Source organism: Vitis riparia, chromosome 14, assembly GCF_004353265.1.
Source record: "Vitis riparia cultivar Riparia Gloire de Montpellier isolate 1030 chromosome 14, EGFV_Vit.rip_1.0, whole genome shotgun sequence".
Lineage (NCBI taxonomy): Eukaryota > Viridiplantae > Streptophyta > Magnoliopsida > Vitales > Vitaceae > Vitis > Vitis riparia.
Genome location: NC_048444.1, coordinates 17,344,419 through 17,472,383, shown reverse-complemented (window position 1 = coordinate 17,472,383; position 127,965 = coordinate 17,344,419). Strand labels below are relative to the sequence as shown.

The window sequence follows — 127,965 nt, the reverse complement described above, 5'->3', positions numbered from 1 at the left end:
TTCAGCTCTATGGCATCAGGTCATATTAAGCATTTATGGTTCACACTCTAATGGTTGGGATGCTAACACTTTAGATGGTTACATCACTGTCCTTGGAAGGCTATTGCACAAGTCTTTCAGGAGTTTTCCTTGTTTATTCGGTTTGTGGTAGGAGATGGGGAAAGAATTCGATCTTGGGAAGGTTTGTGGTGGGGGGACCAACCTTTGGGAACCCAATATCCAAGACTATTTAGAGTAGTCTTGGATAAAAACATTCCTATTTCTTCAGTTCTCGGTCTTACTCATCCTTTCTCTTGGAATTTAAATTTCCGCCGTAACCTGTCAGATTCTGAGATAGAGGACTTAGAAGGCCTCATGCGGTCACTTGATGGATTGCATCTATCTCCTTCGGTTCCAGATGCCAGATTTTGGCCATTATCTTCTTCAGGGCTTTTTTCAATCAAATCCTTCTTTCTAGCATTATCTCAATGTTCTGGATCTCCTCAGGTTTTCCCTTCTAAGTTCGTTTGGAATTCTCAAGTTCCTTTCAAAGTGAAGTCCTTTGTCTGGTTAGTGGCACACAAGAAGGTGAATACTAATGACATGCTACAAGTGAGAAGACCCTACAAAGCCCTTAGTCCTGATATTTGTATTCTGTGCATGAGGCATGGGGAATCAACAGATCATCTTTTTCTTCATTGTTCCTTGACGATTGGGTTGTAACACAGGTTATTTTAGTTAGCTAAGATGGATTGGGTCCCCCCAAGGAGCATCTATGACATGATGTCCATCAAATTTAATGGTTTTGGTTCTTCTAAGAGGGGAATAGTTTTGTGGCAAGCTGCGAGCATCGCTCTAATTCGAGTTGTGTGGTGGGAAAGAAACGCGAGGATTTTTGAGGATAAAGTAAGGAATTCAGAGTATCTTTGGGACTCTATTGTTTTCCTTGCTTCTCTTTGGGCTTTCTATTCTAAGGTTTTTAAGGGATTCCCCTTAATGTGTTACAACTTGATTGGTTAGCAGTGTGTACTCCATAAGGAATGGTCCTTTTTAGAGAGTTCGCTTGTTTTACAGTGTAATTTCCGTAGTTTAGTTTTCTTTGGCGGGAGGATTTCTCATCCTTCTTTTTGTACTTCTTTTTATCTATCAATATATCTCTATGTCATTTCCAATCAAAAAAAAAAAAAAAAAAGATGGCCCCATTATTCCAGCCATTGATTCCATGTCCATGGGCATTCGAAATGTATGTCATACTTGCATTGGCAGTCTTTCAATTCACTGCACTTTGGTGGGACAGAAGAGACTCTCAATGTTAACGTGCACTATCAAAATGGTGATCTAGGATGTTGTGATGATGCAGCCCTTCAATGATGAGGTGGCAAGATGGATGGATGAGGATACTTGACTTCAGGGGACAGCATGGAAACTGAATGGAACACATTGAAGGAGGGCAATGGAAATCAGGTTACAAGTAATTATTTGGGTTTCCATTTAAGTCTCAGAGGGCGATTTCTATATTATCTCTAGCCTTTATCTTCTTTTGGCTTGAGGATAGTGCTAAACGATCTCAGATTTGTGATATATAATCTCCTCTCAAAACAGTATTCCCAAAATGATTCTTCTAAAAGTCCCCTCCTTTTATGGAACAGATCCATTTGTAAAGTGTTCTTGACAATCTTTTAACAATAGCTTGTTGAGAGATTCCTAATTGACCAACTAATTTTTTGTCCATATCAGAATAAGTTATATGTAAATTGACAAATGTCAAAATCAGAGCCTCTTCTTAGAGTATTGGAGGGGCACATGAAAAAGTACATGGGAGGCTCCCCATCTTAGTTCAATAGATAGGCCTGTGGAAGCCTTTTGGAGAGGGTGTGCTTTTTTCATCGTGCTTTTGAACTTCACCCACAGGAACTCTTTGAGCTTGAGATTGCAAAATTGGAGTCTCGTATATTCATCCAGGAGGAGTGTGCATGAGGTGCAAGCTTAAAAACCTTTCCCAGCAGTTGCTCTCAAACTAAACTTTGATGGTTGTTCTTTGGCTAATCTAGGTCAGCTTGGAATAGGAAGCGTGATTAGAGAACATGATGGAAGAATGTTGAGAGCCATCTCCTAAGACTGTTGGTTTTGGATTAGCTATTGAGGTAGAGATTCAAACCAATTTGGAGGGATCGCTTTTGGTTAGATCATTGCACTGTCCACTCTCACAATGGAGGGGCATTCCTCCTTTTCATATCTTGGGCATCAAAATGCTAATCCTGGTCCTCGGATGTATATGAGTTGGCTGCATCAAATCATTAATGTTTCTAGAAATGTTAGGTGTCCTTTTTTTTTGGAATCTTCACTCAACTGATTAGATAGGATATTTTCTAATTGAGCGTGAAGCCTCTGCCTCTCAGTTACAGTCTTTTGTATGGGATTCTTTTCCTTCCATGAGCTCTTTTTCTTCATTTTGGTTTTGGAGTTGTTTCATAATGAAAGATCTTTTGCAATTTTTGCTTCTAGCACTTCATATCTGCTTTCTTTTCAATAATTCTTTTTCTTTTTAGTTAGATTTTATATTTTTGGGAAGGATAACTCATTCTCCTTTGTATATTCTTATACATTCAATGAATTGAATTGTTTTGTTTAAATGAAATAAATAATAAATAATAAAGACGAAAATATGCTGAGTCCTGGAGCACCAAATTGTATAGCTATTATGTAATACCTAGTACTAATGAATTAAATAGGCAATAATGATTATCTTAGTACTTAACTTTAAATGTGTTTAATTAGATGTTAAAACTAGTTTAGTGCTAATCTGGTTTAATTATGAATTAAACCTTGATTAAGGTAAAGCGGAATTAGTTAATGACTTAAGCTTAGGTTCTTAGGGGCTGATTAGAGTTATGAAAACCTAAAGGACTAATGGGCAGCTATAGGTTTAATATTGGAAAACTTGAAGGACTAAACAACAATTTTGGAAAGTTGAGATTGATGGCAGCCTTGTGGCTTGCCACCACTTGCTTGGCTGCTTGGGGACCCTTTATAAGGGTCTGCAGCCTCATTTTGGAGGCTTGTCTCTACAGAAGTCTGGGTTAGAGAGAGAATCTAGAGAGAGAAAGTGAAGATTTGAGGTAAGGAAGTTGATTAATTTAGTAATTTTGGTATATTTGGGTTCCTAATGATATTTTGAAACAATTAATGATAAAGTTTATGTAAAAGTTGAGTGTAATTAGTTATAAACATGTTTTAATTATAAATCAAAATTAATTAAGGTTTAAAGTGTTTTAACTTAAGTATTTTATTGATGGAAAGATCAACATACATCTTTGTTTAGTTTGGTTTGATTGAAAAATAGATTAGTAAAGTATGTGATTAATTAGGTTATTTGGAGGACTTGTTAATGGGTTAGGCTTTAGGAAAATCAAAACAATTAATGTTTGGTAATTAACTGGGGAATATTAATATGCATTGTAAAAATTGTTTAATTCAATTCAAATTTGATTTGAAAACCTATGGGCATGTAGATTAGAGAATATGAGAATTAAAAATTAGTAAGAAAGGAAAATGTCATAAGTTTTAATTGTATAAATTTTCATGGTTAGGAAACCTAAATTATGTTGTTTTATTTCAATTCCTTGTAATAGGTAAAGATCACCTTCATAGAAGAATCACAAAGGGGAAGTCGGTGTAAGGTAGGGAATTTTATGCCATTCCATGGTGTATCTTGGTTTCTTTCCTTGAAACATTTATTGAAATTTCATGTCATTTATATGATTTCATAAAATGTTTTAATGTGTCATTGCATCTCGATTTATTGTATGAAATGTTACAATGATATTGGAATATATATTGGTATGAGAATTCATGGTTCAATGTTAAGGAAATAGTTCATGGTGTGGTTGCATTACAAGAAGGATATGGAATAATGACAGATGATATCCAGAGAATTGATTGATATGTGGGAAGTGTTTGTGTGAAGCTACAGGCACTATCCTTTGATATATTGTTTATGTGGGACCGTGGGTCCTTGGGTGAAAGTCCTTAAAGCCCTCGAGGAAGACACTTCGATGTGGGTGTATGGGGTTGGTTCTGCCCCTAGGTTTTAGTCCCTCAAGACACGAGGTTGGTCCTGCCTTTTGGTACGAGTCCTAGAAGACACGGGGTATAACTTACCCTTGGGTGATAGTCCTAGAATAGTCATTATTATATTGACCGAGTATCTTGTGGAGCATTGATATCTGATGTGTACATTGGTAGGGGTTACCAGTTTATCAATTATGAAAGGATGGATGAGGAAAAGTAGAGATGAAACCAACAAATACATGCATACATGTTTGACATTATTGCATATTTGTTCATGGTTATAAAATGTTTATCATGCATGCTATGATACGTTTAATTTCAAGGTTTTTAAGGGTATGCTTAGGATGGTTATAAACTTTCCTACTGAGCCATCCTATCACTTCCACTTTTAGATATAGCTCAGAAGACCTATGCTGGAAATAATGCTTGAGCATTGCTTTTCTATTGATTGGATGTTGTTTGCTCGCGTTGAAAGTGTTTTGAGGCTTTGCCTTTGTATCATACAAAGACTAAATCTTTTTGAAGGAATGATGTAATGTATATTTGTCATGTACACTTGTAGTATGGGCTACCCGTAGTGAACCATGGGGTTTTGGTATATTTAAAGTAATAAAGTACAAGTTCTTTTTGTTAAACAAATTATATTTTGTTAACTAATAGTTACAAAGTTTAATACATGATGTAAGCCTCTTTATAACAGGTTTCCACATTCTCTTTTCGCATCAAGCAGGAACTTAGCATTTAAATTTTTGTATTCCCAAATCTTTGAAAGCACTTATGTTGTATTTGAGTATCAATTGTTAAGTGGCATCAAGTTTACATAGTACATGTACATAATATAGTATGAAGATGGATCTTAAATGGCTACAACTCATCACCACCACTGCCACCACCAATGATGATAATAAACTCACAATAATAAAGGACTCAACTAAAGGTAAACATTCCTATTTGCAATGTAATCTTGGTTAATATATATGCTCAGAGTCATGGAGCATCAAAGAGTAATGAGATAAGGCCATATGGTTAAGGATGGCAATGAGGTGGGTTTTTCGGGTAAGCATCAGCCCTACTGCTATTTGGGCAGACTAGGGTATGACACAAATGGGGACAGGTTGGGTTTGGGGAAAATTCCTATAATGCAGCTCAGGTTCAGTGCAGGGTAAAGCATGTGATTGTTTTGCCCCACCACCCGTAGATATGATGCTATTTTATATACTGCCCTTAGATCTGTTAAAAACAATAAAAATTCCATCGTATGTATATGGCCAACAAGCCTCACCCTCATTTATTCAATAACCCATTTCATCCTTCTCTCGTTTCCAAAGCAACAATGGTGAAGTTCATAGCTTTTCCCAGGCACCTCCATGTTTATGTCATCATCTTCACCACCTTCAACCATATTTTCCTTCCCAATCTATCAAAAAAAACCATATTTTCCTTCCCATAATTTTGGGTTTTCAATATCTTCCATCTATGATTTATATATATATATATATATATATATATATATATATATATATATATATAGATATATATATATATATTTTCTATTTTTTTGAAGTTCTTCACCAATATCTCCATGAGGTTGTTTTAGTTACTTAATTGTATTAAATTTATTTCTAATATTAGCTTTGTCAGAATTTTTTTAGAATAAGTTTGTAGAAAGAAGTTTGTGTTGTTTCTGTATTTGAGATTAGATTTGTTCAAAATTTTGGATTATTAGGTTTAGATTTTCACTTAAATGTGAAATTTTCACCTTTTCAAATTTTTTTAAATAACTAAGTTATTCATTTCATATTTTTCTTGATTTTATCTTCATTTTTCTTTTCAAACAAACAATCAAAGAACTTGTCCCATCCCAAACCTGCCCCTGTTGGGTGAGGTGACCCATGTCCCATCTAGAACCTTTCCCATTGACATCCTTACATTTCATTGAGCTCCCAAACATATTTATGAATGGCATCTAGTTAACAAAGTACACAAATACTTAGGCTAATGTCACCATGTGAGCTTGATATGTGGGCATATCAAAGGCAACATATATGGAAAAACCTATAACATATGTACTTTATTGTGTGGTCTACTTGAAGTATTCCAGATATGCAGGGCATTAGATCAAAATACAATGCAGAGTGTTAAGTAAGTTCTACCTCAATTCCTATTATTTGTTAAATTTCCTTTGCAAACTTATTTTTGAGCCAAATGTGATTCTCCACCTTGTCATCTGTCACTATTAACTCACAAATTATTATGCCTTGCCTCATGCTACTATTTGCCTATCAACATTTACTATGTCGAATGCCTCATAACCAAATCATTGTCCATAGAGCATCTAATATTGCACCACATGGCTCTCCATTACATGGAAGAAAAGTGAATCCTATACAATCAACATGATGCAACACAACCCAATACTGTTCAATTTATATTCAACAATGTAACCAGTTGTCAGCCTAGAGCAACCTCCTTTCTTTGGGCTTGGGACCAGCAGTGTAAAAGTAATCTTCCAAAAGTTTCTCAATTTATACCTCAACAATAAGTAGCACAAAAGAAATATGGAAAGAAAAGCAACAGTATATCCAACTTCAAATAGCTGTGTTGAAAGAACACAAATATGGTCTCAACAGTATCAACATATACATACAAACTGCAGTATCTTTCATGCATTTTGAAAATAGATGTGGATATGTGACTCACAAATGCAACAAGGTGAGTACAAACATTCTTTCGTCGGACAAGTGAATGAAGTAGCTGGTAACAAGTAAGTGCCTGTCAAACACAAAAAGTAACGACAGACAGGGAATTAAACAATTGGAAGTTTTTGAATGATGAAATAGAGCATTTCAGAATTTTTTTAATCATAATAAAAGACAGAGTTAAGAAAGTAATAACAGTTTTAGGAACAATGTTCCATGCATTAACCCAAAGAAATATTTGAAGCTACTTGATAAAAAAGAAACTATATTGAAACAAGTAAAATAATGTTTATGTTGTCAATTGCAACTCCATTCAATTACCAAACAAGATGGTCCACTCAAGAATAGATTTAAAGACCACTACCACTAAATTCATAAAGATCCTAAAGACAAGAGAAGGCTCATCTAAGTGCTTTGACATACCTATAGCTTTCACATATATGAACTAGATTCTTATAAGACACTTGTGTGCAACAATAGCATTAAGAATAAAAACATACACCTTTGCCATGTTATGGGTCTAGTATGGCCATCAAGTACAAGTACATGTCTAAGTGTCAGACCTTTTACGTCTCAAAATCTTAGGACACTAGGATTTGATTGAAAAGGATCTCAACTATGGGCCTAGGTACTTGGGTACGACATTAATGAAAAATAGATTAACACTAAACAAAAGCATAAGAAGATAGTTTTTTTTATTTTTTTTATTTTTATCAAAAATCCAATAGATTTTTTTTTTTATTAACTAAAAATATCAAGAAGGACAAGACATCCTTCCACAATAAGATAAGTATAAGTGATCTATAATACTAAATGGTTAATTGTAGTTAAAAATATATTTATTATACCTTTCTATTTTAATAAGATGCTAAACATTATTTTGCTTTGATGTTACTACAAATTGTACACAAAAAACCTATTTATTATAGGCCTTTTATTTTAATAGGATGCTGAGAAAAGCCTTTAAAAAAAATACTACATCACATTACTAGTAAACTTTCATTAGTATAAAATTTTCAAAATTTATATTGATTTTGTAATAAAAATAGTCAAATACACTAAATGTGAACCAAATATAATTCATATTTAATGTCATATATCATGTGAAATTTTTGAATTTTTTATACTAATTATTATAATTTATCTCTAGATTTTTTAAGATATTAATTTTGATATTTATATTCAAACTTTTTATGCTACTAATTGTTATAGTTATTTTTAAATTTTATCTATTATAATTTAAAAAAATTAAGAAAGAGATAAAGCATATCATTAATTTCAAGAGTTAGAATTCAAAAATTCTATATTTTTTTATACTATCATCCAATACAACTTACAACAAAATTAAGAAAGAGATAAAGAGTGAAATAGCTATATTTAATGCAATATAAGCATAATTTAAAACAATTAAAGAAAGAGATAAAGCAATCATGAGCTAGTCATATCCGGAGTCATGTAAACATATCTGACACGAATCTCACTTGTGTCATATTGTGTTGACATGAGTATGTTGGCTAGAATTAAAATCTCTATGTCTCACAACACCTTTGTGCAAATTTTATGTTTTATGAGGTGAATATTTATATATATATATATATATATATATATATAGTTAGACATATATATATACAGTAACAACAAAAGATTAAATTTCTTATAGAAAAACTAAAGATAATGGATTAGGTAAGGTATATTGGTCAATCACACAAAAGTGACGGAAACTTTAGATTGACCAACTAAAACTACTAACAAATGGTTCCCTATTCCAAACACCTATCCACCCCCTAACTTATTACTTCGACCAAATTGAACCCATTTTGAACTCGTGAAGATAAAACAAATGTGCCCCATACAATCGAATAAGAGATGCACAATCTTCCTTTTACCCACTTCATTAGGCTCCCTCATGTTCCAAGAGATGATTCAAAGCTTCATTAGCTAAGTACCAAATGATGACAACATAATTGGAAGTCTTTGCCAACTCCCAACTCCCAACACCCATCATAATTTACTATGGACTCCAACTTGCATAACTCTTTATCCTTCTAAGAGCTGGTCCTTCTTGGCACTTGTTAGGATCATGCCATTATTATTAAGCTTACAAATGATGACAGCATAATTGGAAGTCTCTGTCAACTCCCAACACCCATCATAAATCACTAAGGACCCCAACTTGCGTAACTCTCTATCCTTCTAAGAGTTGGTCCTTCTCAGCACTTGTTAGGATCATGCCATTTGTTGGCATCTTAGATCTAAGAAACGGAAGCAATACCAATTTTTTAAAAAATTTCATCTTTAGAGTTGATATACTAACCTTTAGGTTTTGATGTTCCCAAACCTTAAATTCCATGTGTTGAAGAGTCAAATCGATATCCTTGGAAGTCTCATAGACCCATGATCTTCCGCTCGATGACTCAACCTCGTTCCTTAGCACACAAACGGTGGATAGATTGGGAGGGAGGAGGCTAGGGCTCTCTCTTCTCTCTGGATAATAGAAGACAAAAACTTATGCAAACCCTAACCCCTAAGAGTATTTATAGGGTTCCTAATTGGGCTTATGTGACTCGAGTCCACATGGGCTTGTATCACTTAATCTAGCCCAAATTGATTAATCAATCTCATAAGGTCATTTAATTAATCAATTAGCCCAATCCAAAGATGTCGTTCACATAAGTGAACTAAGAGCCAGTCCAACCATTATATACCATGCCAACAAGGTGTATGAGTTTGAATAGAGACCATTGGGATCCATAGGACAACACAAACTCCATCAAAATCCAATTCTAAAGTTGATTCAACATCCCACTATAGAGAATTAATTGCACTCTAGTACCCTATTAAATAATAACGAGACATAAAGTGCTCAAGTCCATGACCTAATATCCATTACATTTAGTCTTCCCATGAATTGGTGTTTAGAGTCTAACGAGGTGAAAGTTACCAACCTCTCAAGACTACATCTACTATCCTTAAGTTACAAATTCTCATATTGTGTAATCAATTGATATATCTTAACCCACAAAAAGCTTATGTTAAGTTCCACCTATGGAACTACTACAACCATAGTTTACATAAACACACCTCCTTAGGATCACCCAAGGGGACACCTTGTCCTAACCTAATGAATTATCATGGTATTTCTATTGAGAATATCTATTGCTACTGACTTCCATGAATAGTGACCCAATCCATAGGCAATACATGATTGCTTTAGGATCTTACCCATAGGTCGAAGCCACTGCTAACTTCGACCAATGAAACATTTTGGTGAAGTTATGACTACTTGATAGTCATACATCATGACTCAACATAGGTCCTATATAATGCCTAACCATTCACACTAGTGCACTCACCATGGGAAACCATCCCGATAGCCAAGACTAGTCATTCCTCCAATTAGGAGGTAGTGCATTATAACTTCTAATGGATTGCCTAAGTTTATGAACCAACTGTGAACAAGTCATCTACTTGCAAGGAACCTATGACTTAAATCTCTCATGCAACTCTTAATGCACTCAAGTCATGTACAATGTAAGAAATGCTAGGTGAGAATGTTTATAAAGTACAATGCATGAAATAAGGATAGGTGAAAGTGAAATTGGAATATTATTAAATAAATAATGAATTCCAAATTTATTACATCATGTTATGCATTTAAAGGCTCTATTCTAATACCATTATTATTCAACGTGTACTCCCAGGTTTACACCAAATTTCACTAAAGCAAAAAAGATCAAAGCATCCCTTAAACCTTAAGTTGTTGCTCAATTAGGTCCCAATTCAAATGTTTAATAACTTGGCAACTTTACACTATAAAAATACAAATTATACCTTAACCATATTAATTTTGAAAATCAATTGCCTCAATTCTATATTTAGTTGAATTCCAACTTTTCTGAAGTTGGGAATATAAGGATACAATTTTGAAATTTCATGGCCTTCAATAAAGGACATATTTGTTGACTGACATTGGCCAATAAAACTATGCGCAAATCAACTTAAGCATCATATAAATTGAACAAGTTTAATCAGTATGCCAACCCATGGATTAGCAATATTTTTTACAGCCTCATCTGAAATACTATTTGGTCTACCATGATTGAATAAGCAAAGACATATTACAGCAACAATAGATCCGGGGTACAATGGTCGCAAAATTAAGATACCACGAGAAAATAATAAAGCCTATACCACCCAAGATTCCTCCAAAGATGAGCCTATGCAGTAGGATTCAAAATTTCATACACACTCCTCATTCATATTAGTTTCCTTGCCGTATCAAGGTTAAGAATGTTCTACTCCTTATTGGTATGCTTTTGCATCAATAAACAGTCCATGCTTTATCATATCGTACCCTAATATAATGATAGAGGTAAAAATTTGTGAACAGTTCAGTGCTTTATTGTTTGGTATTCTAAGATAATGATGAAGCAAGAGGTATAATAGATTTGGAAAAATCATATTAACATCATGTATCCATAAGCCCAAAAATACATCTTAATACTTGCCCACTAAAGCTCAAGACTGTATCTAACTCACCCTTTTCTAAAAGATGAACACGTGCAAGAACAGCAGGAGTTACAAGAAAATTGATGCATCAAATTAACATTATGTACTCAAGCTCAAAACAACAGACTCATGCTTGCCAGCCTAAGGTTAGGACTGTACCCAACCACCTATGTGTGCATGCATGGACATGGTATGCATAATCAAAGAAGTTTGCCTTTCATGGGAAGTTAGGCCACTTCTAGCATTTAACATTAATGAGCTCATGTACATGTTAGACCAAGAAGGAAACAAGCTAAGAGTATCCATAGGATGAGAAGTGGGTCAATCAAAGTTACTTTCCCAGTTTTCATATAGGCCATTTTTTTTTTTTTTTTTTTTTTTGATAGGAAACGACAAAGAGATATATTGATAGAAAAAAGAAGTAAAAGGGAAGGATGAGAAATCCTCCCACTAAAGAAAACTAAACTACAAGAATACAAAAACAAGAAAGTACACAGTAAAACAAGCTAACACTCTAGATTAGACCAATCCTTCGGAATTACACACCGCTAACCAATCAAGTTGTAACACATTAAGGGGAGTCCCCTTAAAAACCTTGGAATAGAAAGCCCAAAGAGAAGCAAGGAAAAAAATAGAAACCCAAAGATACTCTGAATTCCTTACTTTATCCTAAAAAATCCTCACGTTTCTTTCCCGCCACACAACCCAAATTAAAGCAATGCTCGCAGCTTGCCACAAAACTATCCCCCTCTTAGATGAACTAAAACCATTAAATTTGATGGACATCATGTCAAAGATGCTCCTCGGGGGGACTCAATCCATCTTGGCTAACTGAAATTATTTGTGCCACAACCCCATTGTCAAAGAGCAATGTAGGAAAAGATGATCTGCTGATTCCCCATGCTTCATGCACCGAATACAAATATCAGGACTAAGAGCTTTGTAGGGTCTTCTCAATTGTAGCATGTCATTGGTATTTACCTTCTTGTGTGCCACTAACCAAACAAAGGACTTCACTTTGAAAGGGACTTGAGAATTCCAAACGAACTTAGAAGGAAAAACCGGAGGAGAACCAGAAAATTGAGATAAGGCTAGAAAGAAAAAATTGACTAAAAAAAGCCCTCAAGAAGATAAAGGTCAGGATCTGGCATCTGAAACCTAAGGTGATAGATGCAAACCATCAAGTGACCATATGAAGCCTTTTAAAACTTCTATATCAAAATCTGAAAGGTTACGGCGAAAATTAAAGTTCCAAGAGAAAGGACGAGTGGAACCGAGAATTGAAGAAATAAGAATATTTTTATCCAAGACTACTCTAAATAGTCTTGGATATTGGGATCCCAAAGATTGGTCCCCCCCACCACAAATCTTCCCAGAATCGAATTCTTTCCCCATTTCCTACCACAAACCGAGTAAACATGAAAAACTCTTGAAAGACTTGTGCAATAGCCTTCCAAGGACAATGATGTGACCATCTGACTAAAGTGTTAGCATCCCAACCATTAGAGTGTGATCCATAAATGCTTAAGATGACCTGATGCCATAGAGCTGAACCCTCTCTAGGGTACCTCCACAACCATTTCCCTAAGAGAGCGAGATTCCTTAGAGAAATCATCCCAAATCCCAATCCCCCTTTTGCCTTTGGATTACACACTACATCACAACTAACTAAATGATCTCTTTTACCTTCCCCAATCCCTGACCATAAAAAATCCCTTTGCAACCTCTCAATTTTTGCAGCCACTAAAGCGGGTATCTTAAACAAGGAGAGGAAGTAATAGGGCATGTGGGTGAAGCAATATTGGATAAGAGTTATCCTTCCTTCAAAAGATAAATAAGCCTTTTGCCACCCATCTAATCTTCTTGAGATTATCTCAATCATTGGATCCTAAAAGCCACAAGCCTTGGGATTCCCTCCCAAAGGAAGACCCAGATAGAGTATAGGCCAACCAGAAGCCTTGCAATCAAGCAACTCAGCCAACCTAGAAAGATGATTTTGATCAAGATTGATGCCATAAATATTACTCTTGTCAAGGTTGACCTTGAGCCCAGAAATATGCCCAAACACTAGCAAAAGACTCTTGAGAGTCTGCAGTTCTTCCTCCTTAGTGTTAGAAAAGAAAATAGTATCATCTGCGAATTGCAAATGGGACACCCTAGTTCTGTTTCTACCCACCCTGAAACCTTCCAACAAATTTCTTTCCTCTGTTCTCAATAGCATCCTGCTCAGTACATCTGCGACTAAAGTAAACAAAAAAGGAGATAAAGGGTCGCCATGTCTTAAGCCTCTAGATGCCTTAACCCACCCTTTAGCGTTTCCATTCACCAAGACTGCATAAGATACTGAGGACAAACAACCACTCATCCATTTCCTCCAACTAGAACTGAACCCCTTCTTTTCCAACACGTGATCCCAAAAATCCTAACTCACATGATCATAAGCCTTTTCAAAGTCAATTTTGAAGACGACTCCTTCCTCGCCTGATCATCTTTTCTCATCCACTATCTCATTGGTTATGAGAACCGCATCCAATATTTGTCTCCCTTGAACAAAAGCGCCTTGAGTAGAATCGATGGTTTCATGTAATACCCCTCTTAGACGCCCTGAAAGCACTTTGGCTATTATCTTGTAGAGGCTAGTGATCAAGCTAATGGGTTTAAAGTCTGAGATTTTCTTTGTCAAACTTTTTTTGGGTAACAGAACTATGAAGGAGGCATTAGTGCTTTGATTGATAATCCCGCTTCTATGAAACTCTGCAAACAGTCTCACTAAATCCTCCTTGATCACATCCCAATAATCTTGAAATAATGCAATGGTAAAGCCATCAGGCCTCGGCGCCTTATCCCTATCCAACTGAAAAATGGCCTTAGAAATCTTTTCTTCAGTGAAAGGGGAGTCCAACCTAGACGCACTCTCTTCCGATATAGGGGACTAATCTAAACCTTCAACACTCCAAGACTCTCCAGTAGGATTCGCGTAGAGCTTTTCAAAGTAAAGTAAAATCTCCTTCGTGATACTCTCAGCATTATTCAACACTAAGCCACTTTCATTCTCCAACACCTTGATAAATTTCCTATTTTGCCTGCCATTAGCCACTTTATGAAAAAACTTTGAGTTACAATCCCCTTCTTTAACCCATTTCACCCTAGCTTTTTGTCTCCAATGAATTTCTTCCCTCAAAATTAATTCCTCTAGCTCCCCTTTTCTTAAGGCTCTTTGAACTAAAAGATCAGAAGTGAGACCCCCAACTTGCTCAATGGCATCAAAGTTGGCTAAATCATTGAGGATGCTTTTTTTCCTTTCATTTAGCTCTCCAAAAGAAACCTTATTCCACTCTTTCAAATTGGCTTTAACAAATTGTAATCTCCTCATGAACTTGTGACCTTCCCACCCATTTCCTTGAAAGCCTCTCCACCAATTTCTAAAGTTCTCCTTGAAACTAGGATGTTGCAACCACATATTCTCAAACCTAAAGGTGTTGGGCCCCACTTGAAAGGGTTGGTATCCAAAACAATAGGCCAATGATCCGATGTCCTTCTCGGAAGAGCTTCTTGAAGGCCTTGGGGAAAGAGATGCCCCCACTCATTTGAGTAAAGAAAACGATCCAATCTCTTACACACGGGAGACTCTTGCATGTTTGACCAAGTGAATGATGCGTTCCATAAAGGTGGATCAAACAATTCACATTCTCTTATAAAACTATCAAAGTCCTTCATGCTTGAAGTTAAACTAGAACCACTCAATTTTTCTAAACTTCTCCTTATGACATTAAAATCACCGCCCACACACCATAACGGAAAAGATAGGCCAAAAATGTCTAAAAGCTCCACCCAAAAATCCTTCCTAAGTGATGGGCTGTTTGGGCCATAAACTGTGGATATCCAAAGAGGTCCGCATCCGTCCAAAGCAAACTTGACTGAGACCGAGAAGGATCCTATTACCACCTCCTCACGACGCAGTTTTTTAGAGTCCTAATTAATCAAAATCCCACCTGAAGTCCCGCACGCCGGAAGAGCAGTCCATTCCTTATTTCTGACCGTCCAGACACTACCCACAAATCTTCTGTCACACTTCACCTTTTTTGTTTCCTAAAATCATCACAACATCCGGATTCTCTGACTTCAAAAAATCTTTAACCACCCTTCTCTTATTCCTTGATCCCAAGCCCTTGGTATTCTAACTGATAATTTTCATGGAGAAACTCACAAACCCTAAACCACCAAACCAGTTCCAACAGGTCTCAAATACCTGTGGACCATCTGTTCTTCCTCCTGGAATAAACCTTAATATCCAGAGAACTTAAAACCTCACGCACTTTAGCCATTTTCCTAGGGGACAGGCCATTTATTTGGAACTCACCCGATGGAGAGACCACAGTATCACCCTGGCTACCTGTAACCAGGTTAGAAACCTCCTTAGGCAAGCTGAGTTTAGACTTACTGGGGTTAAAACTCTCGGACAACTGGTTTGATAAAGCAAACTGGGTCTCCTCCTCATCACGGACAGGAATGCCAACATATTTTTGATAAAAAGTGCCAACAACGTCTTTTTTAGAAAAAATTTCAAAAATTACTCGATTTTCCATAAGAGACTGAGAAAGAGAGACTGAACTAGGAAGATCTGGACCAGAGGGACTCGACAAAGGAAGTGCCAAACCACAAGAAAGGATAGAACAAGACTCGGGTGGCTGAGAAGGTGAATACAAGCATACCTCCAAGTTTTCCACTCTCGGCATTTCACAAATCCCCTCAAAGTTGAGCCCTTTACCTCTGATTTTTGGACTAGAAGGTGAATTCGTGACTGATGAACCACGAAGATCGGAACCCACTTGGCTCAAAAAACCTTCTTTGCCTTCTTCAAAATGGGGATTGCGCAAAGCCGCTTCGCCTCTTGATGACGAGGTCCCTTCCCCCGAACACCGCTTTCGATTCCTTGACGATTGACAGTGAAAGAGAGGACTCGCTCTGAATCCTCGTTCCAACTAAGATCCCGACCCAAAATCCTCTTCCAATAGACAAACATCGCTAACTGACAATGTCTTCCCGAGGAAAAGAGGCTCGCTACAACTCTGAAGTCCTTGTCGGCGATCTAAACTTGGAGGAAAAAGGGTAGTCCACAGCTTCTTTGAAACGACCTTCTCTTCCTTCTGCTCAAAGCCTCTCGTCTGAACCTCAGAAGCTTTCCCCTTTCTCACTGCAGCATCTTCTTCCCTTCGAAACAAACCCGCCTAAATAGAGGTCTTCGTTCCTCCTGTTCTTTAGCCCAACCACGACGGGCCTTTTAAATTACGGCCCACGATTGCGGCTGAAGGTGGGCTAGGGTTGGGAAGAGACTGGGTCTTTCTCTCAAAGGCCCGACCATCCTTTTCAGAGAAAGCCTCGTCCCCGCCGGCCCTAACTTCAACAGGACCTTGAGAGCGTGCAAACAGCGGGACCACCTTTGCAAAAGATCCTGCGCGTTGGAACGTTGAAGACGACAGTGCTAGCAGCGCTGGTAGCACGACATTTGGAAGCATCTCCACCCACAGCTTCACCTTCGACAAGTCTACAAGCTTCAAAGATTCCCGTGCCACCTTCGTTACCCTCCCCCACTTCTTCATAATGAATTTCAACTTATCTTCATCCCACAAGTGAAAAGGAAGACCTTTTAGTTCTAACCAGCCCCTTCTGAATTTTCCAACAACAACCATATTTTCTCTTGGCGACCATTTCCTCAAGAGAATAGACCTTCCTCTCACTAATAATCTTCCCTGCTCTTGGAACCATTCAGCACTCCTTGCAGAATCCACAAAAAAACGCCCCTTGAAAGCGGAAATAGGGGTTATAGACACCATTCCTTTCGTACCCATCATTCTCGCAATAACTTTTCTTACTTGAGCCCAATCTTGAGCTTTTTCTTTGCATTCACAAATTACAGCTCTAGCTCATTTTCCAACTAACAACAGAGCTCCATTCCTAGGTCCATCCTCTGCAACCACTTCTGCATGTGACCGACATCCTCTGTAAATGCCCTTACTCGCCTAAGCATCTTTAAACGTCTCCTTCAAAACTCTTCCAGCTTGATCAAAATAATCTTGCACTGAAGAAATCGCCTTCCTAAGGGCTTCCCACCCATTGCCTTTAACACCCTCGGGAACGACAAGGATTAATGGTTTCCTATTTGTAACAATTTTTGTAATTTTCATGAAACGCCCTCTACTATTGAAACAAATCTCCATCAAGTGAGTCCTAGTCTTGCCCCTAATCTTTCGTATAAATCCCCTGGAAGCCTACAACTCCACAGCTTTCTTCAAATGCTCCGTCAACCATTCCAACTCCTCCTTTCCAAATCCTACTGAGACAACAAACCCTCGGCTCCTTTCTGTTATTGAAATCCAAGTTCCCCCATTGGAACCTTCAAACTTTACCTGGAAAGACTTTTTCTCCACTTCAAACTTTTCAACCTTCATTGCTTCAATCGTCTCTTATGATCTTATCTATCTTATGATTCTTATCCTATGGACATACATGCTACATACTCAACAAAGACTCTCAATGAGAGCCATATACTAACCTTTTGGTCTGGTTAAATGCAGATTGATTATTTATCATCACTTGTCTTACCACCTGTCCAACACACACACACACACACACACACATATATATATATGCCATTATCAGCAACAAAACCATGTATAAACCCTATTATTAGGCGTATTTTTCATCAACCCCATGCTCAATCACAACAAAAGAAAGTAGTTATGCACACTGCATACAAGTTCAGGAAGCCATGATCCATAAACACATGGAACAAGGATATCTGTAGTTAGCAGGTAAAGTGTATGGGAACCCATTGTCATAACATACACATTATACTGCAGACAAGGAAACCATGATCCATAAACACAGGGAACAAGGATATCTATAGGTGGCAAGTTGAGTGTGTGGGAACCCCATTGTCATAACTTACACATTAAAAGTAACCTAGTATAACATATTTAATTAAGAACCAACTTGAAACATTTGCTATAGAAATTATAAGTCAAATATTTTCCAATTTATTTTTCAGAAGCCACAAGCATATGACAGTCATGACACAGGCAAGATGGAGGAAAACAGTGCAAATGTCTAATAAAATTCAAATTTCAAAAAATGAGACAATACAAGAGGTACTGTTCTATATTTTCTACCTGCAAATCCTTCTCGCCAGGATATGAAATGAGTGTCATCATGGAGATCCGAACAATAACATCAAGCACAGGTTTACCCTGATTATATTGTCCAAAAAAACTAAGCAAAGCTTTTCTGGAGTGTTGTGACCGAAGCCAGCTCTCATGATCATAACCTGAATTGCAGTTGTCTTCTCTACATTCTTCAGGCACCATTAGATATGTGGAAGACCATCTTGCAAGAAACCATATAACTGCCTGTAAGGAGCATCAAGTCCAGTAACCAAACAATATAGCTATCAAAATGGTAGGGAAAAAAAATCCAATTAAGAGAACTCACTTGCAATGTCTTTTTCTGTTTTTATCCATTATTTATATAGTTGTTTTGTGCACTAAGAAATTGTACTAAAACTATTTTTGGAAAACAAATGGAAACCAGTATCTCTACTCCATTTCTATTGCTGCAAAATTTTATCTTCACTTCTAAAATAGTGACAACCATATAATGAAACATATTGCTGGAATCCAAACATAGATGCCAGCCTTGGCGAAGCTTGGTAGAAACGTGAATGACCCAAAAACCATGACATAGAAGATACAAATTATTAAATATTTAAAAGTTCCTAAAGCATTATAATCACTTCATCACTTTTTTCGCAGCTAGCCATACCCTGCAAAGAGAGGAACCAGATATGGATCCCATACTAATTAAAGGGGTAAAGTGGAATACCTCCATAAGTCGAGGACTAAAAACTGACGTTCTCATTTCTTGATCAAGACTCTGCTCGGCAAACCTTATAATTGTACTTCAGCAAAAAGAAAGGGCATGTCAATAAAAAAAAATGAAATAAAAATAAAAGCAGAGAAAATTAGTTGTTGCAGCTCTCATTGGAGATTGTTGTGAGAAAGTCTTTCCAAACCACATAAATCAAGTGATTCTTGTGTGAGCTTGACGTTGAGATTTATTTTATTGTGATTGTATCCATTGACCACTGTTATTTTCAGAACAGTAACCATAGGTACCCTCTGAAAGAAAGGGACAAATCATTTCAGACTGGTAGTGCAGTAGTTAGGGCAGCATGATGCTTCCAATCAGTTCAAAGGCAATGGAAAATCCAGATGACAGCTCACTTAGCCACAAATCACTAGTATGATGTACTGTATATTGGCTTCGACTAGACAAAAAAGATATAATACTACTATTATTGGGTACAGGCTTAGTAAAGAAAAAGCAAGAGGTTTACCTAGAAAGTACAACAACAGGATGTTTATGTGTTTCTACAATGTCCACAAAATGGGTTTGTATAGCCATTGGAACCTGAGTATCAAATAGTTTAAGTCAAGAATAAGAATTTTAAGTCACAAAACTGATAGATTTCACATACTACAAGAGCAGAAATCCCAATCCACAGTTTACAATAATGGCACCAAACTGTAAACTAAAAAATTGATATTTAACAGAATAAGAGGAGAAACAAGCACCAGAAAAAGAGGGGGAAACAAAGTACTCAGTAAATAGCAGAATCTAAAATTAGAAATCAAAGAATAAGAAAAGTAGGTTCTAAACTAGGATTCTAGTTAGGTTAATAAATATGACTAGTGCTATAAAAATTATATAGTAGAAACTAAAATTGAGAGAGGGGGGGGGGGGGGGGGGGGGGGGGGGTGGGGTTGGAAGAGAAAGAGGGAGAGGGAGAGGGAGAGAGAGAGAGAGAGAGGGTGGGGAGGGAGACTGGGAGAGGGGAGGGCGAGTGTTATAAGAATTATAAAGTAGAAGTTAAAAATGAAGGGGGGTGTTGAGTGAGAGAGAGAGAGAGATGGAATGAGCTAGAGAGAGGAGGGGGAAGGAACGAGGGAGGGAGATATTTGGAGAGGGGGAGAGAGAGAGGAAGGGGAGGGCAGATGGGGGAGAAATAGATAGATAGAGAGATAGAGAGCTTCTCTAGTATTGTGAAACTACACCAACAAGTTGCCTTGTCATCTTCACATTAGAACAACAGTTAGTTGCCTCTGATTAGCTTGCTGCAATAAACGCACTTAGCAATTTATGTATCGAACAAGATAACTCCTAGTAAAGAGTGAGAGTGAGAGGGAAAGGGAGCAGTAGGGGAAAAGAGAGAGAGAGAGATAAGGAGAGAGGGAGCTTCTCTAGCATCATGAAACTACACCAGCAAGTTGCCATTGTGATTATCAAACTAGGCCAGTTAGTTGCCTTTGATAAGCAAACTTAGCAGTTTATGTATGAAACAGGATAATTGTGGCTATGTGCTGGTAAATTGATGCATCTATGTGACTACTAAACAAGTATTTCGATGTAGAGATGCCAAATGTTCCTATGACTATGGAATATCCTTTTTTCCATATGCCAGAATCTCACATACTGAATGTTCACTAGTGCATATCTTAGATAATGCTAAATCAAGTAAATAGACAAAAAATTGCCAAGAGAATTACATGGTCACCTTAAATGAATATAGCGCTTTGGACTTCTAAAAGCAAATAATCAATCATATACTGGGTGTACTTGCAAGAACCATAGTTAGAAATTAGCTGAAAGGAAAAAAAAAATTACCGAAGGTGTTTCTCCCTCTCCTTCATCTGCGAGAACATGTCCAGTTATCAGTAATAATGAGTAGAGTTCTTCCAAAGTTTCAGTTGGATCAGTTATGCCTTTGCCCTACAAGCAATATGATGAACTCTAGAAATGAGAAAGTAAGATCAATGATTTGAAACCATCACTAACTTATGCACACATGGCAGAAAAGGATTGAACATAAAGATAATACCAATTGTCACATATGTCCTTCCATCATCAAATTTTAGTCTCAGGGTAATGCTTAAGCAACAAAACCCGTATAGCCATAATCACAGTTCGTTAAAATTAACTAGATCAGATACACACCCCACCGACCCCCCCTCCTTTTTAATTGATTAGTTCTTGTTGATATGTACTTTATGTTTGCTTATAAAAAAAGAAAATGTTCTGTGACCAACTGCATAAAATGAGAGTGATGGGGCCCACATGCTTGCTGGAATCCAAGGTTTAGAGGAGTTTCTGAGGCTGGGAGTTAGCCTTTGCTGAGTCCTTTTTACGGGCTCTGAACCCTTTGACTACAATGGCTTGATAGATAAGTTCATTTGGAATGGCTCTTCCTCTATCAGATCATACTATAGCCTTTGATAGGGGGTATTCCAACTTCCTAGCTAAAGAGATGCGAAGACCAAATTTACCTTCTAAGGTGGGTCTTTTCTCCTCTGGAGGCAGTTTGAGGGGAAATCTAATGAATGATTAGTGTTGCCTCCACAAGAAAAAAGAGAATTCTTATTAATTGCAAATTGGGGTCAAATGAGTGTTAAGCTTGTGACATCTCATCTTCTCCTTGCTTGTGTTTTCTTGGGTCCTCCAGTTGGTTAAAGGTGTGTTACTTCACGTGCCAGCTTCATAGGCTAGAATTTCAAGGTGCAAGGGAAGAAAATCCCATCATATTTCTTTTAGTTCATGTAAAGAGAGTGAAACAAAAGAGTGTTTGAAGGTGTGGTGTGGAAAGGTCAAGCTGTGAAAGATGGTCTTCTTAAGGCTTTGTTTTTGTGGTTTAGCAGTGTTGGGGGATTCATAATTTTTCCTTTCTTGACTTCGTAGATAATAGGAAAGTGGTAGTTAAGAGAGTTACTTTTCAGTTTCTTCCTTTTTCCTGTTTTGTCCTGCACACCTTGTATGATTACTGTGCCTGTTAGGCACCATTTTGATGAAATTCTTAAACAACCATGTGGAGTGGGGGTTTTTAGGGAGTCTGAGGAGCCTCTATTCCTCCTACGGAACTTTCATAATGGAAATGGCCTGAAGCAGAGAAAAAATATATTTGAGGTTTATGCAAAAAAATTCCCAACCGCTTCAGCAACCTTCCTGTCAACAAGAACCATTTAAACAATGACAACTACACATATATGAGAATACTTCTTTTAGAAAATTAAGGTGGCACCTACTAGACTGTCCAGATAGCCTCTTATCTCCAAAAAAATGCTTCAAGCACTTTAGAAAACTCCCAACTAACAACCAGTTTGATTAATCATAGAACTATACAAACACGAGATTGACCATGATACCCACCTGGCAAAAGAATAAAAATAGAACTTCAAACTTCAGCTTCAACCAATCATGTATAACATCTAAAAGTCACACAATTTAACAAGAAACACACACATGCACACATACATATATCAGAAAGTTAAAAGGCATTTAAAATTATGTATAACTCAAATATTATATTTTGTACATTTTTTCACCCTCAACAAACTCCAAGAAATTCTTTTTTCTTTATTTCATCAGAAACAACAAATTCATCGGATTGAAAACAAAATGGGAAAGAGGATGAGAGATGTCCTTCACAAATACAGAACCTGACCAAAAGGAGAAGGGCCTACATCCAGAAACCAGAACTAAGAAAAGAGGAGATCCATCAAAAGCACATTTCAGAAAGTAAACATACAAAACTGTGTTGCCACTCCTTAAAAACCTAACTGTGCAGCCCCTCATCTTGCTGAATGATCCATGATGTATTTTTCTAGGTGAGGATCCCAGAAGAAGGAACATCACAAGCATCTAGCAATATCCATGATTAATCTTAGCTACACATCAAGTTTCCATGGTCCTTGCTTCTCCTTTGAACCCCATGAAAATCTTCCTCCAATAAACTAAACAGCCTCAGAGATCCACGCAATCAGAGGCCTTCCAAACGGGCCTCAATCTCTGACACCATTTTTTTTTTTCCAAAACTTGATGAAACAAATTTATTGATTGATGCAGAAAAAGAGACATCAAAGGGGCTTCTAACTTTCCAAAAAGATCCTTAGGAAGGGAAATCCCTCCTAAACTCACAATACTGGATCAAAACAAAAGGATTATAAAACCTGCTCTAATGCTTTAGTAAAACAATCTTACACAGCTTAAGACTCTCACAAAAATGTGAAGGCTTACAAGGAAATTCCCTCAAGGGATAAAAATATCCCGCAAAAGACACCAACTGACTGGCTTTTGGGTTGGGCAACAATATTTGCTAAGCATCAAATGCAAGAGAAAGGGCAATCTAAAACTCTCTCTATAGCTATTCGTAGTCCAACAGGTTTAGAGAAAGCCCTTAACACACTACCATACTGATTCCCCATCACAACTCTAATCCTTAACTGACCAAGGTTTTCCCAACCAGCATCCATCAAAATTGAACTCAAAAGTTGCCCTGCTCAAGGAGGTTTCCACTTAGCTCTCACCTCCATGATCCTCCATCTGACAATACAAGCAAGCCTCCAATCTAGTAATACCCTATTCAGTAGTGTACAGAAACTTAGATGGATGCCCAGAAGGAGGATAGGAACTAAAGTACATCCAAAGATGCATTTGGAGTCCTCCAATTGTCCTCAAAAGTCTGGTCATTCTTCTAAAGCCATATCAACCAAATCTAAGGGAGGCATACCACCAACCACAGAACTCTGCCTCCAAACCAAGCACCAAAAAGTGAAGATCAACATGTCAACCACACCCCTAGGAGGAACTCAATCAATCCCAACAAGTCTAACAACCTACTGCCAAAAGCTCTAACACAGCTGGGACAATAAAGAAAAAGATGATCCACTGCTCTGCCATAATCCAGACACATAACACACACCAGTAACAACTTTTGGCTGAAAATACAAATCCCAGAACTAGGTTTAAATTAGGAATTCATTAATGACCAAAATTTTCCACAAATCTTTTTCTTTTATAAAACCCACAAGTCAGAAGACTTGGCTAGGTTGACAATCTATCATGAAGTGATATCATTCTTGCACCATTCAAACAGAATGCCAGGCTGCCATCTTAATTATGCGACAGCTAATAGTAAACCGCCTTCTAGCAGATGATCCAGATCATGTGGAATATTGGGGGAAAATTAGTCACAGGAAAAGTTTCAAAATTGCATTAGATAAGAAGATAACATACCATTATCAACCCAACAGCTAGTATAAGGTTTACACTGAATATAAATTCTTAAAATGAAGTGGAAAAAGCACCTGATGGAGCCATGCAAAACGCTCAGTAAACAGTCTTGTGAGTAAAGGAATCGCAACGTCAATTGCAGCTCTTGCAATAAGAGCATAAGAGCTTAACCTTTCATCCATGGCTGGAAAGAAAACATAAGAGCAAACAATGACAACAAGAATTATGATCATGATGACTAACAATCATGACTGGAAACTTAGTAAAGAGATGTTTTGTTAAAATTAATTGCACACCAGAAATAGAAGCCTGAAGGTATTGAGAGTCTTCATCGTCATTGAAAGCTGATGCAGAAGCAGCTAGAACGCAAAAAGGTAATGCTATGAGATGGCAAGAAAAGGATAACCAGAATGCAGAAACAGAAAAGAAATAAAACATCAAAATTACCCCTTAGCTCAGCCTCTACAATCAAGGCAAAGAGATTGGCTGCAGCATTTATTCCTTCTAATGGAAACCTAGCATTCTCACCTATGCTATGCATTGGCTGGGAAAGAACATTAAAAGTTCTTTTAGTTTGATGAAATGCTACTAAACAAATCAAACACTACTCTAAGCTTAGGAAGAGAAATGAACTTTATGTTCGAAAGTAAGCATGTCATATTGATTAAAACCCTCTAAAATGCAAACTAGACATAAATTTTCATATATAATAATAATGTCTTACCAGAGGAATGAGGATTAAATCAATACTATGAAGAGACATTGATAAATATAAAGAGGATACTTGCATGGTTGCATGAGTACATTAACAAGAAAAACACATTTCATGATAAAAATAAATAAATAAAAAATAAAAAAGCAACCATGTCTTATTAATATCAAATGCAAGCCACAGGTAAAAATAATGTGTGACCACAGGATGGGCATTAAACCAACACTGTCGTAAAGCCTCTATTTAAACGACGCTGATAAAGATGTAAGAGGACACTTAAATATTTGCATGAATATGATAACAAGATATCAAATATAATAGTGTGACAAAAATACATACTATGAGAAGGGTGGTCCACGTATCTAATAAAATATCGCGTGCCATCCAACTCCACGTCTCCTCTTCAGTGTTTTTCGCCATTAGGACTTTAATCACTTCACACATCAATGTTGATAGCAGTGTAAGAGTGCCAAAAGGGCTGAATAACAGTAAAAAAAAAAATCAAAATTACATCATTTCATACATGATATTATATCAGGATGCTGCAGTATAGGCAACCTTTGTTTAACTCAAAATGACAACAAAATTCTACCATGAAAAATTGTCACCAACCTTACAGATTTCAAGAGTTGGTCAAACACAGTGGGAGTAGTCACAGTTGCCATAGATAATAATGCCCGGCAACCATCAAGCATCTCACTGAAAAAACCAGAGAATATGTGAGGCTTCAAAAAATTGTAAGAACATGGAACATAAAATGAAGACAGAAAAGGTCATTTACAAGAATATAACCTTTCACTCTTTCCACATTCAATAGCTTGTGAAACAGCATGAGGAGGATCGATCCACGGTATAATTCCAGATAGCAGTTGTAGAAGGTGCTGTTCTTGCATATTGGCTAGATGATCAAGAACAACTCACTCGTTAGGGACAAAAACAAAAACAGGTTTCTAATAACACCTCATTGGACTCACACATAAAAATTAGGTACAGGGCTGTGATACCAAAATTTCCAAAGACAATTTTCATTCATATCGCATGTTATTTTCCAGGACAATGCCTAACCTCACTTTTTTAGGTACATAATAGAGTTTTGATGGATATGACTGCATCCTCTAAAATTTCTCAAGGTTTTATGAAAAGATTACTCTGTTGCCGAAATCTTCTCAAAATCACCTATCACTAACATTTTCAATGGTTTGAATAGCAGAGGACAAAAATCATCAATTGCAGTGGAATTAGTGGCTTTATATGGGGTGTGCCAATGGTACCCTGGGTCACAGCTGGAAAGAGACATGATAGTATTAAGAAAAGTAGAGAAGGCTACAAGGAAGATGAGCAAGGAAAATTGAGATTGAAATATTCACTTTGACAGACATTTCCTGATTAAAGAGGACACTTTAAAGACAACTCATGTGCCTTTAGGCCAGCAAAGAAACTCCAGCAGACATTGGGTGAAAGTATATCCCAGCTCAGGTCAAAGAAGTTTAATTTTTCTCAAGGTAAGTTTTTTGCAAACCAAGCACAACAAAGATGAGAAGATCCGGATTAATACTAGGAACCTTGTCTAAACTCAGTTTCTATGGATTTTAAGCCACATTTTTTCCCAGATCCAAGGGAAGGAAGATTAAGGCATAAAAATCCTAGGCTATCCAATCAGATGGAATATATTGATGAAAATGGAACAAGCCAAATAGCGAATGTAGGTGGACATTTCACATAACAATTAAACCATGGCACATAAACATTAAAAGAGTCAGAACCACTATCATATTGGTTCCACCAATCTAATCAATTACATGCACTATTTCTATTTAGGAAATCCTTTTTTCAGGTGTAACCCATGACTCCCACGAAAATACCCATGCTGCTATATGATTAAAGGAACAATGTAATTGAAGAGTTGAGGAGATAATATGACTTAGCAGAAGTAGATTGAGGCTCAAGTGAAGGAGCAAGTGCGTAATACATCACTAAAAATTTAGTTAACCTGAATGAGCTTTTTGGCAAATTTGGTAAATGAATTAATAAAAGCTCCAAATAAAAGCAGGGGTGTAACCCATGTACAAACACAAAAGGAGAAAAAGCTAAAGCCAGTACAACACATGCCAATACCTAACCCATGCCCATAATATCAATAGAATAGAAAGGTCTTCAAGAACATATTTTTGCTTCCAGACCAGATTACTCCAATCCTTCAAGTGTTCTGATATTGTGCCTTTTTCTAGACCATCTAGAACAGGCAGAGAAATCAACTTCCAAACTATCTCCCGCTTGATGCCCAGAAAACAAGGAAGAACCCAAAACACACCTGATGGACAGAAAATCTAGGACCATAATGCAGCAGCCAATCATGAAGGCTGAGAATGTGACTGCTGATTCAGAATCTTGTCTGCAAAGGTAAAACCAATTGACCAGCTTTCACCCTATCCCGATGAGATGCCCAATGGTAAGGATTTACACACACACAAAAAAAAAGAAAAAAACAAAAAAACAAACAAACAAACAAAAAAACACAAAAACAAAAGCAAAAACAAAAAAATAAAAATAAGGCACCCTCAAATTTCAAAAAAGCAAATTAGATAGGAAAGTAGCAGCTTCTCACTCATTTAACAAATTATAGACCATATAACTCCAAACAAGCCCTTTCTATCAATCTTCCAAACCAGCTTATCTACTTAACACTAGAACTAGAAAAGGAGTTCAACTTCTCTACCTTCTATAGTGTACCAACCTCCCTCCATTTCTCCATGCTTTCAACAATCACCTTTCTCCGAAACCTGCCATGCTCCACTACAACCTCCAAAGCCACTTACCAAGTAAGGCATATTAAGAGGCCTAAAATTCCTAATACCCAAGCTAACATCAGACTTTTCAAGCATATACTTGCCACCAACTAAGTGAATCTTCTTATCTCAATGGCCTCCCAAACCAACCCACCTCCACCCCCTAAAATCTCCCCCACCCCCAATCCACCCACTCAAAAGGAACTCACTTTTAGATCCCTCCAATCTGCTTCTCACCATTCTAAGAGTAACAAAGGTCAACTAGAAAAGTATTGGCAAGATAGAAAGATGTTTTAGGGGATTTTTTTGGCTTGCCTCGGTTTATGGGCCTAACATTTTGAATCTCAAGTAGGATTTCTAGATGGAGTTACAAAACCTTTTTAGACTAACTTTTTCGAAATGGTGTGTGTGTTGGGGTAGGAGAGAGGATTTTACCATAGTAAGAGGAATTGTAGAAAAGTTAGGTAGTTCTAGTTTAACCTCAAACATAAAGGATTTTGATAGATTCATAAGAGAAAGTGAATTAATAGACCCTCCTCTTAGAATTGGGTCTTTCACATGGTCAAACATGCAAGAATTCCAATTTGGAAGAGGTTGGATAGACTTCTGTATTCAAACAAGTGGGATCCCCTCTAAGAAGTGCTTTCCAAATTGACTCCTAATCGTTGTCTAATCGTTCTAGAAACCAATCCATTCAAGTGGGGTTGAACCCATTTAGGTTTCAAAACATTTGGTTACCTAGATTTCAAGAAAATATTTAGTCTTTAGTGGAGTGAGTGCCAGGTGAAAGGTTGGGAAGGTCATAAAATCATGAAGAAACTACAATTTGTCAAATCACAACTGAAAAAAGATAATAATAAATAAATAAATAAATTTCTTTTAGACATCGTTAGCATTGATGTTGGTGAGCAAGAAGGAAATTTGACTCCTGAACTTTAACAATGAAGGTCTTAAGGAAAAGGGAACTAAGGGATATTTTGCTAAAGGAAGAGGTGCACTAGAGACAAAAAGTTAAGGTCATGTGGAAAAAGAATGAAGTGTAATTCCAAGTATTTCCAAAGGGTGGCCAATAGTAGGCAAAATAAAAAAATTCAAAAAGTCCTCATTGTTTGAAGATGAGGTAATTCTAGATAACATTTAAAACATCTTGGAGGAGATAGTACATTTTTTTAGAAAGTTACACTCCAAGCCCCTTGGCAACTCTTGGAGCTTAGAAGGATTGAATTGGTCTCCCATTTCAATAAAGAAGGTTGCATGGCTAGACCACCCATTCTTAGAAGAGGAGGTTTACAATGTCGTATTTCAATTAAGGAAAAGGCATCTAGGCATAATAGATTCAACATTGCAATGTTTTAGGAGGGTTGGGATGTAATCAAGGAGGATTTTAAGGGTTTCTTGAGAGTTCCACAATAACAAGTACTAAACCAAAGCATTAATGCTACCTTCATTGTTTGTGCCAAAAAAGAGTCAAACTAACAAAATCTCAGAGTTTAGACCTACTTGTATAAGTATGGGTGTAAGGAGGCTCAGTTTGGTCAGTTATTAGGTAACATTTTGACCGAACCAACTTGATCGGTTTGTGTCTGAAGCAAACCGAACCACACCTATGTGGCGAGAAAAATCAAACCAAACCAAGCATATTGAGATTAGTTTGGTTCAATTCAAAAGGATTGATTTTGGCCTAATTGAGACTTCAGCATCCAAGAAAACAAATGAAACATGCTCAGTCAAGGAATCTAGCCAAACTCATAAAAACAAACCTATTAAAATGGAAATGGTCCATACAAACAAGTCTATCTTTATCAACTAATACTATATAGATCAAAAGTGGAATGCCTAACCTTAAATCTGATTATGAAACCCTAGGAGTATGAGGCTTGTGGGAAAGAAGATTTGTACAAATGCAAAGTCGAGGGCGTGATTTCAGTTTCACGACGAGTTCACAAGGACGTCAGCGTCAGGAGAATGGCGTGAGGATGAAAATTGAGGTATCCAATTGTTGAGTTCATGATCTGAGTTTGTGGAGTGAGTACGAGGCTGTGTTTGCAGCAGAGGGAAACCTTAAGGTTGACAATGAAGATTGACTCAGATGTGAGGGAAACCGTAAGCTCAACAATGAAGGTCGACTATGATCTACAACTCAACAATAAAATCCAAAAAGAAATCTTTTTTTCTTTTGGGATCCGGTGGTTGAGAGAATATCGAGAAGGTTGAATGGGTGGAAAAAGACTCTTTTGTCTCAGGGGGGAGGATTACTTTAATTCAGCCAAGTCTATTTCACATCCCTAGCTATTTCCTCTCCCTCTTCAAGATCCCAGCATCAATAGCCTCAAAGATTGAGAAACTACGAAAGGATTTCCTTTGATCCGGGGTGGGGGAAGGGAAAAAAGATCATCTTATCAGGTGGGATGTTATTTGTAGGCCAAAAGAGTTGAAAGGTTTGGGATTTGGGAAGACTTCCTTGAGAAATAATGCTCTCTTAAGGAAATAGCTTTGGAGGTTCCCTAGGGAAAGAAGTGGTTTGTGGCATCAGGTTATTGCGAGTATCTATGGGACACATCTTAATGGATGGGACGCCAACATGGTGGTTAGATGGTCACACAAATGTCCTTGGAAGACTATTGCACAAGTTTCCTAGGATTTCTCCCCATATATTTGTCTAGTGGTTGGGAAGGCTATTGCACAAATCTTCCCAAAAACGAATTCTCTCCCAATTCCCCAAAGACAATAAGCTTTGTTTACTGTTAAATCTTTTTTCTTAACCTTGTCAAATTTCTAAAATCTTGTCTTGTTCCTTCCGACCAAGTTTTTGTGGAGATCAAAAGCCCCTTCAAAGGTTAAGGCCTTTGCTTGGTTAGTGGTACATGGAAAGGTAAACACCAATGACAAGCTTCAGTTGAGAAGACCCTACAAATCCCTTTGTCCTTAGTGGTGCATTCTATGCGAAGGAAATGGAGAATCGATTGACCACATTTTTCTACATTGCCCTTTAACTGCTAGGCTTTGGCACAAACTCTTCAATCTAGTAAGGTTGGATTAGGTTCCACCAATGAGTATTGAAGACATGATAATTATTGCATTTAGAGTTTTGAGGAATTCAATTAGAGGCAAGACACTTTGGCAAATCGCTTGCCTCACTTTCTTGTGGATTGTGGCAAGAGAGAAACGCTAGGATTTTTTAGAATAAGGGGAGATCGGAAGGGATGTTATGGAATTTACTTCATTTCTATTCCTCTCTATGGGCCTCTTGTATTGTTGCTTTTAAAGGACTTCCTCTTAGTGTTTTACAACTCAATTAGATTGTGGTTTGTGATTTAAAAGTTTGAGATAGTTGGGGATTATCTTTGTATATAGTTTTCTATGAAGGGGTGTATTCTTACTTTGATCAGATTTTGTATTTTGAGGGAAGGACCTCTCATCTTTCTCTTGTATCTTTACTACTATTAATACAATATTTTCGTTTCTGATAATATATATATATATATATTTCTAGATTTAAGAGCCTAAGACTTTGATACCACATAGAATAAGAAGAATTGAAAGGTAAATGGAATAAATTTCTTCCTCTATTTCAATATGTATATCCCACATATTTATACAAACACTCCTAGCACAAAAAATAGAAACTTTCCTAACCTAATTTTATCAAATCCCCTTGATTATGGGATTGTCCTAATCCTCTCCTTAATTATAAAAATATACAACTATAATCTTTTCTAATTACATTCTTCCATAGTCCTCAATCTTCAAATTAGTCAGGTTGTGATGGAAGTTAAGGTTCCAAGAAAAAGAAGACACATTGCCAAGGATGGTTAAAATAGAGAGACTTTTAACCATGAACATAAAGGTTGATCCCCCAATCATAAATCTTCCCAAAAGCGAATTCTCATGTCATCACCCACCACAAAACAAGTGTGAATAAAAAACTGGAAAATCTGTGCAATTGGCTTCCAAGGGCACCAATATGACCATTTGGTCAGAATGTTGTTGTTCCTTCCATTAGGATGTGTCTCCCAAATTCCCAAAATAACTTGATACCAAAGGGAAAAAGTTTCCTTGTGGAGCTTCCAAAGTCACTCCCCTAAAAGAGCAGTATTTCTCAAAGGGATCTTCTTCAATCCTAAACCTCCAAACTTCTTAGGCTTACAAACTATGTTCTAATTGATAAGATGAGCCTTTTGCCCTCCTTGACCTTCAAACTCTAACAAGAGAAAATCTCTTTGCAATTTCTTAATCTTTGATGCTATCGATGTTGAAATATTGAAAACAGATAAAAAATAGCTTGAGATATTATACATTTATGTCTAAATTAGAGTTATTCTATCCTAGTGACAAAAATGTTTTTTTTCTACCCATTCAATCTTCTCAAAATTCTATCAATCAATAGAACCCAATATGTGTTTGCCTTCAGGTTCCCCTTAATGGGAAACTCAGATAAGATAAAGGCCAATTTAAGATTTGACATCCAAGCATAGAAGCAAACCTAGAGATTAGTCTTGACTTGTGTTGATATTAGCAAGAGTGCTCTTGTCTAAATTGATTTTGATAAAAAGTATGTTATACATTGTGGACCTAAATCTTATAAGTTTAAGCTTTTAGGAAAATTGATAGTTGAACATGGTATTAGAGTCTCGTTAGGCAGGAGGCCATGTGTTCAAGCCTCATTGCATAATATTTATTTCTCCAATTTATCAACCCCATGTGTAAGCCTAAAAGAGGTTGCTTATAGTTGTTTGCCTACAAACCTGTGTGTCACTCCACTTGCGAGTACAAGGTCGCACATGAAGGAGGATATTAAAGAGCATATACATTGTGGATAAAAATCCTATAAGCTTAATCTTTTAGGAAAATTAGTAGTTCAACAGATCTTAAGCCCTGATAAGTTCCTAAAAACCAATAAATTTAGATTAAGGTTTTGTAGATCTTCTATTGAAGCTTTGGAGAAAAAGATGGTATCATCTGCAAATTATAAATGATGAATAGGCACAGGGAAATAGTATCTCCTTGTCTTAAATCTTTGGTTACCTTAAGCAATCAATAATAAAAAAAGTTCAGAACCTTTCCATTTAATTCATAGTGATATTTAGGGTCCTTACCTTGTTCCAAATATATCTAGGGCACGTTAGTTTGTGTCTTTCATTGATGATTGTACTAGGGTTTCTTGGATCTTTTTACTTAAACAAAATATAATGTAAGTTTTGTTCTCCCAAATTTCCATAACATGATAAAAAAACTAATTTGGTGTCACTATCAAAAGGTTTTGATCTGACAACACTGGAGATTATTTCAATCAAGTTCTAACTCCATACTTTCATCATGATGGTACAATTCATGAGTCATCATGTGTAAACACCCCATAACAAAATGGAGTTGCTGAGAGGAAAAATGGTCACCTTCATGATACAACATGAGCTTTTTTGTTTCAAAACATGTGCCTAAATCTCATTGAGGGGAAGTTATCCTAAACCCCACACATCTCATAAACCGATTACCTTCTAGAATCTTAGGTTTGAAAAGTCCCATAAAAATACTCTCATTATTTTATCCTAATAAGAGAACCATAAACCATCTCATTCCTAAGATATTTGGGTGTGTCCTTTATGCATATTCACAGCCCAAACTGAGGAAAATTGGATCCAAGAGGAGTCAAATGTATTTTTTTAGGATATTCATTAACTTAAAAGGGATATGAGTGTTATCATCCACCATCCAATTTTTTTTTTGTCTCAACTAATATTACTTTCAACGAAAGTGAGTCTTATTTTCTCACTCTTTATATTCAAGGGGAGAATTCCATCAAGGAAGACAAGTATCAGGACTTCTGTTTCAGTGATCCCTTTCTCATTGACCTTATTGACCTTCTTAAAGTGTCTGATCCAGTATCTATACCTCTCATTGATCGTATTGACCCTCCTAAAGTGTCTGATCCAGTATCTTTACCCTACTCTGAACCCGAGTCATCCATTGAGCCTACTCCTAAGAATTGAATGATTGGAAAAGTATACTCAAAGGAAGAAAGTTGCAATTCCTCAACTAATACAAGTCCAAGAATCTGAACTGACTTCACAAAATGAGGTAACGGTCTCTCATCCTCCCTTACAAACTAAGTCAAAACTTCAGTTTGAAAAACCCATAGACCAAAACCTCCCTATTGCCATCAAGGAGGGAATGAGTGAATGCACTAAATGTCTATTGTATCCACTTTCCCATGTTGTATCATTTGAAAAGTTGTCTCCATCCATAATAGCTTTCGTACATGTTTGAACAATATTCATATTCCAACCACTGTATTTGAGGCTTTATCTAATGAAAATTGGGGACAAGCTATAAATGCATAAATGGAGGCCTTGGAGAAAAATAAAACTTGGGAGTTGGTAAATTTGCCTGCAACAAAAAGACTAGTGGGATGTAAGTGGGCCTATACTATTAAGTATATAGCAAATAGAACATTAGAAAGGTATAAGGCGAGAATGATGGCTAAAGGATATAGACATATGACGTGGATTATTTAGAGATGTTTGCCCCAGTTGCCAAGATGAATAGGATCAAAGTTTCATTATCATTGGCAACAAATTATAACTGGGATCTATAACAATTCGATGTCAAAAAAGCATTTTTGAATGAAGATCTAGAAGAAGAAATTTATATGGAAATCCTTCTTGGATTTGGAAGTGATCTAGCCACTAAAAGGGCGTGTAAACTGAAGAAACCTTTATACAGGCTAAAACAGCCTTCAAGGGCATGGTTTGGAAGGTTTGCTAAAGTGATAAAAACACGAGATACAGACAAAGTCAGGGAGATCATACGTTGTTCATCAAACCTTCAGATTCAGGGGGAGTTACAACTCTTCTGGTATATGTGGATGACATCATTGTGACAGGAAATGATGAATAGGAGAGACAGACTTTGAGGCAATGTTTGATTAAGAAGTTTGAGATTAAAGAGTTAGGAAAGTTGAAATACTTCCAAGGAATCGAAGTTGTACATTCTAAGCAGGGAATCTTTATTTCTCAATAGAAATATGTAATGAACCTTCTCAAGGAAACAGGGAAGTTGGCGTGTAAACCAATAAGCATGCCAATAGATCCTAATCATAGGCTTCGAGAAGCTAAGGAAGATGTTGCGGTAGATACAGAGATGTATCAACATCTGGTAGGAAGACTCATTTCTCTCTCACACATAAGACCAGATATAGCATATGTTGTAAGTGTGATTAGTCGGTTCATGCACAACCCAAAAGAAGTTCATTTGCAAGCTGCTAACTGAATGCTACAGTACCTTAAGGGGTCTTCAGGAAAGAGCATCCTATTTAAACGAAACTCAAGATAAGTACTTGAAGCATACACAAATGCTAATTATGCTAGATCTGTGGTTGACAAAAGATTAACCACTGGATATTACACCTTTCTTGGTGGGAATCTGGTAACATGGAGAAGTAAGAAATAGAGTTTGGTAGCGAAGTCCAATGCAAAAGCAGATTTTTGTGCAATGACCCAAGGAGTTCGTGAACTACTATAGTTGAAGATTATTTTGGAAGATTTGAAGATTAAATGGGATGGCCCAATGAGACTTTACTACGATAATAAATCTGCAATCAATATTACACATAATCTAGTGCAACATGATCGAACGAAGCACGTAGAGATAGACAAACATTTATATAGGAAAAACTAGATAGTGGGTTGATCTATATTCCTTATGTATCTACTAACCATTAACTTGCAAATATACTTACCAAAGGTTTAAGTAATACAACGTTTCAAGCAAGTATATCCAAGTTGGGAATGGAAAACATCTATTCACTAGCTTGAGGGGGAGTGTGGAAGAATGTAATTAGGAAAGAATATAGTTCTATATTTTTGTAATTAAGGAGAGGATTAGAACAATCCTATAATCAAAGGGATTTCATAGAATTAGGTTAGGAAAGTTTCCATTTGTTGTACTAGGAGTATTTGTATAAATCTGTGGGATGTATAGATTGAAATAGAATAAGAAATGTATTCCATTTACCTTCCAATCCTTTTCCATTTTTTGTACTAGGAGTATTTGTATAAATATGTGGGATGTACAAATTGAAATAAAAGAAGAAATGTATTCCATTTACCTTCCAATCCTTCTTATTCTACAAGTACCTTAAAAGACTCAGGTCATCTCTCACTCTCATGCACTCATCTCCAACCGTTTCAAATGCAAGAGGCTGGTCATTGTCCTCTTTAGGCTCATTCCCATTAAACTATTCCTTTTTAACCTTGTCCAATATATCAAATCTTGTTCCTTTCTATCCAACCAATTTTTTATGGAAATCTAAAGTCTTGTCTAAGGTCAAGGCCTTTGTTTGGCTTATGGCACACAAAAAGGTAAATACCAATAACATGTTACAGTTGAGAAGACCTTTCAAAGCGTTTACCGTGATTGGTGCATCTGATGTATAGAGAATGGAGAGGCAATTAACCACCTCTTCCTACACTATTCAATGCATTTGGGGTTATTGCACAGTCCATTCAAACAGGTTAGGATGGATTAGGTTCAACCCAAGAGTATAGGCAACATAATGATCACTTCATTTAGGCTTTGGGGAGCTTTGTTACAAGCAAGGCCCTTTGGAAAATCACTTATCTCACATTGATTTGGATCGTGTTAGGAGAGAGAAATGTTAAGATCTTTGAGGATAAATGGAGGACATCAAAGACACTTGGGATCCACCTCACTTTTATTCCTTTTTATAGGCCTCTTCTACTAATGCTTTTAAAGGCATTCCTCTCAATATCATTCAGCTCAATTAGTATTCAGTGTGTAGATCAAAAAGGCTTGGTTAGCAATGAGAGGAGCTTAGTCCGAGTTTGAGGAGATGATATCTATGTACAGTTTTATGTGGTCTAATCCATTTTGTATAGTTCTCCTTGTTTAGTAGAGAAGCTCAATTATATTTTGATCAGTTTTTGAATATATATATATATATATTAAGGATTCTTCATCCTTTTCATAAACGGTGTTTTTCAAGAGAGATACTAAAGTGTCCAAGAAACAAACCACCTTTTCAACATTTCCTCAATTTAGTCCATATCGAAAAAGACTTAAAAGAATACACCCAAAGGCTATAACAAATAATCAGAAACAAGGCTCCCCACCCACTAAACCATTTGGTTAGCCAACCAACCACTAAACCCATCCACCCTCCCAACTGGGATGATCTCACTTTTCTCCAAGTTGATCTTCAAGCCCGAAGCTGCCTCAAAATACAAGAGAGTCCACCTAACATATAATAGATGATCATTATCTACCTCACTAAACTAGGAGTTAAACTTTTTCCAAATAACTATATTAAGCATTTGCTTTGAATAAATGGGTAAATACAGAAATCATATTTGCACGCTTAGTTCAATATAGAGTGGATAGAAGGATAGGATAGGTCCCTGCCCCAACCTCTATATTTCTTATTTGTGCATCTAGGAATCCCATGGGAAGGGTAGGATTTTTATATCCCACTAGTAAAAGCACAAAGTTGCCAAACAATGTTCTGGTAAACCTTATTTACTATATATAAGGTCTAGAGGCTGAATCTTGTAAAGAAGAATTTTGGCCATAAACAGTTCTAGACTACAAAGGTTTGAATTTCAGATCCTACAAGGAAGAAAGACACTTCAAATCATTTAAAGATCTAGATTTCTTATCTTATCATCATCATATTAACAATAAGCTAATTTAGAATCAATATATCAGAGACCTTTACACTTAATATAAAGGATTACTCCTAATTAATCATTCTTTTGTTAATTTATCAATTTATTCTACCCATAATTTTTTTTTTTAGCATTCAGTTTATTAATAAGAATTAAAATGATTAATTAATTAATCATATCAAAACAGCTCCTGCACAATTTTTTGATGACCAACAATGATAAATTAAACAAGCTTTTTTCATTGTTATCTTACTCAATAAATCTGGTATTCATTTAGTTTGTCCCTTTAACATGACTGTCCAAATTGAAGCATAATCATCAAATGTTATTATTACATGATCCCAATTACCAGAAATCAAAGCATTATTCAGAAGGTAAATTCCTGCATTTTCAAAGGGAGAAAATATCCAGGAATCCATATATTCTATATCCAGATTGCTTATCCAGCAAACCAAACATGGCAGTGCCAATTTACAAAATCCAGAACTGATGACACACATTCGATTATAAGATATCACAGTTTATATCCCCTCAAAAATAGGAAGCATGCTCAACTCAGAACTTAAAATCTTGCACAGAAAGAACAGGTATATGTCAATTTGTCTTACAATGCAAAAGGTATGGAGTTCAGACCAGACAAATTGATTTTGAGAACACAGAAAGATCCTTATGCTATCCATAACAAGCAACTGGTAGATAATCATCTTATTGATTTATTCATAAAAGAACACTAATGCACCTCCATCACAAGCTTTCAGTTCTACAAAATAAGAAACGTAACAAAAAATAACCTACTAATTATTAGAGGTAATCTAAGAGATGTCAAATTTTTACCAGATGGAAATATGGTTCCTGTTAAGGAGCAAAATTGTACAATAAGCTTTCTTGCAGACACTGCAACAGGGCAGTCAAGCCAGTAACCTTCACATGAAAACTTTTGCCTAAGTGCCCCATATAAGCCCAAAAGCCAACCAATATGACCATTTGAAATCAAAACATCCCGCCAAGAAGGACCCGGCTGCAGTTAACATCAAAATAAAAAGATAAAATATAAGATAAAAAATAAGAGGGAGGGAGAGAGAGAGAGAGAGAGAGAGAGAGAAAGAGAGAACCAAAGAGAGTTATTAAAGCAACAGCAACAGCAACTAAAATGAATCATTGAAACATGAGGCCAATATTCTACTTATGCCATTTTTAAGATTTGTACACATCATAAAACATGGATTACAATGACACCAATACATTGCAACAGAGGAGATGGAACAAACAAAGATTATTACATGTTAAAAATTGGCAATTTCTGCTTAATCTATTCTTATACTTTGGAGACCTTTTAATGAATGTGTTGAATATAATGAATTTATAGTGTACAATCTTTCCTTTTTTTTAATATAGGTCACATGTATGGTAGTTAGGACTCCTAGCCTTGTATATATATATTTTCTCAATTGTAAGTAGATACTACATGAATGAGAATCAAGGTTTTCTTCTCTCTCTCTTAACATGGTATCAGAGCCAAGGGAGAAAACCTAATTCTTTCTAGTTTCCCCATGTCATCAATTTCGGGAAACCTTCTTGTGACCGTGTTTCATTCCGGTCACCTTCCCCAACCCCCAAAGCTTTCCGGTCGGTCGAATCGTCGTCAGAAAACATTCACCGCCGGCGACTTTTCCGACGACGTCTTTTTCCGACACCGCAAGGAGCGCCTGGAGGAGATCTCCAATTTTTCCCAAAGCACCGGAGCCAGAAAGCCACCCACGCGCGTTTTTCCGGCCGACGACTGCATCTCACGCGCCAGCGCATGAGGGCGCGTGAGCCACTTTCCGGCGACGCGCTTCCTCCTCCAGCCTCACCTGACGCCGACTAGCCACCCTTCATACATGTTTCTGCCATCCGAGCCCTGCACGTGCCTCTTTTGGGGTTCTTTTGCCACCGCTGGCCCTCCGCACAGTTTTTCAGGCATCCTCCGGCTATTTTTTTCTCAACCCCAATCCCTGCACGTGCCTTGGGAAGTGTTCTTCTACCTTTCCGGTGGTGCCACGGTTGTTTTTCTTTTCTATTTGGTCTCTCACACGGGCGATTCTTCGGTTTTTCCTTCTTCAGCCGCATTTGAAGCCGTATTAGGGCTCTCTTCGATCCAAAAATACTTCATTCTCCAGATAAGTGGATATGGCTACTAAAACTTCCATTTTTTCCTCTGTCATATCTGGATCTCCTATGATTACTTCGGAGAAATTGGTTGGCAGTGAAAATTATCTTTCTTGGTCTGCCTCTGTTGAACTTTGGTTTATGGGACAAGGATATGAGGATCACTTGGTTACACAGGAGGCAGATATCCCTGAGGTTGAGCGCGTACAGTGGAGAAAGATAGATGCCTAGTTATGTAGTGTATTATGGCAATCAGTTGATCCCAAGATCCTTCTTCATCTTCAGGCCTACAAACTTGTTTTAAATTTTGGACTCAGACCAAAGGATTATACACGAATGATATCCAGCGTCTTTATAAGGTGGCTTCTGCTATTGTCCATATCAGCCAACAGGACTTGGATCTATCTACTTATATTGGCCAGATTGCCTCTCTTAAGGAGGAGTTCTTGACTGTGATGCCTCCTACTCCTGATGTTGGGGCTCAACAAACACAGCTTGATAAGTTCTTCATGGTCCTTACTCTTATTGGCCTCCGTCCGGATCTTGAGCCTGTCCGCGATCAAATTCTTGGTAGTTCATCAGTTCCGTCCTTGGATGATGTGTTTGCTCGCCTCCTTCGTATCTCGTCCACTCAGACTTTGCCATCTGATAGCATTTCAGATTCTTCTGTGTTAGTTTCTCACACTACCTCTCGAGGAGGACGCAATGGTAACCGAGGTAGAGGCCAACGTCCTCATTGCACCTATTGCAATAAACTTGGCCACACTCGCGATCGTTGCTATCAGTTACATGGACGGCCTCCTCACACTGCCCATGTGGCCCAGTCCTCTGATTCTCAGTTGCCTCAGCCTCCGAGCTCCTCCGCATCTTAGGCATCTCAGGCTTTTGTTGCCTCTGTTGCCCAGCCTGGTAATGCTTCTGTCTGCCTTACCCACACATCTTCTCTTGGACCCTGGATTCTAGATTCTGGAGCTTCTGATCACATATCTAGTAATAAGGATTTTTTCTCCTCTATTACTACTACCTCTGCTTTACCTACTGTTACCTTAGCTAATGGTTCTCAAACTGTAGCTAAAGGTATTGGTTTGGCCCTTCCTCTGCCTTCTCTACCTCTCACTTCTGTCCTTTATACTCCTCAATGTCCTTTTAATCTTATTTCCATCAGCAAAATCACTCGTACTCTTAATTGCTCTATTACCTTTTCTGATAAATTTGTGACCTTGCAGGACCGGAGTACGGGGAAGACGATTGGCATAGGACGTGAGTCTCAAGGCCTCTATCACCTCACCTCGGATTCATCTCCTGCAGTTTGCATTTCCACTGATGTTCCTCTCCTCATTCACAGTTGTTTGGGCCACTCTAGTCTCTCCAAGTTCCAGAATATGGTCCCTCGTTTTTCCACTTTGTCGTCGCTTTCGTGTGAGTCATGTCAGCTTGGGAAACATACTCGTGTCTCGTTCCCAAAGCGTTTGAATAATCGGGCAAAGTCTCCTTTTGAGCTTGTCCACACTGATGTTTGGGGTCCTTGTCGAACTGTGTCTACTTTAGGATTTCAGTATTTTGTCACTTTCATTGATGACTATTCTCGATGTACTTGGTTATTTTTAATGAAAAATCGAGCTGAGTTATTCTCTATTTTCCAAAAATTTTATGCTGAAATCCAGACCCAGTTCAATATTTCTATTCGTGTGTTACGCAGTGATAATGCTAGGGAATATTTTTCAACCCCATTTACTTCATTTATGTCTTATCATGGGATTCATCATCAGTCTTCTTGTGCTCATACTCCTCAACAAAATAGGGTAGCTGAACGCAAGAATCGACATCTTGTTGAGACAGCTCATACTATCCTCCTCCATAGTAATGTTCCTTTTCATTTTTGGGGGACGCTGTTCTTACCGCTTGTTATTTGATTAATCGTATGCCCTCCTCTGTTTTACATGATCAGATTCCTCATTTCCTTCTCTTCCCTGACCAACCACTTTATTTCCTTCCTCCTTGTGTCTTTGGTTGTACTTGCTTTGTTCATATTCTCACTCCTGGACAGGACAAGCTTTCCGCCAAAGCCATGAAGTGCCTCTTCTTGGGATATTCCAAACTTCATAAGGGTTATCGTTGTTATTCCCTTGAGACTCATCGATACTTTATCTCCACTGATGTCACTTTCTTTGAGGACTCACCATTCTTTTCCCACCACTTCTGAGTCTCTTCCTGTTTCTGAAGTCTTGCCCCTTCCCATTGTCTCCCCATCTGATGTTGTGCCTCCTCGACCACTTCAGGTTTATCATCGTCGCCCTCGTGTCGCTGCTCCTCTCCCTTTTGCTGAGGCACCTGCTAACTCACTTCCTATCCCTTCGGCTTCTCCTGCCCCGGCTCTTCCTTCTCCTGATGATTTACCCATTGCTATTCGGAAAGGTACTCGCTCTACTCGTAATCTCATCCTATTTACAATTTTTTGAGTTATCATCGATTATCTTCACCCTATTCTGCTTTTGTTTCTGCTATATCCTCTGTTTCTCTTCCAAAGAGCACTCATGAAGCTCTTTCCCATCCAGGCTGGCGATAGGCAATGGTGGATAAAATGGCTGCTCTGCACTCTAATGGCACTTGGGATCTTGTTGTTTTACCCTCTGGTAAATCTACAGTTGGCTGTCGTTGGGTCTATGCAGTTAAGGTTGGTCCTGATGGTCAGGTTGATCGCCTTAAGGCCTGCTTAGTTGCGAAAGGCTATACTCAGGTTTATGGTTCTGATTATGGTGACACATTCTCCCCTGTTGCCAAGATTGCTTCTATCCGCTTGCTTCTCTCCATGGTTGCTATGTGTTCTTGGCCTCTTTATCAGTTGGATATTAAAAATGTCTTCCTTCATGGTGATCTTGCCGAGGAAGTTTATATGGAGCAACCTCCTGGTTTTGTTGCTCAGGGGAGTCTGGTTTAGTGTGCAGGTTACGCCATTCTCTATATGGCTTGAAACAATCTCCTCGAGCATGGTTTGGCCGTTTTACTTCTGTTGTTCAAGAGTTTGGCATGCTTCGCAGTACAGCAGACCATTCAGTTTTCTATCATCATAACTCCTCGAGGCAGTGTATTTATCTGATTGTTTATGTGGACGACATCGTCATTACAGGCAGTGATCAGGATGGTATTCAGAAACTAAAGCAACATCTTTTACCCACTTTCAGACAAAGACTTGGGGAAACTCAAGTATTTCTTGGGAATTGAGATAGCTCAATCCAGTTCCGGTGTGGTCCTTTCCCAAAGGAAGTATGTTTTAGACATCCTAGAAGAAACTGGTATGTTAGACTGTAAACCGATAGACACACTTATGGATCCGAATGTCAAACTTGTACCAGGACAGGGGGAGCCTTTAGGAGACCCTGGGAGATATCGACGGCTCGTGGGTAAATTGAACTATCTCACCATTACTCGCCCAGACATTTCTTTTCCTGTGAGTGTTGTTAGTCAATTCCTACAGTCACCATGTGATAGCCATTGGGATACCGTAATCCGCATTCTTCGATATATCAAAAGTACACCAGGCCAAGGTGTGTTGTACGAGAATAAAGGTCATACTCAGTTGTTGGTTACACAGATGCAGATTGGGCTGGCTCACCCACAGATAGACGTTCCACTTCAGGGTACTGTGTTTTTATTGGAGGCAATCTAATATCTTGGAAGAGTAGAAACAAGATGTAGTGGCCAGATCTAGTGTTGAAGCTGAGTATCGAGCTATGGCTTTGGCAACATGTGAACTCATATGGTTGAGACATCTTCTTCGAGAGTTGAGATTTGGAAAGGATGAACAGATGAAACTCATCTGTGATAACCAGGCCGCTTACATGTTGCATCCAATCCAGTCTTTCATGAAAGGACCAAACATATTGAAGTTGACTGTCACTTCATTAGAGAGAAGATCGCATCAGGATGTGTTGCTACAAGTTTTGTTAATTCAAATGATCAACTAACAGACATCTTCACTAAAATCTCTCAGAGGTCTAGGATTAAATACATTTGTAACAAGCTTGGTGCATATGACGTATATGCTCTAGCTTGAGGGGGAGTGTTGAATATAATGAATTTATAGTGTACAATCTTCTCTTTTTTTAATATAGGTCACATGTATGGTAGTTAGGACTCCTAGCCTTGTTATATATATTTTCTCAATTGTAAGTAGATACTACATGAATGAGAATCAAGGTTTTCTTCTCTCTCTCTTAACAGAATGTAAGAAGAATCCCAAGAAGAAGAATATTTTAGAAACATCTTAATGAATGTAAGAAGGATGGCAAGAAGAAATGATGTAACCACATGATGAGTATTATATCTTTTCTCATGAGAGGTACTTAGGTCAATAATTTCTATATAACCATTTCAATATGCCAGAAAAACCTTCGGCTGAAAATCAAAAGAAATTAGAGGACAAATTTGTCACCTGCACTAAGATACACTCTGATCTCTTAGGTGAAGCAATATCATGCCGAACTCCATCGTTAAAAACATCCATACTCGGTTTTGCGCCTTTAGCCATATTTGTGTTGTAGCGGAAATCCCAGTTTAAGATTTGAAGCATGAGACGTAATGCAGCAGTACAAACTTTAACCTCAGGTACAGCAGAATGAGATTCTATTATTCGACTTGTGACACTTACAGCAGCATCTTGTGCCCAACAGTAGAATGTCTATGATTTAAAAAAAAATTCAATTATAAAGAGAGAAATAACTCAATGCAAAATAAAGTCTACATACAAACAATGGTCTATACTATATTCAAAGGAGAACTCCAATATGAGTAGCAAGAAAACAAGTTATAACTAAAAGGATGCCAGCAGTAAATGGATAACCTTCAAATACTCTAGTTCTAACAATTTTAGGCACTTCTCATGAAACTCCCTAGGAAGGCCCATGGCAGTTGAAGTAGATGGAGAAAATTCAGATACCTGGAAAGAAAAGACTCCTGTCATGAAATCTGGCAAAAATACGTTAAACCCAAAGTAAAAACCAATAACAACTAGTGAGGATTAAGGCATGCTAAGTACCAAAGATTCAAGGAAATTGATTCCTGTGAACTGCACATCTACACCATGAACGCCAAGCACAGCCTGTTTTACCTGTAGAATGGGATTGTTATTTTCCATGAAAATGTCCCAAAAAAAAAAATCAATAATTTCAGCAAAAATTTAGAGTGAAGAAATAATTGAAACACAAGGATGTGGTTGCCTTGGGAAATCTGTGGACAAAAGAGCATCCATGCTTAATTTTAAGTACAGAGGATTAAAAAACAGAAGACAAAGAAAAAAAAAAAAAGAAAAAACAAAATATAGGCACATTTAAAAGTTAAGAAAGTTATTTGTGGATTTATTTTGAAATTCATATTTATTTGTGGGTTTACAATGAATTTATGCTTCGAAATGTCATATTTGTCCAGCTGATTTCATCTCAACTTTAAGATTTGATGTTTCCACATATATGATGCTGGAATTTCTAATCCATAAAAAAGTATTACCAAATACCATACCAAAACATAAAATGAAAGAGTCAAATTAGATACCAAGCATACCACTTCAAATTGCAAAAGCTTTGAAAATTTGTACATGCACTATGCAAATTAGAAGTATTCAAGGAACGTGTAGCTGCTCCACCCTGTTTTCAAGGAAGATTTAGTTTTGGGTGGTGGGAGTGTTAAGGTGGTGGTTGGCAAGGTCTTAAATTCATGAAGAAGCTAACTTTTGTTAAATCTAAATTGAAATATTGGAATAGGGCGTCCTTTGGGAATTTAAAGGAGAAAAAGAAGAATATTCTCTTAGACATTCCAAGATTGATAACAACGAGCAGAATGACGGGGGAAAGCCTTTTAAAGTTTATTCAATGAGGAAAGGGAAGACCTAAGTAAACTTTAAGTAGGACTATACTAATTACAATTGAATTAGGATTGATATTTGTTGGAGTCTAATTAGGATTAGCTAGTTGAGTTACAATACAATTAGAATTTGAGTCATGATAGGTTATAGAGTCCTAATAGATTTTGGATGTTATAATTAGAATTAGAATCATAATAGGTTATTAAGTCCTAGTAGACTTTGGATTTCTTAGACAAGCCTATAAATATGTTAATCAATGTAAATCAAGGGATGAATTGATATTAATAATATTATATTTTCTTTCATTGCAAAGTTAAACCCTCAATGGTGAGACTCCTAGAAAGCCTTAGAGAGACTCTAAGGTTTTCCATCTTTTCTTCATTGTTTCTTCTTTCTCTCTATTTCTTATCTTGTAAGTTTCTCTACCATAAAATTTATTCATTGTTCCTCTCCTTACACCCTAAAAATAAAACCCTAGTCCACCTACCCTTAAGTGTAGGCAACCATCCTAGGGTTGTCCTACATCACACATTCTCCAAACCATCTTTCTTTGGAGTTAATAGTGCTGGAAATGCACATAGACTCATTGATTCCTTATATATCCCTTTTGCAGCAACTTTTGTACTTGTCTTTGAAGTTCTTCATGTTCTTTTGGAGGTATTCTGTAATATGGCAGGTTTGGTAGGCTAGCTCTTGGTACTAGATCAATATAGTGTTGGATGCTTCTTTTTTTAGGCAATCCACTTGGCAGCTCTATAGGAAATACTTATACGAAATTTTCCAATAGTGTCTTTGCTTCGTTAGAAACATCTTGTTGATCTTCAAAGACTTCTGTTGCCAACAGCAAAAAGGCAACTCCATTAGCTTCGAACTCTTTTAAAAGCATTGAACATTCACATAAGATTGTTCCTGTTCTACTTTAGACTTAACAAACTATTCGAGGCAAATACTACCTTAAATCCATTTTTGTAGAAACCATAAACATTCTTCTCTCCATGGTGCACAATTTTATTGTCAAATTGTCATGGCCTTCCAAGTAACAAATGACAAGCTTCCATTTCCACCACATCACATAAAACCTTATTTGAATAGTTTATCCCAATTGAGAAGGGAACAGGAGATGCACTACTTCCACTTCACCTCCTTTTTAAAGCAAGTAATTCGATGTGGCTTTCGATGTGGCAACACTTCCAAGTTGAGCTTTGTCACTACTTTTTTAGAATCAAGATTCTCACAACTCTCCCCATCAATAATAACATTGCAAAGCCTCCCATGTGAAGAATACCTAGTTTTAAAAATAATGTTTCTCTATCAATCGCTTTTTAAAGGTTTTAATTTTAACATGGAACGTCTTACTACTAAATTCGGAGGATCATGGTCTTCCTACGTGACTTCATCTTCTGTGAATTCCAGCATCCCTCCATCACCCTAAGCTTCCGTCACTATCTTCTCATTATCATTATTCTCCCCTTCATCTTCATTAATTAGTAAGTTGTTGGCTTGTTTTCAGCAATCAAAAGATTTGTGACCCTTTTTTCCACATTTATAACATATTATTGTGTCTCATGGGCTTAAATGAGTTGAAGTTGTTTTCGAGAATATCATTTCTCATTATTGCACACTCTTGGCCTTGGTTGCAAGCTTGGAAGTAAGTGTTCAATCTAGAATTCTGAAATCATTAGTCGCTGCTATTGATTTCTACTTGACATCTCCATGTCACCTATTATCCCCCAATTGATCATGCCCTTGCTCTTTAATCAGGTAGTTGTTGGACAATCTTTATTGACCTTCAACCTTCATTGCCAACTAAACAGCACCAGCTAGTGTCCAAAAAGGTTGTAGCTACACCAAATTTATAACATTTTGTCTCAATCCTATCAAATGACGTTAAATGACCTGCATGTCCATTTCAATTAGTTGTACTCTAGTCTACATTTGTAAAACTCATTCTCATGTAGATTTTAGGATCCAGTAGTTAATAGCGCCTCAAGGAGACTAGATGGGAAAAGGGCCCTTTTGTCTTTGGAGGAGAGAAAAGGGCCCTTGGTGTTCTGCAAAGCTTCTCAAGACCATCTGACTTACCTTAGTTGGTTACTTATATGGTTTGAGGCCGTGTCAAGGTTGAGAATAAACTTGGAAAAAAGTGAACTCATTCCAGTAGAGAGGGTAGAGAATATTGATGATCTTGCTTTGGACTTTGGGTGTAGAGTGGGTAGTCTACCGTCCACTTATTTGGGTCTTCCCTTGGGTGCTCCGTTTAAGTCAGTAATAGTGCGGGATGGAGTGAAAGAGCGTTTCCGTAGAAGGTTACCCATGTGAACAAGAAGAGATGATATTTATCCAAGGGAGGGAAGGCGACTCTAATCCGAAGCACTTTTTCGAATTTACCTATTTATCTTATGTCACTGTTGTGCTTACCAAGCTCAATTAGATGGAGACTAGAGCAAATTCAAAGGGATTTCCTTTGGGGTAGTAGTAATTTGGAGTGAAAGCCTCATTTAGTAAGATGGGAGTTGGTGTGCTTAAGTAAGAAGAAAGGGGGTTTGGGGGTCAAATGTCTTTCCATTCTCAATGAGCCTTTTCTTTCTAACTGGAATTGGCGTTTCGCAAATGAGAGAGAGGCCTTGTGGAATCAAGTGATTAGAGGGAAGTATGGGGAAGATAGAGGGGGTTGGTGCTCTCGAGAAGTGAGAGAGGCGCATGGTGTGGGGTTGTGGAAAGGAATAAGGATGGATTGGGAGTTGGTGGGCACCAGGATGTTATTTATTGTAGGTAATGGGCGAAGAGTGAGATTTTGGAAAGATAGATGGTGCAGGGATTCCCCTTTGTGTGTGTCTTTTCCTTCCTTGTTTGCTTTGTCTGTTGATAAGGAAGCGTGGGTGGCGGATATTCGGGACCCCTTGGCTGAGGGGGGTTTGGGGGGTTGGAACCCCTGTTTTTCAAGAGCCTTCAATGATTGGGAGGTAGAGGAGACGGAAAGATTCTTGGAGCGGCTACATGGGAAGAGAGTGCTTGGAGATGTGGATGATATGGTGTCGTGGACTGAAACAAAGAGTGGAAAGTTCTCGGTCAAGTCTCTCTACTTTGCCCTAGAAGCGGGCTGTCCGTCCTTGTTTCCCTCTAGCTGCATTTGGAATGCGTGTGTGCAGCCCAAGATTAGTTTCTTTACATGGGAGGCTATGTGGGGCAAAGTCCTAACCCTAGATATTGTTCAGAAAAGAGGATGGGCCTTCGAAAATAGATGCTTTATGTGTCTTGAGAAAGAGGAGACCATATACCATCTTCTTCCACATTGTTCAAAAACAAGGGCTTTATGGGATTTACTCTTTACTTTATTTGGGGTGTCTTAGGTGTTGCCTTCTTTAGTTAGAGAGACTCTACTTAGTTGGCATGGTTTCTTTTGTGGGAAAAAAGCACAAGAAGGTGTGGAGAGCTACTCCTCTTTACATTATTTGGACGGTTTGGAAGGTAAGAAATAGATTGGCCTTTGAGGATGATGTGTTGTCAATCCAGAGTCTAAAATACTCTTTCTATTTGGTCAGAGGCTAAGTTGTTTATAGTTGATGGCCTTCTAACTATAGTTAATTTTATTGATTGGTTGGGCTCTAATTAAGGTTGTTTTCTGGGCCATCTAGGTTCTTTTTAGCCCTTTTGGAGGTGGGTGTATAGGTATTGTATACCTTGAGTTGCTTTTTTGGCGTCTCTTTTTATATGAATTGTATCTTTACCTATCAAAAAAAAAAAAATAACTTTAATTCAGTCATGCTTGTCCCACATCCCTAGCTATTTCTTATCTCTTTTCAAGATCTCAGTATCAATAGCTTTAAAGATTGAGAAATTGCAAAAGGATTTTCTTTGGTCAGGGACAACGGAGGGTAAAAAGATCATCTTATCAGTTAGAACATGGTGTGTAGGCCAAAAGAGTTTAAATGTGTAGTGATGAGAAAACTTCTCTAAGAAATTGTGCTCTTAGGGATGCGGCTCTAGAGGTTCCCTAGAGAAAGTTTTTCCCTTTAACATCGAGTTATTTCGAGCATTTATGGGACATATCCTAATGGATAGAACACCAACATTCTAGTTAGATGGTCATAAAGATGTCCTTGGAAGACCATTGCACGAGTTTTTCAAGACTTCTCTTCATATGCTCACTTTGTGTTGGGTGACGAGGCAAGAATCCGTTTTTAGGAAGATTTTTTGTGAGGAAATCAACCATTGTGTTAACAATTTTCAAGTCTTTATAGAGTTATCACAATATTGGTTGTCCTTAGTAACTCCTCTTCACTTTCTTAGAACCTTACCTTCTACTATAATCTCACTAATCTGTAAATTGAAAACCTTGATAGACTCATGCACTCACTCTTTTGCACTTGTCTCCATCTACCACAGATACAAAAGCTTAGTCTTTATCTTCTTCAAGTTTATTGACAATAAAATCATTTTTCTTGGCCTTGTCTGATTTATCAAATTCAATCCCATTCTTCCTAGCCAAATTATTATGACAATCAAAAGCCTCATCACATGTCAAGGCCTTTGCTTGGTTAGTGACGCACAAGAAGGTAAACACTAATGTCATTCTAGAATTGAGAAAACCTTATAAATTCCTTAGTCCTTATTGATGCATCTTATGCATGGGAAATGGAGAATTGATCGACCATCTCTTTCACATTGCCCATTGACATTAGGGCTTTGGCATAAGCTTTTCAATCTAACCAAGATGGATTGGGTTCCACCCAGGAGTATATGTGACATGATGACCATCTCATTTAAAGATTTAGGGTGTTCTATTAGAGGCAAGACCATTTGGCAAATCTCTTGTCACACTATGCTTTGGATTGTGTGGCAAGAGAGAAATACTAGGATCTTTGAGGAAAAGTGGAGAATGGAATAGATGTTATGGGATTTACTTCACTTTTGTTCCTCCTTATGGGCCTCTTGTGTTGCCATATTTAGAGGCATTCCACTCAAGGTTATTCAACTTAGTTGACATTTAGTTTATAAATCAAATTGAGCAGATAACAATAAGAGGAGTTGAGTCCGATTTTAGGTAAATGTTACCTTTGTTAATCCTTAAGTGGTCTATACCTCTATGTACAATTCTCCTTGTATAGTGGACTTGTTTAATCTTTGATCAATATCCCATATTTTGTGGGGAGGACGACTAATCATTTCTCTTATACTTTTTTCATAATTAATCTATCTTTTGTTTTTGATTAAAAATAAAAAATAAAAGTTTTCAAGAATGAATCAACCAAGCAATTCTAGGTATGATACGTGACTCAAAAACTCTAAGAATATATTGCACAAAACAAAACAGAATTTTCATTTTGAGAAACGCAGCTTCAATGGATCGAGGATTGTGCTTGATGGATGACCAATAGTTTGCTATTTCTTTTCAATTGATTTAGGAATTGCTCAATCAATCAATTCATATAACTGATCACAATTGATCAAACCAGCTCTTCAATCCATCAAGGATGAACAGTTGCTGAAATCTAGTCGGTTCATTGTGCAGTTGATCCAACTAATTCAAGGCTCTTCTAAAGTCCTTTTCCATCAATGATTTTTCTCTATAAACAGAGAATTAGGGAGAGACTGTATAGAAATTTGCAAGAAACAAATCAGAAAAGAAATTAGTTTAAGTCCAAATGCAGATGTAAAACATATTAAGATAAATCTTTATAAAAATCAGAAAATCTTTTAGTGCATCAAGGAAGAACTTAATTTCCAGTTCTTCTGAGATTTAGGAGAATCATTAGATAAAACTTGAAAACCCAGACATATCTTATTGATAGATATGGATATTTTCTTGTGAATTCAGTGGACTTAAATTAATTGAAGCCTGCACTGGCTGATCATGGATTTGGTTTGCAACTACACCTGGATTCTTGTTGATGGTTGTCAAAGGATTCATGAAGATGATCAGTTAAATGTGGATTCAAATTTTATATTTGTGGGCACATTATCAGTACTCTCTTGTACTCATTTTTTTCTAAGAGTTCCTTGCTTTACTTGACTGGGTCTCATGAGAATCCCACAAGGAGTCAAGGACCACTTAAAATTGGCCTGTCTCTCCAATTTGTTTTTCTTAGAATAATTGCTGAGAAATCAATTAAACAAATTATGAAAAATATATTTAGATCTAAATTGGTCAGTTAAGTTTGACATCTTTATTGGGATACTCTTTTTCTTGGGTTCCACACTAGACTGATCAAGCTGTATAAAATTTAGCCAACAAAGAGCAAAGCAGTCCGTTTCTCTTGTAAGAAATTTTTTACTACCTTAAGTTTGTATCATGATTTCTGTGCTATATTTTGTATTTGGAACATTTTGTAATCCTCTTTGTACTAACCATTTTGATGCAATGAATTTGCCGTTGCTGATCCAAAAAATATGTATATGCATGACATGGGGAAAGGAAGAACAAAGAAGGCCTTTAGGACCATTTATATAAGTACATCTGCTAATGCCCTAACCTAATTATTGCATTAAAATAAACAAAAGGAAAATCAAATAACAGGTAGAAATAGAACAAAAGAGATTATTACTACAAAATAGGACTGGTGTAGACTAAAACATTGATACGAAAGTATATTTGTGATAACATTGATACCTCATACATGAATGCCTCCTTCTCAGCAGCTGCAAAGTCTAGCCTACACATAGAACATACTTGGCATGATAACTACAAAGTTTCAGTTTCACTTAAGTAACTAACTTGGAATTTTATGCAATGCTAAATTGAAATATGAAATGCAACATGGGATAGCTGGCATAATGGAATAATATTATCTGAAACATCTTTATCACACAGACCCAACAGCAAAATGTTATGAAAATCACAGTATCACTTTGGATCTCCTTAGCATAAAAACTAAGTCCAGATCTGAGGTTCCAGTTTGGCAGAACTTTTCACATAGTGAAGTGCTAAACATGGTGGAGAACTTCACTTGGATGATGTTAAAGGCTGTAGATATCAGCTTCATCAAAGATTGAGGCTTGGAGAAATTATATTAGGTGTCTCAACTTCAGTTTGCAGATAATGCCAATGGTCTCATAGGCTAGGGTCAATAATATTCTTAACTTTTAGATGCATCCTCCTAGCTGTTCTTGAATCAGGCCTGAAAATTAATTTACATAAATGCACCTTGTCAAGACCAGTGCAGGCAAAGATCATTCAATAAACACTGCTCCTCTGTTGGTTGTAGAAATATAGTTGGCTCCTGTTTCAATCTAAGGTTCCATCTAGGAGGGAACCTAGAGCTCCACCATTTTAGGACCCTTGTTAGAAACAATTTTATAACACTGGATGGCAGGAAGAACCCATAAGACAGCAGAATAGCCCTGATTCTATCTGTCTTTAAGATACCAGTCAGTTAATTTAACTAAGAAACTCCAACATAATTTACTATGATCAAGAGTAGAGGAAGGGAGGAGCCCTATCCTAGCATGTGAATTACTGCTCCATTTTTTCGCTTAAGCCAAATTATCTCTCAAGAGATCCTAGAATATGACCTCAAAGGGTTGATAAGGATGAATTTATAAACTAACAATATACAAAACCCTACTATAAAAAATATTGGTTGGTTTTAGTAGAGAAGAAGAATCATATAGATCCCTTTAAAGCTTCAGATTGTTCAAAACTCCTCGTTAAAAAAGAAAAACACCAACTAGACATTATTTTAGAAAACTAAGCCCCTGTTTATGCTAATCATCACCACTTGAAACCCAAACCAATCAACACACCCTTCCCCCAACCCAAACTCAAAACTAATCTCCTGCTTTCGGTATTTTAGTTAAAACATAATCTTTCATTCTAATATAGCCAATTAGGAATTCCAATTACAGCTCATAATGCAGCTTTTATGCCCCAATTTTTATACCCTCCAGTTAATACTTCTTACCTTAAAAAGTTATTCATTATTTCTTTTGAAATGCAAAAAATATAAAACTAAACATATCATAACATAAAAGGCTCCCCAAGTTTCCATCCCAAGAAAAGTTAGAAAGAGGCTTGAGAAGATTCAAAGAGATTTCCTGTGAGGAGACAGGGATTTCGAATTTAGTGAAGTGATCATCTGTCAGCACGGAAAAAAGAAGAGGGGGGTTTTGGTGTAAGAAGATTCTTTTTGCTTAATAAAGGGTTTTTGTGTAAGTGAAGTTGGTGATACGCATCTAAAAGGGTAGCTTTCTGGAGATAGGTTATAAGTGGAAAATATGGAAAATTGGGCAATGCCAAAAACTTTTAAATAGCTTCTCTTTGGGTAGTACAAGAAATTGGCCAATGAAAGAAGGTAATGGAGCCTACACCCCTTTGAGTTTACTTTAGCTTTGAGTTCTTTGGAGTTCATTAGTTATTTAAGTAGTAACAATGTCTTGGCTATTTCAAGCTTTATTTCCTTTTTTTTTCTTAGGCTGGTATACTTTTTTGAGTCATGCTTCCAGCACACATGGATTGCACCCCCTGCAATTACCTCATTCTACATGGTTCCACCACTTGGAAGTAGTGGTTTCTTTGGGTAATTTGACAGGATAATAGGCGAGTCTTGCATTGGGTGTCACTTGGAATCATTGTGAACAGGTTATTTTATAGTCCACATTACTAGATGTTCCATTTCAGACAGATTAAATCATCATTTTATTGTCCTAAATTGCAGAGTCTCTCAGGTGAAAATCTTAATTGAATAAGAAAGAATTGCATTGCACAAAGCATAGGATAGCAATTGAATAGATACTAAAAGTTTAGGAAATGATGCCATAGTTTATTGTAAAAAGGCATTGTAATGCATATGTTGCATGTTCTCTCAAATTAATCAAAATTGAGATTTCTTCTGTTTTTTTTTCTTTTTTCTTTTTTCTTTTTTCCCCATATAGGGCATTTAATCAAAACCAAAATTATACATAACTTACCAACCCCTTTTCATCAATTGAGCAGCAACAGAAGAAACCTTTGATTGGACATAGCCCTCAGGAGAACTGGCATGTTGCATTACAAAACACAAACAAAAACTGCAAAGAAAATACACTCATTCATGAGTTGAGCATAAATATTTAAAAAGTTATGTTCATCAGTCTTTATCAAAAGAAAATTAACCAATGTCTAAAATGTCCAAATGAACCACTAATGGCAGTTTTGTTGATAAGTACCAAAAATTCATTGATACGAATTTGAAAGTACAAGAAGGATGAGTTATTCTTCAAGAATATTACAAAAACAAATCAAATAAAAGAAAGACTGCCAACACAAACCAAGATGCCAAACAAAGACTATAGGACTACAACTCAAGGTGGTATCAAATTCATATGAAGAACATTTAACTGTGATGCACCTTTCTTGGCTAGCCAAACCTCTATCCGTTTAGCTAAATAATGAATCCATAATAATAGCATCCAATCCTCTAGCAATATCTATAATTCCGTGCAACCAACAATTAAACTTCCATGAACCTCTCTTCTCCTCTAAGGCCAGTACTAAAATAGTGATTGAATCCCCTTCTACCAAGAGATAATAATACCCAAAGATCTTGAAGCAAGATTTCCAACCAGGCTACTGTTTTTGCCTCTACTAATAAGCCCATCCCAGAAGGTTCAGGGAATGTTCTGCCCTCTCCGTCACTGTGATCCCTGAGAACACAACCAATCACTCACCAACCCAAGTTTCCTAAAGAACACCAATAAAACTTAAGCACAAGTGCACCCATTGGAGGAGGGTTCCACCTTGTCTGCACTTCCATTATCTTAGCCAGTAGAACAAGCTCAGCTCCAATTCAACAAGACAACATCCAATGAAAGACCAAAAAAGGTAGCAGTCACTGATATCCAAAGATAGGAGAGTACACCATGTCTTCTCACAATGCCTCCCCAGGCCTCAACTTGTCCTTGAAAATGCAGGCACTTCTCTCAAGCTACATTAACCCAAGGATAGTGACTATGATCAACCACTGAAGAACCTTGCTCTTGGTATGTCCTCCAAAGAATGAACATGACCATCATGGCAGTAACACTCATGGAGGAAAACCAGAAGTCCCAGAAAGCCTAAATAAGTTGTACCACAATTGAAGTGCAAGTTAACAATGTAAGAAAAGATGGTTCAAAGTTTTCCAGCAGCCCAAACAAATCAGGACCAAAGATCTTCAAAGACCTCAATAACTGTACCATATCTCTTTGATATTGACCATATTATTGGCTAAAACCATACCAGATATGACTTTAGGTGGACTTCCAATCAAATTGATTGCAAGCAAGTTATAAGGGTCAACAGATTTAGAAAAAACCATGAGGAAAGCAATCCTAAAGGGGTCCAGGACTATCCTCTTATTAGGAAAAGAGGGTGATCAATAAACATGAAGGAAAAAAGGGCTTAAGTAATGACGGATTGTCAATTTCCTGACAGATATATTATGGCAAAATTGAAATTCTGAGACAAAAGGGAAGAGGAATGGTCAAGGATTGAGGAAATAAGGGAATCTCTAGGCCTCAAGATCAATTAGAGAATAGAAAATTAAGCTCAAGAAGGTTGATATTCCCACCATAAATCTTCCTAAAAATGAATCTCCAACCATCTACAACTAAAAACCAGATGTATCAAGAAAAATCAGGGAGAACCTGGGCAATGTCTCTCTATAGGGAACGGTGTGACCATCTAACCACAATATTGGCATTCCATTTATTAGAGTATAAACCATAAGTGTCCTAAACATCCTCTTATCATAAAGTGTAAATCTGTATGAAACCTACAAAGCCACATGTCTAAAAGAGTCCTACTCCTCAAAGAAATCTTTTCAATGCTCAAGCCCACTTAATTCTTCAATCTACAAACCCAATTCCAAATTATAAGATGATTTTTCTTGCCTTCCCTGATTCTTAATCACAAAAAGTTCAACACAATTTTACTGACACTAAAAGTAAGCTTAACTAGAATCTTGGAGAGAAACAAGAAATACATGTGGTTATGAGCCAAACAAGATTGTACGAGTTTCTACCTCCTAAAGATAGGCTTTCTTCCACCCATCCAAACTATAAAAGATCCTTTCAAAAACAAGATCCTAAAAGCTTGGTGTTCTAAACTTCACACTTAAAGGCACAAGTACATGAAAGGTCAATTGACTCCTACAACTAAAGAGTGAAGCTAATCCAAAGAGATGGTTGTAATTGACATTAGTACACTAAAGGGTGCTTTTATTCAGGTTTATATTAGGCCTTGAAATTCATATCAAAAACTAAAAGAATAAGCTTACTGTTGCACATACCCTCTGCTTTAACTCTGAAGAAGAAAACACTATCATCCACAAACTGTACATGTGACATTATGATACAACTTCTACCCATCCAAAAACCTTCCAAAATACCATTGTCCTTTGGGCTGTCATTTCGATTACAACATTAACTGCAACTATAAAAATGAAAGGAGCAAGTGAGTCAGCTCGTCTCAGACAGTAGACTTTTTTAACTGACCTTCTACATAACAATTTGCACAGCAAAAGTAACCAATGATGCACAATTCCTAATCCATGATCTCCACCTAGAACAGAAAACTCTTCTATGGAAAACAGGGTCCTAGAAATCCTAATCCACAAGATCATATGTCTTTTCAAGATTGACCTTGAACACCATTCCTTTCCCCTCTTGATTATAGTTTCTCATCGACCAACTAATTAGCAACTTCTACCACATTCAGAATCTATCTACTCTCATAAAGCCTGCCTATGAAAGTGAAAAAATTGACTATATTGCCACTCAAAAAATGTTTGACTGGAACATTGGTGATGGTTTTGTAGAGAGTTGTCACTAAACATATGGGCCTGGAATTTGAAATTTAGTTGGTGGGGGTTTCTACAAAACAAGTGTTATAAATGCAGCATCTGTGTTTTTGTAAGCAACCCACTATGGCAGAACTCTGAAAAACCCCTTCACACATCTTCCATTAAGTGGCTCAACATATACAGTTGTTGGACAACTAATTTTTCTAATAGCTTAATGTCACGACCTGTTCAAATAACCCTCCCCACAGACTTATATAGAGGATAGGAAGCTTTTGGAGACTCCTAAAACCACCTACACTTAGCCATTGGTGGGAAGAGTGTGGAAGGTTCTAGAAAAGGCTAGAGACACCAACACTTCTCTACATAAAGGGTGGAAGACAAGAGAAGCCTATGGGATGTTCTAGAGACTTCCAGACATGCCTTGTAAATATTTGTACATAGATTTTGTATAGTCTTCTAGAGAATTCTAGGATAGTGGGGAACCTTTGTGGGTTCCAAAGAGTTCCATTGGTGCTTATAAATAAGTGAGGGTCTCATTTGGCTAAGGCACCACCCAAATCACTTCCTAACCAAGCAAGTGAGCTTCCAAGCACTTGTAAAGCATCCTTTGAGAGCAATAAAGCTTCCTATTCTTCAAGTGTTGCCTATGTGTGCCTACTAGCTTCCAAGTCATGTATATCTTAGCCTAGTAAGTCAAGCATCAGGATTAAGATTGCCTTAGCAAAATCAAGGATCTTGACTTGTCTAAGTGCCGCATGAGCTTAGGAAAAGACTAAGTCCGTGACATTAAGCTTTTAAGAAAATTGGTTGCTCGACATGGTATTAGTCCTTGTTTAGTAGGAGGTCATGAGTTCAAACCACATCACATATTTATTTTGTATTAGACCTCATTTACTAGGAGGTCATAAGTTCAAACCTCATCATCACATATTTATTCCTCAATTTAGTAAACCCACGCACAGAACACAAAGGAGCTTGTCTTGATTCGTTTGCTCGTGGTCTTGTTTGTCTCTCCACATGCATGCAAGCTCAAAGGAGATTGTTGTGATTTATTTGTCTATAAGTTTGTTTATCTCTACACATGCAGTTATGGAGGGAAAGTGTTAAAGAGCATGATACATATTATGGGTCCAAATCCTAATAGCTTAAGCATTTAGAAAAATTATTTGTCCAATAAGTAGAAGGTTAAAGAAACACCATCAAAACATATGACCAGTCTCTGTTTACTTTGATGAAACCATTTGGATCCAATTTAGTTTCCCTAACCGTAACCTCAATGAATAAATTTGTCTCAACACCTATGTCTAATGTTGGCAGTCCCATTTTTTAACATGTGGAGTCCCTTAGAGATATCACTAACCAAGAGCTAAAGGGCATTTTTTTTCCACAGGTCACCACCTAGTGACCCTAGTGAGGCCCATTCCATGATCGAAGGTCAACCTCAAGAACCAACCTCTTCGTTGGAAGGATTTCACATAAAGTGTCTCACACCTTGTAAAATGGTCAATATACAATCGATTTTGGCAACTATGAACATCAAGTTAGTCAAGTACTATAAAAATGTCATCCTAGTGGACAATAGCAGTGCACAAACTATGGATAAGGTATACTTTAGGAGGAAGTATAGACCTTTTCTTGGATTTTTTTTGGTGATTCTTAGGTTTTGATCTTGTAGTTGTCAGGCATTTAAGCGTTCACATGAAGATCATTAGTCAGAATATTAAAGGGTTGGGTTCTAGAAAGAAAAGAAGGGGATTTTTTTTGTCATTAAAACTTAGACATTATGATGCTTCAAGAAAAGAGACAAGTGATAAGAGGTTCATGGGTAGCATGTGGAAAGTTACAAATCAGGAGTGGTTTGTTCTTTCAGCTTGTCGGACATTCGGAGGGGTTGTGATAATATGGAAATCAAACAAGTTTAGTTGTTCAAATATGGTACTAAGGTCTTTTTCGGTAATAATTAAGCTGATTGCGGATGAAGAGGAAACTTTTTGGCTCACCTTAATTTACGGCCCCAATAAATCCAACTTGAGGAAAGATTTTTGGGTGAATCTTCAAGATCTTTTTGGTCTACCCTTTTCAAATTGGGGAAGGGGGGAAGGGGAGGGGGAGGGAGGGATTTCGATGTCATGAGGTTTTTTGATGAATTCGTAAGTGAAAGTGAATTAATCAACCCTCCTCTTAAAAACACGTCTTTCACTTTATCAAACATGCAAGATGTTCCTATTCGCAAGAGGTTGGATAAATTCTTATACTCAAATGAATGAGAGCAAAGTTTCCCTTATAACCTCCAAGAAGTGTTTCCCAGACAAACCTTTGATCATTGCCCAATCATCCTAGATACCATTCCATTTAATTGGAGTCCAGCTCCATTCAGATTTGAAAACATGTGGTTGCTTCACCCAGAATTCAAGGAAGGATTTTGTTGTTGGTGGCATGAGAGTCAAGTTGAAGTTTGTGAAGGTTATAAATTCATGAAGAAGCTAGATTTTGTCAAATCTAAACAGAAAAAAGAAAAAAAAAAAGACATTCGTTCGAACATTGTCTGGATTGATATCAATGAGCAGAAAAGGAATCTAACTCCTAAACTTTCAACAATGATGGCCTTAAGAAAGGAGAAACTAGAAGAGTAATGGTGTATCATAGCTAAGGTCTTATAATGGATAAAAGAGGGAGATTGCAATTCCAAGTATTTCCATAAGGTGGCCAATGGTAGGCAAAATAGGAAGTTTATAAAATTCCTAGTGTCAAAGGAGATAGTGCATGTTTTCGGAATACTATACTCCAAGCCCTCAAGCAATTCTTAGAGGAAAGAAAGGCCAGATTGGTCTCCCATATCAAAAGAGAGTGTTGTATAGTTGGACTGGCCATTTTCAGAAGAGGAGGTACATTTTGTCGTTTTCAATTAGGTAAACAAAAGGCCCCCAAGCTTAATTGTTTCACCATTGCACTCTTTCAAGAGTGTAGGGATGTGATTAAAGGGGATCTTATGATGGTGCTCTTGAAATTCCAAAATGATGGGATAATAAATCAAAGTACCAATATCACCTTTTTTCTAGAGCATCCTTGGTAGAGTAGCAATTTCTTAAGCAAATTTTGCTAGTGTTTGGGCATTTGTCAAGGCTAAGGATCAATCTAAGCAAAAGCACTCTTTCTGGGATCAACATTAGTAATGATCAAACTACCAAGCTAGCTTCCTTGCTTGATTATGTTGTTTCTAAGTGGCCCTTAACATATTTGGGTCTTCCTTTAGGAAGGAACCCAAATTCGTTTTCCTTTTGGGAACCAATGTTGGATAGAGTCTCTAGCAGGTTGGATGGTTGGAAAAAAGCTTTCTTGTCCTTAGGAGGTAGAATCACCCCAATTCAGTCCAGTTTGACGCATATCCCGAGCTACTTTCTTTCTCTTTTCAAGATTCCAATTTCAATAGCTCTAAGGATTGAGAAATTACAAAGAGATTTTCTATGGTCAAGGTCTGGGGAAGGAAAAAGGGACCACCTAGTCAGTTGGGACATAGTGTATAGACCTAAGGAGTTTGGTGGTTTAGGGTTCGGGAAAATTACTCTGAGAAACCAAGCTTTATTACGGAAGTGGCTTTGGAAGTACCCTCTAAAAAGTTTTGCCCTCTGGCATCAGGTTATATTGAGTATCTATGGGACACATCCCAATGGATGGGATGCCAACAATATAGTTAGATGGTCACATCGATGCCCCTGGAAGGTCATTACACATATTTTTCAAGTTTTTCCTATACACACCCACTTTGTAGTGGGTGATATGACCAAAATTCGTTTTTCGGAAGATCTATGGTGGGGGGATCATCCGTTTTGTTTACAATTTCCAAGACTGTTCAAAGTACAACAAAAAATCTTGCCATCTCAGCCATATTGGGTAATAATTTTTCTTCATCTTAGGATGTTATCTTTCGCCACAATCCAACAAATGTGGAGATTGAGGATCTTGAAAGACTAATGTCTTTACTTTCCCATGTTCATTTGACTCCTATCCTAGATGCGAAAGCTTGGATTCCATCATCTTTAGGAGGTTTCTCAATCAAATATTTTCTTTTAGTCTTATCCAATCTTTCAGATTATATTCCTTTCTACCCTACTCATTTTCTGTGGAAATCAAGAGCCCCCTCTAAGGTCATGGCTTTCGCCTGGTTAGTGGCATATAAGAAGATAAATACCAATGACATGTTACAGTTGAGAAGACCTTTTAAAACCCTTAACCTTGATAGGTGCATTCTTTGTAGGAGGAGTAATGAGACAGTTGATCATCTCTTCTTATATTGTCCAATTAGGATCTTCTCATAGGAGGGGATGGTGTGGGTTCAACCAGACAATATTCGTGATATGATGGTGATCTCTTTCAAGTGTTTTGGAAACTCTTTTAGAGGCAAGACTCTTTGGAGAATCGCGTGCCTCTCTTTGTTATGGATTGTGTAGAGAGAGAGGAACGCTAGGATCTTTAAGGACACTTGGAAGACGCCAGAGATGATGTGGGATGTGCTTCATTTCTTTGTTTCTTTTTGGGCTTATTGTACAAACAATTTTAAACCCTATCCTTTGAGTGTAATTCAACTTAGTTGGTTATCGATTTGCACCCCTTAGGGAAGGGTCTACAGGACTAGGAGTTGTCATACCTATATAAATTTTGTACGTTTTGTATATCCCCTTGTATAAAGGAGGTTTACTTAGTTCTATTTGATTAGGTCTGTATTTCATGAGGAGGATTTCTCATCATTTTCATGTTTTTTTATTCTTATTTAATACATTTATCTGTTTCTGACAAAAAAAAGTACCAATATCACCTTCATCGCTATTGTGCCAAAAAACAGTTAAACAAATTTCAGACCTATCAACCTAATTACCAATCTGTATAAGATCATAGCTAAGGTCTTATAATGGCGTATCTAAAGAGCTTCCTATGAAACCATCTACATCTCCTAGGGAGCTTTTGTTAAAGGGAGATAGATTTTGGATGTTGATCTAATTGCTAATGAAATGGTGGATGAGAAAAGGCATTCAAAGGAAGAAGAGGTAATCTTCAAAATTGATTTTGAAAAGGCCTATGATCATGTGGATTGAGATTTTTAGGATCTAGCACTAGAGAGAAAGGGGTTTAACACAAAATGGAGGTCTTAGAAGAGGAGGGGGTTTACTTATCTTCAACATGTTTTCCGATACTAGTAAACGGAAATGCCAAAGGATAGGGTGAGGCAACCAGAGGTTTAAAACAAGAAGATCTTCTTTTCCTATTCCTTTTCACTATTGCAACTAACGTCTTGAGCAAGATGATGCTCAGATAGGAGAGTGGCTCATCAAAGGCTTCAGTGGACAAGAATAGGACTAGAGTGTCTCTTTTACAATTTGCAAATAACATCAATTTTTTCTCTAGATCCTCCATGGTAGATCTAAAAAACCTCAAGCTAATCTCATTGTTTTTTAAACAAATATCAAGGTTTAAGATCAATTTAGACAAGATCTCGTATCCAAGTTGGCCTTGATGCTTGATTGTAAAGTCTCATACTGGCTTTTATCTTATCTCGGTCTTCCAATAAGAGGGAATCCGAAGGCAAGCAGGGTTTGGGATCCAATGGTTGATAGAATCTCAAGGAAACTAGATGGATGGAAAAAACACCTTTTTGTCACTAAGTGGTCGAATATATCTAATTCACTCATGCTTCTCTCACATTTCTAACTATTTATGCTTTTTCAAGATTCTAGTATTAATAGTTTTAAAGATGAAGAAATTGCAAAGGAATTTTCTTTGGCTAGGGGCTATGGAGGATAAAAAAGATCATCTTATCAATTGGCATATGGTGTGTATGCCAAAGGAATCTAAAGGTTTATGTTTTGGAACGATTTGTCTGAAGAATTTTACTCTCTTAGGGAAGTGGCTTTGGAGAGTCCCTATGGAAAGTTCTACCCTTTGGCATCAGGTTATTTCGAGTATTCGTGGGACACATTCTAATTAATGGGAAGCCAACATTCTAATAAAACAGTCACATCGATGTCCTTAGAAGGCCATAGCACAGTTCTTCTAGGATTTTTATTCACACACTTGCTTTGTGGAAGCTTGGAAGGTGATGGGGCAAGAAATCATTTTTAGAAGAACTTATAATGAGAAAATCAACCATTGTGTTCTCAAATTTCAGGTCTTTGCAGAAGAAAAAAACTCTCACCATATCAGCTATCATTGGTACCTCTTCTTCTCTTTCTTGAAACCTTAACTTCCATCACAACCTCACTGATTTAGAAATTAAGAACTTTGAAAGACTCATGTCCTCACTCACTCTTATTTACTTGTCTCCATCTATTGCAAATACGAGAGTTTAGTCTTTATCCTATTCTAGTTTATTCTCAATAAAATCACTCTTTTTTGCCATATCCAATGTATTAGATGCAATTCCTTTATCTCCAGTTAAATTTTTATGAAAATCTAAAGTCTCATCTAACATCAAGACCTTTACTTGGTTAGTAGCACACAAGAAGGTAAGAACCAATGACATACTATGGTTGAAAAGACCTTATAAATCCATTAGTCCTAATCGATCCATCTTATGCATGGGATGTGGAGAGTCAATTGACCACCTCTTTCTACATTGCTTGATAACTTTGGCACTATGGCACAAGCTATTCAATTTAGTTAAGATGGATTAGGTTCCACCTGGGGGTATATGCGACAGGATGACCATTTCATATAGGGGTTTAAGGAGATCCTTTAGAAGCAACACCTTATGGAAAATCACTTGTCTCACATTGCCTTGGATTGTGTAACGAGAGAGAAATGTTAACATCTTTAAGGAAAAGTGGAGGACAATAAAGAGGTTGTGATATCTACTCCACTTTTATTCTTCTTTTTGGGCCTCTTCTACCAATGCCTTTAATGGCATTCCATTCAATGTTATTTAGATAAATTGGGATTTGGTTTGTAAATGAAAAGGATTGGATAACAATGAGAGGAGCTTAGTCCGGAATTAAGGAGATGACAATTATGTATGTCCTTAGGTGATCTAGAACTTTTTGTATAGGTCTTCTTGTATAGTAGAGGAGTTTAGTCATATTTTGATCAGTTTCTTATATATTGTGGGGAGAACCCCCTCATCCTTACTCATGTACTTTTCATCCATATTTAATGCATCTTTTATTTCTTTTCATAAAAACATAATGCTTTAATATCAATTTCAAAGACCACAATTTTTTTAATTTGTCTTCAAAGAAAGAAAACTCCACCCGACCTGAACTCCCATTAGAAATGAGGGAAAATTGCAGACTCTCAAACTTTTAGGACTTTTCATTTAGCCTCCTATAAAACTCAAGCTCTCCTTAAGGCCTTGTTTGGGATAACTTTCTGTTTTTTGTTTTAGCCAGAAGTTAAAACCAAAGCCAAAATTTTCAACCAGTAATATTAATCTTGCAAAATATTTATTAAACATGAAATAGGTTTCTAATAAGCCAAAATAGAGCTTCTATGAAACGTAACATCTTTCTAGCTTTCACATTATGATCCTTTTTAACTTATAAGCTGTTTTAACAAGATTAGCTGAACATGTACAGGCCCTTTTATTAAGCCTAGAAAAGAGTTTTAGTTTCTATCCAATCTAGCAAGCCCTAAAAATATTATACTAATTTTTTAACATAACCACATCTTCATTTATAAAAGATTTGATTAACTTTTTCTTCCTTCAACAATTTAGCTACCATATGAAGAAGTTTGGAACTGCAATCCCCTTCCTTAACCTAATTCATTTATTATCAAAGTAATAATATTGCCACAACAAATAAAAAATAACAAAAACAGCAAAAGAACTTCCAATATGTAAAATCACCTAATCAAGCTTTTCTTGTCATCAGATGTAAGAAGGCCCCATTCTCTAATAGCTGCATCCCGAATTGCTGCAGCAGCTTGAAACCTTGCATTTGCCACTTGAGAATTCTCTGAATAAATAAAACTAGTATTAGTATTAAGAGATCGCATGACTCATTTTATAAACTTAGAATTACTCTCAAAACTCAGAATTAGCCATGGAGGAGTTAATAGATATCCACTTTTTTTTTTTTCCAAAGCTGGATTCAACTATATTAAAAACCCATTCCAAAATTATAAAACACAAAATTACCAGTATTATTACATCAAATAACTCATATACATCAGTAATATCCTATAATAATTATAAGGCATACACATTATTACATACCATTCACCTTTCTCAAGGAGCATTTATTCATAGTGGACAAATTTAGGATACACTTTTAGCAGCTAATGAAGTGGTGGATAAGAAAAGCCGCATAAAAGAAGAGATTGTCTTTAAGATCAATTCACCTTTTAGAAAGAAAAGGTTTTAAGACATGATAGAGAACTTGGATTCATGGTTGCCAATTACTATTACCATTTTTTATGAAGTGGCCCACATGCCATTTAAGTTTTAAATATCAATTATGGTTTAATAAATAAATAATATTAGCTAAAATCCTATTGGTCAGCTTTTTGAGAAAAAAATAATAACAAATTGCCCACTTTGATGGAAAGTAGGATAATAGGTATATCTAAAATGGGTCCTCTCTCTACCCATAAAATAGATATCAGTTTTTCTCTCCATCAAAAAAAGTTCATCAAGACTAAGGGGTCAAGAGAGAGAAACGCAGTTTTCTTATATACTAATTTTTATTTTTTTTATTTTTTTGATAGGAAACAACAAAGAGATATATTGATAGAAAAAAGAAGTACAAGAGAAGGATGAGGAATCCTCCCACCAAAGAAAAACTAAACTACAAGAATACAAAAACAGGAAAATACAATGTAAAAACCAACAATCTCTCTAGATTAGACCAACCCATTGGAATTACACACTGCTATCCAATCAAGTTGTAACGCATTTAGGGGAATCCCCTTAAAAACCTTGGAACAAAAAGCTCAAAGAGAAGCAAGGAAATGAATAGAATCCCAAAGATACTCTGAATTCCTTGTTTTATCCTCAAATATCCTCGCATTTCTTTTCCGCCACACAACCCAAATTAGAGCAATGCACGCAGCTTGCCACAAAACTATCCCTCTCTTAAATAAACCAAAACCTTTATAATTGATGGACAACATGTCGGAAATGCTCCTTGGGGGAACCCAATCCATCTTGGCCACCTGAAATAATCTGTGTCACAACCCCATCGTCAAAGAGCAATGTAGGAAAAGATGATCTGCTGATTCTCCATGCTTCATGCACAACTTACAAATGTCAGGACTAAGAGCTTTGTAGGGTCTTCTCAATTGTAGCAAGTCATTAATATTTACCTTCTTGTGTGTCACTAACCAGACAAAGGACTTGACTTTGAAAAGGACTTGAGAATTCCAAACGAACTTAGTAGGGAAAACTAGAGAAGAACCAAAAAATTGGGATAAGACAAGAAAGAAAGATTTGACTATAAAAAGCCCTGAAAAAGATAAAGACCAGGATCTCGCATTTGAAACCGATGGTGATAAATGCAAACAATCAAATGACTGCATGAGGCCTTCTTTCCCCCACCAAAATCTTCCCATAACCGAATTCTTTCCCCATCTCCTACCACAAACCGAGTATACTTGGAAAACTCCTGAAAGACTTGTGCAATAGCCTTCCAAGGACAACGATGTGACCATCTGACTATAGTGTTAGCATCCCAACCATTGGAATGTGACCCATAAATGCTTAAAATAACCTGATGTCACAGAGTTGAACCCTCCCTATGATACCTCCACAACTATTTCCCTAAGAGAGCGAGATTCCTTAGAGAAATTTTCCCAAATCCCAATCCCCCTTTTGCCTTCGGATTACACACTACATCCCAACTAACAAGATGATCTTTTTTACTTCCCCAACCCCTGACCATAAAAAATCTCTCAATTTTTGCAGTCACTAAAGCAGGTATCTTAAACAAGGAAAGAAAGTAGCTAGGTATGTGGGTAAGGCAAGAATGGATAAGAGTTATCCTACCTCCAAAAGATAAGTAAGCCTTTTGTCACCCATCTAATCTCCTCGAGATTCTCTCAATCACTGGATCCCAAAAGCCACAAGCCTTAGGATTCCCTCCCAAAGGAAGACCCAAGTAGAGTATAGGCCAATCAGAAACCTTGCAATCAAGCAACTCGGCCAACCTAGAAAGATGATTCTGATCAAGATTGATGCCAAAAAGATTACTCTTGTCAAGGTTAACCTTAAGCCCAGAAATATGCCCAAATACTAGCAATAAACTCTTGAGAGTCTGCAATTCTTCCTCACAAGTGTTAGAAAAGAAAATGGTATCATCTGCAAATTGCAAATGGGACACCCTTGTTCTATTCCTATCCACCCTAAAACCCTTCAACGAATTTCTTTCCCCTGCTCTCAATAACATCCTGTTCAGTACATCTGCAACTAAAGTAAACAAAAAAAGGGATAAAGGGTCGCCTTGTCTTAAATCTCTAGATACCTTGACCCACCCTTTAGCGTTTCCATTTACTAAGACTGCAAAAGATACCGTGGACAAACAGCCTCTCATCCATTTCATCCATCTAGGACTCAACCCCTTCTTCTCCAACACATGATCCAAAAAATCCCAACTCACATGGTCGTAAGCCTTTTCAAAGTCAATTTTGAAGACAACCCCTTCCTCCCCTGATCGTCTTTTCTCATCCACTATCTCATTGGCTATAAGAAATACATCCAATATTTGTCTCCCTTGGACAAAAGCACCTTAAGTAGAATGGAGAGTTTCGTGTAATACCCCTCTTAGACGCCCTGATAGCACTTTGGCTATTATCTTGTAGAGACTAGTGATCAAGCTAATATGTCTAAATTCTGAAATTTTCTTATATACTGATTTTCCCTCAATAAATCACTCATGGATCAAGGTACGTTTCCTCTCAACTTTGTGTTGTGAAAATCACATTGTTCTGCGATCTTTGGGTATTATGATTTAAGCAAAAATTAGGGTTTATTTTGCATTATGAAAAATGAAAATTTCCTAACATTTGGTACCAAAGCTTGTGGTTTAAGAACTTGTGATTTTCTATTAAAGATTATTTTAAATCTAGATAAACTTTTATTTCTATTTTGCCATTTTATTAAACAAAATTAGTTTTAAACAAACGATGACTTTTAATATTGGTGGATTTTACTACATGAAGATAAAAAGGAGTATTTGAAGTGGAGCACAACACTTAGGTCAAAGTGACTCCTTTTATGGATAAGATTATTTAATTCACAAATAAATAAATAAAAAGTCGAAAATGATCAAGCTCTGCATAGGTAACAACACTTTTGAACTGTTAACCTAATTATATGCTTGTGTTTATGCAAATTGAATAAAAAGAATATTTATGCATCTGGGATGTAGCCTTTTGTATTCATTAATTCCATAGTGACCCATAAATTATATTTTATTTTATTTTTGGCATATTCTAACATATTGATTTACTCTTATTGGTCTCAAGAGAAGCTATGGTGCTTAGCCTTTATGTCACCATGTTTCCTAGTGCCTAAAGTTAATTTCTATGGCCTTGAAAGTTTATGTTAACACCAATAAGCATTTATAACACGTTATATGACTCATTTGTTATCTTAACCCCTTAAGAATTATGGATTGAAAAGGATAAAGAAGCATTTCATGTTAGCATATTTTATTTTTTTTTTTAAATATCATGATGTGGAAGTCATTAATTGCGTATATTTCATTTTAAATACTGGTAATGTGAAAGTCTAGCATAACTAAAAATTTTATTTAATTTGAAATTCATAATACATTTATCTATATTCACATAAGTGATCAAACAAAATGCCTCATGGATATCAAATTGAATAAATTCATTTACCCATAATTACATGATGCTTATAAATGAGATGACAAGATGATGTATATTTGTTCTTGTTATGGGTACATTGAAGTTCATTTATTATATAATATTTAAGATCACCCAAAGGTTGATTAGTTATGTTTATAATTTATGGACATGATTGTGGTTAATTAGTATGCTTAACTTGACGTGTTTAGCATATCCAAAGATAGTAGACATGTCTAATTAGAGTGCATGTAATTGTCAATTATGTGAAATTAAAATTAAGCATCAATTATGTTTTATGTTGTGTATTATTGTATCGCCCAAAGGAGAACTTTAATATGAATTTAATGTTTATGTGAATTTTTGTTTGGATCGGTATTATGTATTTAAGTTTACAACTCAATGCATTAATGTATGAGCACTCTATATTTATTACAGTATTTGTTCATGTTTCTCTTCATTCACAAGCTTTATCTATTGTAATGTTCAATGGGCTTAATTTTCCTAATTGGTGTGACCAAGTCCAATTTCACCTAGGTGTTCTGGATCTTGATTTGGCACTCCAAACTGAGAAACAAACTCCTATTATTGATTCCAGCACCGATGAACAGAGGTCTTTCAATAAAGCTTAGGAAAGATCAAACACATTAAGATTAATATTCATGTGAATGACTATAGCAAACAACATTAAGTCCACAATTCCTAAAATTGAAAGTGATAAGGAATATATGAAGTTTGTGGAAGAGCATTCACAATCTAATTCTACCGATAAGTCACTTGCTGAGACATTAATGGGTACTTTGACCACCATTAAGTTTGATGGTTCATGTACCTTGCATCAGCATATCACTAAGATGATAAACACAACAACAAAACTAAGGTCCATGGAATTGGAAGCGAGTGAGAATTCATTGTACAGTTTATCATTAACTCCTTACCTCCTGAATATAGTCCATTCCAAATAAATTACAACACTATTACTGATAAGTGGAGTGTGAATGAGTTGTAAATTATGCTTATTCAAAGGGAAGCAAGGCTTAAGAAAAAAGGAATTCACTCAGTTAATCTCATGGGTCAACAAGGAGCTGAAGAGAAACTTGAAAGGAAGAATGGAAAGGGCAAGTAAGGAGCATCAAAGATAAAAGTGCAATCTACCCAAATCCACAAGAAGGAACTCAAGAATTATAAGTGTCATTTCTACAACAAGTTTGGACACTATACGAAAGATTACCTAAAACATAAGGCATGGTTCAAAAAGAAAGGTAAGCCTAGTGCTTTAATATGTTTCAAATCAAATTTGGTTAAAGTTCCTTATAATACTTGGTGGATTGATTCTGATTGTACCACTCAAGTTTCAAAGACGATGCAGGGATTCCTTATGACCTAAACCACAAATCCAAATGAAAAGTTTATTTTTATGGAGAACCGATTCAAAGCTCCAATTGAGGCCATTGGAACCTATCGTTTGATTTAGACATTGAACATCATTTAGACCTTTTTTTCAAATTCTTTATGTTCCATTTGTTTCTAAAAATTTAGTTTCCTTATCTAGACTTGATTCAATTGGATATTCTTTTAAAATTGGGAATAGATGTTTCAGCATGTTTAAACTTTAAACTTAATCATTTCATTGGTTTTGGCATTCTTTGTGATGGTTTATATAAATTCAAGCTTGATAACCTTTTTGTTGAGTCTCTATTGACCTTGCATCATAATGTACTATACGTGGTGTAGTGAATGAAAGTTTAGCTTACTTGTGGCAAAAACGTTTGGGTCATATAAACAAAGAAAGAACATAAAGATTGGTAAAGAATGAAATCCTTCAAGATATGGATTTTACTAATCTTAACATTTGTGTAGATTGTATTAAAGGAAAACATACAAAACACACAAGCAAGAAAAGGAGCCTCGAGAAGCACACTTCTTGAAATTATACACCCTGATATATATGGCCCTTATAGCATTCCATCTTTCAGTAAAGAAAAGTATTTTATCATTTTTATTGATCATTTTTCACATTATGGTCATATCTGTTTGCTACATGAAAAATCTCAATCAATGGATGCCTCAGAAGTATTTATCAATGAGGTTGAAAGGCAATTAGATAGAAAGGTGAAAATTGTCAAGTTTGATAAAGGTGGTGAATATTATGGAAAATATACTGAAAACAAACAATATCCTGGTCCATTTGCTAAATTCCTTGAAAAACATGGCATGCATATGTGCTAAATAAATAATGTCAAGTACACCACAACAATATGGTGTTGCAAAAAGGCATAATCGTACTTTAATGGATATGATTGGGAGTATGTTAAACTATTATTCTTTGCTCTTATCATTGTAGATGGAAGCTTTAAATACTACCATGTATTTGTTAAATAGGGTTCCTAGTAAGGCAATTCTAAAGACTCCTTTTGAATTGTGGATAGGAAAGAAATCCAATTTAAAGCACCTGCATGTTTGCGGTTACTTAGCGGGACTCAAATGGCAATGTTGAACAATACAAGGTTAGACTCGTTGCTAAAGGTTTTACTCAAAAAAACGGCGTTGACTACAAACAGAACTTTTCACTGGTTTCTCAAAAGAAGTCATTTAGAATTATTATGGCATTAGTAGCTCATTAGGATTTAGAGTAACACCAAAAGGATGTGAAAACCATCTTTTTGAATGGGAATTTAGAGGAAGAAGTTTACATGGTCTAACTCGAAGGTTTTTCAACTGGAAGAACGGAACACATGGTGTGTAAATTAAGGAAGTCAATATATAGACTTAAACAAGCTTCCCAACAATGGTATCTTAAATTCAATGATACTATCACTTCCTTTGAAGTCAAGGAAAACAACATTGATTAGTGTATATATCTAAAGGTCAATGAGGGCAAGTTTATATTTTTTATTCTATATGTTGATGATATTTTGCTTGTTACAAATGATCTTGGCTTACTACATGAGACCAAGGAATTTATCTCTAATAACTTTGAAATGAAATATACGGGTGAGCATCCTATGTGATTGGAATTGAAATATTCCGTGACAGACCACAAGGATTGTTAGGGTTGTCCCTGAAAGCATATATTAATAAAGTTTTTGAGAGATTTGCTATGGAGAAATGCTCCTTAAGTGTTATTCCAATTTAGAAAGGAGAAAAATTCAATCTTATGCTATGCCCAAAGAATGAATTGGAACACACACAAATGGAAAAGATTTCTTATGCATCCTTTGTTGGAAGCTTGATGTATGCTCAAACCTATACCAAGCTCGACACCGGTTTTGTTGTCGAAATGCTTGGCAGATATCAAAGTAACCCAAGATTGGATCATTGGAAGGCTGCTAAGAAAGTATTGAGATACTTGCAAGGAACAAAAGAGTGCATGCTCACATATAAGAGATCTAATCATCTCGAGATGATAAGATATTCAGATTTAGATTTTGTCAGATGTATTGATACCAAAAAATCCACATTTGGCTATTTGTTCCTTTTGGCTAGAAGGGTTATCTCATGGAAGAGTGCAAAGCAATTTGTCATTGTTGCATCCACTATGGAGGTTGAGTTTGTGGCATGCTTTGAGGTCATTGTTCATGGATTATGGCTACAGAACTTTATTTCAAGACTTGGAATTGTCAACAGTATTGCGAAGCTGCTGAAAATTAATTATGATAACTCTGTAGCAGGCTTTTTCTAAAAAAATGACAAGTATTCAAAGGGTGTTAAACATATGGAATCAAAATACTTTGGCATTAAAGAAGTTCAAAAGCAAAGAGCGTCAATTGAGCACATTAGCACTAACCTTATGGTTGCGGATCCATTAACAAAAGGATGACTACTAAGGATATTTGGTGAACATGTCGAAAGGATGTGCATCATTAGGTACCATTATTGACATTATGTTAAGTTTTTGTGTTCTTTATGTATTTGACACTTTGATCTCATTAAAGTACTATTTCTAATTTGTTTACATCCTATTTCTATTTGTTGGTATATACATGAATGAATTATATGAATATTAACAAGATTTGTCTTTGACGAAGACATTATTGTTGGATCATTATTGTTTTTTTTCCCTTACAAATCATGTTAAGTATAAAACTAATATTGTGATACATGGAAGGGACTATGTCGAAATAATGGTATACTACTACTATGATCCACATTAGTTTTTGTTTAATGATGATTTTTTATATGACCAATTCAAGAAAGGGTTTAGCTTCTACTATGCACATTATGTTTTATTATTAAACCATGGTGTTAAATATGTCACATGGACCAAGTGGGAGAGTGTTATCATTTTTTATGAAGTGGCTCATGTGCCATTTAACTTTTAAATATCAAATATGGTTTAACAAATAAATAATATTAGCTAAAATCCTATTAGTCAGTTTTTTAAGAAAAATTTGATAACCACCCACTTTGATGGAAAGTGGGATAGTGGGTGTATCTAAACCTAGTCCTCTCTCTACCCAAAAAATAGATATCAATTTTTCTCTTTCATCAAAAAACATTTGTCAAGATTAAGGGGTTAAGAGAGAGAAACACAGTTTTCTTCTACACTGATTTTTCTTTAATAATCACTCATGGATTAAGGTATGTTTCCTCTTAATTTTGTGTAGTGAAAATCATATGGCTCTAAAATCTTTGGGTATTATGATTTTATTCAAAAATTAGGGTTTGTTTTGGATTATAAGAATTGAAAATTTCCTAATAATTACAACTAATTTTTCCATGTTAAAAAATAGGTGTGTTAGAGAATGGATCAAGGCTTCTAAGGGCTTAAGATAAGGCAATCTACAATCTTCCTTTATTTTTACCACAATGGTTGATGTTTTAAGTAAAAAATGATGTTAAAAGCAATGCAATGTGGCTTACTAGGGAGCTTCTTAGTTGGTAGATCTACAACAGAATTCATCTACAATCTGCAAATGACATGATCCTCTTCTTCTACAATTCTAGTTTTCAGTACTTAAAACATTTATTTCCTTCACTATATTCAAATAAAGCTTCATGGGATTTTCAGTGTGAAGTGTGTGAACTTGCCAAACATCATCGAGCGTCTTTTCCTAAATCTAATTATAAACCATCTATACCATTTACTCTACTTCATAGTGATCTATGGGGGCCCTCACGTACCCCTAATAGGACACATAAAAAATGGTTTATTACTTTTATTGATGATCACACTCGTTTGTGTTGGGTATATTTGTTGACTGATAAAACTGAGGTTTGATCAGTCTTCATGAACTTTCACTCTATGATACAAACTCAGTTTCACACCAAAATTCAAATTCTTCGAACTAATAATGGTACTGAGTATTTTAATCACTCCTTGAGCACTTATCTACAAGAAAATGGTATTATACATCAAAGTTCTTGCGTTGACACCCCTCAGCAAAACAAGGTTGCAGAACGGAAAAATGGACATATTCTTGAAGTTGCTCATGCTTTGCTATTTACCTCTCACATGCCCTCACAATTTTGGGGTGACTCCATTTTGATAGCCACATACCTTACTAACCGAATGCCTAGTCGGGTCCTATCTTTTATTACACCCCTCCAGAAATTCTAAGAGTTTTTTCCTCATTCTAGACTCGATGCACATCTTCCACTTCGTGTCTTTGGGTCCACTGTGTTTGTCCACACTCACGGACCTAAGCGGAACAAATTTGATCCCAAAGCGCTTAAATGTGTCTTTCATGGTTACTGTTCCACACAAAAGGGCTACAAATGTTGTGACCCAATATCACAAAAGCTATATGTTAGCCTAGATGTCACATTTTTTTAGCATACTCCCTACTACTCACTTCAGGGGGAGTCTGTGAGTGAAACTAGACCACCCTTAACCTTTGACTACCTTGATGTTGCTGTGTTCGAATCCACTCCGTGCCTTATATCTACCCCTTCGCCTAATACAAAAGGACACTTAAACTCAGGGGGAGATACGGAATTACATACTAATAAGGAAACACTCATCTACTCAAGGAGACCAAAATCGAAGTTCAATGAGACACTCATCTCCGAAGCATTAAAATAGTCCACACCAATGATAGTTCCAACCCCTCGGGAGTCTGGTTCCAATCCTGATCAAGTAACAGATGACTTACCCATTGCTCTTAGGAAACAACCTCGTTCATGTACTCTCCATCCTATCTCGAAATTTGTGTCTTATAATGCTCTTTCTGCAAAGTGTAGTGCTTTTACAACTAACCTTGATAGAATCCAGATTCCTAAAAACATTCAAGAAGCCTTGGAGATTCTAGAATGGAAAGAGGCGGTGATGGAAGAAATAAGGGCATTGGAAAAAAATGGGAATTGGGAAGTGATGAATTTGCCAAGAAGAAAGAAACCAGTGGGTTGTAAATGGGTATTCACAATGAAATATAAGGCGGATGGAACAGTAGAACGATACAAAGCCTGCCTGGTTGCAAAGGGGTTCACTCAGACCTACGACATTGACTATACCGAGACATTTGCACCAGTAGCAAAGCTGAACACTATACGAGTTCTTTTATCCTTAGCAGCAAACCTCGACTAGCCACTCCATCAGTTTGATATCAAGAATGCCTTTCTGAATGGTGAGCTGGAAGAAGAAGTGTTTATGATGCTACCACCAGGGTTCTGTAAGGAAGAAAAAGAAACCAGGGTATGCAAATTGAAGAAATCTCTCTATGGTCTCAAGCAATCACCGAGAGCATGGTTTGATAGATTTGCAAAGGTGATTAAGAACCAAGGATACCAACAGGAACAGTCGGATCATACTATGTTCTTCAAACAATCCAACGATGGAAGGATGACCATCCTAATCGTGTATGTCGATGACATCATTCTCACTGGAGATGACACAGGAGAAGTGGAAAGGTTGAAGAAGGTCTTAGCCACAGAATTTGAGGTAAAAGATCTGGGTCAAATGAGGTATTTCCTAGGAATGGAGGTCGCCAAATCAAGGAAGGGAATTAGTATTTCCCAAAGAAAATATGTACTTGACTTGTTGACTGAGACTGGCATGCTAGGATGCAAGCCAAGCAATACCACTATCAAAGCAAGAAAAAGAATGGAAAGCGACGGAAAACTCGTGGATAGAGAGAGATATCAGCGACTAGTAGGTAGACCGATCTATCTTTCTCACACTAGACCAGACATTGCTTTCGCCATAAGCGTGGTTAGCCAGTACATGCATTCACCAAAGGAAAGTCATCTGGAAGCAATGTATAAGATCCTCAGATACCTAAAGGGTTCTCCAGGGAGAGGACTATTCTTTAAGAAGAGTGACGGTAAGAAGGTAGAAATCCATACAGATGCAGATTGGGCGGGATCAATAGATGATAGAAGGTCTACTACAGGCTACTATACCTATGTTTGGGGGAATTTAGTAACATGAAGAAGTAAGAAGCAGAGTGTAATAGCCAGAAGTAGTGTCGAGGTTGAATTCAGAGCAGTTGCATAAGGTATGTGTGAAGGACTATGGTTGCAGAAACTGTTGAAAGAACTACACATTACAATAGAGCTCCCCCTTAAACTCTATTGTAACAACAAAGCTACCATTAGTATTTCTCATAATCCTGTTCAACACGACAAGACCAAACATATAGAAGTGGACAGACACTTTATAAAGGAGAAAATTGAGAAAGGGATTATTTGCATGACTTATATCCCTACAAGGGAACAATTGGCGGATATTTTCACCAAGGGGTTACAAAAATCAAGCTTTGAAGATTTTATTTGCAAGTTAGACATGATTAATATCTATGATCCAACTTGAGGGGGAGTGTGGAAATCCAATATAATTTGAATGGTGATTTGTACAATATTGAGGGAAAGATTGAGGCCCCAATTGTGGGTAATTTGTGTGATTTTTATTTTTTTCCATATTTGTATTTTTTCCATTTTTTTGCTCTCTGTGTATATGTTAAATAGGGGCCCGATTATGTAAACAACAACAATTTTGAATGAATATTAGAAATATTCTCAGTTTCTACAATTAGATATTAATGTGAATCAAGAACATGTTCAAGATTTAGCCTCCCTCTTAGATCGTGGAGCCTATAGCTTATTTGGTTCTCCCGTTATGGTGAAACCCGAGTGTGATGTCCCTTTGGACTCTAATATTAGAAAGATCATTCAAGCAATTAGATGGTTGGAAAAAAGTCACTTATCCTTTGAAGAATGAAGAACCCCTGTACAATCATGTTTGTCAATTAATCTCACTCATTTCCTATTAATTTGCAAAGTCCTGATTAAAGTGGCTTCTAAGGTTGAGCGCATACAAAGAAATTTTTTTTGGTCAAGAGTTAGGGAAGGAAAGAAGATCATCATGCAGGTCAAGACCTGGTCTACGTATTGGTAAGATACCTATGAGAAATAAAGTGGTCTTGGGGAAGTGGTTATGGAGGTTTCCTACAAAGAAAAACACTTCATCACCAAGCAACCGCATAGTTTTTTTTTTATAAGTAAAAGAGAAGAAATTATATTGAAAAGAGACGCTAAAATAACGACTCGAAAAGATACAGCAAAGGAACACCCCCCTCCCCAGCTGGGACAAAAAAAGCCTTGAAAAGCAGAGGGGCCAAAAAAAACCACCCTCATCAAGAACCTGCCCAATCAATGAAACCTACTAAAGACGAAGGACCATCTTTTATGAACAATTTTGTCTCCAACCAAAAAAATTAAATAAAAGAACTCTTAAGTCTTTGAATGGACAACACATAAATGCAATTTTGTTCTTTGCCTTCCAAACCGTCCAAAAAAAAATACATAAAGAGCCTGCTCTCCAAACTTCCTTTCTCTTTTTTCCCACAGAAGACCCGTTCCAACCCAAGAGCATCATTTTAACAGAGGCTGGCAGTACCCATTGCACCCTGAAAAGAGTGAAAAAAACCACCCAAAGAGTCCTTGTCTTGGCACAATGGAGGAGGATATGATCTTTCGATTCCTCATGCATTTGGCAAAGGTAGCATCTATTTGCTAAAGGTCATCCTCTTTTCTGAAGTTGGTCCAAAGTAAGGGCCTTCCACCAAGTTGCTTCCCACCCAAAAAAACTCACTTTGGGCTGCACACATGATTTCCAAATGACATTCGATGGGAAAGAGGTTGATGGTCTGGATTCTAGGGCTTTGTAGACAAACTTAACTGAGAATTTCCCACATTTAGTCTCTATCCAAAGCACCCTATCTTCCACATCACACTAAACACTCTTCCCATTAAGACAAAATAAAAAACCGTGCACCTCATCCATCTCCCAATCATTAAAGGGTCTAGAGAAATGCGAGCTCCAACTCCCCCCTCCCTTGATGAAACTCCACACATCTTTTACCCAAATGTCCTTGGACATAGCTAAAGCAAACAAAGTAGGAAAGGCGACACAAAAAGGTAAATCTCCACAACATCTATCCTTCCAAAATCTCACCCTCTGACCATTGCCCACCACAAAGGAGAGTCTACTGCTTACAACATGCCACTCCCTCCTAATTGCTTTCCACAACCCCATGCCATGCCCACCCCTCACTCCTTGGAGCACCAATCCCCTTGCTCCTTCCCATACTTTCCCCTAATCACTTGATTCCACAAGGCCTTTCTCTCATTTGCAAACTTCCAACTCCATTTACACAAAAGCGCCTTATTACAAGAAGAAAGACACTTTACCCCCAAACCCCCTTTTCTTTTGTCTAACAAACAGGCACCCATCTTACAAGATAAGGTTTCCGCTCAAGAGCCCCACCACCCCACAAAAAATCTCTCTAAATCTACTTCAACCTCAATCTGATTGTCCTAGGCAAAGTAAGCACAGACATGATGTAAATGGGCAAGCTAGCCAAAGTACTCCAGATCAAAGTGAGTCTCCCTCCTTTGGAGATAAATTGTCTCTTCCACATTGCCAATCTCTTTCGAAACCTCTTCTCCACTCCATTCTAGGCAGCCACGAACTTAAAAGGCCCAAATAAGAGGAGAGGAGAGTCCCAACCTTACAACCAAGTTCTACAACCAAAGCCTCCACATTTTCCACACATCCCACTGGGATTAACTAGCTTTCATCCAAATTAATTCTCAGCCCCAAAATGGCCTCAAACCACATTAGAGTCCAACTTAAATACCGCATCTGATCCTGAGAAGCCCCATAGAAAACCAAAGTGTTATGGGCAAACAATAAGTGGGACACATGAGCCCCTTCACCACCTCTACCCCTCACCTTGCAGGCTAACAAAAAACCCCCACTTACAGCTCTCCTTAGAAGGTAGCTAAGTGCCTCCATAGCAATCACAAACAAGTACGGTGAGAGTGAGTCCCCCTGCCTTAAACCCCTAGAACTTTGGAAGAATCCTGAGGGAGTCCCGTTAACCAAAACATAAAAACTAGTTGTAAAGATGCACCATTGCATCCACCAGAGCCATTTCTCCCCAAAACCCATCATACTCATAACTGGCAACAAGAAGGACCAATCCACATGATCATACGTCTTCTCTATATCAAGCTTGCACAACACCGCCCCCTCATTACTCTTCAAAATCGAATTTATGACTTCATTAGCAACAAGGGCAGCATCCAGGATTTGTCTACCCTCCACAAAGGCATTTTGGGCCTTGGAAACCACCTTACCCACTAATAGATTGAACCTATCGGTTAGCACTTTAGCCAACCACTTGTACAACCCACCCACCAAACTAATTGGCCTAAAATCCCTTAAATCTTCTGCACCCCCTTTTTTTGGGATCAAGACTTGGAACATTGCATTCAAACTTTTGACAAAACAATTGTGAACATGAAACTCCTTGAAAAACCCCATAACCTCTTCCTTCACAAACCCTCATGAGGATTGTCAGAAAACCATAGAAAAACCATCAGGCCTGGGTGCTTTATCCCCACTAAAGGCCTTAAGAGCCTCGAAAACCTCCTGCTTAGAAAAAGACTCCCCCAACCTTGCCCTTTCAACCGCCTCCAACCTTGCAAAAGACAAGCCACTAATACTGGGCCTCCACCCTCCTGTAGCAAAAAACATAAGCTTAAACTCATTCACCACTCTTTCTCTAATCTCATTCTCCTTTGTTAACCACACACCATTGATTTTAACCCGTGCCATCGAACTCCTCTTCTTGTGCGCATTAGTCATCTTGTGGAAAAATCTAATGTTTCTATCCCCCTCTTTCAACCACAGCTCCCTTGATTTCTGCCTCCAAGAAATATCTTCTAGGAGGACCCACTTTTTAAAATCATCCTTTGCACCTCTCCTAGCTTCCAACTCATGAACAGCAAGTGGCCGAGCAACCTCTACTTTGTCCCAAAATTCCACTTGATTCAAAGCCAAAGCCTTATTAACTTCAACTTTACCAAAGACATTCCTATTCCATTCTCTCAATAATGGCTTCAAGGTTTTCAGCTTAGCACCCAAAACAAAACTAGCAATTCCATTAAAATTGAGACTCTCCCACCAAGCCTGCAACTTGTCCTTGAAGCCCTCCTCCTTCAACCACATGTTCTCAAATCTAAAAGGCATTGGGCCTCTCCTCACCACCCCCCCTCCCCCACATCTAGCAAAATTGGAGAATGATCTGAAACCGGTTTAGGGAGGACACATTGAATAGGCCCTGCAAAGTGACCTTCCCAATCCTCCGAAACCAAAAACCAATTGAGCCTAGAATTAACCGCATAGTTATCCCTAGAAGGCCTTTTTCTCACTTCACTTGCTTTTCTATGGATGACGATACAAAGATTTGCTTTATGAAGACACTTGATGAAGAGATTTATCCTTCCTTTGGTCTTCAATGCCCAAATGTCTTTAGAGTGGTAAGGATCATAAATTCCCCTACTTCTTTTCATCCCCTCCTCTCTTCTCTATCTTAGAATTTCAATTTTTGCCAAAACCTCTTCGATCAAGAAATTGAAAAAATGGCTTTCCTTGTGTCTTTCATAGCCTAAGTGTATCTATCATCTTCCAACTTTGATGTGAGGGATTGATCTTTGACCTCCCCAAGCTTGTTTTCACTTAAGTCATTATTCAAATACCTTTCTTTTTCATCCACTTCTATCCCTTTCACTCTGATTAATTTATTTGGAAATCGAAAATAACCCTTAAAGTAAAGACTATATTGTGTGGCTCCTGACTAGTAAAAAGGTCAAGTGGTTAATATCAATAATTTGCTCTCAAAGGGGAGGCCTTGCAAGCTTTTAATTCGGAGTGGTGTGTCATGTGTAGAAAGAGTGGAAAATCAGCTTACCATTTTTTCATCATTGCCCAATTGCTTTAGGCTTGTAGCATAAATTGTTCATCCTTGCTAAGACTTGGTTCCAATAGGGTGACGGAGATGTTGACCATTTCTTTTAAAGGCTTTGGAGGTCATCCCAAAGGTAAGGTTTCATAGAGTATTGCTAGCCTCAATTTGATATAGATGCTATAGCAAGAAAGAAATACAAGGAATTTTTAAGGTGTTTGGAAGATCTAGATATAATTTGGGACTTATTTTACTCTTCTTTCTCCCTTTAGACCTCTACTAGTGAAGCCTTCACATGCACTCCCCTAAGCCTCATGTTACTATATCCATATGCAAATCCAAGAGTTTGGCAAATAAGACTTCTCATGAACGATCACTAACATTTGAATGCTTATTGCCTATCAAAAAAAAAAATTGTGCCTCGAAAAGAATGAGCGAGAGAGCAAGAGAGGCTGAGAGCGAGAGAGAGAGAGAGAGGCTGCCAGCGGTGAGAATGTTCGTCGCGCGGAGAATAGGAGGAAAAGGAAGACGAGCAGTTTTGGGGTGGAGTCCAAGACATTTGAGCTGGAAATGGTGGAGAGGGGAGGAAAAACCCTAGTAATCTTAACGGAAAGCAAGAAAGGGGTGTCGTCTTGGGTGCGAATGGGGTTGAATAGCGTAGGGCTGTTCATGGAAGGCCTACATCAGTGCATCGAGGATGTGAAGGAAGGAAGTTGGGAAAAGGGCTGGAAGGAGAAGGGGAGAAGCTTCTCCCTGGTACGTGTTACTAATAGGGCGGGTTGTTTTTTGCGATTGGGGGTCGTCGATTTGGAGTTGAAGAGATACAGTATATGTATCCCGAAGGGCAAAGGGGACAAGGGGGGATGGACGGCGATGGTAGAGGCTCTTCGGCAGTTGGATATTAGTATTAACAAAAAGGAACAACAAGAAGAGGTGAAGGCACTGGGAAGGTCGCGTCCGGATATGGTGAAGGGAAGGTCGTTTGCGGACACGGTGAAGGGTTGGTGGAATAAGGGGTCCAATATCATCCAAGTGGAGGTGGAACGGAAGGAATTAAGTAGAAATCTCAGTAGGCTGGAACATTGCCTGATTGGAAGTTGGAGCCCTAGCAATGCAAAAGGGGAAGATCTGGAAAACTTGGGTTGGGAAATGGCAAAGGCCTGGGGATTGAAAGGCAAGATGGGGATGGCAAGTATGGGAAAATGGCAAGTATTACTGGAATTAGAATTAGCGGAAGAAGCAAGGCGGGTTCTTCTCTCTGGTAATAAGGCGGTGGGAGGAATTCAGTTGGACTTGGAGCGGTGGAACCTAAGATTGGGTTGTTTGGAAGAAGGTGAGGCAAGAAAGGAAGTGTGGGTGAGGATATTGGGGCTCCCAATTTCGCTATGGGTCCCGTCAGTGTTGAGAAGGGTGGGAGATGCGTGTGGTGGGTTTTTAGACGTCGACCCACAGACGGAGAGCATGGAGGACTTGCAGTGGGTTAGGATTTTGGTTAGATCGGACGGCGAGAATATACCTGGCTCGATGGAGATAGGGGTTGAAGAAATGACATATATCCTAACCCTATGGTGGGAGGCGGCGCCGTCGTTAAGGCAGGAAGAGGGAGAAAGAGCAGCCTGTGGAGTCGCCCAAGAGGGGAGGTTAGAGGTGATGATGACACACGCGTCGGGGCGCGAGTGGAGGAGATGGCGTGTGCGGGGACCGAGGCGCAGCGTCAGTCAGAGGATGGGACTAGTCGTCTGTCCCAGGACGTGGGCTCCGCTGCAATGGGCTCCCAGGCGCAAGTGGGCTTGATGCAGGGGCCCGGATTGAAGATTGGGCCTACGGTTCCAGGCCGGGAGTTGAATTGGGCTCACGGACTTTCATTGCCATCAGGAAGTGAAGCCACAAATGGGGATCAGTTTGGGCCGCGGCAACCCAGAAGTTCGGGGCGGGCTGCTGGCTCTGGTCTGGGCCATCTTCATAAGGGGAAAGCCATCTCAGACCAGGCCCATCCCACGGACTGTGGGCTCCTTTTAAAAGCTTATCCCTCTGGCTCCAACGGTCATATTAAAGACGACAATTTGGAGAGTGAGTTCATCAGATGCAGAGAAGAATAAATGGGGAGAAGGCAGCAGCTGGATCTCAACCATCCGAGGGCAGAAAGGATGTTAAAGGAAGAAGTTGCGAGGTACGGTTTAGATGTAAACTTGGGGGGTTTCAGGGCTCAAGGGTCTTCCTCTTCTAATCTCTTTTGTTTTGGTCGGACTCCGGAGAGGGAGTGTTACGACCATTCTGGGGTGCGAAGGGAGGGAATTCTAATTGGAAGTGGGTCTCGAAGACCAAGTACAGAAGAACATATAGGGAGAAGGGAGGGTTGTTGGGACTTGGTTGAGGTCAACAGTGTCGACCCTTAGGGAAGAAATTCGGGGTGGACTGTAGACCAGATGGAAGCCCAAGAGGATAGGAAGGAAGATCAGATTAATTGGGAGGAGAGTAGCCTGGTTAAATTCAGTCAATTCCTGGGCTTCTCAACGGAAGGTCTGGAGAAGGAAATCCTGAGTTTCTTGGGCAGAATCAGGAAAAGGAGGGAGAAGATAGTTGGTAAAGGTCTGTTGGAGACCTCAAGGTTTGAAAGGGAGATTAAGAGACTGGAGTGCTCTGTTAACTATAAGGGGGATACTAAGAAGAAAGGCCCTACCCAGGGTAGAGGGAAACAGAGTGCAGTTGTCCAATGAATTTAAGAATCTTGAGTTGGAATGTGAGGGGAGTGAATGATAGTTCCAAGAGGAAAGTAATCAAGTCAGTTATTAGAAATCAAAAGGTGGACCTGTTCTGTATTCAAGAGACAAAGATGCAAGTTATGTCTGAAGAGGTGGTGAGGAGTCTAGGGCCGGGGAGATTTCTTGATTGGAAGGTGTTGAATGCTATGGGGACGGCAAGGGGTATTTTGATTTGTTGGGATAAAAGATCGCTGGAGATGCTGGGGGTGGAGGGGGGCCAATTTTCCATCTCCTATAGATTCAGGAATGTGGGACATGGAGCAATCTGGATGTTCACGGGGGTCTATGGTCCTTTCTCCAGAGAAGATAGGGAGTGCTTGTGGGAGGAGTTTGGGGCAATTAGAGGATTGTGGGAGGAGCCATGGTGTTTAGGAGGCGACTTCAATACAACTCTATACCAAGTTGAAAGAAGTAGAAATGGGAGGATTACCTCAGCTATGAGGAGGTTTGCCCAGATCATAGATGATTTAGGGCTTGTTGATGTCCCATTGCAAGGGGGATCTTTCACTTGGAGTGGGGGGCTCAATAATCAATCGTGGGCCAGGTTGGATAGATTCTTAGTGACCCCCAGTTGGTTAGACCAATATAGTAGGGTTCTTCAAAGAAGATTGCCCCGTCCAACATCGGATCACTTCCCGATTTTGCTTGAGGGAGGAGGGCTAAGGAGAGGTCCGTCCCCCTTCAAATTTGAGAATATGTGGCTCAAAGCTGAGGGGTTCAAAGATCTGATAGAGGGGTGGTGGTAAGGGATAGTGGTTAGAGGTAGGCCGAGCTACAGGTTAGCGGTTAAGATGAAGCGATTGAAACAAAACTTAAAAATCTGGAACAAGGAGGTTTTTGGAAGGTTGGAGAAAAACAAAGCTGAAGCTCTTCAGCAAGTGGAGCGCTGGGATTTAGCGGAAGAAGAGAGAAATTTAACAGAGGAGGAGTTAGGCCTCAAAAAGAAAGCTAAGGAGAATTATGCAAAGTGGGTGTCGATGGAAGAAGTGCACTGGAGACAGCTATCTAGGGAATTATGGCTAAGGGAAGGGAATAGGAACACAGGGTTCTTTCATCGCATGGCCAGTGCCCGTAGGAGAGTCAATACCCTAGATAAAATAAAGATAAACGGGGTGAGGATTATAGAGGAACAAGAAGTGAGGGAAGGAATTGCAAACGCATATCAACAGCTCCTGTCGGAAAGCTCGGGTTGGAAGGCGGATATAGGGGGTCTTTTGCTGAAGCAGATCAGCCCTTCAGAAGCGGAAGCCCTTGAGCTTCCATTTTCTGAGGATGAGATCTATGCAGCTTTAAAGGGGATGAATGGGGACAAAGCCCCGGGTCCGGACGGATTCACAGTGGCCTTTTGGCAAAGATGTTGGGAGATTGTCAAGGAGGACGTATTGGATATGTTCAAGGAGTTCCATGATCAGAACTCCTTCATTAAGAGCCTAAATCATACCTTTTTGGTCTTGTTACCGAAGAAAGGGGGGGTGGAGGATTTGGGTGACTACAGGCCAATCAGTTTGATTGGGGGATTGTATAAATTATTGGTTAAGGTGTTGGCCAACAGGCTTAAAAAAGTCATAGAAAAGGTGATTTCTCCTAATCAGAATGCCTTCATCAAAGGGAGAAAGATTCTTGACGGCTCCCTAATCGCAAATGAGGTAGTAGACTCTTGGAAAAAAAGGGGAGAGAAAGGTCTAATATGTAAATTGGACATTGAGAAGGCGTATGATAGTATCAATTGGCAATTTTTACTAAAGGTCATGCAAAAGATGGGCTTTGGGCCAAAATGGATAGGATGGATGTGGAGCTGTATATCCACTGCCAAGTTCTCAGTGCTGGTGAATAGGGTTCCAGCTGGGTTCTTCTCAAGTTCAAAAGGGCTAAGGCAAGGGGACCCTCTTTCACCCTACTTGTTTGTCATGGGTATGGAAGTTCTAAGTGTGTTAATCACTAGGGCCATTGAAGGGGGGTTCATCCATGGCTGTAGGATATGGAGAGAAAGAGGGCAGGCCGTCAATATTTCTCATCTACTGTTTGCGGATGATACAATTGTTTTTTGTGAGGCAAAGAAAGAGCCTTTGTTGTATTTGAGCTGGATCCTCTTTTGGTTTGAAGCAGCATCAGGATTAAAGATTAATCTGGACAAAAGTATGGTCATTCCGGTAGGGGAGGTGGAAGGGGTGCTTGAGTTGGCTGTTGAAATTGGGTGTTGGGTGGGACAGCTGCCTACTGTCTATTTGGGACTGCCCCTAGGGGCGCCTAATAGGGCCTCTTCCGTTTGAGATGGGGTGGAGGAGAAAGTGAGGAGGAGGCTTGCTCTTTGGAAACGTCAATATTTGTCCAAAGGAGGGAGAATTACTCTTATAAAGAGTACGCTGGCCAGCATTCCCTTGTATCAAATGTCGTTATTCCGTATGCCTAAATCAGTGGCAAGAAGGCTTGAAAAGCTCCAAAGAGACTTTTTATGGGGAGGAGCCAACAGGGGGAACAAGGCTCATCTACTCAAATGGGAGGTGGTGTGCGCGGATAAAGAAAAGGGAGGATTGGGGTTAAGGAAGCTTGTTTGTTTGAACAAAGCTCTCCTAGGCAAATGGATTTGGAGATTTGCGCGTGCCAAGGAGGAGCTTTGGAAAAAAGTGCTTGAGGCTAAGTATGGGCAAGAGGAGTTTGGGTGGAGGACAAGGAAGGCAAATGGGGTGTTTGGAGTTGGAGTTTGGAAAGAAATCTTGAAGGAGTCAGCTTGGTGCTGGGAAAATATGGTGTTCAAGGTGCGAAAAGGCAATAAAATAAGGTTTTGGACAGATCCTTGGTGCGGAAACAATGTGTTGTCCCAAGGTTTCCCGGACCTCTTTTCCATGGCTACCCAAAGGAATGCAACGGTGGAGGATTATTGGGATCAGAATCTGGGTCAAGGAGGGTGGAATTTAAGGCTGTTAAGGGACTTTAATGATTGGGAGTTGGGTTTGGTGGGCAATTTATTAGTTGTGTTGAGGGATTATAGAGTAACTTTGGAGGAAGACTCGATGTTTTGGAAGGAAGGAGAGGGCGGGCTGTTTGAAGTCAAGAAAGCGTATAGTGTGTTGACAAATACTGCAGGAGCGGATTTCCCTCATAGCAAAATTTGGGTGGACAAAGTTCCAACCAAAATTGCTTTTTTTGCTTGGGAAGCTACTTGGGGGAAGGTTCTCACTTTGGATAGGCTGCAGAGAAGAGGGTGGCAATTCCCTAACCAGTGTTTTTTGTGTGGGTGTGAAGAGGAAACGATCAATCATATCTTAATTCATTGTACAGAGGCAAAAGGGTTGTGGGATATCATTCTTGCGTTGTGTGGTGTACAGTGGATCTTTCCAAAATCTATAAAGGAGGTTCTTAGTAGTTGGAAAGGCTCTTTTGTGGGGAGAAAAAGGAAAAAAGTGTGGAAATCCATCCCGCTATACATTTTTTGGACAATATGGAAGGAGAGGAATAGGCTAGCTTTTAAGGGGGGAGTGTTGGCATTTCAGAAATTAAAAGCTTCGTTTGTGTACAATATTTGGGGTTGGGCTAAAGTGTACATTGATATGGAGTCGAATTCCCTAATAGGTTTCTTGGAGTGGTTAGCCTCCAAGTAGGGGTTGGGTTGTCTTGTTTTTTGTTTGAGGGGTCTTTGTAGCCTCGTATACTTCCTGTATGTTGTGCGGCTTCTAAGCCTTCTTTAATACAATTGCTTGCTTATCAAAAAAAAACATTTGAATGCTTTGTCAAGATAAACTTTAATGGATATTCTTTGGACATCTCAAGATAACTTGGAATTGGTGGAATGATCATTAGGGTACACTGATAAAGGGTTACTATAAACCTGCAAGTGAGGGATTTGCTAGTGGGGCTAAGATCCAAGAATTGTTAAAGGGTTTCCTATAGGCTAAAGCTTTAAACCTTTTCAATCTTGTGGTGGAAGGAGAATTTGTTGTTCCCATTTCATGGGTGACCAAAAAAGGAAAAGGGTTCATGGAAGTTTAACCAGTGGTACTACCAAATATTTGATATTGCTACAAAGTTAAGAGATGTTCTCTTTGTTAGGATCCTTGCCAACCAATCAAGTGCAGACCTTTTAGTCGAAAAAGGAGTGAAATGTTTGGTGTATTTTGTTAGAGACTCTTTGCCTCCTTGAGGTTAATTAAAGTATCATGTTTGCTCTTAGATTTCGTAATCTTCCTCAATGGACAAAAAACACACCATAAAGCAAACCTATTATCCAAGAGGAGAGTTTGTTCATTGGATGGTGAATAGAGAGGTTTTTGTTTCTTGATAGTCCAAGGAGTTTATTTTCTCTTGCCATATTTCTCTTTTCTTTCCTTTATGAAGGATCTCTCATCCTTTCCTATATTTCTCACCTAAGACCAATGGATCTCTAGCTCCCTATCCGACAAAAAATAAGTTAGATAATCACACATGCATATTTGTAGTAAATAATACATTGTTAAGTATAATATATACACACATACTGCCTTGTCTCTACTCCCTATATCCATCTTTTCTTCAGGTATTTCCATGTTGTAGTGTGCAAGTTCCTCTTATCTATGTCCATGCTAAATCGATTGAACCGACAATAGTGAAAACCTAAGGAGTATTGAATCCCAGGAAGTTGATTACAAACTAATAAAATCCACTATGAATGACAACATCAATCAACCACAATATCCTAATAAAATAAAACACAGTTGTAATACACACAACTCCTTTGATGCTATTTAGAAAGTAGATCATTAATTGCCCTGTCAAAAAGGATGTCATTCACTACCAACAAAACAAGTACCGTATCTTTTTAGTTATGGTTGCTTGTTTTTTTTCATCGTCCAATAGTTGTTTAATACTATTAAAGTACAAAAAAAATCCTCTCCTTCTCACCAAAGGACCCTTGATCATGTATGACCTATATTTATGCATCTTAAAAGCTCCATTACAGAAAATATGTTACAAATCCTAGAATATTTGATGAAAACTATACTATCATTTGCAAGTGGATTAACCATGATATATTACATACATCACATATCCCTTAGCTTTTATCAAGACTATTGAGACACCATCAAAGAGGATTTAATGAAGGTTTTCTTGGAATTCCACAATAATGGGGTAATTAATAATAGTACCAATGCTACTTTTATTGCTCTAGCCCCCAAGGGAAATAAGATGTCCACTGTGGTTGATTTTAGGCCCATAAGTTTGACTACTAGTCCTTGTAAGGTTGTCAACCCAAGGTTTCCCTAAATGAGCTGTAATGATAACAAAACAAGGTTCATGGTACTAATGGTTCATCAAGTTCATTATTTCAGGTTTTCAAGAAATTAAGACAAAATCAAATAGCAATCAATGGACAATCTTGGTTTGATGAAGACTTGGTCATGTTGAAGACGTAGGAACCATTGTAAGATTGGTTTTTTGGTGCATTAGGATTAAATCAAATCATTCATGCACTTAACGCTTTTAAAATCATCCTTAACACACTTTAACTTGAGTTTATTTTCTCAAAATTGGATGATTTCATGTTTTTCTCCAAAAACTCAAGCTTAAATTCTTTCAAAAATATGTTTAAAGGGTTTATGAGGAGTGTTGAAAGTCTTTCTAAGGTTCCCTAACTTTGATTTGGTCTTAAAAATACAAAAATAGTGAAATTGGTCAAGCCTCAGGGAAACTGATTGAGCCAATTAGGCTTGACCTATTGCAAGCCCTTTTATTCCTCTAAATGGCAAACGGTTGTTATTATTGGCTAAAGCAGAAGTCTTAACTGATCAAGCTCCAAACTCCAATGGTCAACCACCAAAGCATTTAATGCCCAACAACTAGTGAACTAGTTTAACTAGTTGCTCAAACTATCTAACCCAAGTTATGGTCTCTAGGGTTTCTAAGCTTCCCAATTTTAAATATGGCTTTCAAAATGCAATCATGGATATGAGACCTTGAGCATTCAATTGCTAAACTACCAAAATTCTCATTCATAGCTCTTGAGTACATTCATTTTTATACTTGTTAATTCTCTAGTGCCTCCTAACCTCCGTTGTATCTTGTGAGCCATTATTGTTCTCTGGGATTGAATTGCTCTTCCATTACTTCCTTCAAAGATTTGAGAGTGTTATTCAAGTGAGGTTTGTCAATTGAGAAGATTCATAAAGGGTAGTCATAATTCAATTATACAAGTTGAAATCTTGGATTGAAGCCTTGAAGTTAGTAGAACCCTCACTTGGTTAAAGCTTCAACAAAATGGATGTAGGCCAGGATTTGGGCCAAACCACTATAAACTTGAGTTCGCAATTCTTATTCCCCTCTCTCTACTTATTTTGTTCTAATTTAATTGCTTATTAACTAGTGTTATAGCCATTTGTATTCATTAATTTAAAAATCTTTCAATATTGACCATCACCCAATTCACCCCTTACCACCCCCCCCCCCCCCCCCCCCTCCTTAACTGGATGATTACCTTAGGTTGAATTAGTCATTTTTTACAAGGTCAAAGCAAAACTGCTTTCTCTCAGCATTCATAAGGTTTTGCATGAGATTATCCATTGGTCACAAGGTGCTTTTATTGAAGGTAGATAAACCCTAGACATTATTCTAATGCCAAATGAAGTGGTAGACAACAAAAGACATTCTCGAAAATCCAAAGTTGTCTTTGAGATAGATTTTGAAAAAGCTTATGACCATGTGAATTGGACTTTTTTATATCTGCTTTAAAGTGGAAAGACTTAAGTTCAAAGTGGAGGTTGTGGATTCAAGGATGTTCATCTTTTGCAAGTTTTTCCATTCTAGTGACTGAGGGTGCCAAAAGGTTGGGTTAAAGCATCTTGAGGTTTAAGACGGGGTGACCCTTTCTCCCTTCTTCTCTTTACTATTGTTGCGGATCTTTTGAGTAGGATGGTTGTGAGAATTAAAGATAAGAGGGCTTTTAGAAGGCTTTTTGATAGGGAAAGACAAGACAAGGGTGTCACTTCTTTAGTTTTTGGATGCATATCAAGCTTAAAGATCAATCTAGAAAAAAGGTTCCTTAGCCGGTATTAATTTGTGTGAGAACTCTATTCAAGACTTAGCCTCATTGGATTATAAAATCTCTATTTGGCCACTTACCTATTTAGGTCTCCCTTTAGAGGGAAATTCTAAAGTCACTTTTTTCTAGGATCAAGTGTTAGATAAGATCTTTTGTCATTTGGATAGTTAGAAGAAAGCCTTTTTATCTCTGGGTGGTAGAATAACCCTCATGCAGTCTTGTTTATTTCTTACCCCACTTATTTCCTTTCAACGTTTAAGGTCCTAGTAAAATTAGGATTGAGGAATTACAAAGAGACTTCCTTTAGTCGGGGTATGGGGAAAGAATAAGAGACCACCTAGTTGGGTGGGGTCTTGTGTATAAATTGAAAAGGGAAAAAGGATTAGGCTTAGGGAGAATTTCCTTGAGGAAAAAACTTCTTGAAAAGTGGTTGTGTAGGTTTTCAAGAGAAAGGAAAGCTTTTTGGCGAAGGATCATCCTATGCATTTATGGGTTGCACTCCATTGGTTTGGACACCAAAACGGTTGTTAGGTAGTCACACTGTTGCCCTTGGAAAATCTTTTCTCAAGTTTTCAATGATTTCTCGAATTTCATCCAATACTTGATGGGAGATGACACTAAAGTTCTCATATGGGAGGATAGTTGGTTTGGGCGAGAGTCCTCTCAAGTTTCAATTTCCAAATCAGTTCCGAGTCATAAGGACAAGGAATATGCTTATTTTCTTTGCTATAGATCAATCAACTACCAATCCATCTTGGAATTTCAACTTTCATCGAAACCTCTATGGTTCAAAGACTAAGGAATTGACTAGACTCCCCTCTTCCCTAGGTCATGTGTACTTATCAACCTCCTTTACAGATGAAAGTGCTTAGTCATTAACATCCTCAAGGCTTTTCATTGTTTGCTCATTTTACAAAGCTCTTTCAGTTACCCCTCTCTCCCTTATCTTCACCTTTTTTGCTCTTGCTAACTTAATTTGGAACTCAAAAGCTCCATCTAGAGTCAAGGCTTTCATTTGCCTTGTGGCTAGTAAGAAGGTCAATACCAATGATATGCTTCAACTAAGGAGGCATTACAAAGCTCTCATGTCGGATCATTATGTTGTGTTTGAAGTGTAGTGAATCAACCAATCATCTCTTTCTTCATTATCCCGTCACACTAGCACTTTGACCAAGATTGTTTCACTTAGCAAATCTTGATTAGGTTCCTCCTTGAGACATAGCAAAGATGATGGGTATCTTCTTTAAGGGCTTTAAAAGCCTTCCAAAGAGAAAGATTCTATGGTAGGTGGTTGTGCTATCTTAGATATGTTTATATGGTTAGAGAGGAATGCAAGGATTTTCAAGGATATATGGAGATCTTTGGATGCCATTTAGGACTTGATTTACTTTTCCTCTTCCCTTTGGGCCTCGATCACTAAGCCTTTTGCAGTTATTCCTTTGTTTCTTTTAATGTTGGATTTAAAAAATGTTCGCTTCTCAAACAAGTAAGAAAGAAAGTTATGATTGGTTAGTCCCCCCAACCCACCCTTCTCTAGGTTTGGTAAAGTTAAACTTGAATGAATGTTCCTTGAGTAACCATTGCCAAATGGGCATTAAAGGTGTGATTAGAGATCACTTTGGTACAATATTGAGAGCTTTCTCTAAGCAAGCGTGCATGGGGTTAGGTATTAAGGCAAAGATTTTAAAGCTTGACAATAGGTAACTTTATAACCATTTTTTGTATATGCTTGAAGGATTGCTCGTCCTTCTTGTATTGAACTTTTCAAGATAAATGAAGATGGTTGTTTCTTATCATAAATAAATAAATAAAAAATGGCGCATTCAATGTTCAAGGAGTGGAGAAACAGTTTATCCTTTTTTTTAATATTGCCCAATGTGACTATGAGGCCATGACACCATCTGTTCAGACAGGTTAGGCTAGACTAGGTTCCACCTAGGAGCATATGTGACATGATGACCATCTCCTATGGGAGGTTTTAAGAGTCCCTTAAGAGGTAAGATCTTTTGGCACATCACTTGTCTCATATTGAGTAGGATTATGTGGCAGAAGAGAAATGCTTGTCTTTGAGAATAAGCAAAGGGCAACAAAAACACTATGGGATCTAATCCACTTCTATTCCTCTTTTTAGGCTTCTTTACTCCTACTTTCAAAGACATTCCTCTCAATGTTATTCAACTTGACTAGTCCTTGGTGTGTTAAACAAAAGGAGCTAAATAGCAACAAGAGGAGTTTTGTGTGGGCTAGTAGAGGCTTTTGTATTTCTTTTTGGTCCATACTGGTAAGCTAGGTTTCCTTATATGTGGTAGTGTTTAGCCATTTTTTATCAGTTTTTGTAAGTATGGGAAGGACTCCTCATCCTTCTCATGTACTTTTATTCATTTTTAATACAATTATGGTTCTGATAATAAATAAATAAAACGTTAACCTTGTTTACCATAAAGCAATAACTTTAAAGATCTACTAAGGCCAAACAAGTAACATAACCAACCATCAATTACAGTAGGAAAGATAGCATATACAAATGTATATAATCATATTAACTTACCAAGAATGAATTGGCATGCCTGATATGGCTGAGGAGATTGGCATAATGATAAAATAGTTGCCTCAGCTGCTGCTGGATTCACATGCATCTGCTAAACAGTCAAAAACACGTGTAACCATGTCAATGTGTGATGCATCTCTACAAATTCATATGCATGCACAAACTACATGCATATAAGTACTAACATGCATGGATACATTCATGTATGAGAGACTGTAAATGTCAACAAATAACATTTCAGTAGGAGGACTAGGGCAGTGCAAGCTCTACAATGGAGGTGTAAAGTTAAGCAATCTAACAAGGAAAAAAATACACAAAAGGCTAAAGAGATTATTATGTGACCATAATACATTAGGTAACTTTAGAAGTGACAGTCATTGTTTATCACTGAAAATGATTAGGTACAGATGGGAAGAATCCTCCAAGATATGCTCAAGGAATTTCATTTTGTTTAGCTTTCATTTGTGGGAGGATTCCTCATGCTTCTATTGTGTTTCTTAATTTCTATTTCAATATAATTCATTGTTGTTTCCTATCAAAAAAAAAAAAGATATACTCAAGGAATGAAAGGAAATAAAGAATCCTAAATTACTCCATCAAAGGTACATAGATAATTTTGTAGATTGAAGTTATTCAGGATCAAGTTTATTGCTAGATGGTTATTTGACTTTTATATAAAATTAGAAAGCTGTCTTTAAAAATCCCTTATTATAATCAGTTCTTATACTTTTAAACTTTCCATTTTCCAAAAGCTTCTATCTTCTAAAAACTTTTATTTCTAAAACTCAATTTTTCTAAAAGCTCACATTTTTCTAAAACCTTCTACCGACTAGAAAATCTTTGTTTTCTAAAAATGTCTACAGTATAAAAACTTCTAGTTTTTAAAACGTTTATATTTTCCAAATTTCTATTTCTATTTAAGCAGAAAGTTTAATAGTTTTAGAAAGAATTAAGTATCATTTTTTTCATGGTCTTCTTGAGGTTTTAGGGTTTTCTAAAGCCTATCTTAAGACTAATTGCTGTAAAATGAAATTATGAAAATAATATCAATTTTTTGTATACCTTGCAATTTCTAATCATGAAACTCCATTTTTTGTCTTCAAGGTGAAACTTCTAGAAGGCCTTAACAAGACACTAAGGTGTTCATGTCTTTCTTCTCCATCTTCTCGTTCTTTTTTCTCACTTTTTTCCCCATTGTCACAACCTTAATTCTTGATTCCTATCTTTAAACCCTAAACAAGCTCCACCCCACTTTGTTTGATTTTAGACAACTCCCCTAGGGTTGTCCTAAGTCAATTTTGGTATCAAAACAAAAGTTCTTTGTTCGAGATACATGCAAATAAGGAGTAGAATAATTTATGCAAGCTTGACTTCTAAAAGAAGTTGCAGTAGTCAAAAAGCTACTTCAACATGCTTGAATGAAATTTCTGCCACACAACAATACCAGCAAGAGGTCATAGTACAATTAATCAACAAGCTGGATGAGATAGTGAAGCTATTGGAAAGGAATCAAGAAAAATAACTCGTTAATGACAAGGGTGTGAGTCTTCAACTTCAAGCAAAGTGATCATACGACACAGAAAGTGCTTCTTGAAGCTACTGAATTTTCAGAAAATCGAGTCCTGCCTTTGTTGGTTGGTTTATATCCACGGAATATTATTTTAACTAGCATGTTATGATTGAAAGTATGGAAGTTCATCTTATGAAAGCAAAATTAAAAGGAGTAGCATGCTTATGGTAGCGTAAGATCCCAAACCAATGATAGAGAACCAATTAAACACTTAGACTCATAAAATGAGATCAAATTAAAGATAAAAGAACACTTTTTCCCAACTGATTAAGAACAGCTCTTGCATGCTAATATGTTTTCTCTTTGAAGAAGTAGGAGATCTATGCTTTCTGTCAAACACATAAAATACATTTTCATTTAATTATAATTTTCAAAAATGTCCAAATCATTCTTGTTTTTAATAAAATCATTTTTGAAATATAATTTCCAAACATAAAATTCAATTACACGATAATAGTAACTACTTCTAGTTCTACTTTATCTAATGTGAAATACAAAAGTCAAACAATATCACTAACAAGCTCGATGTGAATTCGTGCCTCTGTGTGTGTGCGTGTTGATGGCAATGAATCATGCAAAATATTCTTCAGCTAGTAATTTGTAACATTATATAAAAAATTTATAGTACAAGCATATAATATGACACAAGTGCCTGTAATGCTTCCACAAATGAGAGAGAGCCATTGATTGTAGGCTTATAACTGACTTCAGTGACCCAACTCTATGAATCACAACCTAAAAAATATCACCGAAATTTGATTTAGATATTTGATCTTTAAGTGCTAAATAACTTCCTCTCTGGTTTGATTCATCGATTAAAACTCAGGAACTAGTCATCCAACCTAAAATCCTAAGAAAAACAATTACTAAAATTTCCCATTTCGTTAATACAAATGGATAAAATCTACCAGAAACCTTTTCAAAAATCCAAGTCTAGACACTAAGAACATCAAAGTTTTCCAAGAACCGGTTTGGTTACCTAGAAAACCATGGGAAAAAATAACTTTGGAGTCCCGAACTGTTATTTGTCCATCAATAAAAACTATCAAAAAAAGATATTAACTTATCCAAGCCTTGAACAACGATAAGATCGGGAAATATGGGGTTCGAGATAAGATTTTTTATTCCTATCCTTCAATTTTTTCAGAAACCAGACAGAAAGTGAAATGGTCGTACCTGAATCGAGGAGCAAGCGATTTCTATTGCTTGCATTGTGGCTTGGAGCTGATTCAAATCGGCGGGACCCCTATCTGAAGACCCCTGCATCTTGGCTCAGTTTATAGTAAGAAAACGGAAATTTTCAGAGAAAGAAAATGGAATCAGTATCTAATTTTTTGATTTTAGATAACAAAGAATGACAACTATGGGGCAATGTTTGTTTGATTGTGGTGAAGGAGAGAATAAAACCCTAGAAATGATTTACTTCGCTGTGTCTGTTAAGCAAATTACCACTGAGAGTGGAAAGAAATGGCATCATGCAGGGTTTATAAATGGCTCCCTAAGACTTCCACCAAGTCCGGCTCCGGCTCAGTTCCGGTCTGTCCCTTTCCGGTTCACACCTCTCTGTCTTATTTCATCTTTCAATTTGTTTTTTAAAAGACTTTAATTGAAAATATAATTTGAAACCACATTTATTATTAAGTTACATTATATATTAATTTACAAATATAATGATAACAGTCTAATTTTAAAATATATTTAATATTAAAATTATCATCTATTTTAATTTAAATATATTTAATGATATCAAATAAATAATATATATATATATATATAATTTTTTTAATATTTATGTTTTTTATATTTAATAAATATATAGATTATATAAAAAAAGACCTATTAAGAAAATTATGTTTTTATATTTTTTATAATAAATAAAATCAAATGTAAAAATAAAATAATCAAAATTAATTATTTAATAATCAAAAAATTGAAAAAACTGAAATATTGGTGAAATATCCAAAATATCTATGAAATATCAATTTTAACGTGAAAAATTTTGAAAAATTAGTGAAATATTGATAAAATATTGGTAATATTAGTTGATGGATAATCTTCCCCAATTTCATATTGGGATTCATGGATATTGGATACATTGAGAATATATCAGCAATATATTCAAATATTTTAAACCTTGAGTCCTACAACTTCTTTTTCCCTTGAAGTCTTTTTTATATTAAAAAATAGAGATTTTTTTTGGGGGGGTGGGGGGGGGGGGGGGGGGTGGAATTATGCTTTATGACCTCTAAGTGTGAAGATCATGAAATTTACATAGGTGAAGTAGTTATTGATATGGCTACCGATGCAACATTAAACATTAATGATATTCTTTAAACAAGCTTGATAGTGAATTGTAGAAATGGCTAGGAAAACCATCCTCAGCCCTAGATAGATATAGTGCATGCAAAAATTATCCTAGACTTTCTCTATATCTATGCAACAAAAACATATAGGTATTTTAAAACATAGATCCTAAAAATAGGTGTAATGTATGTAATCTAAATGTTCCTAAATCGATTCTAATCGATGAAGAGATGAAAAGGATCTCAAAAATCAATAGATTTTCCCTCCAATAGCTCTCTTTCCTAGATCTTAACACATGAGGATGACAAATTCCTCTTTGTGGTATGAAGGCTATGGTTCATCTCTCCATAAGATGAATGGCAAAGGTCATCATCAAAGCCTTAAACCTAAGGGGTTTATTTAAGCTTAGAGGATGTTTGGTAAAACTTAATACTTATTACTTAATGACTTTAGTTGACTTTAAGTTAAATTTAACTTAAGTTGTTAATGTAAAACCTATTACTTAATTTTTTTTACTTTAAGTATTAAGGTTATTTGATCAAATTAACTTAAAATTTATTCAAAATCATCAAATTGGCATATTTATCTTCATAAATTATAATTAGAGCAAAGGAAATTGAGTAACAATGAAGGTCGTGGAGTAGTAAAAGAGATCATCGAGGTAATTAGTGCAAATGAGCATAAAAATATAAACTAAAGATATGGACTCAAGAATAAGTTAATTGTTTTTGCTTATTACTATAAGTTGTTTTTAACTTTAATTTATATCATTAAGTTATTTCATCAGACATACTTAATTTACTTAATAACTTAAATTAATTTATTAAGTTATTTTAAGTTGTCAAGTTGGTTTACCAAACATCCACTTGCTTGCGGGCTTAAATGGCTTAAGTTCATCTTAGGCTTAGGTCACTAATTTAGCTCACTAAATCCTAATTAATTAATTAGCCTATATTAGAAAGATCACCCATAAACTCTTATACAACTTGTATATTTACTAAAATTCTCTTATGCACACACATGACTAAACAATTCAAGTGTCTTATAGGAAAGGAAAATTCTATGGTGTCGGGGAAGGTAACATGCCTCGTTTTTTTTTTAGTCGTTGAATGAAAGAGATTAAATCTTAGCCATCCAAATGAAAAAAAAAAATCGAGTACCTCTTCCTCCTGTTCTCTCCCCCTCTCAGCCCTTTTTCCTATTTTTCCCCTCTCTTTTCCTCTATAGCCGGTTGTCTTCTCCTCCATAGCCGATTGTCTTCTCCTCCATAGTCGGCTGTGTCCCCGTGCTCTCATCTCCACTCATCATCCTCCATAGCCGGCTAGTGTAACTGTTGTTCCCCATCTTATTCTCTCACCCATTCTTGTTTTCCCCTTGCTCGTGTCCCCATGCTCTCATCTTCACTCATCACCCTCCATAGCTGATCGTGTAGCTATTGTTCCCCATCCTATTCTCTCACTCATTTCCCGTTTCCCCCCCCCCCCCCCCCCACTTGATTTGCTCTCTTCTCTAGTCTTCCTCCATAGCCGAACGGGGTAGTTGTTCTTCCTCTTCTTCTCTCCCCCTTTTCTCGTTTTTCCTCTCCTAATTTGGTATCTTCTCCACTCATCCTCCATAGTCGGGTAAGGTTGTTGTTTTCTCCCTCTTTTTCTGAGTTTTCCCATATTTTCCTCTCTTCTCCGTACTTGGCTCTTCTCCGGGTACTTGTATTTTCCGCTCATCTCCATCGGTTGTTATTTTCGGGTGCTTTTAGTTGTGTTCGTGTATTGTTGGATGTTTTCATGTTGTTGGGTGTTTTCAGGTAAGATATTGTAGCCGTTTCGGGTGGCATCTTTCCAAGTTCTGTCTTTTCTTCGTATCTCCCTCTATTTATATCCATATTTAATTTTCATATTTGGGGTTTTTTCGGGTTTTGAAGTAAAGAGTGTTATATTCCCGCTCCCCCCTCTCATCTCCATAACCCTTGTATTTTTTTCATATTTTATATTTTGTTTAAGAGGTGTAAGGGGTGTTTTCAGGTTCCAAATTTTGTGATTTGAAGACCCAAATTGAAGACATGGTTGGAAGAAGAAGAAGAAGAAGAAGACGTGTAGTACTAAGAGAAAGAAAGCTAAAAAGGACACAATTTTTTGTTAATCAAAAGGCGGTTGTGTTGTAATTATTTGCCGAGTTCTATATTAAGGAAAAAAATATGATTATTGATAATGTGTTTTACAATATTGTATCCATTATATTTCATGTTTTTTATTAGATTTATGGATTGATCACATTAATGAAAAATAATGTGGTTAGATCCATAATTAGAGAATGAAAATAATTTATATGCTAATTTTGTGACCATTTAAAATGTACAAAGATTAAGGGAGGATTTTGTAGTGGTGGTGAAAGTATGTTTGATTTATTATATCTGAAATCATATTATAAAATTTGACTTAAAAGATTTGATTTAATTTTTAGGAGCGAACGCGATGGTGTTGAAGTTGTTAGAAATCCAAAGAGGCCTATCGGAGCTTGGATACATTACTAGTGAGGGAAAATAGAAATATGTAAAAGAATATGTTTTTTAATGTTTTTTTTTGTGGTTGTTATAGTTAAATTTGTTTGAAATTGTTTTGTAGTAACGATCAATTGGTCCTGATCAAAGAAAAGGATAAATGAGTGAAGATAAATGATGATATAAGGAGTAATATTGTTGTGTCTAATATAATTACATTTTAAAATTAGAATTTAAAGTATGTGACCAATTAATTTAGTTGAGGAAAAAATTGGGCAAGAAGTGGAACGCACTTTCAAAATTAGAAAAAAAGAAGATTTCATGGCAAAGTCCAAAGAAAGTTCAAAACAATATTCACTTCAAAAGGGTGTGGTTCTAAAGGTAATTTTTTTTGTAATGAATATTTAATTTCATTACTTATGTATTTGTTGGAAATTATATTAATGTAAACATGTTTGATGTTTGTGCATCTCTTTAGTTATATCTTCAGACTCGATGCTCACCCGAGCGAGTGATTAGAGTTATTGAAGAATTAGAACCAAAGCAAGGAGTTGCCATAGAAGAAATAGGATTTGGTAGCCTCTTGCAACTTTGATGTAGGAAAATTGATCATGGGTTATGTCTTTGGTTGATAAATAGTTTCAATCCGAACACTTATATGTTAGAGTTGTATAATACTAGTATCAAATTATCCTCCATTGATGTTGAAGTTATTATGGGATTGAGGGCAAGAGGGTTGAAGATTAGCATAAGCAAAGATGTTAGTCATAAGAATGATTTATGTAAAAAATATTGTGATAAAAAAGGGTGATTGCCATTAGTGATGTTAGAAAATTAAATTAGGGAGGATAAAGAAGGTGGAAACGATTTCAAAGTTTGTTTTGTATTATTGTTTTGGGTGCATTATTGTACCCAACAATGACGCTTTTTGTGAAACGTTCTTTCTTACATCTTGTGGAAGACATCGATTCAATAAAGAAGATGAATTGGGTTGAATTTGTGTTGTATTATCTTGTGTATTGGATTAAAGAGTTTAAGAGGAAACAACAAAGTGGGGTTTGCAGTTGCTTATTGTTTTTAATGGTAATGTCCTTGTAATTTATTTACATTATAGTAAATTTCGATTTTGTTATAATAAAATTTGTGAACTAACTATATATTTATGTCAAATATAATCGCAGTTATTCTACTACGAGCATATATTGTTCAAAGAGAAATTTCTACCGTTATATACTCAACCTTCTCCTCGGATTACTGCTTGGATGAAGTACTAGACATGAAATGAAGATTGAAAAAACTCGATGGATATGCAAATGCCAATGTAAGTTATAGTTTCGAAAGTCATTTAATATTGGTTTAAGTTTTTAGTGATTTTTAATCTGATATGTGTTATATTTTGATGAATATATTGTAGTTCAAAATATAGTTTATACAAAATGAGATAAAGGATTGCGTTGATGGAAATGTGATGATAATGGAGGGGGAGAATGAGGAGGATGAGAAATTTGAAATCAATCCAAACAAAGATGTTATTAAATAAGTAAGTTTTACAATAGCCATCGTAAGTATTAATATTAGTAGTGAACCCTTGTATTATGATGTTATTAATAAAGTTCCTATATATCACTAGGTTGATGGTGGGAGCTTAATGGAGATGGATAAAACCTTTCAACAATTAAAGACACATCTAATTGATTTGTGTCATGGTGCAGTAGTAGTAGTTGTGAAAAAGTTTTGACTGAATTTGAAAAGAAATATACTACATTGAAAGGTCTCTTCCTTAGGTCAAGCGAAAAACCTTTGAGAATGCACAAGAAAGACCGAAGAATGATATTCTCTCATGTGAGAGAAGTTTGGAAGATAAGGACAATAAGAAAGGAAATGAACATTATGTTCACACTTTGTCAATTGAGAAGTTATGCACTGAGGACTTGAACAGAAAGAATGAAAATGCATGTGCTACATCAATTGAAGTGCATATCATTCTGGACGAAAATGTAGATATTTTACCACTTCCAATCAAAATGAGTAGAAGAGATTATGAAAAGATATGTATCATATAAAAGAAAAAATTATTCTCTTTACAACTACTTAACCATTACATAGTAAATATATGTATATTAATGGCATTTTCCATATTAGGAACCATTACGAGCACTATGTGGTTATCCCGAGCATGTCATGAAAACACATACATCAAGGGAGAGGAAACCAAGTAAATTTAAGGTGTCCTCATTTGTACACAATTTAAGGAAGATGGGAAAACGTCAAGCATTAGAGGTATAATACAAAAAGTTTAATATCATGTTCTTATTTTTGATACTCAGCATATATAGCTAATAATTATGTCTTGTTTTCGATTTAGTCAATCCCCATGTCCATTCGTGAAGACGTGGTGGATGCTCAATCATTCAATGTACTTCAATCTCTTATTGCTGATTATGTTATCAATAAAGCATTGTAAAAAAGGTTTGTAGTGTCTAGAACATTCGTAGATGTGTTGTTGCAATTTTAACCTTCATATGGTTCCAATTTAGTCAAGAATGTTGTAACATATTATTATTTTAGTGAGCTTCTTGTTGACTTTGATCATGAACATGGAGTTCGTGGAGATTTTAAGTGCTTACGTCCTAGACAAAATTTGATGGATGTTGTAAGTACCTACTTCATTTATATCAAATGCATGCTTTATTAATTAAATAAATTTATTGAAGTTATTGTTTAACAACAGGTAATAAATCTAGAAACATCAAAGCTCAATTATTTTGAGAGACAATTCATAGGCATACGAAGTATAAGATGCTATCTTCCCATGACATTTTCAGTAAGTTCATATTTCTCTTGGTGTTTACTTACATATTAAGTACAATATACTAATGTTCGTATTATGTTTTATTATTAGCAAATGATTTTGTGTGGGAGTCCTCATCCTTTTTTTGATAGAAAAACATCCATCATCAGTAAGTACATTAGAGAATTGGATTATTGCGAGAAGGTTAGTAATTATTTGTAATGTTTAATTGCATATGTCAAATTTAGAGTAGATATTATTTTCACCTATATATATAGTAGATATTTTGTGCCCTAACTCATATATATTGTTTTTCTAACTTTACAAGTATTTATTCCAATGCATGACGATTGCCCCGGTCATTGGTATTTGTGCATCATTGACTTTAAAAACTCTCATATCCAAATTTTGGATTTATTACAATCGAAGAGTCGGGACGAGTTCCATTTTAAGAGTGTCAAAACAGTGGTATGCTTTCACTTTCTATTTGTTCTCCTTTTAATTTGTTTTTTTTTTTTCTCTTCCACATTTATTAACACTTTCAAAATAAATTAGGTTGAATTTTGTCAAACGTTCTTCAAACTGTATGACATAGGGAAAGATGTCTTCCAATTTTCCATTGATTGAGCTCATTCAATTCCGACCCAAGATAATGGGCTAGTATGAATACATAACTCACATTAATATTGTTTATCTGAGCTATAATTATACAACCATTCAATAAGTTGTTTTGTTTTTCTTATCTTTTTCTTAGGTGGGATTATGGAGTGCATGTCATTAAACATATGCAGACATTCAAAAATGGTGATTCGATGACGGCCTCCGACTTATGTAACTCTATTAAAATACGTCAGGAAATAGCAAGTGATTTAGTTTTACATGAGGGAAACAAAGAAAAACAAACCATCGTGGCTATTGTTTGTACAAAGATGTCCACAAGAGCAACGAAAAAATTATTATTATGATATTTTTTGTTTTTCTAATATTTATCATTTCCATCTCCACATATCGTCATGTTTATTAGGAAGTTGTGACCTTGGATGACCATACATGGTTCATGATGAAGTCCATTTTATTTGAATATGATATACTCTTCTTTCAATATGGTAGGCAAAATGAAATTGTAATATATAGCCATCATTCATTTTTGACATGTTTGATTTTGTACGATCTTTTAGGTATTTAGATTTTTTTTTTGTCCCTATATAGTTTGGGTTGCTTATATATATATATATATATTTATTTATGCTCAAAATTATATAGTGAGTACCGGTAGGAGTATAGGTTAGGCAACTAATATTTTTAGTAGGTGTGAAATATAGCTACTACTTGTAAAGGTAGTGGAGACCGGTTAAAGAATGACATAAAGCAGGTAAGAACTGGTTGACTGGTTCAAATTAGTCCAGTGTCTATCGGCCATGGAATTATGGCAACTGGTAGAAAACATTCCTCAACCGGATAATGACCCTATGGATGCAGTGTCTACCGGTTGAGGACTTATCCTGACCAATTGAGGAATTTTAACAACCGGTTCAACAAAAGTTGGATGCAGTATCTAGCGGTCGAGGAGTTCAAGTGACTGGCTTAAGAAATTTCTCAACTGGTTGAGAAATTTTTCCTCCAGTGTCAACCGGCTGAGGAATGGAGACTACCGGCAGAGAAAAATTCTCAACCGATTGAGGCCAAATCTCAATCGGTTGACTTGTTGAATGCTATCATGCAATTTCTAAGTATGACTACCATCCGATAAATACCTATAAGTGGTACTGAAAACATTTCACTTAGTAAACATTGTTGATTGAGGCATTAATTTCAATTAAAAGGTTTGGAAGTGATGGAAATTGCAATTTCAAATTATTGAACTACGATTTACCCATTTTGAGTCATATCACAACATTTACCAATTTCATATGAATTACATCATATCGATTACTTTCCTATAGTTAACTCATAATCACCTAATTGTCAAACTTTAACCACATTTGAATTTAATTATATCCGCATGCGCAACTATTTTTTAGACATGATATAAATGAATCGGTTTCCCGTTTTACCAATCATTTTATCACTTGTTATCAATTAAATTACATAAGTAAGGGATATTGGATTCTATCAATCAACTTGAGTTTGGATCATAATTCAAACTTTTCATTAAATACTTAGTTTAAAAGTACATATTAGCCAAAGTGATAACGTAAACTAATATAAATACTGATTTAATACCTGCCATCTCTTACTCTATTAAGGAATAAAAAAATATTGCATATCCTTTTCATTTGGATATTTGTTTGGATCCCCACCTTAACGTGGTGTTGTCATAGTTTGTTCATATTGCTGAAATCCTGCTATTTGCATATGCACATTTTATTGTTAAAATTGAGCCGTCCAATTCCATTCCAATTACTTCAACCAAATCATTAAGTGATACATAGTCCAAATTCATGTCAAAAGTGTTTTTTATTCTTGAGCTTACATTTCCAAGTACACCAAAATCTATATACATGTCAAATCAGTCATTCGACAAATGCCCCCCTCGCATTCCCTGCATTTTTCAATGATTAAGTATTGTCAAATATTATTGAATAAGATGTTATCAAAGTTTGTGTTGTTATATAACAAGCCTATTGTACATACATTTGAATGCATCATTTCCATTTGAATGACAACTGATGAATTTGTTGAAGGCATCATTTCCATTTGAATGTCACATTGGGAAGACAAATTACTTTCCTGCTACATACTCATAATGCAATGAAAACAATTATGTTAGTTATTTTTGTAAGTATAGGTAAAAAACTTCGTATTAGTGACAATTTCTTATTCAATTTGACATACCTTATCACACTAATTACTAGTATGAGGGATTCTAGCTTTTGCACACTTTCGAATTGTGTGACCTACTCTTTAACAACAACTACACCATCTTCCCTTTTGAAAATTTGACGCAACTTTGCTTGGATTTCCTTTAGTCTTCACAATATTTGGATCACGAACTTGTTTAGGGCTTGTGGCTCCATCTGCTGCTACTTTTTTCCCTTTCAAATTACTATTATAGAGTTCCTCCATTCTCACCATTAAATTTTCTATTTCATTTTTCGCTTCTAGAAATGAAGATGACGTATTTGACGCATAGTAGGAGAGCTTGTTGCACATCGAACTCAATGAACCATATCGTACAAAGCGATCCATGTCGTTATCCGTCTCATTCACCGGTGTTGATCTTGTATGCACCTTTGCTAACTTTGTCCACCTCTTCAAAATACATGAAAGATGAATCTCTTTCAAATGCTCCACTCAAACATCATGCATGAACATTTTAATGTTACAAAATTCTAGCAAAATTGGACTTCTCGTTTTAAGTTCGGGTGTCTAAACTTAGATAATATGTATGCCCGCATTAAATCATCACTTGCAATGCCTACCATAAAGAATAACTTTGCATTCTTCATCTCCTCACGAAATGTAAAGAATGATTCTTTCATGTATACCGTTGCAACATGATTTTCAAGTATGGATAGTTTGGTTGAAAGCACAGGTGAAGAATTGTTTGACTCGAACTCTGCCTTTGCCTCGTTTTACCGTATTCTCATTATCACCCTATCAAATTGTTGTACAAACTCATACAGTCGCAAACAAATTTTTAAAAATCTATTTAGATATGCATTCATACTCTCACACCTTTGTGTGCTTCTCATCACTCCAAAGAAATTTCCACGTAAATACGTTTCAGTCTATCTTTTACGTTTCTCATAAATCTCGATGACCCATCAACCATTTCATGCCAAATCTTTTCGAATTCTTCCGTATTTCCATGCATGAATATGCACCTTGCAAAGATGCTTGTGAAGTCCTTAATATGCACATTCATGAATGTATTTCGTTGCAAATGCCATGAACACATGCGATGACATGCATTGGGTAGATCTTTTTTAATTGCTTTACGCATAGCTTTATCCCCATCAATTACTACGAATATGGGTTTCTTATTTATCATTGCAATAAGAAATGTCTCCAACACCCATTCATATGTACCAATACTTTCATCCATCAATAATGCACAACCAAATGCCACAGTTTGGTGGTAATGATTAACACCAACCAACACTACTAGGGGCTTTTTATAGGCATTTGTCCTATAGGTTGTATCAAATGCTAGGACATCTCCAAAACACGCATAATCCATTCGAGTAGTTGAATCAGCCCAAAACAAGTTTGCTAGTCGGCTTTCTTCATCGACGTTGAATTTATAAAAAAAATGAAGAATCCATTTATGCCTTTCTACACAAGTAAGCCGACATGGCTTCCGCATCACCATCTTTAATTTCAATTCTACGCATTGCATCAATGTGATTTTATATGTCTTTTTATGTGAAACCAACATGCTGATGTCCCCCTACTTGTTTGAACATATAGTCCATAATTTGTGTGGTTTTAACACATACTTTATGCAAAACATCAACTTGTGCCTTATCTAGATTACTTACTGTCCGATGGAATTGTGTGCTGATAGCATCGACCAAATTATGATTATGTTCTCCTATAAATTCCTTTATAATCCACTTTCCATATTTTCTACTCAAGCCTATACAAAATGCAGCTTCACATCTAACTCTAATCAATGATCGTGGCTCACGCTATCTTTTGTCATTTTCAATAAACTTTGTTGCTCGATGTCTTTCTCTAGAACACTCCTACTTTCGAGATATTATATCTTCATTCTTGTTTCGCTTCAAATCATCTTTTCGAATACTAAATCTGGTTACTTTGGCTAACATGTTGTAAAATGTTTCAGTCTCATCTATGCAATCGAATTGCAATTTGTAGACTTCTTCAACTGAAATACCCTTCAACACATTTTCTTTCAAACCGTTTCCACCCAGATAGTAAGTGCCACCAGTATATGCATCGTCATTGACGACATCCTCATTTTTCACTTCAAACTCCTGCTTGATTGTTTTCTCCATCACTGATTGCATCACCTACATTTTATAAATCACGTAAAAAATCGTTGCAATAATACCTTAACAAATTATCGTATCACTTTCATATCAATTGATTGCATACTTGAAGAGAAAGCTATAATGCATACGTCATCCATTCTCGAGTTTGTTAGTATAGGTTGCCATCAACAATTCGATCGGTTTCAATCTTGTCGACCTATTGGTCTTTATTTTCAAAATGTTCCCACTTTGCAGTGTTTACTGGTTGAAGAAACAATTAAATCGATTGAGAAAAAATTCAACCGATATACATTGCACACATGTGTATTTCCCCATGATTTCAAAATTAAAAAGTGAACTAATGCATATTACTAACAATGTGCTATACACAATCAAAATCCAAACTTTTTAAAATCATTATATATCATTTAAAAATCAGCATTAGGTTTTGGGAATATTTTCCCCATCCATTTGAAAGTTGAGGGCATTCAGTTTCAAAAATGTATTATGGATTTGTTTAGCAAATCTTTATTGAGTTAAGGATCATACCTTGAAAATGGAAAGTGCAAGTGTGATGCAGTTTCACCTGAAGATTTGTCTTTTGGATGTTTTTTGTAAGCTATGCTCCAACATATAGAATACCTCATTCACTTTCCAGTCTCCTTAGAATTTGTTCCCTTCCAAATATATACTAACATATCTATGTGGTTGGTTCATGAAGTTATTACATATTTTAATAGGTTGCCACATGTAGAAAACCAACCACCATAATGGTACACTTGGTGGTTGAAAGTGACCTTTTTTGCATCAGTTTTTTAGGTGACATTAAATATAACATTTATAGGTAGGAGGAAAAGTGAGCCTAATGTGGATGATTACACCCATTTCAAATGGATATATGTATAACTTTACAAAATATAAAGTGGAGATATGAACTTGATTGATAATATTTACAATTCTTAATGTTGTTTACCCTATTTATTGTAATTATGTTTTCATACCATTTCCAACTTAGTATAGATTTTCATCAATTAACGTGCTTTATTTGTAATTAAGGCATCATAATATATCCTAGATATGAGAAAGATTAGTTAATTAAACTTAATTACTTAAATGAGCTATGTTAGGATATCCTACTTATGACAATTTTTAATAAATTCAGTTTCATTAATTTATTTCACTTATCATGCTATATCCTACTTATTCAAAATGTTTGTCAAACAACCATAATTAATTTAAATGATGCTATTGTAGTATAAGGTTGTTATTCTAAATTTTAATCTATTAACCTGACTGTATTTTAATAAAATCATCATACTATATCCTACATATTAGAAAGGTTAGTTAATTAATCTGATTTAATTAAATTAAGTTCTCATATTATATGGTCCTTAATATAAATTTTGTAAAAATAACCTCAATTAATTTAATTAAGGTAGATCCAAAGATTTTTTCATATAATCAATTATAAATTAAATGAGTTCATATAGAAAATATTAAATTAATATTGTAGCAAATATAATGTTTCATCTATGTAAGACATTAATTTAATTAAAATGTATGAGTTGATAAACTATATGCTTTTCCATATAATAGGAAGGTCGACCGATGTGCGAAACCAACTTCTAACCCTGAACCCTCCGTTTCCTACTTCTTTCTTCTTCACCTTCATGAAATAACTCAAGCCCAAACCAAATATCCATGGCTCCAAAACGAGCACCGACCGAACCAACCTCCATCGACAACAAAGGGAAGAGAACGGATGTAGCAAAGACGCCTGGGACTAAAAGGAAGAGATCCAACCCACAACGGACCAGTAACAACAAATAGAAGACCTCAGAGGGAGCGCCACGCATCGGCAACAAAGGGAAACAACCGATCGTCGAAGAAACTATTGAAGTTTGTAAGAAGACCACATTTTATCGATCTACGTTCACAACCCCAAAGCTAGCACAAAGATTTCATCTTCATTTTTCCAATCGGACTGTAACCCCGGGTAGGAACATTGGTTTTTTAAAGCTTAGTTATTTCCATTTTGATATGTTTTTCGCGAGAATGGGTTGGCTTCCTATTGTCTCCATCAAAGAGTTTCTTTATCCTAGGGTTGTGAAATGTTTCTATTGCAATATGAAATTTGAAGATGAAGGACCAATTAGTACAACCATTAATGGTGTACAGATCAATTTTGATGTCGCTGAACTTTGTCAAATTTTAGACATTCCAAATGAAGGGGTTGTTTATATGAAGCAAAGAAGTGGCCAAGGGTGGAAGGTTTCAAAGCTAAAGAAGCTATACATAGGCTATGTGGTTATCCAAAATCTAGTAGACCAACTTCTCATTCATTGACTGTGTTGAGTCGCATCCTACAACACATGATCTCATACATTTTCATCCCTAAAGGAGGCCATCAAGACGATGTATCTTTCTTGGAGGCATTTTTGGTTGACAACATTCTCATAGAAAAAAAGGTTAATATGGGTTACATAATTTTTCAGCATATGAAAGCTTGTTCATTAAGCGAAGATTTAGTGCTTCTATATGGCATGTTTATCACAAAGATTGTCAAATACTTCAATGTCAATTTGCGGAATGAGATAGACGAGAAGAAACTAAAATCATTTGGTACATTTAATGCAGCTTCACTTCGGCGCATGCATTTTGTTCGGAAAAAATATGGTTCATGGGAAAGGAAGTCTTCTGTCCCCCCTTCAGAGGTATATATGTCTTCTAACAATGGGTCCTCCCATAATGAGGAATATGAAAATCAGGATGTAGAGGGAAGAACTTCTGAAAATGCAAATGTGACACCAATACCGTCAAAAGATGGTGTAGAAGCTAGGACGGATACATATCATCCTTAACAATTTGGTCGGAACGAGGCTGAGACATCGGATAACCTGATTGCCCAAATTAGCTCATTTGGTACCCGCTTAGAAAAAATGGTATTAGCCAATGATTGACGTTTCACATCTTTGGAGACTCGCATTGATGGTTTCCAAGAGGAATTCAAAGCAGGTATGCAAGTTATACGAGGATAGCATGATGAAATGGTGGTATTCTTGCGAGCCCACTTCTCGCTTCATTGTCGAGGACATAACTGACTTCTTCTACATTTTCCACTAGTTATATAATTAGTAACGTTTGGAAATTTTTTTGAATATTTGGGCTATGTAATTGACATTTTCTATTTATGACTTCCTCTTATGACTTATTTTGCTACTGATAGGCCATTAACATAAATGGCATAAATGTTTTCCCTCTATGTTGGGGATGGTATATGAATGATGTAGTTACGTATAGATTTATGGATTATATTATTCATCCCTATATTTATCAACTAATATCGTTTTTCTACCTTAATTTGATATATGTGATGAGAAGATTGGAATTTTCAGCTCTTTAATTTGAGCAAGACGACAGGAACATGAAGGGAAAAAACAAACAAAAAAGTAATCAAGCTAGCAGCATCATTTTGGTTTATTAATGTGCTCTTGGTTTAGTATTTTGTTTATTATCTTTGCATCTTTATGTGCAACATCTATTCATAAGCATCAGTTTTTCCTGTACTACAACCCTATGAAAATAGTTATATTTATACTTGTCTTAACTTTTCTTGGTCCCAATTCTCATGCATTATCCACCTTATGGCTTCTGTTCCATGAGGGACTCAGTTTTATATTCTGATTGGCCTTATAGATCCTTGTTTGCATTAAAAACCTAGGTTAAGGGTGTTGATGAGATGCATTAAAAGGCCAACCTATTTGGATGCTTCAATATAGTGGAAAACCCTACTCTGGTTGACCACTAATTGAGTCAGCTGCATTTTTAATGCTATCGGTATCCATTGCCAATTTATGTGTTTTAGAGAAAAAAAATAGGTAGTGGCTACTGGTTGAGAATATGGTCTATCGGTAGTACGAAACCAGTCGACCTGTTAATCACCACTGTTATACATGGGTCACCTAGTTGCCTTGCTGCATTGATTGTTATATTGTTATTACAAAGTTGTTTTTTCATTTCCATTATTTTCATATTTGGTATGCCTCTAATAAAAAATTGAGGAAAATATGTTTTCCCATTCTTGATTGGCCTACTTCCACCTAACTACTTGTTCAATTATACCCCAACTCATGTGTGTTGCAGGCCATAGGTTGATTATTGGTTCTAGAGTCCCCATGATGGTTGGTGAAGCCAATTAATTTGGTGGTTTTGTATGTGATGTTCTAGTGTTCTATGAGAGAAAAAAAAATATTTTTGTAGTCCCAGACAAAGATTCATTACTCGAGTCAAGGCAAAGGTTGGTTGAGTGAAATGACTACAACCTGCTTTGTGGAGGCTAAGGGAATAGAGTGCTGATATTGCCCTACAACCATCACCCATCATAGTAACTTCTCACAACATTGCTTTTTCTTTTTGCTTTGCACTTCTACTGGTAGATTGTGAGAGTGGCTCAATTTTCCCACATCCTAATATACAAAAACCTTTCAGCGGTTCCTAAAAGCTATAGTAGTAGAATTGCTCCAAATGAGATATGTTCATTCACTCCAAGTAAAGCCTTTAAAATTTTGTTTTTAGTAGGTCATGCTGCATTTTAATTACTTGTTGGGTGATTACTGATAATGGAATTGGTTTAGGTTGGAGTTGGAATGATGGTGCTAACACATTTTTTCAAGGATCACTGCCACACATTTAATTTGTTTGGAATGATGGATCTCCAAACAAATGACAGCTTAAGAAGGAAATGCCACCCATTTAATTTGATGGAACTCCACTAGTTTGGTGTTGGGAGTCTAGTGTCGGCTCCCTTTGACGAGCGCAATAGGTAAGCCAAAAAGAATTGAGTCTTGTCAAAATGATTTCTCATAAAAAGAATTGAGTCCCCATTTGTTCATCTATTTGAGGAGCTTCCTATTTTTCTTCCCATGGTCCCTACCTTGATTTCCTTTGAGCTCTAGGAGATTCCTGTGAGTTTGTTCAAAGTCCCACAAGATCAACTCGTATGTATCTTCCTTGATACCTTTATATGGAGTAGTTGGTATGTATGCATAAGTTTATGATAAAAGATTTTCCTTTAGACTCTTCATATTGACATGATATTTTAAGGCAAGACTGTCAAGTACATAATAACTACAATGGTTTAGTAATGTATACCCTTTCATGTGGTCAGGATAGAATAGCATGCAATTTGAAGGACTAAGCACCATTCTGTTCTTTTCTGAATCTGTTTTGCAGGTGCCATCAAATAGGCAAAAATTTGTCAACGGCAAAGTGTAATGTGTGTTATAGCTCATCAACTTTGGCCACATGCCTTGATTGCAATACTGTCATTTGTGATAAGTAAACACACCACTTCCATGTCATCTTGGCCTATGATCAAAGGATGATGGAGTCCCCAACAAACACCTCCACCATAGTGGCTGCTTGTTTTTCAAATGATCTTCTGTTCTCTTGGCCTATGTAGGCTCCTAGACTGTAGTGTATACTTAATAATGTTATCTCCTTGAAAAGGTGAAATGCTGTAAATCTACATGTGGGGTGACTAATTTGAAGGATCTTTTAGTCCGCCACTACTATTTTGACAAAGCCTTTGACAAGTTCTATGATATGTATACTGCAACTGGGTATGTAATTTCTATCACCTATATTCCTACTAAAAGATTACTGTTAAGTACTCGGTGATTGAAGTTATGTGTGATTATATGGGGCATAGGGCTTCCTTTGTTGTCCTTCTTAGATTTTGTGGATGGTATGGGGATTGGTAAGCATAGTTGTTAGGTAGTGTGTTTTTTGGTCATTGCTTGTATATATTGTGTGTACATGAGATATGGGCCCTGTCTTTGCTAAACATCTTTTTAAATGTATTATGTTTATCTTCCTATTAAAATAAATGAAGATACATGCTTATTGCTACTCAATTGGGTCTTTTTTCATCAGCTAAATGGAAGCAAAAGGAAATTTGAATTCCGATCGACCATCAAATTAACTGGTTCCAATTTTTTTGGCTACCGGTAGCCACTGCCCATTTGAGTGCTGCATCAACAGATTGACAGTGTCTATCAGTAGAGATAATTAGTCAATCGGTAGCATATAACCAGTCGACTGGTTAGTCTGTACTCTTTGATACTTTTAAAATTTTTTGGAACTTCATATGACTTGGATATTGTTTAAATAGGTTCATTACACTTAGGAGGTGTTCAAATGATGCCCGAAAAAATCAAAATCTGAAAATACTAAAAAATTAGCAAGGGTACGAAGAATTTGAAGAATCCTCACATTCTTTGTACCCTTCCAATTCTCCACTTCTTTAAAATTTTAAAATATTTTGGGGACTTCATATGACTTGAATATTATTTAAATATGTTAATTACACTTAGGGGGTGTTTAATGGAAGAAAAAAATAATCATAATCCAAAAATACTAAATAATTAGTATGGGGATAAGAATTTGAGGATTCTCTATTCTCTACTTTTTTAAACTTTTAAAAGTTTTTGAAAAATCAAAATGATACAAAAATTAGTGAGGAGTGTGAAATTCCATATTGTTACTAATTATATTTAATTTTTGTATTTTCAATATTTTGATCCAATATTTTATGTAATTAAATGTAAATTATTATAATTATTTTATTAATACAATTTTTAATTGAGTACATAACTATCTTAATGTTTGAGCAATGTATACTTATTTAAATTTATTTTAATTTTTTAAATTTTTTTTTATAGAAGTCTAATTAGACTTGCAATTCATTGAAATTATTCAATTATTTTATTTTTTTAATTCTTAAACCAATTATTTTTTTTTTTGTATTTTCAATATTCATCCAATTTTTTCCACAAATAATTTTAATTGAAATTTAAATAAATTAACTAACTCTTAATTTATAAATTTTGTTATCAATTTATTTTTTTTACAATATTTAGTTTATTTTAATTTTTTTTCTTCACCTCCTCGGTTTATCACTTTATATTACAAAATAAAATAAATTCTAATTTCTTTTTGTAGAAAATTTGTATTTTTTAAAAATTATTCAATATTTTTCAAATTTTTAAAAAGAATTCATCATATTATATAATTGGATGTTGTAAAGAATTATAACTTTTGTGTTGCATTAGATTATTTATTTATTTATTTTTGGCATGGGAGTTGATCGGTTGGTAACCTACATAGCTATTTTTTTTTTTTTTTTTTATTTTTATTTACAACCCTAACATGTGGCAAAATGCCATTGGTGGAGGATTGGAGGTATGGTACCGAAAAGCATATATGGGTACCAAAGCATAACTCGGAAAGGAAAATACCAACTCCCTTATAATCTACAAAAGGAGGAACTCTAATCACCATCCTAAAAGAGAGGATTTCACCATCCTCATGTGTCATCTATAGAAAGAGAGTCATTAGATGAATGGAAGATCCTTAGGTTTTTGAGATCTACATCACTGTTTTCACCAATTGGAATCGATCAGAGAATATCCAAATCATAGGTATTGTTTTCAAAGCATGTAGATCTAATGTTTTTGTTAAAAAAACTGCTTTCGTTACATAAATTTAGAGATTTTTAAGATAGTCTTGCATGCACCCCAAAGATCTTGGGTTTAAAATGGAGTAATCCAAAAAATTCAATAATAACAATAATAAATCTTGCCAGATATTTTTCAATAATCTTAATGATTTTTTATTAAAATAATTTTTTAAAATAAAAAATAAAAAATTCAATAAGCTTGTTTAATAAATTTTGGGATTTTTTCAAATACTAAATATAAATGAGATGAAAGTGATCTTAGTTGAGGACCACATGATTACTAAAATCTTAAATAAAATATATAAATGATTAATTAGAATTTGATTGCTATTATTTATTTTTAAAGTATCATATTAACCTATGTCGTGTCTTGTAATTTAAATTAAAGGTAAATGTTCCTAATATGAACAATTACATAACATTAAATCTTATTAAAAATAAATAGTATATATTTTAACATAATTATTTAGATAAGTCATAAATGCCTTGTAATTTAATTAAAAATTTTGAAATAAAAAATATTCATATCTATTTAATATTTATATAATTTTCTATGTTTATTATTTTAAAAATTAGTATGATATTTTACTTATATTAATGTCATATTTATCATTAGTATAAAAGTTTTGGAAAATAAACTCGTCTTTTGAAAAGATGAGTTTAATATAAAAATAATATAAGTGATCAAAATTATGATATTTTTGTATTTATCTTTTGGATGATTATTTTTTAATCATATTGTTTTAAAATAATATTAATTTTTAGAAAAAGAAGTACACCGACTACAATTGTGCACGTAAAAAAATCCCTGCGTGGGCGGTATTGAAAAATAAAGGAAGAAAGAAGGGAGGAGAAGTCGAGGGAGAGACGTTGCGACTGGCACCAGCGGCGCTAAGGGGCAATTTATTTTGAAGAGCATATTGAAAATTACCTAAAACATGAAGGACCTAGATGTAATATTGTGAAATTGGAACCCTAGTTATTAACGTCCATTGTTTAACAAATAACCAAACTTTGACACTCCTGCAGGGACGAAACCGAAGCTTAGCCAAAGGGAACTTGAATTAAGCTCTGTTTGTATGCTAAGAAAGTTGTGAGAAAAGAAAATCAAGGTTAGGATTGAAATGGTTACTGTTAGATAACAAATTACTTATCTTTTCTTTTTCTTTCTTGCTGTTTCTTTGAAACTGAGCAGAGGATTGTGGGTTTTTGTTCTTGTCTTCATTAACTGATATTAGGGTTTTGGGATTTTATTCTACTTCTAATTATATTTGCTCAAGTTTATTTATATAATCTGACATTTTGGAATAGTACTACTTTTTATTGGCTTTATGTTCATTTTTTTTTCCCTTTAGTTTTTGGCTCCTTTGGTTTTGTGTGCAAACGTTTCAAATTTGAAGCGGCTAAGACTCCGATACCGAAGGTTTTTAAGCTGATACTTTTCCTCTGAATTTTGTGTTCTGTCATTTTCAATATGTTGTGGAAATGTTCTGATTTGGATTTCGTGAAATGGGTTTTTGAATTTTTATGGGTTTCAGTCTGTATTATGTATAAATTTGCCCGTTCAACCAATGTAAATGTGAAGTGGAAATGGTTCTGACTTTAAAGTTATGATTTAGATGGATGGCAGAGATGGGAGAATTAGCCCTCTTAAAACGAATTCTCATCCAATTAATTCAAGTTTGAGTTGAAATTCCTATGGGTTTAAATTTTGTGAAATAGGCTTTGATTTTTTGGATTTCAGGGATTCGCAACTTCCAATAAATTTTATCCAATCACTTAAACTTGGGAGCAAAATGTGATTTGGATTTTCAATGTTTTTTATCCAATCATTTAAACTTGGGAGTACATGATTTTGATTTGAGTTGGGCTTGTTGAACTCTCTCTCTTCTCTCCCCTTTTGAGTTGAGACATTTTGTTCCTCATTTTTATTTTCTCCCTCATCCATCCTAGTTTGAATAATCAATTTAAATGTATGAATGTAATCTTGTGTGATGGATTCCTATTTTACTTATTTATTGGGTCTCAGGAGCAGCAAGATTGTTTTTAGAACAATTCAAGTTTTCCTTTTAGGAATTTGCAATTTGTTTCTGAGGTCTTTTATCTATATCTTCTGGTTCATCTCTTCTCAGTTCTTAAATTTTTTTACTTGTGATGTTATTAGCCTGGCTTTTGCATTTTGTCAACCATCTCTGCGTATATTTTGAATTGTTTGTTTATGGTTTTCATTCTCATAGAGAACATTAGTTGAAAGCTAAAGAATTTTCATTAAGTATTCTGAAGTTTAGATTTACGATTGGGATTAAAGAAATTGGGAATTTTTAGCTGTGCTTGCTTATGATTGAAAGAAAACTTGGGGTACTGAATATCTTATATCTGTCTGTAACTTGTAGGAGCTTATTCTGCTAAGCCAGTAGAGGGATATGGAGCTTACAGTTATTGCTCATAAATCCATAACCGAAGTTCCTTGTTTGCATGGATTCCAAACGGACCTCACTTCTGCTAGTGACTGCTGTTCTCCAGTGAAATCACAAGCATTTCACTTAAATTGTTCGGTCAACTGTAATTTCAAAACTCAGTCTTATCTACAATGGAAGGGAGATCATGTTTCAAGAAGAAATGCATTGTTGCTACGGTGTATGGGCCAAGAGAGAAGTGTTTGCATTGATAGAGTTAATGGGGAGGATCAAGAATGGAGCTCAGGAAGATATGCTTTTGGGGTTGAGAAGAAACTAAGAGAACAAATGAGTTCAAAGAAATATTCAAATTCTTCAAATTCTTCTTTAGATGGATCTTTTGTTGGAAATGATGAAGAAACCAACAATGAAATCCTTCAGAATTTGTGCAGCAAAGGGAAGTTAGTTAATGCATCAAGATTGATAGATGTGATGGCGCGTCGAAACCAAATTCCCTATTTCCCTTCATGCATAAACTTAATCAGGGGCCTAATTAAACTCGAATCTACAGAAAGAGCTACTAGGGTCCTAAAAATCATGGTAATGTCTGGTGGGATTCCAGATATTATTACATACAATATGTTGGTTGGAGGCCTCTGCAAGAAGGGACTATTAAAAACTGCCATTGAACTCTTGGATGAAATGAGCTTGAGTGGCTGCCCTCCTGATGCAATTACTTATAATACAATACTGCGCTGCATGTTTGATCATGGTGGTTTTGATCAGGCTATTGGATTTTGGAAGGACCAACTGAGAAAAGGTTGCCCTGCTTATTTGATCACCTACACAGTTCTCATTGAGCTAGTCTGCAAGCACTGTGGGACTGTCCGGGCAATGGAAGTATTGGAAGATATGGCGATTGAGGGCTGTTATCCTGATATTGTGACTTACAATTCTCTGGTTAACTATACTTGTAAACAGGGGAAATACGAAGATACTGCTTTAATCATATATAATCTGTTATCACATGGGATGGGGCCAAATACTGTAACTTACAACACTCTGCTCCATTCTCTTTGCACCCATGGATATTGGGATGAAGTAGATGAGATCCTCTTGATCATGAACATGACTTCCCAGCCTCCTACTGTTGTTACTTATAATATCTTGATCAATGGTTTGTGCAAGTATGGGCTTCTGGATCGTGCTATCAATTTCTTTGATCAAATGGTTTCCCATAACTGTTTGCCTGACATCATCACTTATAATACACTGCTGGCTGCTCTTTGTAAAGAGGGAATGGTAGATGACGCCTTGCATTTGCTTCACTCTCTAAATGATACCAGATGTTCTCCTGGTTTGATCACTTACAATATTGTGATTGATGGATTGGCTAAAAAGGGCTGTATGGAGAAAGCAATGGGATTATATGGTGAAATGATTGAGAGAGGGTTTGCTCCTGATGATATTACTCATCGTACACTGTTTTGGGGGCTTTTCAGGCTGGATTTAGTGGAGGACGCTTTGGTGATACTGAAGGAGATGAACAAGAGAAACCAGAGGATTAAAAATAGTGCTTTCAGGTTTGTGATCCATGGATTATGTAAAAAAAAGAAGGTGGATATTGCAATACAAGTTCTAGAAATGATGGTCTCAAGTCCATGCAAACCCAATGAGGAAATTTATTCTGCTATAATCAAAGGTGTAGGTGCTGCAGGAATGATAGAGGAAGCTAATCAGTTACACCAGAAGTTGACTGAATTGAAGGTTTTTAGAGAAGAAACCATGCCACATTAGTCAGAGTAGATGCTATACTTTAATGCTTTTCAACATTTCTGAGGGGCTTCTCATCAGCTTGTTGATCAGTTACAGTTGTACAGAATATTCCATCACAAGAAGTGGTTCCTCTCGTCCCTCTCTGGAGCTTTGATGCAGGCCAGATCCATTGAAACATTGGAAGGGCTGCTTGTTCATCACTGCATATGTTTCTGACACTCGAGGTAATAAGTTTAGGGTTTCTCCAGCTGGCTAGTTGAAATTGAGTGGTCTTGTTCTATGCTTGTTCTTACATCAATTTGGTGCTGCCCAGCATTTTTGCAGATTTAGAATTTTGAGAAGTTTTATGTAAACATTGCTCTTCTTTTGCTTTCTGAATTAAATATTCATTTGTTTCTCATGGCCATGATCCTTCCCTGACCATTTTCTATGGAATGGCTAGATATTAGGGCTCTGCTATTTGGTGATGGACTATGGTAGTTAAAAGTTCACTAGTTGATCTTGTCGCAATGTTAGTCCCTCTTTCATGGCAGTTATGTTCTTAACATTCACATCGCTAATTAAATGGCTCAGGTGAAATCTTCCAGCCAAATTTCAGTCTCTTGATATTTCCCAACCAAATTTCTGCCACTTGATATTTCTTATACTTGCTGGAACATCTGCATGGAACTGTTTGGAGAATGATGACTCAACTTTTTCTGGGTCATGCCCACCTTGGCAGATTTGTATGAAAAATAGACCAATGATGATCCTTATTTGTTACCACTCATTAGCCATTGGGATGTCTCCTGAAAAATCGTATCAGTTTAAACTGTATTTGGTAGCATTATCTTCTCTCTGAATAGTTGTTCCAGATGTGAGCATTTATGAAATAATTTTGTTTCATTTTTTTTTCAAAATATTTTTTGGGAGGATCTACCATGCCTGCAAATGGGCCGCTTTCTGGTGATTTATATTTGCCTTCACATTGCATGAACTGAAGATTAAATGAGAAAATGGACTGGGTCATCAGAGTGAGGATATTTTGGATGGTTTGTTCTACTACATTCCTTCTGATATAGTTCAATATTCTTGAACGAGCAGGTAGAAAGAATTTTCATGAATCAGAACCAATTTATCATGTTAATACTGTGTCTGAGGTGGGAAATTCCGGTTGGAGGCTAGAAACTTTTTTCTATTGTTATTCATTCACCACAAATCTCTTTAAGTTTTCCAACAAGTTCTGCACCTTTTGGGGTGTCTTAAAATAATGCTGCTAAAAGAGAATCAAATATTATACACAATTTCAGTAGTAATCTAGAGAAAGAACTTCGTTCCTAAATTTTCATCACTTCAAGGCCAACTTTGGCAGAATGGTATTGGTGACCTTTCTGATTGTACTCAATAAGGTTGGGAAGAGGGGACTGGGCAATAAGCTAGTAAGTACTTGTAGCTAATGGAAGAAAAACAGATGCAGATGGAATAAAGAAACTCAGTTTTGGCGAGTTTTGCCTTTGTATCAGTTATATATATTACATGGTTAATTTTGACCGGATGTGAGATTACAGATGCAGAAGCCTATGGGAGACAGCTTCTGCAGACTCTCCCATTAATACATGTTGAGAATTTCAGGAGCTAGTAAGATTACATCTTTTCTTCTCATGCATCTACTTGGGAATGGAAGATCTTCCCCTTCCATGTTGCAGAGAAGGAAGGAGAAGCAACATTGCGTCAGAATCTATCAGACATGTTAACCCATGAAGAAATGGAAGATTAATGCAACATCTTCAGCACAGCTAGATAACTTCTTTCTCCAACAGAGCTTCTGGATATTCAATGTTTCAGTCACTCAATGGAGCAGACAGTCTGTAATTTAGGATACCAAGACTTCGATGCTTTTCTTTTAATGCACTTGAACAATCCATACCTTGTTATCAAATCACCTCGTTCATGAAGATTAGATTTGGGCACCCCAAGCCTGAGTTACATGCCCCTTACAACTGTCTATCTGGGGAAGACATCATTGTATTTAAACAGAGGAATGACACAATATTCTGAATAGAGTTAAGACCAAATTCATAATAGCCTCCAAATGTTGGAAAATGTCCAGAGCAGATCATTGCATGCTACTTCTTGGTTTCTGAGTTACTTAGCTCTTTGTAAACATCAAGCATGGGAAAGGTCTTGTTCAAGCGTTTGAATGAATCTTGTGAAATGACATCCCTAGAAAAAAGGGAATTTGCCAACTCCATAGCTTCCGTTCTCCATCCTGCAAACCCAATCCCTTCAATCAATAAGATGTAAGTGGTTTCATTGGGTCGGCATCCCTTCTCAATCATTTCTGCAAACATCCCAATCGCATCATCAATTCTACGCACCTTGCACAACCCGAGAAGAACAATATTATAACTGATAACGGTAGGCCGGAAGCCACTTTGCTCCATGTCATCTAACAACCCAATGGCCTCTTCCACTAGTCCATCTCTGCACAGACATGATATGAGTGAGTTATAAGTAATCTCATCAGGGTCAATCCCTTTACTTATCATCGCTGGAACCATACCCAAAGCCCTGGATCTATCCCCACAGCTCCACAGTGCGCTGATCATTGTGTTGTAAGAGCTCACATTGGGAGGGCAACCCATTCCTCTGAGCTTATTGAAGATTTCCAAAGCCTGATTGGCGTTTCCATTCTTACACAAAGCAGCCAAGATTGTGTTGTAGTTCACAATGTCTGGCAAGCAACCATTAGATATCATATAATCCATGATCCCAATGGCCAAATCCAATCTTCCCTCTTTGCATAATGCAGATATCAGTGGGTCATAACTGTAAGTATCTGGAGTCAGTTCCTTTTCTATCATAACCTTCAATACGCTAATTGCCTCATCTATTCTACCAAAACGACAGAGAGAGCTAATGAAGATACTGTAAGTGACCTTGTTTGGCTCACAACCTCTGGAAAACATCTCGGCTACCAGCTTCTCCCCTTCATCCCACTTCCCCTGATTCAAGAAAGCACGTAACAGAATATTGTATGAGATCACATCAGGTTCGCAGCCCTTAGAAGTTAAGCTCGTAATCAACTCTGCGGCTCGTTCAACCATGCCCTCTTTGCACATTCCCCTGATAATTGCATTATAAGTATACATATCAGGAAGAAGCCCTCTCGCTAACATCTCCTCTAAAAGCTTCATTGCCTCATTAATCCCACCTTCAACAATGGTGGCCTCAATCAAAATTGTGTAAGTAATCACAGTTGGCATACAATTATCTAGCAACAACTGATCCAAGACCTTCAGAGCTAGCCCTAGCTTCCTTCTATTACAAAGACTCCCAATCATTATATTATATGTAACAATATCGGGCAAAAAACCACGAGCTTTCATCCGGTTCAACACTTGAGTTGCAGCCTCAATTCGATTCACCTTACAAAACCCACTAATCACTGCGTTATAAGCGAACACATCAGGTTCAGTATGTGACTCCAAAATTTCCATAACCCTAGAGGCCTTTTCGATGTTTTTGAAATTAAAGAACCCTTTAATGAGCTTTGTGCAAAGAATAACATCAGGAGTGTAACCCTTGTTCACCAGACACTCAAGAAAGTAGAGCGATTCATTGAATTTCCCAGCCTTGCAGGACCTATTGAGGAGTTTCATCAAATGGGTCTCCCTAAAATCATAAGATTGCAGATGGGCAGGCCTGGCCTCGGCAGAAACTCCAACCTTTGGAGAGTTTCTAGAGTTGTAACCATCATTAGGGTTAGGGTTTCTGCAAGTGACAATGGATGTGTGATGGGAATGTGAAGTGGGCTTCAATTGGGGACTGAAAGGAGGGCAATGAGGAAAGAAATCAGTGGAATATATAGTCATTAAGCTACCAGCGTTGTGTTGAGTAGGCATTCATGAATATAATGATAGAGATGATGTATACAGAAAGAGCTAGAGGGAAGGGAGAAAGTACCTGTGAATCGAAAATAAAGAGGAGAGGTTTGAAGTTATGGACACCATAATCTGACATAGAATCCCAGTGGATATCGATTCATATGTTGTAGATAAGGTCTAAGGGTGGTGCGAGGCTGAATGAATGTTCGGACCCAGAAAGAAAGCTCATGGGTCCAGTGGACTGCCACTCCGCATTCCACAATTTATATTCCTTTTTATCTCTAAAGTAACAAACATTTGTGTTGAAATGAGAAATGAATTGAGAAAATAGGCATGTTTCCAAACCCTTTTAAAGATACTTCTCATTTCGAAAACAGTTGTATCATGTTTTTTTCTAAGCAAAAGTTTGTTTAAAAATTTGAAATGTTAATACATTTTTTATATTTTTAAATATTTATTAAAAATAATTTGTATATGTAATGGGTTATCTCAATCATAAATTATATTTGTATAATAAATTTGTAAAATAATCCCAAAAAAATGAAAATAACTTAAAGTAATTAAAATAAGTTCTTATAAACTTAGTTTTTATACTGAGTGTTAGTCCAAAGGTTCTCCTAATTATGTTTTGATGATAACAAACCATGGTTAAATGATTAATTAGTTTGAATTATAAAGAATTTCAAATGTTAGTTTGGAAATTCATCAAATGACCCAATGGATGCAAAATTAAGATTTTTGAAAAACCTTTAATCATAGGAAACATATGTAAGATGAATGCATGAGTGCACTTAAGATTTTCGTATCTTTTCATGCATCTTTAAAAACTTAGTTTATGCATTAAAGTAACATTTCCATTTAAACTCGAGTTTTATCAAATGAACCTTAAGCAAATCATTTCAAAACTGACATATTCATTTACCTAAAGACCTTTTATAAGTGTTAGAAGAGAAAAAAACATAAAAAGATAGGTTTTCAGACAAAAAAAAAAATGAATCGGTCGAGGCAGTGGCTAATCGACTTAATCGGTTAAAGTACTGATCAACCGGTTACACTTTCCCAATCGAGGTTCGGTCAAGAGATGCAAAAAATCTTATCTCTTTTCCAGTGACCTTTCATTCTCGATCGAGGGATATTCCTTCTTGGTCAAGGACCGATTGAGGACTAACGATCACCTGCCATGCATTTATTGTCCAACGACTAGTCAATTGGTTGACCCCAAACTCGATCAGTCGATGCTGCTTTTTGGTATTTTTGGCTTCCGATGTTAGAAACCTATAAATTGAGAGTTTTATTTCATTTATGAGCAAGAGAATACTTGCATTTATTTGTTTACTTACTTGTTTTTGTCTTAAAAGCTTTTATTCTTTTTTTGGTGCATTAAATCTCAATTTGCATATTATTTAGTGCACATTTATGATTCATTCTAGTTTTGAGTTGTATTTGAGCCATTGTTGAGATAGGTTGAGAGATTCAAATTTGTTATTTGAGTGTTAGAAGTTTCAAGTGGGTAGAGACTTGAAGAGATTGTGTAAAGAGCCCATTAGAGTCAAAATCAAAGTGTAAAGGTGTTGGAAGTTTAGTAGAAGCTTCAAGTTTAGTGAAACCCTTACTTAGTTAGAAACTTGAGGAGAGTGGACATAGGCAAGGGGTGCCAAATCACTATAAATTCTGAGTTTGCTTCCTCTAACCCTATCTCTTTATATTTGTGCTTCTTTTGCTTGAATTTGTGGTGTTTGAAAAAGATTTTTTAAAATCCAATTCACTCGCCCTTTTGAGTATTTTTTCTATTAAGATTAACCTTTACTTTTTCATTGATTTTCTAGATAAACTTGTAAATTCTATGTTTTGAGTTATGGAATTTGTGAAGTCAATGAATTTTTAAAAATTTAAAAATTTTGTATAATTTGAAGGACATGTTTGAAAAGATTGATCATGAAGTTGAAACATAAAATTAGAATGAGAAATTCATTCTTTTTTTTTTTTGGTTTATTACTATATTTAATTTATTTATTAAAAATTAGTATAAGAATGCATTTTGACAATTTTTTTTAAAATTGTTTTTAGTAAAAATGTGTTTTTGACAATCATAGTTATTAACAACTATGATTGTTGTTAATTATGTAAACATGTTTAAAAGTTGTAACAACATATTGAACTCAGAGTTGATCGTTACAAAATCCTTCCTCCAATGAGGACTTTGCCTCATTGCTTTAACTGGGACCTAACAGACAATTTCAATGTTTGCAAACTTCCTCTTTATAGCCAAGATTAAAATGCCCAACCACAACCCCTTAATTGAGAATATAACGTTCTAGTCTAACCACTTTCTTTAAGCTCCTGCCACCTTCATCACCATCTGCCATTCTCAATGCTTTCAACTCTGTTTCTCTCTCCGCGCATGTCTTCAATTATCCCACTATGTGACTCAAATCATAATGAAGACATTATCCAAACCCAGATATGATATATGCATGCGAGATCTTACATATTATATTTGATTGACGAGTAATGGGTCAAAATAGTCTTTCGCTGAAACATAATGTTCAGAATGACCTATTTTTCAAACAATTGTTCAAAATAGCCCTTTTAGTCCATGTCAGCATACAAAGTAATTTTTTATTCTTTTTATTTTTAACTTTCCCAAACTTCCATCCGAGCTGCATTTTTTCTTTCCCAAGCTTCCATCCGCTCTCTTCCCAGCCCGTGCTCTATGTGTGGATTTTTCGTTAAAAACCCTAGCCCCACCAGTGGGCGACTGAGGGAGATGTTGGAGCTACAACTTCCATCCGAGCTGCTCTCTATTCCCAACCCGTGCTCATATTTCCTTAAAACGGATCCAGAAAACACAGAGAGCAAAAGAAAAGCAATTTTTTTGGTTTTCCTTGGGGGTTTTGCATGGAGATTTTCTCGGAAATCAAACGAGGCTGAATTTTCTCGAAAATCGAATGGGGCATGGATTTTCTCGAAAATCAAACAAGGATGAATATGGATTTTCTTGGGCCTCTTTGGTGCAACAATGAAGCCGCAGTTGCCAACTTCGGCTTCAACTAAAAAAAAAAAAATTTAATGACATAGTGCTACGTGGCACCAAAGAGGAGGTCATTTTGGACATTAGTTTCAAAAAGTGCCCAAATGCAATAATTGTTTTAAAAGATGGGCCATTTTGACCCATTATTCTTTGATTGACTCCAAAAGCCTGTACAAGTACACCTTGGGGTTCTATAATCTAAATCGGGTCACAGTCTACAAAACCCAGCTCCAAAATCAAGTATAGGAATAAAATCATGAACAGCTAGACTTCCTTTCTCATCAAATTGCCAGTTTCTGCCGTCTGCACATCTGAAAGGCTGCAATTGGGGCGCGGCTCACGCTACTGAATTTAGGAGGGATTGAGGTGTGGGGCCCCTTTTTTCTCAACCTTGGGCTTGCAGATTCCTAGAAATGAGAGCTGCAGCCAAAAAGTCCACTGCGTCTATGTATCGGGCCCCATCTCTCCCATTGGTGTCCATCAACTCATCCTCTTATCATCTGTTATAAACTTATAATCCCTTGTAGGTAATCATTGATTTTGCCGAATGCTTCAACCATTTATTCATCCATGTTTCATTATTTCATTGTATATCAAAGCATGATTGAAGAAGACTCTCATTACTTCTTGTTAAGTAAAGACTCAATCGATAACGTACCTTGTGATTTTGGTTTTCCCCAAATTCCTAATAACATTTTAACCCCATTGTACCTTGTGAAATAATTTTTACTTTCCAAGAAAATAATAAAATAAAATTAAAAAAAAAAAGAAGAGAAAATGCTATCACTAAAAATTTATTGAAATAAGAAATAGTTAGCATGACAAGGGGCACCCCATGAGAAAAGCTAATGAATGTCATCATTTCATAATTTGAACACATAATCTTCATTGGTTGACCTGGTGCTGGTTGTTACGGGGCAGACAGCACCTTGAGGTTTTGCGTCCCTATAGAGAATCTTAAAGGCTTGACCATGAAAGGTTACTCGGTTATCCAAAAAAAAAAATCTTCATTGGATACATTACACAACACATTTGGAGGAGAAATTAAGGGTAAGAGGCACTGAAAGAAAGGTTTAATTTGGTTTAATTTAACTCTCACACTAATTTAGATTATAGAATCCCAAAGGAAGCTCTTTTCTGGGCGATGCTTCTTCAGCAGTGTCTTCAGCTCTCCTCCTCTAATAAGCCGCTTATGTTGAAGCTCAATCCCTTCACACTCGTACATTTGCTAAAGCACATGAAACAATTATGTCAAGAACCCACTATAATAGTCTAATTATTTGTTCCTTTAAATGGTAAGGAGGCTATGGAAATTGAAGACATTCTTTTTTACCTTTGTCAACCACAATATGTATGTTGCAGAAAACACTGCTTGTGTTTCCACATCTTCAAAGTCATCACTTGGAATTGCCAAGCAGGAGTGAACGAATTGAATTTCATTATCCAAAAAGTTAGAAATATCATGATTAGCATCAGTTTTGAGCTCAGTATGGCAGGAGAGATCACCAACATCTGTTGCAAAATGCTTTATCCAACACAGGGAGAGGAAGCGGCGATGAAGCCAGAGACCCTGTAAAAGATGATGATCTCGCTATATTGTAATGCTGGCAAACCATTTTTTTAAATAAATGAAAACGAAATCAAGAGCCACTTAGG

General features: G+C 36.5%; 4 protein-coding genes across 17 annotated transcripts in view; 1 reads left to right on the top strand and 3 right to left on the bottom strand.

Moving 5' to 3' along the window:
• Positions 1-6,544: 6,544 nt before the first annotated feature.
• Positions 6,545-96,633, bottom strand: LOC117930779 (exportin-4-like). 8 transcript variants are annotated; one of them, XM_034851501.1, is made up of 20 exons: positions 96,369-96,633; positions 93,623-93,713; positions 65,154-65,262; positions 54,468-54,566; positions 52,171-52,213; positions 44,739-44,810; positions 44,544-44,639; positions 44,136-44,381; positions 38,390-38,573; positions 25,882-25,987; positions 25,702-25,788; positions 25,429-25,567; positions 24,825-24,921; positions 24,674-24,736; positions 24,452-24,561; positions 20,979-21,083; positions 19,651-19,724; positions 19,137-19,212; positions 18,428-18,664; positions 6,545-6,822 (listed from the first exon to the last, which is right to left on the bottom strand). In XM_034851501.1, the coding sequence occupies exons 1-20, from the start codon at positions 96,456-96,458 to the stop codon at positions 6,583-6,585; spliced, it is 2,364 nt and encodes a 787-aa protein (XP_034707392.1). In that variant the 5' UTR covers positions 96,459-96,633; the 3' UTR covers positions 6,545-6,582. The 8 variants fall into 8 exon arrangements, with proteins under 8 accessions (XP_034707392.1, XP_034707394.1, XP_034707393.1 ...); XM_034851503.1 differs by having other exon boundaries at positions 19,137-19,200; XM_034851502.1 differs by having other exon boundaries at positions 93,623-93,710.
• Positions 96,634-116,217: 19,584 nt separating this feature from the next.
• On the top strand, positions 116,218-120,431 carry LOC117930661 (pentatricopeptide repeat-containing protein At1g08610). 2 transcript variants are annotated; one of them, XR_004653925.1, is made up of 3 exons: positions 116,218-116,352; positions 117,634-119,636; positions 119,986-120,431. XR_004653925.1 is itself a non-coding variant. In XM_034851295.1 (3 exons), exon 3 carries the CDS (start codon positions 117,664-117,666, stop codon positions 119,431-119,433), a length of 1,770 nt encoding a protein of 589 aa, XP_034707186.1. In that variant the 5' UTR covers positions 116,218-116,352; positions 116,596-116,663; positions 117,634-117,663; the 3' UTR covers positions 119,434-119,879. The 2 variants fall into 2 exon arrangements, 1 of the variants encoding a protein (XP_034707186.1); XM_034851295.1 differs by lacking the exon at positions 119,986-120,431 and adding an exon at positions 116,596-116,663 and having other exon boundaries at positions 117,634-119,879.
• A 417-nt stretch (positions 120,432-120,848) lies between these two features.
• Positions 120,849-123,513, bottom strand: LOC117930660 (pentatricopeptide repeat-containing protein At3g04760, chloroplastic). 2 transcript variants are annotated; one of them, XM_034851294.1, is made up of 2 exons: positions 123,358-123,513; positions 120,849-123,219 (listed from the first exon to the last, which is right to left on the bottom strand). In XM_034851294.1, the coding sequence occupies exons 1-2, from the start codon at positions 123,402-123,404 to the stop codon at positions 121,518-121,520; spliced, it is 1,749 nt and encodes a 582-aa protein (XP_034707185.1). In that variant the 5' UTR covers positions 123,405-123,513; the 3' UTR covers positions 120,849-121,517. The 2 variants fall into 2 exon arrangements, with proteins under 2 accessions (XP_034707185.1, XP_034707184.1); XM_034851293.1 differs by having other exon boundaries at positions 120,849-123,467.
• Positions 123,514-127,077: 3,564 nt separating this feature from the next.
• Positions 127,078-127,965, bottom strand: part of LOC117929467 (protein prenyltransferase alpha subunit repeat-containing protein 1) — an 11,688-nt gene continuing 10,800 nt past the window's right edge. For all 5 annotated transcript variants that reach the window (XM_034849746.1, XM_034849747.1, XM_034849749.1 and 2 more), the window contains 2 exons: positions 127,643-127,879; positions 127,078-127,537 (listed from right to left, as the gene is read on the bottom strand). In XM_034849746.1, the coding sequence (XP_034705637.1) occupies positions 127,415-127,537; positions 127,643-127,879 (360 nt within the window). In that variant the 3' untranslated portion in view covers positions 127,078-127,414. The remainder of the gene's footprint in view (positions 127,538-127,642; positions 127,880-127,965) is intronic.

Bases quoted from the DNA above. Each gene is read 5' to 3' on its own strand.
- LOC117930779 (XM_034851501.1), bottom strand. From the start codon at position 96,458: ATGCAGGGGTCTTCAGATAGGGGTCCCGCCGATTTGAATCAGCTCCAA. The intron at 24,737-24,824 runs GTAATTTTGATG...TTTGCGTTCTAG, and splicing joins TGTAGAGGCTGAGCTAAGGG to CTGCTTCTGCATCAGCTTTC. The intron at 24,562-24,673 runs GTGTGCAATTAA...TTTTCTTTCCAG, and splicing joins CCTTCAGGCTTCTATTTCTG to CCATGGATGAAAGGTTAAGC.
- LOC117930661 (XM_034851295.1), top strand. From the start codon at position 117,664: ATGGAGCTTACAGTTATTGCTCATAAATCCATAACCGAAGTTCCTTGT.
- LOC117930660 (XM_034851293.1), bottom strand. From the start codon at position 123,296: ATGCCTACTCAACACAACGCTGGTAGCTTAATGACTATATATTCCACT.